The 144,179-nt window shown below is 38.9% G+C and overlaps 1 protein-coding gene across 2 annotated transcripts; it reads left to right on the forward strand.

Annotated features, from left to right (window-relative positions):
* Window positions 1-17,991: 17,991 nt before the first annotated feature.
* Window positions 17,992-106,872, forward strand: Tph2 (tryptophan hydroxylase 2). Of its 2 annotated transcripts, none has more exons than XM_076853119.1 (11): window positions 17,992-18,100; window positions 20,770-20,936; window positions 23,474-23,657; window positions 23,766-23,866; window positions 28,688-28,755; window positions 47,451-47,647; window positions 53,043-53,178; window positions 69,407-69,533; window positions 97,753-97,848; window positions 106,236-106,369; window positions 106,498-106,872. In XM_076853119.1, the coding sequence occupies exons 1-11, from the start codon at window positions 17,992-17,994 to the stop codon at window positions 106,670-106,672; spliced, it is 1,494 nt and encodes a 497-aa protein (XP_076709234.1). In that variant the 3' UTR covers window positions 106,673-106,872. The 2 variants fall into 2 exon arrangements, with proteins under 2 accessions (XP_076709234.1, XP_076709235.1); XM_076853120.1 differs by having other exon boundaries at window positions 17,992-18,096; window positions 20,784-20,936.
* The last annotated feature ends 37,307 nt before the right edge of the window (window positions 106,873-144,179 follow it).

Raw genomic sequence — 144,179 nt, forward strand, 5'->3', positions numbered from 1 at the left:
ATGAGTAAGCCTATTTGGAAAAAAAGTAAACTGATCAAAAACTCAGCATCTCCAGCTTTTCATTTCCTGCTATTCAGGAAATTGCTTAGAACATCTTGATGTCCTTCTTGTTCTTCCTGGACAGTGACTTTTTGGTTATTTTCCTACTATGTAATATGATATCTACTTCAGATAATTTTTTAATCTAAATACATTCAGTTAGTTGAACTTTTATCAACTTTCATTATAAAACTGCTTGTTAAAACATAAGTTTCTCTAAACAGCGTGCTTTTCTACATAGTACATTTTCAATATGGCAATGAAAATATAGTGCTAAAGTCTTAATCAGTCCACAAAATCTAGGTAGCATACACCATGTAAATTTGAACTGTTGAGATTGCTGAAATATATAGTTCAGGTAAATTTCTTCATCTAACTTTTGATAGGTTGTTTATTTCTGTTTTCACAAGATACTCTGTCTCCATCCCTATAATACACAAAATATGTGCTCTATTATTGGTATGTAAAGTTTTTAAAATTCAGATAGGTTTTTTTTAACTGTTAAGTATATTTTCAATTCTGTTCAGTTCTGATATGAACCTATGGGAAACCTGTTTGCATTTAAGAACTTCCCTGTTTTCATTATTTCATATGTCTGGATTCCTCATCTCTTTATATATTAGGAACTTTAATCTTGGTGATAAAAGACTACAACTTTTTTTGAACAGTAAGGAAATATAGCCTTTTGATATATTTGACAGCATAATCATTACAGAGTTTATGTCAAAATTTTTTACACAAAAGTTGGGGCATGACTCTTACGTAAAGCTTTTTTTTTAAACAATTGTGCTGGTATTATTTAAAAATCACTTATTATTATAATACCATCTTTGGTGCAAGATTAGGGTACACAGACTACTTATGAATATATGTTAATGTGGTGGTGATGATTATGCAGTGAAACATGGTAGTGAGTGATTCTTGAAAACACCACCATTTGAATGATGCAACCATATTTGGCCTGTTCTCCCCTTGAGATCTTATGACATGGGAATTTTAAGTGTGGATTTTTTCCCAGTACTGGGGATGAACTCAGGGCCTCGCATGCCAGGCAAATGTTCTATGACTGAGCTATATCCCCAGCCCAGTTGTGGAATTTGGAGTATTGTTCTAATTACAAATATTTTCCTCACTTTTTTAAAAAGTAGACTACTATGTATTCTACCCATCTTGACATAGGGAGAAATAATGTGTTGCCTTTATACAGAGGCAAAGGTTGGGGGAAGGTGAACAGTTTATACTGGATGTATTCCTACTACTCTTTTTGATAACCTCAGCATCACTCTCTGCCCATGGGAAATTATTATGAGCTCAAGTTAAGAAAATTATTATAATCAAAGATCTATAGTAATCAGGAATATTTACCTAATATGGTTCAGTCTCTTTAGATTAAATTAGAATGTTTGAATAATAGACCATAAACTATTAAATAATGCCTCTCTTAGATATACCACTGTTGTTCCTCACATTTTTTTTATGTTCTAAAAACAATGAAAAGAACAAATTCCAGTGAGTTTAGCTGTGATCATCTGGTTCAGCTCTTTTAATTAAAAATATTATTAACCTCAGAGATAGACTTTTGCTGTGACAGTAATAGGTGTTTCCAATACCAGTCTAGATTGGAGGTACAAGACTCAGTGACTTAGTATACTGCTTAAAAACAAACAGGGTTCTTATTAGATTGCCTTAGGTGTTAGATGGTCTGCTTGTATAGAAACTAGGATTTCTTCCATAGGTGTTGCTGACTCACTTTGCAAAAGCAAATTGTTCTCCAGTGGTGGAGTCATCAAAAGTACTTCTGTGTGATCAGCGTTTACACTGTATTTATTATTTTGACTGGTAAAAATAGGGAAAGAATCTTTTTCATCAACATTGCATACCAAGGATGGGTACAGTGGCACACGCCTGTAATCCCAATGGCTTGGGAGGCAGGAGAATCGAGAGTTCAAAGCCAACCTCAGCAATGGCGAAGTGCTAAGCAACTCAGTGAGACCCTGTCTCTAAATAAAATACAAAATAGGACTGGGGATGTGGCTTAGTGGTTGAGTGCCCCCAAGTTCAAAATAAAACATAAAAAACCCATCACATATTAGAGAAGGGCTTCATTAACTATAGCATACAGAATGTAAGAGTTTAGTTTTACAGTGGCACATCTCTTTAGGAAAGGAATTTAAGGAATAAAATATGCAGCCAACTTTTTTTAAAAAATCTTTTTTTACTTGTATTCGGACACAATACTTTTATTTATTTATTTGTTTGTTTATTTTTATGTGGTGCTGAGGATCCAATCCAGCACCTCACACATGCTAAGCCAACGCTCTACTACTGGGCTACAACCCTAGCCCCACCAATTAGTTTTGATGGCAGATCCTTAGAAGTTTTATATACCTTATTTTTCTTCTTGTTTTCTTATTTGTCTATCACCTGAAGTTTTCTGGTCACAATTTAGGAGTTTTATATCTGTGTAAACATGGGTAATGTGCATTTTGTTGGCAGATGGTACTTCTGGACAAATAGTGTAACTTGTTTTAGATGCTTGTTTTCTCAAGTTTAAGATTGCTTCCTGGTAGAGTGTGATGCTTAGGCCACCTCATAAAGTGTTTTATATTCTTTTTTAAAAATTTTATTTATTAGTTGCTTTATATTCTTGCAAAAGACTTAAAATTTCTCCTGAAAGTCAAAAAATTGTAGTTTGTCCTGTGGGTCAGATGACAGAAAATTTAGTCAAATTGGATTGTTCATACTGGAAAATATCCACTGTGTTTATGCATGTGATACAGAAAGGGTCAGACTATTGGGGTAAGAGTGTAGGTTTTGGAGTCAGTCTTGGATTTGAGAGCTGGCCTTTTAGTTTTGTGCACATAATCTCATCTGTAGGTGGTGACAATGCCACCTCAATGGTGAGGAGTAAATGGATACAAATAAAATGTTTTACATGGTGCCTAGCATGATTAACCACTAATAAGTGTTGTCATTATCATTACCTGATGGCAACCACCACAGACCATCTTTTTGTCTTAAAGTTGTGTGGTTTTCCTCCCCAAACACCCCATCCTACTGATACAGCCTTGGGGTACCTGTTGGTTAGTTTCCTTATGACTGGGGTCATTTTGATTTCAAATTTGAAGTTGTGTTCTGTTTCACCTTTGCTACTGCCTCATTGACCCCAACATAAATCAGTGTCCTTTGTGCTTCACTTTTATCTTCAAACTGGGCTTAAATATGTTTGTCTTCTTTATTCTCCCTTTGCAAAGGTTGTTATAAAAACATGATGAGAAAACAAGTATTTCACATTTTGCTTATTAATGAAGTTTTATTCTTGGGCCCACTTTGGTCAGTATAGTATATAATCAAAAAATAAACCTGATAACCTATATGTGTCTACATTAAGCATTTTTAGTAGTATGGGGCATTACAATGTCTATTTGACAATGAGCATCTTACTAGGGAACAAATTGAAACCTAAGGTTATAGGCAGCTTTTTGGGTTATGCTTTAAATAAATATGCACTTCAGTCAGACTAATACCATATTGGCCTTTTTGACTTGATTTCCAGTTATACTGTCCAGATCTGGATGATTGATATAACCTTCATGCAAAGTTCAAGTTCACTTTATATTTATACTTTTTCCCCTCAAAATTGTAGTTGATTCAGTATTCAAGCATGATCAACAGAAATAAATACATTGTTTCCTTTGTGTCAGTAGACACCTTCATTTGTTGTAATGTAAATGGAAATGGTGGAAACACTTGAGTATAGTACAGTTTGGAATTTTTTCATGTGCGTACAAGCACATTTCTTGTTAAACAAGATGGACTAGTAATCTTTTTTTTTTTGGTACCAGGGATTGAACTTGGACACTCGACCACTGAACCACATCCCCAGCCCTATTTTGTATTTTATTTAGAGACAGGGTCTCACTGAGTTGCTTAGCACCTTGCTTTTGCTGAGGCTGACTTTGAACTCTCAATTCTCCTGTCTCAGCTTCCTGAGCCACTAGGATTACAGGCGTGTGCCACCATGCCTAGCCTAATAAACTCTTTTTTGTGTTTTTTTTAATATGATGGACTAATAATCTTATGAAGACTTTTTACTGAAGTTCAGGAGAAAGGGGTTTTCTAATGTCCCTAAAGAACTTAAGACCTTTTTCAATCCCCACAATGCTGCCTTAATTTTTAAACCCACTTGTAGATAAAGTGCCAAAATAGGCAAATATTTCATTAAAGTTGTATGTAAGGTTGGTTTGTGAATATTTTGAAGTGGAAATGATGGTATATGGAAGCCTGCTTGAGTTTCCTAAAAGTGAGTCATTTCCTGTTATTAATAAGTTAATACCAAATCATGGGAAATAGGGCATAAACTTATTATATTATTATATGTGGTTATAATAGAGAAATTAAAAGTGAATGTTAATAATGTTGAACTGCAACTGCCAAGGAACATAAAGTATATATGCCTAAAGTATTTGATTCTATTGATTCCCAAGTTGTAGGAATCAGTATCAATGGAAAAAGACTTCTAGCTAAACTTATCATTAGGTTCGTGTGTGCCATTTCTCTTTCCTTGTTCAACATAGGTTTAAGCATAGAAGGCATACATACCAAACCTGCTTGTGACACGCGTGGTAGACTGAAATGATGACTTTAAACAAGACAAGTTATTCAAGGAAATCAGACTTTTTATTAAATCCAAATCTCAAGATAATCAGTGTAGCTTCCCTTTCAAATATCTCCATATCCTCACATTCCCTCTATTTTTAAAAAATTTCTTAGACGTTGATGGACCTTGATTTTATTCATATATTTATATGTGGTGCTGAGAATCGAACCCAGTGCCTCACACATGCTAGCCAAATGCTCTACCACTGAGCCACAACCTCAGCCCCCTCCCCTCAATTCTTTAATATAATATGTTTCTCACCTGCTTTCTCCATCACATTGGGGATACCAAGCAAATTCTCCCTTTAGATCTGTCTGTCCTTTTCTTTTTCCCCAAACACATTTCTTTGCACCTCTGAAGCTTATCCTTCCCTTGATGACAGTGAATTTCAAGGTTCCTTCTTATTTGGCCAGGGTAGTAAGGCCAGTCCCTGAGGACCCATCTACATAATGGCAACTAATAGGGAGGGAAAGCTAGATTGTTACAACTGTGGGTCACAGATGTTCGGCATTTCCTTTATTCTCTCAGTTTATTTACATCACTTTTTCTCTGTTCCTGTATTCTGCTACTTCTCAGGATGCACTTCAGGTTCCACGTGGTTTAGGGTGGCTTATAGTATTTCTCTTGTTTTCACTAGTATTCTCTATCACAACAAATATCTATGCTGAGAACAATTGGCATCTTTAAGATAAAACTTGCCTAATTTTGTGGTTCTCTGGGATGTCAGCTGTTCACCATCATGACCATTCATAATCACATGTCCCTCTTCCACCTATAGGATTTCCTGGAGATTTCTTTATTTGACAATATCCCCCTCCCTTTCTCACTTCCTGGTGTCTTTAACTGCCTGATCCAAGCCAATTCTGTCAGTTCACATTATGACTATTGACTTCCTGTTTGTCTGGATTATGAGGACAGTCACCTCATTAAATCCCAGGTATCCACATCTCTTCATTTTGTGACAAAGATTTCAAACCAATGCCTAATTTTGTTTTACTCTGGTTTCAGGGTCAATGTGGCACTTTGAACATGCATTAACTGCCAGCTCCCACATGGAGAACTGCACACATTCAATTTAATCAGCCCCATAAGATACAGGTATTCTCACCGTTACATTACATAAATGAAGGCTGAGAAATGGGAATTTGTCCTTTATTTATTTATTTTTTTTAGCTGTAGGTGGACACACAATATCTTTTATTTTTTTTGTGGTGCTGAGGATAGAACCCAGTGCCTCACATGTGTGAGGCAAGCACTTTAACCACTGAGCTACAGCCCCAGCACCTAATTTGTCCTTCTTAAGCACAATGAGGCAGATGACAAAGCAAGATTTAAAATCAAGTTTATTAAAACCAATGTCCTACGTATGCAGTACAATTTATTTTTAGTTTATATATTTATAATCACTGTTACATGTGCATAAGGTTACTACAAGATTTCTTGTTATAAGAAACTGTCCCTTTTTTTTTTCTGTTCACCCTTTAGTGGCAAGATTTTTAACTTTGGGATGATTATTTTGCTATTTACTAATGTATCTCAATGTTGCAGATGTATGTATTGCTACTACTTTGATTTTCAGTTTTAGGCATTACCATTGACTTTCCATCATGGAAGATGGGAGCTTAGCTCTTTGTCGCCTTCCCTTTGTCTGACTATCACATTCTTACTTCCTTATCTTTCCATCTTACCACATTGTTGTTATAGTTGTTATAATATTATTTAGGTCAATATTTAGTACTGATACTATTATGACTTTGTAAATGCAATTCTCAGATGACATAGTTTCCTCTTTTGCCCTTTGATTTTTCTTTGGAAGTTATTATCAAGGGTTTTTATTTGCTGATTTTTTTATGTAATTTTAACTAATCCAACCTCATATTCTACCAAATATTTAAATGGAGGCTTGTCACTGTTAAAGAGTTTAAGAGCCCTGAATGCAATCTTGGGTTCTAAGTATTTTGAGGTCTTTCCTCTTGGCATGGTCAGATTCTTCAAAGAAGGCTTATTCCTTTATCTGACTCTCTGCCTTCTGAGGTTTAGGAATCTCAAAATCCAGTACATATATTTATTTAGTCATTTTCTTTTCAGGATGGTACCCATGCTCTCAACTGTGCTTTTAGAGGTCCTTTGTTTTACCCTTTCCAGAACATAACTCCATTTATCTACCTGGGGTCGGAGCTAGGGGGGTAAAAGGGGAGATGGCTTGGCTATCTGGGAGAGGTAAATAAAAGGTCTTAACTGTTACAGCTTTATTTTGTGGTATTTGCATACCATAAGATTAACTTCTTTAAAATGTACAACTTGGTGGTATTTAGTATATTCACAGGGTTGTGCACCTATCACCAGTATCTAATTTTAGGACATTTCATCACTCTCTAAAGAAGCCCTGTGACCTATCAGCAGCTATTCCCCACTTCCTCCTTGCAGCTCCTGGCAATGACTAACTTAGTTTTTTTTTTTTTTTTAAACATCTTACAGACACTTTACATGAACAAAATCAAAATACATAGTCTTTAAGACTGGCTTCTTAGAATCACATTTTCTTTTTTTAAAAGTTTAAAAAATTTTTTTTATTGGTTGTTCAAAACATTACAAAGCTCTTAACATATCATATTTCATACATTTGATTCAAGTGGGTTATTGTTGAGAGCCACAGCTGAAGGGGCCCCAGCAAACTTTCAGACTGCCAGCTGAGCTGTTTCCCGCCCTTTCAGACTACCAGCTGATGATTGGCTCACAGCGGCCCCAGCAACATCTAACTGATTGGCTCCTCTGCGGTGATGCTCATTGGGCTGTTTCCCTGCCCTTTCAGGCCACGGAGCTGCTCATTGGGGGACTTTTTTGGCTCCGCCCATGTGACCCAGCCAATCGGCCTCAAGAGCAGGAGGATTGTGGGAGGTGGAGAGGCTGGTGGTTGGGGGAGTGGCTTGTGGGAAGCCGGTGGTGGCAGTTGGGCTCTGAGGGTTTTTCCTGAGGAGCTGTTTTGTTTGGTGTGTGTGGTTCTAAAAATAAAGTTAGTTTCTTTTGACAAGTGGCTCCTGAATTGTGCCCAGCCAGACTGCGACAGGTTATGAACTCCCATTTTTACCCCGTATACAGATTGCAGAATCACATCGGTTACACATCCACGTTTTTACATATTGCCATACTAGTGACTGTTGTATTCTGCTATCTTTCCTATCCTCTACTATTCCCACTCCCCTCCCCTCCCATCTTCTCTCTCTACCCCATCTACTGTAATTCATTTCTCTCCCTTGATTTTTTTCCCTTTCCCCTCACATCCTCTTATATGTAATTTTGTATAACAATGAGGGTCTCCTTCCATTTCCATGCAATTTCCCTTCTCTCTCCCTTTCCCTCCCACCTCTCGTCCCTGTTTAATGTTAATCTTTTTCTCATGCTCTTCCTCTCTGCTCTGTTTTTAGTTGCTCTCCTTATATCAAAGAAGACATTTGGCATTTGTTTTTTAGGGATTGGCTAGCTTCACTTAGCATAATCTGCTCTAATGCCATCCATTTCCCTGCAAATTCCATGATTTTGTCATTTTTTAGTGCTGTGTAATACTCCATTGTGTATAAATGCCACATTTTAAAAATCCATTCATCTATTGAAGGGCATCTAAATTGGTTCCACAGTCTAGCTATTGTGAATTGTGCTGCTATGAACATCGATGTAGCAGTATTCCTATAGTACGCTCTTTTAAGGTCTTCAGGGAATAGTCCGAGAAGGGCAATAGCTGGGTCAAATGGTGGTTCCATTCCCAGCTTTCCCAGGAATCTCCATACTGCTTTCCAAATTGGCCGCACCAATTTGCAGTCCCACCAGCAATGTACAAGTGTACCCTTTTCCCCACATCCTCGCCAGCACTTCTTGTTGTTTGACTTCATAATGGCTGCCAATCTTACTGGAGTGAGATGGTATCTTAGGGTGGTTTTGATTTGCATTTCTCTGACTGCTAGAGATGGTGAGCATTTTTTCATGTACTTGTTGATTGATTGTATGTCCTCCTCTGAGAAGTGTCTGTTCAGGTCCTTGGCCCATTTGTTGATTGGGTTATTTGTTTTCTTATTGCTTAATTTTTTGAGTTCTTTGTATACTTTGGATATTAGGGCTCTATCTGAAGTGTGAGGAGTAAAGATTTGTTCCCAGGATGTAGGCTCCCTATTTACCTCTCTTATTGTTTCTCTTGCTGAGAAAAAACTTTTTAGTTTGACCCCACAATATGTAGATCGGAGCCAACTTTTTCTTCTATCAGACGCAGAGTCTCTGATTTGATATCAAGCTCCTTGATCCATTTTGAGTGAACTTTTGTGCATGGTGAGAGAAAGGGATTCAGTTTCATTTTGTTGCATATGGATTTCCAGTTTTCCCAGCACCATTTATTGAAGATGCTATCCTTCCTCCATTGCATGCTTTTAGCCCCTTTATTGAATATAAGATAGTTGTAATTTTGTGGATTGTTTTCCTCTATTCTGTACCATTGGTTCACCCGCCTGTTTTGGTACCAGTACCATGCTGTTTTTGTTACTGTTGCTCTGTAGTACAGTTTGAAATCTGGTATCGCTATACCTCCTGATTCACACTTCCTGCTTAGGATTGCTTTTGCTATTCTGGGTCTTTTATTTTTCCATATGAATTTCATGATTGCTTTATCTATTTCTACAAGAAATGTCTTTGGGATTTTGATTGGCATTCATTGAACTTTTGGTAATATCGCCATTTTGATGATGTTAGTTCTGCCTATCCATGAACAGGGTATATTTTCCCATCTTCTAAGATCTTCTTCTGTCTGTCTTTAGGGTTCTGTAGTTTTCATTGTATAAATCTTTCACCTCTTTTGTTAGGTTGATTCCCAAGTATTTTTTTTTTTTGAGGATATTGTGAATGGGGTGGTTTTCCTCATTTCCAGTTCAGAAGATTTGTTGCTGATATACAGGAATGCCTTTGATTTATGCATGTTGATTTTATATCCTGCTACTTTGCTGAATTCGTTTATTAGCTCTAGTAGTTTCTTTGTAGACCCTTTTGTGTCTTCTAGGTATAGGATCATATCATCTGCAAATAGTGATAATTTAAGTTATTCTTTTCCTATCTTAATGCCTTTAATTTCTTTTGTCTGTCTAATTGCTCTGGCCAGTATTTCGAGAACTATATTGAATAGAAGTGGTGAGAGAGGGCATCCCTGTCTTGTTCCAAATTTTAGAGGGAATGCCTTCAGTTTTTCTCCATTTAGAATGATGCTAGCCTGAGGCTTAGCATATATAGCTTTTACAATGTTGAGGTAAGTTCCTGTTACCCCTAGTTTTTCTAGTGTTTTGAACATAAAGGGATGCTGTACTTTGTCAAATGCTTTTTCTGCGTCTATCGAGATAATCATATGGTTCTTATTTTTAAGTCTGTTGATGTGGTGAATAACGTTTATTGATTTCCGTATATTGAACCAGCCTTGCATCCCAGGGATGAATCCTACTTGATCATGGTGCACGATCTTTTTGATATGTTTTTGTATCCGATTTGCCAGAATTTTATTGAGGATTTTTGCATCTAAATTCATTAGGGATATTGGTCTGTAGTTTTCTTTCTTTGAGATGTCTTTATCTGGTTTGGGAATCAGGGTGATATTGGCCTCATAGAATGAATTTGGAAGTTCTCCCTCTTTTTCTATCTCCTGAAATAAATTGTAGAGTATTGGTATTAGTTCTTCTTTAAAGTTCTTGTAAAACTCTGCTGTATATCCATCCGGTCCTGGGCTTTTCTTGGTTGGTAGTCTTTTGATGGCTTCTTCTATTTCTTCACTTGATATTGGTCTGTTTAGGTTGTTTATATCATCCTGACTCAATCTGGGTAGTTCATATGTCTTAAGGAATTTATTGATGCCTTCACTATCTTCTATTTTATTAGAGTATAGGGTTTCAAAATAATTTTTAATTATCTTCTGTATTTCTGAATTGTCTGTTGTAATGTTGCCTTTTTCATCCCGTAAGCTAGTAATTTGGGTTCTCTCTCTTCTTCTCTTTGTTAGCGTGGCTAGTGGTCTATCAGTCTTATTTATTTTTTCAAAGAACCAACTTTCAGTTTTTGTCAATTTTTTCGATTGTTTTCTTTTGTTTCGATTTCATTGATTTCAGCTCTAATTTTAATTATTTCTTGCCTTCTACTGTATTTGCTGCTGATTTGTTCTTTTTCTAAGGCTTCGGTGTAGTGTAAGGTCATTTATTTGTTGGCTTTTCCTTCTTTTAAGGAATGAACTCCATGAAATGAATTTTCCTCTTAGTACTGCTTTCATAGTGTCCCAGAGATTTTGATATGTTGTGTCTGAGTTTTCATTTACCTCTAAGAATTTTTTAATTTCCTCTTTGATGTCTTTTGTAACCCTTTGTTCATTCAGTAGCATATTGTTTAATCTCCATGTGATGTAGGATTTTTCCTTTCTCATTTTATTATTGATTTCCAATTTCATTCCATTATGATCAGATAAAATGCATGGTAGTATCTCTACTCCTTTGTAATTGCTAAGATTTGCCCTGTGATATAATATATGGTCTATTTTTGAGAAGGATCCATGTGCTGCTGAGAAGAAAGTATCCGCTTGATGTTGGGTGGTATATTCTGTATATATCAATTAAGTCTAAATTATTAATTGTATTATTGAGCTCTATGGTTTCTTTATTCAACTTTTGTTTGGAAGATCTGTCTAGTGGTGAGAGAGGTGTGTTAAAATCTCCCATGATTATTGTGTTGTGGTCTGTTTGACTCTTGAACTTGAGAAGAGTTTGTTTGATGAACGTAGCTGCACCATTGTTTGGGGCATATATATTAATGACCGTCAAGTCTTGTTAGTGTATGGTTCCCTTGAGCAGTATGTAGTGTCCTTGTTTATCCCTTTTGATTAACTTTGGCTGGAAGTCTATTTTATTTGATACAAGTATGGACACCCCTGCTTGCTTCAGGGGTCCGTATGAGTGATATGATTTTTCCCAACCTTTCACCTTCAGTCTGTGTATATCTTTTCCTATCAAATGAGTCTCCTGTAGGCAGCATATTGTTGGATCTTTTTTTTTTTTAATCCATTCTACTAGCCTATGTCTTTTGATTGCTGCATTTAAGCCATTAACATTTAGGGTTACTATTGAGATATGGTTTGTATTTCCAGCCATATTTGATTATGTATGTTACTTAACATGGTTTGTTTTTCCTCTATGATTAGTTTTTCCTTTACTGTACTACCTCCCGCTGTTGGTTTTCATTGTTATTTTTCATTTCCTCTTCCTGTAATGTTTTGCCAAGGATGTTTTGAAGAGCTAGTTTTCTAGCTGCAAATTCTTTTAACTTTTGTTTATCGTGGAAGATTTTTATTTCATCTTCAATCCTGAAGCTTAATTTTGCTGGATACATGATTCTTGGTTGGAACCCTTTTTCTTTCAGCGTTTGAAATATGTTGTTCCAGGATCTTCTATCTTTCAGAGTCTGTGTTGAAAGATCAACAGTTATCCTGATTGGTTTACCCCTACATGTAAACTGCTTCCTCTCTCTTGTGGCTTTTAAGATTCTCTCCTTATTCTGTATGTTGGGCATCTTTATTATGTGTCTTGGTGTGGATCTCTTATGATTTTGTACATTCGGTGTCCTGTAGGCTTCTAGTATTTGGATTTCTTTTTCATTCTTTAAGTCTGGGAAGTTTTCTACTATTATTTCATTGAATAGATTGCTCATTCCCTTGGTTTGGACCTCTATACCCGCTTGTATCCCAATAACTCTTAGGTTTGGTTTCTTTAAGTTATCCCATAATTCTTGGATGTTCTGCTCATAATTTCTTAACATTCTCGCTCAGCTGTCCATGTTCTTTTCACGTTGAAAAACTTTGTCTTCGTTGTCTGAAGTTCTATCTTCTAAGTGTTCTACTCTGCTGGTAATACTCTCATTTGAGTTTTTAATTTGGTTTATTGTTTCCTGCGTTTCCAGGATTTCTGTTTGTTTTTTATATCCTCTATCTCCCTATAGAGTTGATCTTTTGCTTCTTGGATTTGTTTATGTAATTCATTGTCAAAGTGATTTTTCATTGTCTGAATTTGCTGTATAATGTCTTCCTTGAGACTCCAGATCATCTGAAGCATGTATATCCTGAACTCATTGTCTGACATTCCATCAGCTGCAGATATTACCTCATCTAATGTTGAATTGACCTGTATTGTTTGTGGTCCTTTCTTTCCTTGTCTTTTCATACTGCTCATGATTCTTTCTAGCTTTGTGAAACTGTTGTGTTAATGTTTTTCCCCTTATATATTTGTATTGTTCTTGTATAGCTCCAAAATCCCTCTTTTGCGGAGAAAGACAATGTTAACAGTTCCCAATATCACAGTACATTATCTAAGCACAAGTTTTCATTATTAATACATTTATAGTTAGATTCTAAGTCTATAGATATTGGTTATAATTATTACTTAAGAATATATTCATTAGTTTCATAAAAGGCATACCATATCTGGTGGCATATAGAAAACTTAATTTCAGACGAAGGATGTTATACTTAGAGGGAAAGGAGTGAGGGTATGAGGTTAAACTAACTTAGCACCTTTGGAGAACTCTAACCAATAGACTGGTAATTTATGGAAGAATGTATAGACTCAACCTCCTATCTGTATTTAGATAGTTACCCTATGTATAGATAGCAAAAGTTAGAAGATTGAAAGTGGGATAGAGAGAATACAAGTGAAAAAAAAAGAAAGAAAAAAAATAACAAGGAAGAAAAGAGAAATAAGAGAAGGAAAAGGAAAGTAAGATAGAAATAAAGAAAAAAATGGGGAGAAGGTGGGGTATATGCAATTCCTCTATATTATATTACTTTGGTAATTTGGTTGTTCATGCACAGATAATGGTTTCACATATGTTGAAGTTGTGGAAGAGAGAGAAGAAAAGAGAGAAAGAAAGAGAAAAAAAAAAGTCTCAGAACACTGTTTTGCTTGCTTCCAGTAGGTGGCGTTGTCTATTCCTAGCTTGAGCCTCTGTATTCAGGGTGGTGGGTATAGCCAGTGTGAAAGGAAATGAGCTTCCACCTGTATCTTCCTTACTCTAGTCTCTGAGGTAGAAACCAGGTGCCTGTACAGTTGTTGTTTTGCGTTGATAGCTACAACCCCCAAAAGCTTGTGGGAAATATTTTGAGTTATTGCAGCTAAGGGTGGGGGAGTTGGAAACGGGTACCTGGATCAGCCGCAGAACCATGCTGGTAGCCACACCCCCTTTGATGGGTTTTAAGGGTTGATGGGCTTCCTCTGGACTAGCACACAGGACTGGGTTGGGCTTCCTCCTCCCGTCTGGTTTGGCGCAAGCCGGGCGGCTTCCTCCAACCGTCTGGCTTGGCGCAGGCCGGGTGGCTTCCTCCTCCGGTCTCTAAATTTTAAAAAAAAATTTTTATGTGGTGCTGAGGTTTGAACCCAGGGCCTCATACATGCAAGGCAAGTGTTTCTACCACTGAGCTACAACCCCAGTCCACTTAGAATCACACTTTCAAGGTTCATCTACATTGAAACATTAACTGCCAGCTCCCTTTATATTGCCAAATAATATTCCATTTATGTTGTGATATTTTGTCTTTTCATCAGGTGGTAATATTTGAATTGTTTCTACTTTTGCTATTATTAATGCTGAGTGGATATTTATATGCAATTTTTGTATGGATACATATTTTCATTTTTTTTTTCAGAGTATAGCTTGGAATAGTAGTATGACTGTGCCCTATGATAACTCTAGGTTTAACTTTTTTGAGGAACTGCTGACTGTTTTTTTTTTTTTTCCTGAGGAACTACATCATTTTATAAAGACCTGGAGTAAGTTACTGGGTTATATGGTAACTTTGAGTATTGTGTTTTGAGTAACACCAAACCATTGTCCAAAGAGGATACACCATTTTCCAACACCACCAACAATGTATGAGGGTTCTAGATTTTCTGCTTCTTCACCAGTACTTGTCATTGTATTTTTTATTTCAGCCATCCTAATGGGTCTGAAGTGCTGTCTCATTGTGTTTTTTGATTTGCCTTTTTCTAGGGATTAATGACAAAACATTTTTTTTTTCTTGTGCCTATTGGCTATATATTTAGAGAAATGTCTGTATAAATCCTTTACCTATTTAAAAATTGATCTCTTTTTTCATTGTTGGTTCTAGATACTATCTTCTATAAGATTTATGATTTACAAATACAAATTTTCTCCTATAGTGTGGGTAGTCTTCTTGCTTTCTTGATGGTATACCCTGAAGCACAAAATTTTTAAGTTTTAATGAAATTCTATTTGCCTTTTTTTTCCCCTATGAATGCTTAGGTTTTGGGTGTCATATCTATGAAATAATCCAAGGTCACAAAGATTTACTCCTATGTTTTCTTCTAAGAGTTTTGTGCTTTTACCTCGTATGTTTGTGTCTATAATCCATTTTGAGTTAATTTTTGTGTGTGAGGTGAGGTAGAAGTTCAGTTTCATTATTTTTCATGTGAATATCCAAAGTTGTCCCAGAATATCCAAAACTGAAAAAATTGCTTTCCCCCTCATTGAGTTGTTTTGATGACTTTGTTGAAATTGTGTTGATCATAAACAGTAGGGTTTATTTCTAGACTATCAGTTTGATTCCATTTATCTTTATGTCTGTCCTTAGACATTGCCACACTGTATTGGTTACTAGAATTTTGTTGTAAGCTTTGAAAGTTGTCTGACTGCTTCATAGACTTTGAATGACTGTTGTTCATTCTCCTTCATTTATCCCCCTCCCCAATTCCAAGGGTATGTGAGCATTTAGGGAATTCTGTAGTATAAATTGAGTTGCTTTTATAAGAGAGAAAAAAAAGTAGTTAAATCTGGAATATCTTCAATGAATGTCTTCAATAAATGACTTTTAATATCTTTTTCCCCTGGCTCCCACATACAAACAGGATATTGCCCTGTGGAATTTACCCTTTCATATCTCTGGTTCTTTTCATTGCATCTTTTATATTATTGGCTTAAGCCAGGTTGTCATCTTGGCTAGACTATTTTAAATCCTATGTGGTTTCTGCCTTCAATCTTGAAATATTCTTCCAAGGTGCTACTTTTCTAAAATATTAGTATGCTTATGTGACCTTCATGCCCTTCCAGTTGTGACCCTCATATATCAGAAAAGGTGAAGTGCAAAGCCCACATGATGTCATTGAAGGACCATGCTATCCTCTTTAGCCTTGTCTCATTGGGAGTCCTTTTTTTAAATAAAAAAATTTAAAATATGTTTTTGGTTGTAGATGCACATAATATCTTTTTAAAAATTATTTTTATGTGGTGCTGAGGATCAAATCCAGTGCCTCACATGTGCTAGGCAAGTGTTCTACCACTGAGCCAAAACTCCAGCCCATCATTTGTCATCCTTACCTCATACCTATGCACCATCATTATTGAGCAACAATGGTTCTGTATTTTCTTATGTTGTCCCCTTTGCATGGAACCATTGCGTTTCTATTTCCAATTTCCTTGTGACTAATAAACAAACTCACAATTAAAGATTCAACTTAGATTCTCCAAGAACCCTCTTCTGATCCCTCTAAGGTAGAATTGAATACTCTGTCCCATGTGCTGTTAATATTTTATGTAAAAAATTCAATATGTTTTGTTTCACTTGTATATTTGCATAGATTTTTTTTTGAGCTAGACTGTAATCTCCTTGAGGGTAGGGACCTCTCATTCATCTTTGTATTCCCAGAATTTAGTTTCAATGCCTAACACAAATTTTATTAAATGACACATCTTCCCAAACTCTGTTCTAGTTGAAATAATCTATGTATGGTCTGTAGAGCCTACTTTTGTTAACATGTCTTATTTAATACTTGAGAGACTGTACAATGTGGCGGTGGAGAGTATGGCTTTTGGAGTCAGAATGGCTGAATTTGAATTCTGCTTTAGTTAGTAATTGTGTGAATCTTTGCTAAGTGTTCTAAACTCTCCATGCCTCAGTTTATCTACACATAAAATGGAAATAATAATGACCATCTTTTAAGTATTGTTGTGATGATTAATCATGTTTTGACTTACAAAAGTATATAGAAATTCTTAGAATAGAAATTGGGAAATACTAAGCACTTAGCAATTTTAGCTATTATTTTGATCATTACTTCAACTTAAACTTGCTTCTCTTATTAGCTGATCTTTTGAGGAAATAGAAGCCAAATAATCATTTTGAGAATTAGAGAAAATAATAATTAAATACCCCAAGAATCCAGAAACAATTAAAGCCTAGTCAATAGTAATTCATTAACTCCTGTTTTGAAATTTTTAATCTTTTTTTCTATATAGATAAGCTGTGGCAGCCCCAGATTTTGTCTAGTTTTTTAGTCATTGAAGCACAGTTGGTTAAGAATTTTCCATTTTTCAGGAGATTGGCAATGTTTTTCTGTGGCATGGTAAAATTTCTTCTTTCTAGGGTTTGACTAGTAAGAATATTGATTAGACTATGCATTTCAAATTGCTGGATTTGATCTAGTTAAAAGAGGAGTGGAAAAACTCAGTGACCATCAAAAAGCATTAAAGGAATGACTGTTATACAGGTATTTAGTTTCCTTTTATTTCCAGGTAGGAATATTCTAGGGCTAGTGTTTGAACTATATCTACAGGTGGCTAAATCAAAGACTCTTGATTTTCTTTGCAGTAAGGTTGCCTGATCATCACTCTGTACAGAGATGAGAGGATTAGGAAGCAGTACCTTTTATGAAAGCCACTGCACATACTAGCACACATAAAATCATAACATCACAGGTTAGAAAAAATATTAACATAAACAGTAGATCTTAAGTTTATTTCTTCATTTTAGAATGAAAGCACAGAACCTTTGAATTCATAGTTACTTAAAATCTGAGGCTAACCTGCTAGCAGCAGGCTAAGAGATGAGTACTAACATCAAGGGACAGCTGTTTCCTTGTTCAAATAACATCCCTTTATGTATTGTTCTCCACCACCTCCGCCCAAATATCTACTCGACCTATGAAACAAACAAATCACATTATGAGCAGATAACCCCAGGCTTCAAATATGTAATCTGACTGTGGCCATCAGCAACCAGAAATGAGTTTCTTTCTAATCAGCTTTCCATCAGTTCTCAGTCACTCATATAAAGGAGTCTGGGGAGGGGAGGATTCTCATTGCTCTTCAGCACCAGGGTTCTGGACAGCACTCCGAGCATCCTGCAAAAACGCTTGTCCTCTTCCTCCCTGCATCTCCACCAGAGCTTCTATTACCCCTGTAGGCTCCCCCTGCTGCTGAGAAAAAAAATTACATCGGGATTCATGCAGCCGGCAATGATGATGTTTTCCAGTAAATACTGGGCAAGAAGAGGGTTTTCCTTGGATTCAGCGGTACCTGAAGAGCATCAGCTCCTTGGCAGCTTAACAGTGAGTACTGGACACCTGGCATTCAAGAGCGTTTTCCAGGGCTACACTCTAGTCTTATCCTCATCATATGGACACCTGGTATAGAGTAAATATACACACCTTAATTCTCTGCTTCTCTTTTGTCTGCCTCTTCTCTTCATAAAGTAAAGCAGATGTACTTCTGCATGCTAAATAAACTTTCTTTCCTCAAGGTAGAAAGTGCCCTAAACATTAAGAAGGAGAGTTTGTATGAACCAATGTCCCATATCCATAACCAAAAAAAGTATGTAGAATTTTGAAAGCCCATTTATTATGAGAGGAATAGGGAGATGAAATAGATTTCTATGGTTTCCAGAAGCTTATAGTGTTTCCTACACCCACTCCAAGTCTATGAAAACCAGTCATTAAACACAGAACTAATATTTTGTATTCTTGTTTGTAGGGAGGTGCAGATTTTGGAATAAGAAAAAGATCAAACTTGGTTCAAAAGTTTTCTTGAATGCCTCACAATTTTTTTTTCTTTTTTTTAGTACTGGGGATTGAACCCTGGGTGTTTGACCACTGAGCTACATCCCCAGCCCTCTTTATATTGTTTTAGAGACAGGGTTTTACTAAGTTGCCCAAGTTGACCTTGAACTTGCGATTCTTCTGCCTCAGCCTCCTGAATAGCTGGGATTACAGTTGTGGACCACCATGCTTGGCTCATTACTTCTTTTTTTTTTCTTTGGTGGTGCTGGGGATTTAACCCAGGCCTTGTGCATGCTAGGCAAGTACTCTATCGATTGAGCTATATCCCCAGCTCCTCATTACTCCATTTTTAATTGATGCAGTTGTGTAAGCAGTATTCCACTTGTTTGAGAATTTAAAGGAATTTTTATATTTAAAATGTTAACAAAATAAAAAAAACAGTATTTGCAGGTTTTTAGATCCTGATTTGAGGTAACAATCATGGGATTTAATAAAAATAGTAGTTTTTATTTCACAGCAATGAAATAAAAATATATCCAGGTTCCTAATCATTAAAAATACTAAATGACATTTCACTCATGTACTATCAGTGTTCACCAGTCAATTCCAATTCAGTTTGTCATAGAAAAATCTGTTTTAATATTGTAGCTTCAAATATGTGCCAGAGGGATGCATCATACTGGTATCTTATTACGTGTAAAAATGCTGAAAAGTAATCACAGCAACTTGTGTAGAACTATTTAAATCAATTTGTGAAAATGAGGCCAAAAATGTAAATAGATTTTCTAACATTTAAATATCTGAGTATTTGGATGAGATATTACATTGAGGAATTTTGAAGTTATAATGAACTTCTAGAAGGAAAACAAAGAATACTCAGAGTAACGGTTAATGTATGATCCTTTCATATTAAAAGAGGCACTTAAATATCTGAGAACTGTGTGTTATACTGTGAGGAAGAGGCAGATTTTGAGAGTACTAAGACATTTGAGTTTTTAAACATGCTGTCAAATATCAATGTCTATATAAAATTCTTCTCCCTCAGGTTATAAATAATACAATATGCATTTTAATTACATATAAATCTAGTGAGGCAATACTAACGTATGAAAATAAATCCAGTAGAGAAGTCAGAGGAAGACAATGGCAAATCACTGTTCTGTTGGTTCCATATTAAATATACACTTCTCAGTTTCATCAGGACACAATGGATGGGTGTGGTTGTATTATATCATCATTTTCCAGGGAGATAGTTCTCTGTGTACCAAACTCTGCATTCACATATAAAGAACATGAAACAGACCATCACAGTTTCTCAATGTCTGTTAAATGAAAAATTTCCAGCTTTTTTATTCTGCATTTATGACATTGTGATCTGAGTTGTCAGTATTTTTCATTTTTGTCTTTAGCTAATGGAACTTTATTACTCAGATTCTACTGTTTCCTCCTAATGGCTAGCTAGTTTTCTTCCTTCCTTCCTTTTTCTTCTTTTCCTTTTTCTTCGTGGCTGAATTGTAACAATCACTTTTCATATACCATCTTCTGACAAAGATGGCCTCTTTGCTCAACTTCTTCCATGTGTATTTAGATTTACAATGACAATTCACATTGACAATGTGGATCTAATTGCACAAAGCAATCAGTTTCAGTACATGTTCTGACATATTCAGCATTAAATGGATATTTTGTCTTAAAAACTTAATTGAAGCAAAATTTACCATTGTCAAAAATACATACTTGTTCTTACTTTTGCTATGGTTAGCAACCAATACAGTTTCCATAAGAATAATTCCACTAGGCTAAAAGAGTAGATTTTGTGCTGTAAAATAAACCTAGATAAAGAAAGGCAAGGACTATTTATACATGATAGTTTATACTTAATGATGATCAGATTTTTGTTGCCATTAAAGTGAAGTATATCTGATCTCCCTTTTATTTTAACCTCTAGACTTTACATGCTGTCTTGGAGTACTGGAAAATAATATCCCTGAGTAAATTAGACCAATATTTAAAGATGAAAGTTATGAGTGCCCTGGCAACTTCACCTTGAATTTGAATGATTGGTGGGGCTTCTGGCATATGAATGGGATATCTAGCTGGGATTTAATAAAAATAGTAGTGGGGTGGGAAAATGATGATAGAAAACTCTGGAATCCTAACATATTTGTGTGTGTGTGTGTGTGTGTGTGTGTGTGTGTGTGTATGTATGTATGTGTGGGTGTGTTTGTACTTTCTTGAAGCTGAATAAAGCTAACTCTAGCAAGAATGATGACAAGAAAGGCAACAAGGGAAGCAGCAAAAGCAATACTGCTGCCGAGAGTGGCAAGACAGCCGTCATTTTCTCCTTGAAAAACGAAGTGGGTGGATTGGTGAAAGCACTGAGGCTCTTTCAGGTGAATATAAAACATTATCACATAACTTTTACAATGACTGTGTCTCTGGTGACAAATCTGCCATTTGCTACAAAACATTACTGAGTCAATTTCCAGATAATGTGGGGAGAGATTCAAAGGAAACCAAACTTCATGAGGCCCTACAGGAGGAACTGATCTCCCAAACAGTGAAAGAAGCACACTCACATGAACTGTGATTTATTAATTAAATTAATTCAGAATTAGCCTATTAGAAACTTAAAGACTATTGCCAGGTGAGAAAATCCACAAGTTAAAAAAGTGAACCTCACACTTGGAAATGCAAACACCAAAGGAACCAAATGGGGTATCTTTAAAAAACATAAGTGTGAAGTTTGATTTGCACCAAATCTGTGATTTGGGCCCCCAAGAAAGAGCCTGGGTGGAGATAAACCTAGGAAAACCTAGAAGAGCTATTGCTTTCTTGCCAATGTACACTGGATAGATTCTCCAACCATTAGTAAACATGCTCCCTTACAAATGCATTTCCTCTGGGGACACTGGCTGTAGATTAGAGCTGTGAGATAAGAAGCCTAGCTGCCCTTGATGCCTTGGGCTGCTGTGCAGAGAAAAGATAGTTGGAGCTGCAGTCAGGGGATTCAGACCTGTGTTCTCCTGGTTTGGCTAATCATGAACTGCTACCTGAGTTCAATTTCTTTATTGGTAAATGACTGGGTTGTTGGGATGAAATAATATGAGTGAAAGTGCTTTGTAAAGTGTACAGATATGAGGCATTATCATACCTCTACGATGATCATAGACGAGGAATTAGCAGCCTGATTTGGCAACCATTTCCTTGTTCCCTTTTAACCTGAAGAAAGGATCAGGTATCATAAACAGTGGTAATGGAAATCTGGGGTAGCATTTTATACATAATTATGTCATCTCAGGCTGTGTCCATACAGTGCCCAAAGGAAAACCAATTCAATTAGACAGCTAGGTACAGTGGAAAAATCCCTGGAGAAGGAGTTAGCAGCCTGAGTTTTCACTCCGCCATCAGCTAGTCATGGGGTCTTAGCTAAGCCACTTAACCCATCTGGACCTCAGTTCCCTAAGGCTAAAAATATCTGCTTCAACCAAAGGACATTAAAAGTCCAAAGTGATATAATGGATGTGAAATCTCTTGAACCTTGAACTTAATCTTATTTATATTATCAAGCAATTTAGAAAACAGAGCATTATTTTCTAAATATTAAAATAATAAAAAACCATTTGAACAGTTTCCCACAAGACTTGTTTCTTTATACAGGAGAAGACTCTGTCTGATCCAATTCTGGCACTGAAAGCTACTTATCCTGCTCCTATGTGGAAAATTCTGAGCTCATCCAGGAATTGTACTGATAATCAGGGTGTACCATCTGGAGTGATGGGGATGTATTGCTTATTGGTAGTGGGTTGGGATGGAGAGGAGAACCTAGTCTTCAATTAATTAAAGGGAAAAGAAGTGTATATCACTGGGGAAATTCAAACCTGATTTTTAAGCATGAAATTACTATTTTCCCTTTCACCTTATTGTAAGGAAATCCATCTATCTCAGAGTGATAGTTGAATAAAGCTGGCCTGGAGATTGCCAAAAGAAAACAGTTATTAGTAATATCATTTGGGAGTGATGATGATGATGATCCTTTTTTTTTGTGATACCAGGAATTGAACCCAGGAGTTCTTAGCCACTGAGCCACATCCCCAGCTCTTTTAAAAATATTTTATTTAGCGACAGGGTTTCACTAAGTTGCTAAGGGCCTCACTAAGTTGCTGAGGCTGACTTTAAACTTGTGATCATCCTGCCTTGGCCTCCCAAGCATCTGGAATTACAGGCGTGCATCATTGGGCCCAGCTTATTTTACCTTTTGTTTTGCCTCCTGTGGTAAATATTTGTTTTCCTTTTGCTCCGACAGATCCTCTTTTTGCTGCTTTTTGTTCTTTTCCTTCAATTTGGCTATGCTTTGGCTAGTATTTCCCACACCTCAGGCATTTTCATACAATCTTCCCCTTTCTGCCTGCCATTTGTATTACTTTTTTTTTAAAAAAAAGATTTATTTAAAAGGTTATTTTAAAACTTTATTTCAAAAGGAGGCTTTATATCACTATAAAATCAGGAGTTTGGGTTTTAATTGTTTTTCAGAAACATATAAAAATACAAGATAAAAATCTTGGGATTAGATGATAATGTAATAGACAAAAATTTTCCCCAAATAATCATGCACCACCAGTGGGATGTGAACCACTCTGGGAAACAGTGATGCTCATAATTATAAGATATTTTATATGGCCCTTTATATATCTTAAATGCTCTCTTCATTTTTAATGAGATGGACAAACTACACAGAGGCATAACTATACAGGTCTCTTACTAATAGAGATAATAGTTTGAAAAATATTCACATGTTAGTCAAAGAATAAGAAAATTGTATTTTCCTTTGTTGTGAATATTTGATACTTTGTTTCTTCAGAATAAAACAAGGAAAGCATTCCTTTTACTGTGACCTAATTGTGACTTGGAGATATTTCTTATGTAACAGGAAAAACATGTCAACATGGTCCACATTGAATCCAGGAGATCCCGGCGAAGAAGTTCTGAGGTTGAAATCTTCGTGGGCTGCGAGTGTGGCAAAACAGAATTTGATGAGCTCATACAGTTGCTGAAATTTCAAACCACCATTGTAACGCTGAATCCCCCAGAGAACATTTGGACAGAGGAAGAAGGCAAGGGAGGGTTTTGCTTGTTGGGTGATTTTGCAATCTGACAAATGTTGCAAGGGGCAAAAGGCAATCTGTGAGCTAAATTTTGAATCTGTACTGTGTTTTCAACAGAGCTAGAGGATGTACTGTGGTTCCCCCGGAAGATCTCTGAGTTAGACAGATGCTCTCGGAGAGTTCTTATGTATGGTACCGAGCTTGACGCTGACCACCCAGTAAGTGTCTGGTAAAAGAACTTTCACACATGCTTTTCCAGATCTGCCCAGGTGCTGGGGAAGGGGGAGGAGCCTGTGCCATGTTTCATCACATTGTAATTCTTTATTGCAGAGCAATTTATTATTCATTCCCCCAAACTGAGAACAGACCTTCAAAGGATAAAGCTTCCCTATACACATGTGTTAGTTGTAAGCAGGTTAGAAAGATGACATTTTCACATAGCATTTATTTTTTAAAAGGGTTGCATGGAGGAGGAGATTCTATACCCTGGAGAATATTTCTGTGGAATTAGACAGCCTGAAATATACTTGCAGATGGTGACCCTTGGAAAAACGATGAACTGAAATTGATCACACCTTTGGGAAACTAGGGAGGACTAGGTGTGATGGGGCTCAGTGAGAGAATAAAATTCTTCTTGCCATTTTCCTTGACTGGAGGTAGTTAGGAGCAGAGTAATGTGGTTGACTTCAGTCTCAATGGAAAGGCAGAGGGTTTTAAAATAAGGCTGTGATGGAGGATGTATCTCTCCCCACATCTACCCTGAATCTATCTACCACCATTCTTTCCACTACTTCAATAAAAATGACCATTTTTAAAGAAATATGATGCTGGGGTAAGAATTTCCCATTATTCTTCACCCTCCCCTCTTTACATCAGTTTTTATTTAACACGAGAGACCTGGAACTTCTTTATGGTCAGAGTGAAGTACAGTTAATATTCTGAGAGACGTAAGCAATGCGCCTATTCATTTTAAGCACTTTTTCCTTCTCTAGTCTCCCTTGTCTAAAAATGGGCAGATAAAAGGGTGAGATCCAAGCAGATCATTCTTGCTTATAGGAAGCCTTTGTGTTTTGAGAGCAATAGTTTACAGATATTCATGCTATTGAAATGGATAACATCTGGGAATCTGATAGCATGACCACACACTATGCAGTGTCTAAATATGGGTATAGTACCAGCAGAAGAAGCAGCAGCAGCATCTGAGAACTTGTTTTAACCAGTCCACACTTAAGTTTGAGAACTGCTGTTTTAAAGGAAACTGTGAAAACTTCACCCTTAGGGAATTTTTCAGGCTAGCCAGTCATTTAGCATAATACACCAATTCAGACCAATTCAAATATACCACTTGAACAAACCATCAAAGGAACCTAACTCAATTACATTGTTTTTAAAAAGCTAAATTCATGCAAGGACACAGTGTGTTATATTTACCAGCACACCCTAAAATGTCAGACTATTTACAAGAATTCCCATGTAAGTCTCCTGAACATTGGAAAACAATTCACGAGTGCCTTTAATAATCATCCATTTGTTATCTTCCCCTTCTCCCAGCCCCCGAGGAGTCAGAGTTAACTCAGAAGCCTGATTTAAGAGATTATCAGGACCAGGGCTTCACAGACACCAGCTGTTATCTTGCAGAATGACCTTGGCCTAGTCCCTCTACCTCTGTGCCTCAAGTTCTTTATGTAAAAGTGGAAATAAAATTCTTATTGACCTCAAAGGGGTGTTTGAAAATCCTAGTTAATAAAACAACTGGAAGGCATTTTGGCAAGAGTAAATGCTTAATTCCAGTAACAGAAATGCTGTATTAAATCATCCAGATCAATGCCTGGACAGTAAAGGATTTTTCGATAACCTATTTCCAAATGCTCCCTTTAGTCTAGTTTGAAAATTACTCAACCTGGAGAAAGGGGTTTAGACATTTTACTGGAAGAACCACAGGAAGTACTGACCTTGCTGAGAAAAAAAAAATTATTCCAATACTAACAGTAAATTTTCCTGTGCTTAATTTTATTCCATTACTTCTAATTACACTCACTTTATGATACCTTCTCTTATTTTCTGTGCAACCACTTGAAATAATTGCAAGTACTTAGCAATCCCCTACCTCTCCTGTCATTTTTTTAACCACATGCATTTCTTTTATAAGCACACCAAATGTTCATTATGCAAAATTTGATATTGGTAAGTTGGTGTGTTTTTAAGCTATTATTTGATGAAGACAACAAAAAGTTGTCTAGGTACTTTTGTGTCTTGAGAATAATCTTAGTTCTGAGATAGATACAGGGATCCTTGCACAGAGGTAGTTCAGAAAGGGCTTGGAATATATCATGCTGCTGGGTGGAGTTCCCTAGAAATGGTTAAATATCTAGATCAGTGGCTCTTAAGCTTTCATGGAAGAATCATCAGGAGAACTTTAAAAATGCAGATGGTGATTGGGCATTTCTAGTGAGCTCCTAGTCAAGCCCTACTGTGACGGGGAGATGGGGACCATACTGACTAGTCAGGATCTAGACTGGGAAGGTCTTTTAAAGTGTGGTTCAAGGTCCATTTCTAAAATGCTCCTAATATCTTGAGGATTACCTGAAGCCCACCAAATGGGAACTCTCAGGAAAGACCTGGGCATCTGCATGTAAGTGGATCTGAGAAGGTTCTGATGAGCTCTGAGTGTAAGAGCTAACATTTTTAAAAATACTGATGCCAGGGCCTCATCCTAGAAAGCTTAAGTTAGTACCTCTGGGAATATGGCCAGGTTTGGAGTACTAGTTAAAGCTTTCCAGGTGATTCTAATATCTCACCAGGGTTGAGCTATTTGGGATGGCTACTTGAGTGTCAGCTGGTAAATTGAGCTGGTTGCTTTAGGGTTCAGGATGGATCTTGAGCTCCCTTCGATTTAAATTGAAGGTGGGGTGGGGGAAGTTGTGTAGCAGGTATTTGCTGGGTGCTAGGATTGCCAGATTTTGCAAATAAACATATGATGCCCAGTTCAATTGGAAAAATTTGTTGTTTATCTAAAATTGAAATTTACCTGGACATCTTGTATTTTATCTGGTAGCACTGTCCCTGCTGTAATTCAGAATGGATGGGCAAGGAATGCTATGTCTCTGTAATCGCTAGTGCTGATTACTTTGCCAGTCATGGTTCAATCCAGGAAGCTCTGGCTCGCCCACAACATGTGCGTAATCACTGCCACTCCAGGCTAATGAGGCATGATGAGTACATCTCTCTCTTGCGTCCCTGGAAAAGGTGCAGGTGTTTGCTGAGGAGAGACAGTTGAGATTCTTCTGGAAGCCCAGCAGATTATGATGCTGTTACCATGGTGTCCAGTCTGGCAGGAACCAGGGAACAGATGCTTCACTGTTCACAGGACGCTCCTTTTTGTCGTGGCCTACTTTCTTTTGAAGGATAAAGTGCTTGGATTTCTTGTTTTCCTACCCCAGGTAGTCCCGTTTTACTAGTGGGTATTGAAGTGGACTTTCTAGCATGCCTGGTTCTACCTTCTACAACAGGAGGCCCCCTTTTCTTAGGTCACAAACCCATTTGTAAATGTGGTAATAATGGTCACAAAAATTTTGTCTGTATGTAGACATTTTAGGGCTTCATAAGCCTGCCTATGGACCCCACTTAAAAATTCTCAGTTCAGAGCTGGGGACATAGCTCAGTTGGTAGAGTGCTTGTTTAGCATGCATAAGGCCTTGGGTTCCATCCCCAGCACCACAAACAAAAACAAAAACAAACTCCTAGTTCATAGCACAAGAAAGAAAGTTCTAGCTTCTGGGTAGAGGATATCACATTTCTGTAGTTATTGGGGTAATCTCAGGGCATTTATTTTCCTCTCCCCTCTTTAATAATGCTCTTGTTCTTCTTGAAAGAAAGGGCATTTTTCATTACTGCCCAGCATACAGTCCTGTGAAGATTCTTGGCCTTGAGGCCCATTCTCTTTCAATTGACAAGAGAATAGGACCATTTCCTAGTGTGTTTGGAGGTCCTTCTTGAACAGCCCACCTTGTAGGAACATCTGTATTGCCACAGAGGTGGTCTAGGCCTTTGTGAGCCTCATCCTTTTTCTTTACTGTCAACCCCATGGTCCCCAAGGCTTGTCTTCTTGCTTGGCTTCTGTCACCGGAGACCACTGCTTCCTGGTCAAAATCCTAGGGGGCTGCTTGGGTTGTAGAGGTAAGAAGTTAGAATTCCTCCTGGGCTCCCAGCAGTTTGAAGAAACCACCCTGGAAAAAATTGATTTTCTGAAAGTATGGGAAGGAAAGGAAAATGGGACATATGGTGGCAAGAGGAGAAATTGTTGAGTACACCAGGAAATCCTCTCAGAAGGATTCCACTTGACTGAAAAATGACAGACACAGTATTTAATTTCCCGAGTGGATGATGTTAGATAAAAACCTTGAAGTTGGCTAGACATATAAGAATTACAGTAACTCAGAGTGGAGTGGAGCTAACCTGCTTCCCTGTGCATTAATCCCTTATCAATTTTGCATTGTGTGGCTGCAGTCTTAAAAGACAGTAAAACTTCTTTAATTTATACTAATTTGGGGATCTGATGATTATTCTGGAAGACAGTGTTTTTAATAAATGTTACATTTATTAGTTATTTACACAAATCATTAAAATTAGGTTAATTCACTTGAATAACAATGTTAAAGAGACTGGTTTTAATGAATAGGATAAGATTAACTTGTGATTAAGATCAATTACATGTAAATGATACTTGAAAACTAAAAGATATTGTTCAAAATATCAATTTGCTTAAGTAAGCCATTCTGTTTATCTAAGGGAAAGGTAAACTGTAGACTGAATTCCCACATATCCCAAATTGGTAGAGCCTAAGTCGAAATTGCCCAAATCGAAAGAGGTTTTACTGTAAGCACAATTTGCCTTAGCCTGTGTCATCAAGTCGGTCATCTGAGGATAAGATTTACATTTGAATTGAACATTCAATAAACACCACAGTAATTTTCTTTTAGCTCTTCTGCAGCTAATTTTTCAGCACTTTGTTAAATAACTTAATCTCTTTTCTGTTTAAGGGATTTAAGGACAATGTCTATCGACAGAGAAGGAAGTATTTCGTGGATGTGGCCATGAGTTATAAATAGTAAGTACCTGTATAACTCTTTCTTGTCACTGGCTGGTTAGGAAAAAACACATGCTGTGTTAAACAGACCTGTCTTCTCTTCACTTTAACTTTGCAGAAGGCAGACTCGAACCATTTTAAACATCACCAACTCCATAGGCTTTAAATGCCAACACTGATGTTTGACATCTGTGTATAATTGTAAAATAATGAGACCTGCGGGCCACATGCCGAGTTCTACATTTACACCATTGTGTTCGCAGCTCCATTAAGGCAGGCAACCATTTCTGTGCACTCTGCAAGGCTTGGAATCTCTGCTTTAGTTTTAGTTTTGACTTGACTATTCAATAACCCCCTTCAATGTCCATCTTTTCCAAAATAGAGGATTCAGCAAGAACAGAGGAAGGGGTCATTTAAGCAGCCATAATTGAAATATTTTCTGAAAACTCTATTTCTGGAAACTGGTGGTGGTGGCAGAGGTGGGGTGGGCGTTGTGGAAGAGTTTCATAATTCCAGATCAGGGCTGGGATAAAAGTGGAGAACCTCACCTTTTTGGGTGACAATTGTGTATAATGGATGAAGGTAAGTAGCAGTGACAGGATAAGTTCATGAGTATGAAATAAATTTGGGAATAAAATATAAAACCATTCCTGGTAAAGGAAAGATACATTTTTACTCTAGTTAAGACTAGATGAGAAGTTTAACTGTCCTGAAGGGAAAATTTTGTCTTTGGTGAGAATTTAGGATATTATGTATGTTACTGAGGGCATCAGGATTGCTTTTTTTTAAACTTAAAGAACTATGATACACAAATGCTTAAAGACAAGTGAGAGAATTTTGCAGTATCTGTTGGGCCAATCATTTGCTCATCCTTAACTTTCCTTGATGCTTGCATATTCTTCCCTCCTCCTCCCAAGCCCCAGGCATCCTTCATCCTTTCTTATAAAAATTCTGTTAATGAGAACCAGAATTACTTGCACATACTTTTCCACATCTACTCTTTTCCAAGCAGTCTGTTCCCCTCTCTACTGTGATTTTCCACCCCTTGCCATGTCAGTATGTGCATGGCTTGCCCCAAACCCAATTTCTTGTCCCTTTTGCCTTCAGTACTTCTTTTTTGTCCCTGCTTCCAGAGTTTCCCAGCCAAATTGCCAAGGGAGGACACTGAGGGGCTGAGCTCACTTTTCACATCAGGCCCTGATAAGTTGTTGTTGACCTTAAGATTGGCTCCCTTTGGTTCTTGGGCCTTCCTGTGGGGTCAAGTCATGCCCATGTTGAGGGATCCTTAGATGGTTGTGGGCAAGGCAGTTCTTTGGGGCATGATCTGTCCAGGACATGGAAAAAGCTAAGTATTGGGCAGAGTTTGACATAGAATTTTGTTGGCATGATGACTAAAGGTCTAGCTCAAGTGTTACTTTTTTTCTTCTTTGGAGGGCCAGAAAGTGGACAAAGGCAAGCTGATGTAGTAGTGGTATATAAAGGCAGCACAAACCATGGTCAACCAGTTTCAAGAAGTACTGCTCATAGGGAGTCATTTGCTTTTAAAGAAAATGTATTTATATGGAGAGAAGGAAAAGAGCATATGGGTGAAATGATGGAAGGTTAAGTCATCAAAGTGTTAACGAGCATTTGCCACCTTCCCATAGCTTAAGAGTGAAACTGAACTGTGGTGTCTAGGGGGAAGAAAGTGGAAACAGGATGTTGGAACAGGTGGAGGTTTTATACTGAATTAAGGAGGACTGGGTGGAACTGGGGCTCCTGGAATATGGGCCCACCTTAGACGGCTGGGGAGTGCTCAGGCCTAAGGCATGTGGCTTTTGTAACTGAATAGGAGACTGAGGCAGGTAGGAAACTGCCAGCTCATCATTTTACAGTGATAATTTTCCAGAAACAGAAATAACTCTCAAATAACTCACAAAACTCTCCCTGTTATCCTGATAGTCCAAATTATATCTGAAGGCTATTTGGGAGATATAGAATCAAAACAAAGGGTGTTTGCCTAGGAGCGCTTGGAATCTAGGGACATTATAACCTGCTCCTTGGACAGGGCTGAGCCCAGACCAACTGAGCGGAATAGCAAAGTGCTTAGAAACTGGGGCACTGGAGTGGACAGTCTGGATTCAAGTGCTGGCTCCACTGCTTCCCAGCTGGTGGCTCAGCCTAGCAGCAGGATCCATCTCATGGGACTGTAGTAAGGATTTACAAAGAGATGCATGTTCTGTGCTTAGTGCCAGGTCTGGCATGTTATCCATGATGATAATTGTTAATTATCATTATTGTCTCCCTGCCACCTTTTCCACGGGCTGCCTCCTGTTTGTAGTTGACCTACTCTACTTCAGCTGTGTTAATACCATGGTTTGTGCTGCCTTTTAAACAAATATAACTTTTTAACAAATATAGCTCAAATATCTCCAGAGGTATTCCTTGCAGGAAATTCTTTGGTTTTCCATCAGTAGACTGTTGGGTACACTGATGCTTTTCATGCTGACCAGTATCTCTCTTCATGGAAAGATTTCATAAAAAGCGATCACATTCCCATATTTGTTTGTGTGAAAAAAGCTGTCAAAGTACCAATAACAAGTTGCCTTGGGTGCTTCTTGAGAGTGGATGGAATGAGGAAGGTGCCTATCAGGAGTAGGAAAATCAAGAAAACGTGAATCCAGGATTTGTGGGAAGTAGAGAGCAAAGGATCCTTCCTGAATACCCCTTATGCTGTCGTGGCTGAGGTTTCTTGGAGTGTGAGGGTGGATGAGGTTAGTCAGGTGTGTGCATTCTTGCCAGCTCATTTCTGGCCTCCTGCATTTGCTCTGGTGTGGTGGGGGGAGGGGGATGAACTAACACATTCCAAATGAGCCTTGGCTTTTGTCTCCAGTTTGCCATGCGACAAGTAAGCTTTCCTTTTAGTTTACAGAAAAAGAAAGATCCAATTTCTCATTAAAATAGGCATTTTCCTAGTGTTGATCACTTTCGGAGTGTACAAAATAGAAAGATGTCAATATCATAACTACTTAAAATAAGTTCATTTAAGTGTACTGTGGCCAGATTTTCTAAAATTGGTTCAAGGAGCTGATTATTTGAGATTTGGGGTACTGTTGAAAAATTGAGCTTGTGAAGTTGCTGCCTATATAGTTTGATGATAAAATTAGGACTATTCTGGGGCTGGGAGAATGGGGACATGTTGGTCAAGGGATATAAAGTTTCAGTTAAAAGGAATAAATGATGAGTATTTGAGGCAATGGGTATGTTAGCTTGAGTCAGTCATTCTGCATTGGATGCATTTATCATAGCATCGCTTCTTACCCCATTAATACAACAATTATAATTTGTCAATATTCAGTGAAAAATAAACATAATTAGGGACCATTTTGACCCAGGGAAAACAATGCCATTCCCAGTTGACAATTAGTTAAGGCTTTCGGGACACTGAGGAGAAGTCATAAATATTAGGTCAGAAACAGGAAAAGATGGAGTACGGATGTTTCTAGGTTGTATAGGGATTGGCAGGATGTAGTCTGAGGTGTCTAAAGGTAAGGAGAAGGAAGATAAATGAAATACAGGATAATATATATTGAAGTCACATTGGGAAGAACTCTGGGGGATTCATGTTGAATACTGTATTTTCTATGATAGTCTTGAAAGGATAAAACAGGGGGAAAGAACCAACACAAGCAGAGAAAAATGAAAAAAATCCACTTTATGATGAAAAAACAGCAGGCTCTAAGTCTATATTACCATGAACCCGAAAGAGGTGAGGGAGTGGGAAGGCATCCGCATGCTGAGATTGTCAATAGAGGCCACTCAGGCGAGGTTCTGATTGACAACGCCGCTGAGAAACGTGATTGATTAGCCAGGAGCCAGCAGCCGCCTGCAGATCAGCCTGAGCTCATGGCAGGAGTGTCGGGAAGGCCTAATTGCTTCAACAACAGTAGAAGAGGAAACATTTATTAGTGCAAATATTATTTCTCATAGAAGACCCGAGAATGAACATTCTGGATCCCAGGACACTGTTTGTAAAATCAGCCCTGAGAGAATGTCTAACTTGTGGGACGCACCCCTTCCTCCTGAACTCAAATAAAAGAAATCCTAATGTAATAGGGGGAAAAAAAAGCACCCCATGATTAGATAATGTGAAGTGCATATAGACTTGCATTTCGGAGGAAATGGAAGAGCGTAGGGGGCGGATAGCATGTGGTGGAGGAGAAAATTATGATTGTGATGTGGTAGCTGTTGGGTTTATCTCAAACTATCCAGTTTTCTGTCATTTGCACCTTCATATTTTAACCTCAGATGCGTTTTTGTGCCTTTCAAAATTGCTAAATTATTAGGGGGAAAAATCAGTAACAAATTTTTTAATTGACTAGAAATAAATTTTTCTTTGGGGGCTAGTGTAATGATTATTCTTCAACAACATGCATGCATATTTAATTTAATTATATTTTTGTGGGGGTGGTTATTTCAATCTATTTTATTCTCTTGGAAAGAGGCCTCGAGCTCTGACTTTAATTATGCCACTCTTGTTTGCTTAAATTGATTTTGAATATTATTGTGATTATGTTTTGTTATGAATGTATTTCCTCCTGGTTGAAATTAAGGTGGCACATGAACCTCATGTTCCTCTCAGAGGAACTGCTTCCTCTTTCTTTATTTTCCCATCTCAGGAATCTGAAATATAAATGGGTAAATACAAATGTCAACAGGTAATGTAAACAAGAAAATTTCAACATGCCAGAAGTTGTGACCTAAATTAGGGTTGAAAAATTCCCTAATTTGCCAAGAAAATTCATTTGATTTCAAATTCAAAGATCCAAATAATTTCTTAACATTTTTCAGCTTCAGTTTTCTCCTCTGTAAAATGAAGATTAAAATATATCATCTGTTTCTTCCCTGGGAGTATTTTTAGGATTACATGAAATAAATGGGTCATTGCTATACAATGCACTTAGTTATCTTTATCAAAATCAATCAATCAATCAATCAATTACTCAATCAAAGAATCCAGATGAAAGACATGGGGTTTACTCTACCCCTGACCAATTTGGGGCTTTGGTTGCTTTCCCTCATTTCTCTTTAGATCTAAGAAACTGTGTGTGGAATGAGCTGCACTGCCTGGGGTGAATCCCAGGCTTACTGTTTACCAGTTTAATGACTGGGCAAATTATTTAAGAATTTTGTACCTTGGTTGCCCTATCTGTAAAATGGGGATAACTCTATTACTACATTATAAGATTGTCATGAGGATTAAATGAGCTAATTAATATAGTATCAGCAGAAATTAGCCAATATAGACTCAGCACTTAGAATACTATTTAGGAAGTGTTAATTACTAATATTATTTTCTCATACTTCCTTTTTGTCTACCTGCATGCTTCAAACCTGTTATATTACCCTTTGGTTGCCACCTTTCTTCACTCCTCTCAACTGAAACTTTCTTTCTTCCCCCCCCCCCCCACCATTTGGTAGCTTAAAACAACATTTTTTATCTCACATAGTTTCTGAGTGTCAGGAATTTTGGAGCAGTTTAATTGGGTGGTTCTGAATCAGGGTCTCTCATAAGACAAAGTGTTGGCTAGGGAAGCAGTTATCTGAAGACTGGACAGAGGATCTGCTTTCAATGTGGATACTCACAGAGTGGTTGGCAGGGGGGCCTCAGGTTCTCAAAGCAAGACCTCTCCACTGGGTGGCCTAAGCATCTCAATATATTTCAACTGGCTTTTACCAAATAAAGTGATCCAAGAGACAGTGAGCAAGGCCGAATCTACAGAGCCTTTTATAACCTATCTTTGAAAGTGACATACCACATTCTTGCTGTAATACTTATGGTTACCCAGATCAACCTTGATACAATGGGTGGGGAGTGGGGACTGACTACACATGGACATGAACACCAAATGGCAAGATTCTTTGGAGACCATCTTGGAGGTTGGATGCCATGCACATTTAATTTGTGTTGCATTTCATTTCCTCAAGACTCTCTGTAACTGTTTTACCATCGTGGTGCTGATGCTTTATCTGTAGAACCAGTACCCATGAGAGCAGAGGTAGAATAGTATAGCAGAACTTGTAGCCAAAGGTATAGGCTTTGCAGCTAGACAGAACTGGGTTTAGCATTCCCACCCATCATTTACAAGCTCTGTGGACATGAGCAATGACGTAGTCTGTCTAAGTCTCTTCTTAAAATGGTCACAATTTTTATCTTGCATGGTTGGGAGGATTAACAATATTACAGAGCTCAGAATGTTGGCTGGCATAGGAAGTGTTGACTCTAAGATACCCATGATGATGATTTTTATCATGTGTTAAGTAGCTAATGGTTCTCTGATTCCGTATAATCAATTGTTTATCTCATTGAAAATGAGTAAAGGACCTTAAAGAGTAATTGAATTAAGGAGTTTAGGCCCCATGGTGTGATGGGTTATAAGAGCATTTCAAAAAGCATGTGTGTATTCAAGGGGACATTCTTTAGTTTCTCATAAGTCATGCTTGTAGCTTGCTTCTTCATTCTGAAAAACTGACCCTCTTAAAGGTCACTGAGTTTCAGCCAGACTAGGGGTGAAAGTACAACTTGGAACTGGGCTATGCTAGACTCACCCTGAATTGCTAATGATGATAGAAATGTTCATCATAGGCTGACCTCTCAGCTCTCATTTTCAGGAGTTTCAGTTTCCTTTTCCTGCCGTGTTCTGAGTGCTATATTAACCATATCACTTAGGTTCTATCATTTAACCTCCCAAAGAGCTTTTGAGATAGATGCTATTATAATACTCATTTTGAAGATGAGGGAACATCAGGGTCAGAGACATTAGGAAACATGCTGAAGATGACATAGCTGATTGTGTCACCTGCGTAAACACCCATTGCTGATCGTTTAATTCCTCTGAAATGGAGCAGTAAATTGAAGATTAGAGTATTTGCAGTACTAGGGTCTTTTTCCAGAGGCCGAATAGTTTCTGAATAGTGTCACTTGCCTTTGGGAGTTTTAAGAATGCTGCTCTTGTAGAACCTAAATGTCTTTGCCCAAGAGGCCACACCTTTTTTTTTTTCTTTCTTTAATTTTGTTTTGAAGTGTCTGAAACAATTTCCACTTTACATAGGTGGTTTCAAACACAAGTTGAAAATAGCCACGACAGAACCAAGTGACTTGGCATTTTTAAAAGTTTTTCTTCTCCTTGCAGAATTCTCAGCATATCCGAAATGCACCATTCTTGTCAGTGTTTAAAACTTTTAAGGCTTTTTGGAATCAGCACTCCAACCAGCCTTTGGCTATGTGGTCTTTCGCAGGTGGTTTGGGACATCTGCCTGGCTCTGACCCAGCAGAACCACTTCCCAGTTCTGTGTGGTGAATTTCCTCTGTGCTCCTAGGACCTGGACTCTTCTCCTCCCACCCAAAGCCAGACCCTCAAGGGGTAGAGAATGAATGGAAATAAAACACAGCTGGGCCTAGGTTTGAAAAACAATTGCCAAGGATTCAGTCACTCTGTTTTTCACTAGTTGCTAGCCTCTTTAGTTTTTGATTTTCTGATTTATAAAATTGTACCCTTTGTGATTCATTTGCTCAGAGCTCAAGTACTCAGCAGAACAGAGACCCTAAAACAAAACAGCCCCAAATGGAGACTAGCATATTTGAAAGTGCAATCACCGCCCAGCAGGCACATTCAATCTGGGTGAGCTCGTGAATATTCTACACCGGCTCTATCAGACAGAGGGAGAGTTTTCTTTTTCAACGTGGAGTGGTGTTGATTAAAACCTCCTCTCTTCATCAAAGCTGAGAGGAACCTTTTCCCCCCCACTTTCCTTTCCTCATTTACTAGGCCAAATACTATATAATGTCAAAAGGAAACCCTCTGGGACTGAGATTCAGGAATTGATGTTTGAATGGATACGTAAATATAAAATGGATTGCCTTTGAATGAGCATATTGGTTACCAAGCCAGCATCTCACTTCTCAGGTCTTTGCAATTTCTTCTTTCATGAAGTGACTCTTCCAGGGTCAGCCAAGAGCATGCAAAGAAAACATGCTTAGAGACAAAGAAAGGTACTGGACTTTGAAGAGAATTGTTTTGCAGGCCCTCCTTTTCCCTCCCAGTCTCAGTACTGTGCTTATTGGGATTTCTCCTATTCACAGGTGGCTGTGACAGTTTAGCTTTGTGTTTGTGCTGGAGGATTTCTGATTCTGAGTCTTTCCTAAGAGACATTTGCAATTATTGCAACTTGTAGGAAAATAACTGGGGTGGCTCCACCTCCCCACCTTTTCAGAAATTTCAGTTGACCTTAGCGTGTCTCATTTCATGCGAGAAGAAGCATGATTTATGGATCCCGCTTGGGTTCAGAATGTAGCTTAAAGAAATACATTACTAACAGGAGTTAAGAGTGCCACATTACCTCTTTTTAGATAGGCAAATCTTAATTGGAAACATAACAAATAGAAGATGGGGAGGAAGAATAGAAGGGAAGACTGTGCTTTCTCAACGGAGAGAAATTTAGCTGGGGGTTTCAAGTTTCATTCTTTGTGATGTGCTCCTCCTCGGTTTCATTGGCACGTGGTCACCTTGATGAATCCTGAGATGTGGGAGAAAGCTTTAATTTTTTTCCCCTTCTCTGCCTATTTGAGAAGAGGTACCTTAGAAGGACAAAAATGTTTTCTCCCTGACTGAGCTAATTTTGTCCCATCCCATTATCCTCCATTGATTTGCTTTCCCAGGTTTTGAATGAATCTGAGATATATGTTGTTGTTTGGGTCCTTCGTGCCTCCTGCATAAACACTAGTTGTTGATGCTTTAATTTCTCTGAAATGGAGCGGTAAATTGAAAAGTAGAACAAAACCAAATATTTGTAGTTCTAGGGTCATTTCCCAGATGACTAGAATCGTTTCTGAGGAAGGTCACATTAGGGGTTTGAAAAGTGCCTCTCCTGTAGAATCTCAATAGTTTTCTCTGCCCAAGAGGCCACACCTTTTCTTTTCTTTTCTTTTTAAAAAATCTGTGTAGCAGCTTTCATTTGACATCGGTGGTATCACACACAAGTTGAAAAGAAGAGCAATAAACTTAAATGACTTAGTCTTTTAAAAAGTTATTTTACTCTTTACAGAATCCTCAGCATATTTGAAATGCACAGTTCTTGTAAGTATTTAAAAGACTCCAGGCTTTATGGGAGAATCATTTTCATGCCAAATGCTTCTCTCCACCTGAAGTTTAGCTCAATGGCTAAAAGAAAGGGAGCCTGAGAGTTGTAAAGAGACACAAAAGGGAAAATTGATTTGGAAAAGGTTTCTCCTTTTCATATTTTGGGCTTGGTGGGTTGTTAGGTGTGCATGAATGCCTCAGTAGGATGTTTTCTGATTATAGCCTGGCTCCCACAGCTGTGGAATACATTAACACAGTATGACCCCATGTCACTCACTGACAAGGACAACCATGGCACCAAAATCTAACGTGTTTCACAGGGAAAGAGGTGTGGGTATTTTTACTTTACAATGATTTCCATGAACACGAAGGATTCAAATTACTTCTACAAGTCCTGTCTGAGAGGCTAATGGATTTATATGGAGTAGTGCAGTTTTGTCATATCCAGAGCTATTCCCAACCCTGCAGGGAATGATGAAATTTTACTCATTTTTGTACACCTGGAGGCAGGGAATCAACTGCATTGAGTATCTGTTGGGTACCAGGCACAGAGTCAGGTGCTTTGCAGACATCATCTTAATCCATTCTCACAGTGTAGGGTGGTAGTCTTGTCTCATTCAGTGTCAAATGAGGAAACAGAGGCCAAACCCCATTATTGGGAGTACATTGGTAATGCAATACCTTGCATTGAGGTGCATTGGTTAAGAATGAGATCTTTTTTTTTTTTTAATAATGTTATGGTGCCTTAATTTTTATTTATTTTTATGTGTTGCTAAGGATCAAACCCAGTGCCTCACATGTGCTAGGCAAGTGCTCTACCACTGAGCCACACCCCCAGCCTAAGAATGAGATCTTTAAAACTTGGCTGTTTAGATCTGCTATGCCACTCATTGGCTGTTTGACTTGAACAGATTACTGTGTTCATTAGCTTCAGTTTCCTCAAATCATAAAATGGGGATACTCACAGTCATTTATTCAGCCCATAAAAAGAGCATAATCCATGTAATGAGCTATTATTTTATTGTTATTTTTCAGTTAAATGGATAGGTGAATGAATGAGTGTTTTTATTAACTTTCATAAACCATGAACTGTAGGGTTAATTGTGCCCCTGAAAAAGGCTGGGACCAGGAGTTAGCAACTTTCGGTCATTGTTGGTCCTGATGCAAGATGTATCAGACTGAATTTGGAGCTCTTAGTACCCTAGCTTTGGGTCTCTGCTTCTAGTGACCTGAAATGGTTGATTACAAATTGGCCCTGGGTTACTTAATCACTAAGCCACATCCCCAGCTCTTTTCATTTTTTATTTTGAGTTGCTCAGGGCCTCACTAACTTGCAAAGAGTGAGCCTTGAACTTGTGATCCTCCTGCCTCAGCCTCCCCAGTCACTGGGAATACACAATGCCTGGCCTGTGTTGGGTTGAGTTCAGCCTCTTTGTGTACGGTTGAGCATGTACATACTGATGGATGTTAATCGCTGCTGTTGATATTTTAATATCGTGATAGTTTTTGCAGATGAAATCCGCTCCTCTGTAATGTGAAGAGGGCTTTCTATAAGGTGAGGAAATGGTAGGAAGCCCTATCCTGTGGTGTATGGGACAAATAAAAACAAATAATTTCCAGGAGTTAAATCTTCACTCTCCCTGAGGCTCCAGAGGTGCAGTAGTTTATTTTCATTATGTCTCTTGTAAAGGCATCACCAATATTAACAATGTGAACAAAACAAACTAATGTTTTTGTTTGCTACCATCTGAAAGTTCCTTAGGGCCCATAGACTCATTTACGAAAATTCATGTGCACAAAACTCATTTGCAAAAGCAAATAAAGTATGTGATCACAAATGCTCTTTACCTGAGTGGCCTAGGGGAGTAGCTGAAAAGGTGTGTGTGCCTTTACACTTATTCTCTGCTGCGGTTTAGCAGCACGGGCATCCCAGCCTACTCTCAGATGAGCCCCTATAAGCCATGTTATGTCAGGCGACTTGAACCCTTTGGATTCTTGTGTCACTCCTATGATTTTTACGTTGCTGGGCTGCTTTGTGAGTTTCCTTTTGTGAAAAATACCATTAAATCATAGTGTCCTGTGGTCTTGAAAATATCTTTGAAAGTTCATTCATTAGGATCCCAAGCCAGGGTAATAACCTATATTTAGTCAACTTTGGACTTTAATGTCTTTTTGGGTTTGTATATGCTATTTCTTTCTTGGGTGAAATTTTGGCTACAAGTGTGATGGGTGACAATGTTTAGACAGGGATCAAGAAGCCTGAATTGAGACAATTAGAAGAAAGAAATACTTACAGATAAATAGTACATAAGGATAACTGAAAACTACCAGAAAGTTTATAAAAATCACAAATTTAGAGTGTTTTTCCCATAGCTTAAAATACTTGAGTCAAGAAAGAGGTAGGACAAATACTATCTGTCAGACTTTCTGATTCACAACTGTTATTTTTCTCAGTATTTAAATTTATGGCTTGTTTTAGGCTGACTGACTTACTCATTCAACAGATGTTTATTGAACACCAAAATATGGCAGACCCACTCTAGATGGCAGGGATATGAACAAAGCAAATACAAAATCCTGCCTTTGGAAAGTATATATTCTAAGGAGGGGGAAGATTTAGGGGAGTAATATACATATATACATATATTTTAAAAATAATTTTTATTTTTGATTAACATGTATTAATTTTACATATTAATGGGGTTCAGTGTGCAATTTCCACACATGCATTCATCATGTACTGATCAAATCCTGCCATGTTTTTATCCATCCTCCTTCACACATACAACTTCCCAACCTTTGTTAATTACTCTTCTTTATTCAGGTTGACTGTAACCGCCATATAAGTACTGTGGTACTTATCTGTGTATCTGGCTCATTTCACTTCATATAATGTCCTCCAGTTTCATTGAGTTTGCTGCAAATGATAGGATTTCATTCTTTCTGGCTGAATACTATTCCATTGTACATATTTGCCACATGTTTGCCTCATATTCTTCATCCATTCATCTGTTGATGCACATCTAGGCTGATCTCATATCTTAGCTCTTGTGAATAGTGCTGCAATAGACATGGATATGCAGGTATCGTTTTGGCAAAGCAACAAGCTTGTTTTTTTCACCTAGATATTGCTGATCATAGTTTATCAAAAAGCTATTCAATGTCCTCTATGGTCTGAATTCTGAAGTATAACTTTATCAAGTGCGGGAACCTCAGATATTTCTTACCAATTCTTAGAAATCAGTAGGAAAAATGACTTTTATTTTCTGGTTTAACCTTAATGGAATTCATCCACTCCACTCTGAGTATTTCTTTTTTTTTTTTCCTGGCAATACACTTTTTTTTTTTTTTTTCCAGTTTAAGGGGCATCAGCAGTTTTCTTGTTAAATACTCATTGACTCCTCTGGAGACACCTGGATGCAGATGATTTCACGAAGCATAGTACTGAACACGGGTTCCTTATGGTTATGGTCACTGACTATAAGTGAGAGTCATTTGGTACTGATTGAAATTTCTACACACCAGGTGTCATCTTAGTTGTGAAAAGTATAATAAGTATTTAGTAACAAGTTATAGTAAAATTTATAAATGATGAATGTTTTCTAAAAATTGCACTTGATCATCAAATGCAAGATTATTCTAACAATGATATTAGAATAATGTCAATCTTACTCTTCTGTATTCTTGTATGCTTTCTTGGGTAGGAAGGAAGGGGGATAAATTACAGCTAGCTCCCTGGAAATTATGCAGAAATCAGGGTATGGTTGTTGAGTGCAGCAAACACCTGTCATAAGTCAAGAAGGAACAAAGAGATCGATAGACTTGATGTTCCCATAAACTTTCTCCAATGGCCCTGTCCAAATCCTTAGAGGAGCTACTAATTGCTAATGAGTTGCAAAGTTGGATTTTACATTTCATCTCTTCTCATTTGTTTTCTGTAAGCCCCAGGTGGAAGTGTCAATCAAAAGGAACATGCAAAGGTGGGGAAGGAGAGAAAAGATGAGGCAAAGATGAGAGGGAAAGTTTATTCCAGGAAGATAAATAGCTCTTGAATAAGTGAGGCATCTCCTTCCCTAAGGAACACGTAATGAAATAAAATAGAAAATGAGTTCTTTCCTAACTGTTTTTTATCAGATTCACCCGTTCCCTTAACCAATTCTCTGTTTACCTTCTGCTCTGTTTGGTCCTTGCTACTGAGAAAAATCCAGCTGTTTTCAAAGAACACAGTCAGTGTTGTATTTCAGCTAGTCTTGCTGTCTTGATGTAAATACTATCAATTGTAGCCTGTCACATCTTCCTCCACTGAACAAGTGAATTGCTTCTCCACACTGGAGTTCCTCCAAAGATAATACAAGCAGACAGACTGCATCTCATACTGGGAACTGTAGCACTAAGGACACCAGGAGGTAGTCGGATGTACCACCACAAACAAATGTTTTTCAATTCCCCAAATAAAAACAAACAAACAGATACATATATATATATATATATATATGTACACACACACACACACACACACACACACACGAGTAAGAAAAGGTGCTATTAGACCTGTTGGAGGAGAGAATCCAACAAAGAGTTAAATGTAAGTGAAAGAAAGTGGTGTTGTTTATTCATCTGGCTATAGAAAGACCTCCCACAATTTCAGTCTCAGTGGGGCATACAACCCTGGATTTCTGTGTCAAAATGTATTTGTTAAACAACTTTGCTCTAACAAGCTCAGAACTTGCACAGAATAACTCTTTGTGTACTTGCCCCCAATTAGGTGCATCTGTGCACTTTCTACTCTCTCCTCTCTGCAGGGACGAGGCAGGTTTTTTGGAACCATCTCCAGTGTCTAGAAGAGTGGGATTTTAAACATACAGTCAGAAAGATGCCCCCTGAAGCCTTCAATGTTTCTATAGAAAGTTCTTAGTCATGTCTGAGTAACATAATCCCCCAGAGGTTTTCCCTATTGTCAAACCCAAATCCCTGCGGTGACCATTTCAGCCCCTGTCTAGTGCGGTCCTCACTGAACACGGGTTCCTTATCAATGTTTATAAAGCCTTAGTTTGCCTTCTTTGACAAGAGGCAGAATCCACAGTGAAGGAAAATGATGGAAGTCACATCTGCTTTTCTCTAGAGAATTAGGAAGCTGTGAATAATAATTTTGGTGGTTGTTGAGAATTCCAGAATTCAGCCAGTTCTATATAAATGGAAGGGACTCCCTAGATATCCAATTAAATAATTACATGCAATTAGTCTGTTCAGGAGTATCATCTTGTTGGGATTTATACCAACATAAAATGGTTTTATTTTCCCACTCATAGCTTTCAACTGCATTGTGTTGAATACCACTTTCCTGCTGGGATGCAAGTTCCTTAGCAACATCTAATTTCCTGTCGTTTTCAATTATTAGTATAGTCTCATTTGGGTATTTAAGACCTGGTTCTGTTCATTTGAAAAAGATTAATCTCAAATTTGGAGTGAATATGTGTGTGTGTGTGCGCGTGTGTGTATGTGGGGTTTTTACTTTGGGAGGATGGGTGTGTGCTCTGGTTCTGTACCTCTTTTCCTTCCCTCTTTGAGGACCCAGTTCCTCTGGTGTTGCAGGGGCTGGCTGGAGGGTGGAGGCCAAGGTCTCTTTGTATGATTGTTGGAATGTCAGAAGTGGGCAGGTCTCAGGTCACACTTACCCTGGTTCAGTTTCTTTCTGGGATGTTCTTTGGCCTCCTGGGAACTGAGAGGAACTGAATGGGGTGGGACGTCCTTCCAGGCACAATACATTGGGTCTCCCAGAAATCTCTAGATTTTGCTGGGCATTAGGCTGCACATTCATGGGAACCTCAGATTTCAGAGGACACGTGGCATGGGGTCTTCTTTAATCCCCCATTAGTTGGCTGTACTCCTAGTCTTCTAAACACTCTTCCAGGGACTGTCTGTCCTTCTTCTTTCCTGGATGCAACCTGAGGGTGGGTCTGTGGTCCTGCTGCTCAGCAAGGGTCCAGCTGAGAAAGTTGGAAAAACTTCTAGCAGGGATCTACACTCCCTAGAAATGATGTCATGGAGCAGCCTGCCTTCTTGGCTTAGAGAACATGCCCTTCCCATAAAACACTGCCCTCCTCACAATCCTCACCATCTCTTATTCCCTGTTAGACTGGTGTGCCAAGTCTGGGGATGGGATGGGAACGGTGGTACAGGAGGAGTTTGTTGGTGGCAGGGACATTTCTGGTGTCCCCTAGTGGGCCAAGTAAGGAGTTGGCTTCAGTTGCTGGGGGCTTTTTCAGGAATGTAGAGTACGTAAGTGACTTCAGTTTTGGATCAAAGCAAGATTTTAAGATGCTGAGATATGTCTGTTATACATTCATTATAACATGTACACACAGAAATGCCAAAGGATGTTCAGGTATATATCCAAGGCCTGAAAAATTTTGGGACACCCCTCTGGCACCCTGATCAGATGAAATTCATTTTTTAAAAAGCCACATTTACCCATAATGAGTACAAAGAAATACAACACTTCTGATTTCCCATGACTATAATCTTTTTTTTCCAAATATTAAATTTCAAAGGATTAAAAAGTAGATAGGTGACCCTACATTCCTGTTGTCCCAAACACATGTTTATTCTTTTGAGGAACCCAGCGCTATCTCACAGTCTCACTGAGAAGGTTAAAGGAATGAGTACATATAAAGGTGCTTTTTGTGACCCACGAATACAAGCTAGTGTCGTGATGTCATGTGATGGTAGATAAGATGTTCTATATACAAATGAACATTCCTTCAAGCCTCATTTTAGTTTAATGTGAAAACGAGTGAGGTATGAAGTAAAATTGTCATTTTATTGGCATCTTGAGCCAGATTGACTAGATTTTCAGCCTGATTCCATGATTTCAGACAAGTTGTTTAATTTCTCTGAGCCTCAGACTTCTCATCTGGGCAATGGGGATAATGATGGTATCTACCTCATGAGTTGTGGGACTAAAACAGGTCATTTAACATAAAAACATTTCACTTTAAAAAACTGACAGGTACATAGTAAGCTCTGGAATATTACTTCTTATTATATACATGTATGAACTCCATAGAAAAATGGGATTTTCTTATTTTTTCTATATTTTAGATATTTTCAATAGAAATGAAAGGATGAAAGTAGCCCTTATTTTATGATGAAGTTGATTTTTAAAATATTTGTCTTAAAGAGTTGCCTATGGTAGAGGGTTATGAGAAATTTCCCCATGTGACCAGAGGTGACTTAACCTGGGACCAGGTAGCCCTACCCAGTATTGGTTATTGGGCCCTGTAATCAATGGGCAGGTCAGCTACCCAAGAAGGCAGATGAGTAGAAACAGATGAGAATATGTATACAACTATTTGTATTTCCAAGACTGCCTTGCTGAACATTCATTATTAAGTAACAGAGCGTTATGTTCTCTCTTCCTAACCCAATTCCCATGTACTCTTTCTGCACTTTGTTGGTGATGTTCAGCTCCCCACCCTTTGGAATGCTGCGTGTTTGCAGATGGATACTGAAGGGAAAGTTTGACCTAACGATTCTTTTCAAATGGCTTCTCGATATTTCATTTACTGTTTCAGCCTCGTTGCTTTCCTACCTTCTGAGTGGCATTCCCCTGATTAGCTTTATTGGCCTACCTGACTCAAATTGATTTAGCTCAATTTTCTGGATGCACAGGCAGACGATTTATATATTTATTTCCTTGCATCTTTTCTATTTTTATCTTTCCATATCAAACTTTCACTCTAAATTCATCACAGATGCTATTAGTTAGCAATTTTGATCTTCCCGACAAATATTTGCCAGATTGTAATTTTTTATTTGTTATCAACAGCCAAGTTTAAATAAGGCTAATCTGGTTCTAAAATGGTTTATATAAATGCTAGTGTTGGTATGGAGAGAAAGTAAATGTTAATTTTGAGTTTTTTATTCAGTATGTATTTTTCCCTCATTGCTTCCATGTAATGCCATTGCTATCGTTGTTGTTGTTATTTTTTAAAATAAAAACAACATTTGGACCTGAACTTTAAACAGAAAATATTCTGACAAGAACACTAAAATAGGTAGAAGGTTGGGGTTGGGAGGACAAGGAGGAATCTCTTTGATAGTTGCTCATGTTATTGTCTTCTTTCTTATTTACCACCACAGAAGATTATCTGGAATGAGCCCAGCTCCTTAAAGATGTCCTGCAGCTGTAGTGACCCTGGGTGGCAGTCTCCTTCTTGCCTGTGCATGGTTCTGTGGTGACCTCCTATTCTAGGCTGGATTAGTAGATTCTGGGGGTAGAACTTCTGGTTGTATATATGGTGATTTAAAAAGAGGACCATTGAACCAACAATTACCTGTGGGAAGCAGAGCAGGGGATCTGGGTGGGAAGGTGGAAGTATATATATTTCCATGTGTTGTGCATATGTATTTGCTGACTGCAGGGATGGTGTTTGATGAGTGGCCAGGGTGGGGCAGTGGGGGCTGTGTAACATGTTATGAGAGGTTTTCCCAAACCCTAATTCATTTTCAGAAGAGGTATCTTAATTAGAGGCTAAATTCAGGTTCTAATCCCTCAATCAATAGTCTGTAAAAGTACATGTCTATATTCCTCTCTTCCTGCTGGCCCCAGGATACTTTGGGGATCCATGTTCCTTGCTCATGCTGCTGGCTGCTATTAGGATAGCACTTCCTTCTCACCTTTTCATCTGGAAACCTACAGATCCTACCTAGCCAAACAAGTCTCAGCTCCAGCTGTGCCTTCCCCAGGAAGTTCTCCCTGACCACTCCAGTCCAGATGACTCTCAGTAGTCCAACCCAGTCATCAGCATAGAACTGTTTGGGGGCCAAGTAAAAAATGTGCTATTAGAACATAACTATGTCCATTTGTTTACCTATTATCTATGGCTGCTTTGAGATACAGTGGCAGGATTGTGACAGAGAGCACATGACTCACAAGCCTAAAATATTTACTTTTTGATTCTTCACAGGAAAAATTTGCTGACCTCTGTCCTAAACTGGGAGGGCTTAACATGTGTACCTTCAGCATGACCTGCAATAAATGCTCCATATTTTGTGATTTGCTAGACTCTCACTTTTAAATTCAGCATAGTCTTTTAGTATTTGCCAGACATTTTGGGCACTGAACAAATAATCTCAAAATTACAATTGGAAATTGGAGTGAGTCTCGGCAGGGGACAAAGAGAACCCACAAGGCAATTTTATTTTCAAGAGACAATATTTATTATTGTTGTCTTGTGATTGCAGAAAAGACATTGAGAGCACAGCTTTGTACCTAAACCAGTTCCTTCCAACCCAGAACCCTTATCTGTTACCAACCTCAGTTTAAGAACATAACTTTGATCAAATTTCTATAGATGCTTATACAGGATATATAATGATGTAACATAATTTGAAAAGTTAACTGGAAGTCCAAATACACCCCCCACACACACACAATTAGAGGATTAGCATTTGTTTTTAAAAAAAATACCTGATGAAAACCTTTTGGACATTCAGGTGTTCTACTTTATGAGAATGTGACTTTAATTAAGATCAGAATACACTTAACTCAGTGGTTCAAAGCTATAGTCACTTGTTTTCTTCTTTCCTGTCTAGTGGTCAACCCATTCCCAGGGTGGAATATACAGAAGAAGAAACTAAAACTTGGGGTATTGTATTCCGGGAGCTCTCCAAACTCTATCCCACTCATGCTTGCCGGGAGTATTTGAAAAACTTCCCTTTGCTGACTAAATACTGTGGCTACAGGGAGGACAATGTGCCTCAGCTTGAAGATGTCTCTGTGTTTCTGAAAGGTAAGGCTTTCTATAGACTATCTGGTCTTGGCTAATATCCTTATTCGCCTTTCAAACATAGCACACATAGCAGCAATGGTCTTTATACAAAAAAGAAAAGTAATGATTTAAAGAAAAGTATTGAACCAATAATTACCTGTGGGCCACCTGTGGGAAGCAGATCAGAGACTCTGGGCTGGGAGATGGACTCTGCCATTTATATAGTGTGGAGCTTGCTGAAGTCCCACTTTCTTTGATTGGCCATTACATGTGGTAAACCACAAAGAATATTTGCAAGTACAGTTTTTTTTTTTTCTTCTGATCCAGGAACTACTTTGTGTGGCTATTTGGGTATGGAATAACAACAAAGGTGACTTTTTATTTGCTTTGTTAAAAACCATGTACAAGCTGGGTGTGGTGGTGCATCCCTATAATTCTGACTGCTCAGGAGGCTGAGGCAGGAGGATCATGAGTTTAAAGTCAGCCTCAGCAATACTGAGGCACTAAGCAACTCAGTGAGATCCTGTCTCTAAATAAAATACAAAATAAGGCTGGGTGTGACTCAGTGGTTGAGTGCCCCTTAGCTTAATCTCCAGTATCCCACCCCCCCGAAAGAAAGAAAGAAACCATGTAGTGGAGCTGGAATGGTAGCACACACCTGTAATTCCAGCTGCTTGGGAGGCTGAGGCAGGAAGATCATAAATTCAAAGCCTGCCTCAGCAACTTATCAAGTCCTAAGCAGTTTAGTGAGACCCTGTCTCAAAATAAAAGATAAAAAGGAATGGGGATGTGGCTCAGTGGTTAAGTGCCCCTGGGTTCAAGCCTTTGTACAAAAAAAAAAAAAAAAAGTCATCCATACTTTTTGGATGAAGAAATATCATAGATAATGGTAAATTCGCCTGGGGCAAATCAGTCAGTCAGTGCATCAACCAATCAATACTTTAAAGTATAAATTATATGTCAGGGACTGTCCTTGTTGGTGGTGGTACAGTGAGTGGTGAACAAGATGAACCACAGGGAAATGTCACTTTACATTCTGCATGGTCCCTCCTCACTGACCCTGCTGGGACAACAGCTCTAGGGCTCTTGTGAGGGATGGGGAGGAGGCAAGATTTCATGGTGGTTTCACCATGAGACTCCCTCTGCTCTTTGTGGTTAAATCCTTTTGCCCTCTGCTCTTCTTCTTTTTCAAGGCAATTGTTGGAAAAGTAAAAGTTGCTATTCCACTTCCTTTCCTGACACTTGCTTCCTTGCCTGTCTCCCCTGTTTCTGTTAGCAGTATTTTATTCTCTAGACTCACCAAGCTTGCCTGCAAGGACTCCTCTGAATTCCTGCCCATCCCCACCTCCTCCCGTACTTAACCAGTCTTTGTATTAGTATCCTATTGCCACTGTAACAAATTACCACAAAGTTTGTGGCTTAAAGCAGCACAAATCATTATCTTACAGTTCCGGAGATCAGGAGTCTAAAATCAAGGCATTGGCAGGGTTGCATTCCTTCTGGAGGCTTCTGTTCCCTGCCTTTGCCAGCTCCCAAAGTCTGCCTGAGTTACTTGGCTTGTGGTCTTTTTCTCAAATTACTCTGAACTCTGGCTTCCATTGTCACATCTCCTTCTCTGACTATGACCCTACTACTTTCCTCTTAGGAGGACCCTTGTGATTATAATAGCTCATCCAGATAATCCAGGATAATCTCCCCATCCCATGAACCTTAATTTAATCACATCTGCAAAATCCCTTTTGCCAAGGCAGGAAGCATGTTCACAGATTCAGGGACTCAAGACACGGGCATCTTTGAAGGGCTATTTTTCAATCTCCAACTATTGCTGCTTCTAGCTTTGTGACACATTATAAATCTGTCCTTCTCCGCCCCTCATTCTACTGTCACTATCCAAATTGAGGTGCCCATCATTTTACAACCTTCATGCCTATGGAATTTTCTTCCCCTTTCTCTCCTGCCCAGTGCTTCCACATAAATATTGCTTTCTAAAACATTACTTTCTCCCTGACAGCTCTGCTCAGAAACTATCAGTGATTCCCTGTTGTTTTTATTGGCAAACTTTTTTGTAAAGGGCTAGATAGTCATTATTTTAGTTTTTAAGGGCCAAGAGGGAATATCAAGGATATTTTTTGGGTACTTACATAACCATTTTAATGTGTCCTTTTAAAAAATGTACAAAACAGGCAGCAAACGATGTGGCCAGAGTCTGAACTGGCCAAGTTTGTCTCCTCGGTGGTTGCCTTGTACAGGCTGTGGCCTCTCCCTGTGGGCTCTCCATACTTTAGCTTCCTGGAAAAGTCTTTCCTTGACCAAAAAACATCATCTCTTCTCCACCTATTCAAATTCTACCTTCAGGACTCAGAGCAAGTCCTGCCTCCTTTGTGAATCCTGATCCTCACAGCCACCATGGTCTCTCCCCCTGATTCCAGTCAATATCATCTGTGTATCAGGAAAAAGCTTTGCAAGCTTTTATAGCTGGTACACTGATCCTCCAATGTGTGAACATTATCTACTATACAGTATTTGTTTCTGAAGAAAAGAAATTGAGAACCACTGATCAGTATCACTTAATTAGCACCTAATTACATAATGCCTTCTGTTGTTGTTTAACTAGATTATATTGTCCCTAATGGCCCTATGGTCATGTTCCTCTTTGTTTCCCACAGAGTTATGTATATACTCTATTTACCATGGGCTCCAGTGTTCTTTCTCAATACAGTAAAAGTGGTAATTAGAATGCCATCTCATAGTTTTTGCTATTTCTGACTCCCAAATTAATATTTTCATGAGAGGCTCTTTTTAATTGAATCACTTTAAAAAATTGTTTGAAAAGAAAATTTCTAAAACAATGATATCTACAAATTTAACATTCTTGATATCATACTTGCATATTTTCCCCTAATTTATATAAAAATGAAATGTGTCGGGTTGGGGTTTGGCTCAGTGGTAGAGCGCTTGCCTAGCATGTGTGAGGCACTGGGTTCAATCCTCAGCGCATATTAAATAAATAAACAAACAAATAAAAAATGTGTAATTATTGAAATAAAAAAAATTCTTCTGTGTACCACTACTCATGTGCCACATGTGGGATATACTGACTTGATTGATGTAATGTAGAAAAAGAAGAAAATATGCTTATCTTTTTTATATACCATGGGGAACAATCTGAAGTGAAAACTTTTGTAATGAACACAATGCTACTAGAGTTATGGTTTTGAGGAGGCCTGAGAAGTGTGTTATTTTCATGTAGGTACCAGAAATTTCAGGATGAATTTGTTCCACATACTTAGTTCTTACTTTTTAAGACCATTTCTAACCACTCTGAGGTATTCTCCTAATAAGTTGAAGTTTTTGGAATTGGAGCCTTACAGTATTGCAGAGAGTATAAGAATTTTTCTCCTGGACATTATGCCAAGTGAAATAAGCCAGATACATAAAGACCAACACTACATGATCCCACTTCTATCTGGAATCTAGCAAAGTTGACTACATAGAATCAGACAAATGTAGTTATAGGGGAGGGGAGGGAGGTACAGGAGGTGGGGAGATGTTGGTCATAAAGGTCCAAAGTTGTAGTCATCTAGGATAAATGTCCAGAGATCTTGCTTACATTATGGTGACTGACTAGTAGTTATGTATACTCTAATGGAGATTTGCTAAAAGAGTAGATTTAATGTTCTTTTAATATACACACATTCACACACAGGTAAGTATGTGAAGACAGGATATGTTATCTTTGAAGGGATAAAAGAAGTAGACAATAAGTAAAAAGGAGACATAAAAGAGGGACAGGGAAAAAGATTTTAATTCAGAAGTTCTGTGTACTTTTCCAGGGCTGTCACTCCCCACGTGAGTTTTTCTTCTAGACCTGTTACTTCCAAATTACTGGAAAATCTGTCAATCTACCTGTGCATTGTTAATTAATACTCTTTGACCTAATCTATATAATCCAATATATAGATTAGGCAAAGAAAGATACAATATATTGAGAAAGCTATAATTTAGGGGACTTTTTGATGCTATCTATTGATCAGATAATAAAGACTATGTCAGCTTAAGGATGCAGAGATTGAATAAGACTACCAAAATCTGTCTTGAAATCACTGGACTGATATCATTCCTACAAATCTTTCCATACTTCCCCATCCCAAGTTTCCTTTAAAAGAAGAACTGGGGCTCCAGAAGGCATCTCTTACTCTTGAGGTAGCCTGCCTTTCCCCTTGAAAGAGCATTCCTTGCTTTATCCCCAAAGGCGTCTCTTGAGGTGGTTGTCATTCTCCCTGATTATGTGTTTGCTTTCCTAAATAAAGCTCAGTATATGCCCCTAACTGGTATGTGCTGAAATTCTTTCCTGTCACATATGTCAAGAACCCCACTAGTCCTGAGTTGAGTTCTCTGTTCTCTCCAAGAATTCCTCAGGCCCTTCTTAGGAGACACCTCCTCTCCAGTGACAGCTTGATCGTGGCAATCATTTCCCTTTGTGTATATCTGTCAAAACATGTCTTATGCTTTAAATATATATGTGTCTATTAAATATATGTATATGATTAAATATATATGTAATATTTAACCATTTTTGTGAGAAGAGGACAATATAAGGCTGCCATTTCTATATCTATATCTATCTACCTATCTATTTATTTATTTATTTATAAAATGTGTTTTAGAAAAAAATAGAAAGTTGTAAAATTTCTGGACCTTCATTAGAGAGTAGCATTAGGTAGGTCACCCTGAACCTGAGAACACTGATGAAACTGAATGGCATAGGGTAAGTTTACAGATTTTATTGTGCTCTTATTTTATTTCTCTTACCATAAATATAGCATGTAGAGCTCCAGAGTACCTCTTTAAATCCTAGTAATTAATATAGTATCACACAAAACATCAATACAGGATGAAGGAGCGAGAGGTATCCACATAGGAAGTTGCAGTGTGAACTGATCCCTAGAGGCTAGTGAAGGGTGCCTTGCTGTATGCCTTGGAACACAAGCAAAGGGAAGAGGGTATCCCCAGGGGAGGCTTTTAGAAAGATACAAGGAAATGTTTGATAACCATCACTTGAGATTTTAATCTTTTCCTGTGTCTTTGGGATTTCTTCTCCTAATTTGACTTCTGAATTGAAATCCCTTTATATGTATGTGTATATATACACACATTTTTTTTTTAACTTTAGTTTTTTACCTTTCCCTCTTAAGGAATGTCTTATTCCTGTGGGAACCATAATTTGTGAGAGAATTTTAGTCACTAGAAACCTCAAATGTGATAGTTGTTAACAGGATATGTCATTCAGTAGTCAAAAGTTTAGAATCTTGATTACTTTGTTTCTAGAACATCCTTATAAATAATAGGAACCCCTGTATGGGCCCTCAGGCCATGTCAAGTTAATACTTAGTTGGCTCTCCTCTTGTCTCTTTAGAGAGGTCTGGCTTCACGGTGAGGCCGGTGGCTGGCTACCTGAGCCCGCGAGACTTTCTGGCAGGACTGGCTTACAGGGTGTTCCACTGTACTCAGTACGTCCGACATGGCTCAGACCCGCTCTACACCCCTGAACCGTGAGTACCATTTCAAAGCCAGGCTGGATGGAGACCACCACACTGTGGAGTGGTCAATGCTCACTTGACTTGAAAGTAACTTAGGCTCTCTTTTATCTCCAGGGTAGTTTCATCTTTCTAGGCAGGTGACTCATAGCACATACCCAAATAAGAAAGGGCTCATTGAAGGAGCAGACTTCTCAGCTCTGGGTCCCTGATACTCTTGCTCTAGCTCATCTCTCTAACTTGAGCCCATTGCTGAACCTCCTGCTTGGCCAGCTTTGCATCCTTGAGGAGGAAAGGATGGTATGAGGGTAAAGTAAGATCAGACACACAATAGGACACACATAACTCTCTAGGAGGCCCCTCTTTTGTCCAGGAGGCTCAAACACACACTATAGCAACTGGTTACTAAACCCCTCTCCTTTCATCTTTTATCACCCCAAACTCAGAACTCTGTGCTGTTTTCCCTATCATCTTAGTTTCTTGAACATTCTTCCAATCCTGCCCATCACCTCCAGAGACCTATGAGGTTTGTGATTCTTCTTCAGTGTTGTCAGCTTTCCATGAAAGAATTCTGCTTTGGGGATTTTGTATATTCTCTGCTGGACAATGGTGGGCTGAGTGGGTGGAGGAGCTACACGGTGGTGCCATACTGTTCTATCATGGGTGGGCAATGGGGGTCAGCTGCAACAGCCCCTACAGGTTAATCATTTGGCCTCACTCCACATGACACTGTACAGTCTACAAGTGTCAAATGCCTTGTATCTTGTTTCTTTGTATGCATTTAAAAATGTGACAAATACATATTGGAAGACTGCTATGTGCTTGGATTGTTTGAGAATGGAACACCAGGCAACATCCCTGCTCTCCTGGGGGAATAAGGGAGATGAAGTTAGCGTATAGACAGATAGGTGGAAATACAGGCAGGTGTAAGCTCAAAGTATCACTATGTACTGTAAAAACAGAGTAGGGGGAGGAGACAGAGAGTCATGCTTGCTGCTTGTTTGGATTGGATCATCAGGACAGACTTGTGGGAGGTGACATTTCAACAGAATCTGAATGTCCATATTTCAGGGTGGACAATTCCAAGCCAAGAAAGCAGCAAAGCAAAGATTCTTAAGTCTGACAGCCCAGGTGGGTTTTTTGCCCCCTTGGGCTCCATTTACATGAGTGTCCCTCCCTAATCTTGCTGTAATCTGTTGTACCCTATTCTTCAAGCCACTCAGGTTGTCACTTTGCTTATGATGCTATTTTACTTGAATAAGCTTGTGATTAATGGGCTGCCATGGTCTTCACTGGGGAGCAGAGAGCCTTTGAGGTTCTAGCAGTTAAGTAGCCGAAGTGGGCAGGGATTAGAGTTGAGTCTCTGAAGCCCCACTCCCCCTCCTAGGCTGGCATGAGTCACTGGCCTGGTAGGTCCCTGCAGGGTCACTACATTGTTTTTCAGTTCTGTTCAGCTTCCCTGAAAGTGTTTGCAGGGTAAACAAAGGTTACTTATAGGACTCAAGACATTTGAAAAAGAAATGCTTCTTAGAGTGCTCAAAGGAGCGTTGTCAGAGTTAGAAAGGCAATCTCTAAATCTAGCCCAGAGGGTTTACAAATGGCCCTGTTTACAAATAGCAGGCACTTTGTTAGTTCCCTTTGAATAACTGGCCCTCCTGAGACCTGTGATAGCGTGCCAACAGGTATGCAGAGAAGAAGGCAAAGAAATGAGATTTTAGCCACAGAGGTCTATAAGATTTTGGGATAATGTGTTACATTTTTACCAAAGTACTTTTCAGCCAATTCATTCGGCAATATTTATGTGCAATGTTAGCAGGGAGGTGCAGTGGATTTAAAGATGAATAAAATATAGTAGCTTTATTTTATTTATTTATTTTAAAGTTGCTCACATTCTGGCAGGGGAGATAGGAACATAAATAATTAGGAAAGAGTGTGGTTAGAGTTATCATCAGGGTGTATACAATGTGTTAGAGGAGCACAGAGGAGAGAGGGACTCTGAAAGGCTTTTCAGAGATGGTATGATATGAATGGAGGTCTGAGGGGGTGAATAGAAATTTCATTTTTGGGCAAGGTCTGGTAGGGCGGGAAGGGAAACAGCAAGTGCATAGGGGTAGAGGCATGCAGAAGGCATCAGTGAGCAAGGCTTGATAGAGCAGAGTGGTCAGGGTCTGGCTTATGTATTAGGGATGAAACCTATTTACAAGGCACATTTAAACTAGAACACTCAAGTTTCATTGTGCAGGCCACAGGGAACTCTCTGAGGTTCTGAAGTGTGATCTTAAGCGTATTTGAGAAAGATGACTGGGGTGGGGATGGCAGAAGTCTTCTGGCTGCTTCTAGCCAGGGAACTCATATTCTAGGAAAGGAATATAGTTATATGGTATTGAGCTGGGAAAGGCCAGTGAGATAGTACAAGAGGGCACCTATGTGATCCTCTCTTAAAACTGTAGAGATGGAATATTCACTAATTTGGTGAATATAATAGAAATAAGGAAATAGAGGGCTTCCAAGATAATGCTGTGGATTTTATTGGGAAGTCTAGTGGGTAATTCTTTCTAATAATGATTGAGAATATTGGAAGAGAATCAGACCTGGAGGGAAGATGGAAGGAGAAAGGGAGAGAAGAGGATTTGGAGTTTGGGTATATTGTCTTTGAGGTGGCAAGGGTGAGACCTCTAGATGGAGAAACCCCTGGTAGTTGGAAACAAGGGCTGATTCAGAGGTGAATCCAAAGCTCCCACAATAGAGTTGAGGTTTTTTTTTTGTTTTTGTTTTTTGTTTTTCAGTTCTAAGAGTCCTGTGACCATTCAGACAAGAGGAAACAAAAATCAGAGTATAGAAACTGGGGATTCATTAACTTAGTGTTGTCTTTATAAGCTTTTTTTTTTTTTATATATAACATTTGTTTTTCAAAATTGTTATTTTAGAAACAGGTAATACATGTACATGGGTTCCTTTCCTTGCTCTGTTTGTCCTCTCCAGAGGCCACTACTGATGCTAGTTTTTATTGCATCCTTCCAGAAATATGCTATGCAGACTAAATTCTCTGCAGAGATCCCTTTAATCTTTGTCTATCACAAAAGCACATATCTCTCCTCAGCCACATAGTTTGAATCTATAGAATACTTACTGGAAGAACTGTTTCCTGCTCAGGCATTTTCACCAGCATTGTCTTTGTAATGAAATCCCCTTTTCTCATTCGGAAACCAACAAGAGGGCAGATTCTCCAATTTACGAAGTTCAACTTGGCTACTATGTTTGTTGCTTGTATCCTGCTTCCAAATAACTGCTGAACTGTGGTAGCAGAGACAGCAATAATAAGACAAAGATGAGCCACAAGGACCCAGGTAGAAATGAGAATAGAAGCAGCAAAAAAGACATTATCTGAATAAAGGGATTTTATTCCCTTTTCGGTTTGGGTAGAATGTATTTTGCTCTCACAGCTTTCAACACACACTGGGTTTTTAAACATGTCTTTGGCTTATTTGAATATTTTGCATTTTAAAGGCTCTGGGTGTGCTAAACCTGGGCATACAGGGGGACATGAATTTAAAAAGTGGTGCCTGGTTGGATTGGTTCCCTTGGGAAAGTTTCCTAGCCTGGAGGATAGTAGAGAAAGTTATGGGGAATTGCTGGTTTTCCTGGTGGGAGGAGTTGCTTTTCCATGTGTTTGCACTGGGGTTAAAGGTCACTGCTCTGCTTGGAGGGAGATGCTGTTGTTCTTCCTCCCTTAGAGCAGTGCCTGAGGCAGAGATTTGCACTTCAGTGTAGCCTAGAGAGTGCTTTGATCAGCTGTGATCCCAAGCAAGTTGTGACTAATCAAGTATTGATGTTTACAAATGATTTCCTTTACAAAATACCAATTGGGTCAGATTCAAGGTTATTCCAATAAGGCTATCCCTCTAGTTCAGTGGGATGAGAGGGAAAGATGCAGAGTGCCAGCATGGGCATATGAGCGCCATCCAGCATGTATATAGTGGCAGAACAACAATTTTAGAAGTCCTACAGTGTCCCTGATCTGTTTTTTGTCTTTCTGAGAAAAGTTCATTTGTGTACTTTGTCATGTTGTGTCCTCTGATCACCTCACCGTCTTTTAGAACAGTTTCTAACTTTGACACTATTCACACTTTGGGCCAGACAGTTCTTTGTTATGGAGGGTTGTCCTGTGCATTGTAGGATGTTTGGCAGCATCCCTGGTGGGCTATTCACTAAATCTCAGAAGTACCCTTCTACCCTATCCTCCACCTCAACTGCAATAACCAAAGATGTGCCTAGGGGACGATAACGACTCTGATCAGGAACCACTGCTTCAGAATAAGTCCGCTATCTGTATTCCCTTTGGTTTTCTATTTGCCAATAAGCAAATACCTACCCTCCCTCCTCTTAGAAGCAATCTGTAGACTTTGTTTCCTTTTTAAAACTCAAACCTGGAAATAGCATTCCTTTGTTTAACCACTGAGCCACATCTTCAGCCCCTTTTTAAATATTTTGTTTAGAGACAGGGTCTCGCTGAGTTGCTTAGGGCCTCACTTAGTTGCTGAGGCTGGCTTTGAACTCGTGATCCTCCTGCCTCAGCCTCCTGAGCTGCTGGGATTACAGGTGTGTAGTGAACTCATGGCCAGTTGGCAAAGGGAGCAAGCATAGGAAACAAGAAGATCCAGAATGAAACTGGAGTGGATCCCTGACCCTGGCATAAAAGGGAAAACTAAGTCAAGAGTGGGATAAAGCCATGTATGGCACTGCCAGCAGGAGGTACCAGGGTTGAGACATACAGAGTCCCAGCTCTGTGGAGAAGTCCTGGGCACACCCTGCATGGCAGTGGGTCCCTTTGTGAAGGGCTATGCCCTGTGCTGGTGAGTGTCCCCATTCATCCCAACTGCTTTACTCTGATTTCAGGGACTGATGCTGGTCATCCCTCCACGAATCGAACATTTTTTCATGTTCAGTGTCTTCAGGCAAAACTGTGAAACTTTAATGATAGGATATTAAACAACAGTGAAAACTATGAAGCTAGGTCACGTGGACCAGAATAGTGTTCTCTTCAAACCACACCTACCAGTGGACAGTCTAACACATTCATTGTTTTGGATAAAAATTGTCTCAGAAAAAAAAAATGATATTCACTATGAAGCTGTAGAAGAGGATCCAAAGAAAGCATGAAGGTTGTCTCTATTGCCCCCTTATTAAGAAGAGAGAAAGAGAGGGAAGGAGGGTAAGAGAAAGAGATACCAACTTCTTTCATATGGTGCAAAGCTTTCCTTTTGTTTTCCTCTTTGGGTAATAACCTAAGTACTGTCCTACCTGAAAGGTAGAAAAGCTCTTTGCCACACCTTAAAAAATAATTCCGTCCATGACAAGCTCAAAATTACATTTGAACTACTTTATTGCATTAGGAAGAAATTCTGTGAAATTGGCGTTTTCTGCTGAGCACTGGTACAGGTGTGTATGGGGCTGCCACACTGGCAGATATGTTCTGATGGCGCTCCTTCTCCAGGGAGAGAGTGGACCAGAGAGGCAGGAATGTTTCTGCATTTGTCTCTAGACACTGCTTTGAAGAGTAGGGGTGGAACTGGGGCTGATTCAGTTCAGAAAATTCTTGGGCATCCAGGGAATAGAATCAATTGGAGGGGAATCTTTCCTTCATTCCTTTGCTGCAGAGGCTTGGCCTGGTCTGGTCTCTGACTTCAGGCTTCTTGTTCTCAGAGAGTGTTTTGGATTTTCAAGTGTTGTATTTATCCCATTCCCTGTAGCTCTGTCTTAGTTCATTTGGCTTTTCTTCCCTGGGCACTTCCTTCTAGGGAGTCTGAGGTCTCTGTCTGTGGTTCTTACAGACTCTTTTAATGTGTTTTGTGCAAAGTGGATGTTGGGCGCTTGCTAATTGCATTTGTAGGTGCACATTTACTTGTGTATGAGGTTTGCAATTCTCTCTGTGGTCCCTATGTCCAGTGATACCTTAGAAATGCAGAGCTCTCTAACAAGAAATGCAATTGAATAAAACCATATTCTCCTGGGCCCATATTTCGTGCTTTCCTTCAGATACTAGGAGTTGACTGAGGTCTAGGAAATAAAGGACAGGGAAAAAAATCCTGCTTCTAAAATACTGCATATGTTATGTATCTTCCTATTAACTGAAATCTTGTTCTTTTCAATTTAGGCCAAACCCTACCCTGGCCTAAATTTTTAGATGTAGACCAGAGGAGTCCAGGTGTCTCATGGTTCAGAGGCCAGGTGGCCTTTGGAACATAAAACAATGCCCAGAGCAGTACTGAAACACACAATTATAGCACGACCCCTGCACACCTTCAGGGAGAAGTAGCCAGGAATTTAAATACAAACATACATTTTTTGAAGTCAAGTCAGTACAATATCTATCTTTCCAGAAGAGGTATTGCCAAAGTGATAAAGCAGTCTGACACGAGGAATTTCTTCTTAAAAATGTTTTAATGAAAATATTTAAAAATATTAATTATATTTTGTGTTTCGGATATTATGTTTAGCATACTAGTAACAAAGGTATACTTGGTACAACATAGTGTAAGCCCATTAAATCAATGATTCTAGATTTAGGGGTACATTGGGATGATTAGTCCTTCAGCAAATACTGATGGGGCATAGATTCTGCCCTGGTGATGTCACTTTTCAAATTGAAAATTAACTTTCATGATTAGGAAATAATTCACAATGCCATTCACTAATACTGCTGCATTTATTGCCATAATACAACTAAATGCATTTGCATTAAGGAAGATCTTTTTCCCCCTACAGTTGAACAGTTTAGGGGCAATTAATGTTATTTTTAAATATAACTGTTTTAAAGTTTAAAAAAGGCTTTGCATTCAGGTGATTTTTCTTATAATTGCTGCTGTGTTTCAATTTTACAAGAAGAATAAAAGTGAATTATTTCTGACAATATTTTTCATCTGCTTCTAAGTAAAGTGAATGAATTTTATGCTTAGCCCTTGCTTATGTGAACAGAATCCTCTCTAAAAGGGGCAGGCGATGTCATTTATTTCCTTTTCTTGGGGTTCAGGCATTCATCCTCATTTGTTAAGAAATAATATCAGCAGGTAAAGACACAGGCTTTTGCGTTTATAGGAAAGGTTGGCTGTTACTGTCTGATTGAACAGATGCCTCTCACCAGGCCTGCAAGGAGGGGGAAAATACCATCTTGCCTTTCTGAACATTCTCTCCTTACTCTTATCTGAGAGATTCTGGGTCTGCAAACTCATGGGACTTAAGCCCCAGCCATCATGGGTATTGTTGCTATCCAGCCTTCCTGAAGTCAGGTGTGGCATGGTCTTGCTGCAGAGCTGGCAAGATGAACCAGAGCTTTCTGGAGTTTCACTGTTGCCCCTGTGAGCACTTTTTAGCTTAACCAGCTCTTTCCTGTGAGACCTATGAGCTCAGAGCCAAGCCTGCCCAGCCAACTGATCTCCTTCATATCAGACTTGTAGAGCAATGCAAATGCTAGGGCTTTCCAGAAAATGGCGTGTTCTCAGAAAGCTGATCCCATCTGGACTCCCTTTCTTGCTTTTTAACCCAAAGCTTACATGTTCAGTTTAGGGGCTATCTTCTCTTCCAGGAGAAGTTTGGTTTGGGCTACACCCAGGGCCAATGAAAATAGTCATCCCTCCTTCCTCCAAGATAAGTAATTTCAATGACCACCATCACAATGGCAATAGCTATGATGCTTTTCTTAGATAGCAAACATGTATACACTGACCTTCACAGTACATGTTTGCTATTCGTATTGCCAAGCACTATTTTAAGTGTTGTATATGAATGAATTAATTTGATACAACAACTCCTTGCATTTTTACTGTTATTATTCCGAGTTTATGAAAATGAAGCATAGAAACGTTAAGTAATTGCTCAAGGTAACATAACTGTTAAGTTAGGTAGTCAGGATTTGAACTTGGAGAGTAATGTTAAGATCTGTGGACTTAACTCTTACTCTGTGTTAAGCAGTAACACCAAACACAAAAACTCAAAAACTTACACATATGCTGAAGTTGAATAGCCTTTTTTTTTTTTTTTTTTTTTAATTAAGAAGTTTGTATGTGATTCAAAAGTGACACTTTTTTACTTTTATTTGTTGGCTTTGCTCTGCTTGAATACTCGATGTGCCCACTGGAGAGGCTAGTCTTGTGCTGTCCCATTCAGTCCTTGGCCGAACTACCAGGCTTGTTAGAAGCCGGCCCTGTCCTTTGATCCTCACAGGATGGCTTGCCTGCTCCATTTATCATGAGGAGGTATCTCCTGTTTCACTGGGGGGCTACGGGGATAGGGCCTCACCACAGTGTAGTACTGAAGATAGGAGACTGCTGTGCACCATCCTGAGGCAGAAGGACCTGGGACTGCAGGCCAGAAAACCAGGCTCTCAGTATGACATTGGCAAGCCATTTAACCTCCCCGTGTGAGGGATGATGAAATAATGCTTTGATCTTTAGAGAGAAAAAGCTTGATATAAATACCAAATAAGTGCACTCTTCCTTAACACTCTTAAATTCATTGGAGGCTCTTGCCTCATAAAATTCCAGCACATCCTTAGTTACAAGGTCCACATTCTTACACCTGGACTTTCAAGTTTTCAATCATTATATTGTGTCTCATTTTGTGATATGCCTAAAAGCAAAAATAACCCCTATTGCAGTGCCTATTGTCTGAAGAGCTCCAAGCTAACAGTACATACACGTTCTATTAAAACAAAAATCCTATACATTATTTAAGACCTGTGCATTGTGAAGCCAAATTTGTGCCTAAGTGCTTCTGTAGCCCTGTTTTTGCTCTTTGAGACTCTCTGCAGTAACTTGGGATAAAGCTTCAGCCACTTTTTCTTTTTCTTTTTTTAAAAAACTGATTCAAAGTAGGGTTTCCTCTGCCTTCCTACCCACTGTACCCAGGTTTGTCTTCTTGTGTGATGCCCATAATCCAAAATTAGCACTCATAAACACCTGCACTTGAATCAAAATTCATATCTCCTCAGCACCCTGTCATCAGGGAGAAGTTCATTAGGTACTTTCAGGTGTGGAGGATTGACCAGGGAACAGCGTTTTAAGGAATATTTGCGTTTTAAAATTGAAGTTCAGAAGAAGAGATTCAAAACAATTGAATTTTCAATAAAAAATTTAATCGCCATCCAGGCCTTTTCACTACAGTGTGGAGAATGACATCCAGAGACAGGACAGGCACGGAAGCTACCCCAAGAGAGACAAAAGGTTTCTGCTCTCTTCACTCAAATTCTGCTTGTTGGCATCATTTCATTCACCTCTGTGAGGTGTCGCCGTTTTACAGATGGCAATTCCAAGGTTCAAAGAAGTCAGGTAATTTCCCTAAGGCCACACAACTAGAAAATAGCCAAGCCATGATCTGGTCCAAAGCCCTAATGCAACACTAGAAATTAGTAGAATCGTACTTGGGTTTCACTTGGATTCACTTCTATTTGGAGCAATAGAGCCCCATCAACACCTGCTCTATTCAGCTCAATTCAAAAACCAGCTATTGGCATTTCTCCTGTGCCAGGCTTTTCTAAACACTGGGAACCCAAAGAGGAGCATGGCATGACCTCTGGCCTGGAGAAGCTTATTGCTTCTTACCTAAAACAATACCATCGAAAAGAGCAAAACTCATTTGAGTACAATAAACTTAGGTCTAAACATAATTTAATGTAATATGAATAACAGTACTTAACTCATAGGAATTTAATGCTTTCAATTCGTTGTCTTACTACATTGTTTAAGTACTACATTGTTTAAGAACATCAAGTGATAGTGACCTTTATACTTTCCATTTTATAGATGAGCAAAATACTTTGTCCATGCTGGTCAATATGGCAAGATGTGGCTATTGACATTTTTTTAAGCAAAATTAAATAAAACCATATATTCAGTTAGTAGTACTAGCCACATTTGAAGCATTCTGTAGACACCTTTGCCAAGTGGCTGTGCTATTGGTCAGCACAATAGAGAGCAATTTTCATCTCTGCAGAAAGTCCTATTGGACAGTTGCCTGCATCAGTAATTTGCCTACATGAGAATGTGGGAAATGGACTTAAGTCTGACTGAGCACATTCTTTTAACTCTTATGTTATACTTCTGCCTTAATTTTAGAGAAATTGGGGAAAGAAAGGGAAGGTTAAAGAAATAAGAAACATCTCAGAAATGGTGGGGGACTAGTAGCCCTTGAAAGAACCAGGACTATTTCTTTTTTGTTGGATCAGAAATGTTAGTACTTGCTGTTTGTCTTTTAATGAAACCATAAGGTGACTTTTGCTAAGAGTTATTCTAAAATTGTGATTTATTTACTTTTCAGCCTCAGCTTGTAATATAGTACCTGGTACATAATAGGCACACAATAGATGTTTCTGGAACTGAATTTTAATATAACTATAATGTCTACCTGTCTCAAAAGAATCATAGTGAAGAGTAATGTTGGTGGGCTTCTTTAAATTCCTCCTGGGGGAAAGAAAAGATTTCCTCCGAGGCAACATGCAAGGTCTGAGCTTGGGTTTTGTAAAAAGATGGCCATATTTGTATTTATCTACCCTGTGAGAGGGCCATAAGAGCGAGCCATCCTAAGAGCTGCCGAACATCTTATCTGGGCCAGATTTTACAGTATGCTATTTTAAAATCTAAACTAAAGAAAGTTTGTATATGGCTCCAAAGCAAGCACTGAGAAAAAAATTGCTTCAATACTAAATTAATTCCTGTTATCATCTTGGTGCAGTGAAAACAAACCAAGTCATCCGCCTGCTACGTATCCTTGTGTGTTATCCCAGATTACTTGCATTTACCCACCAAATGTTGTGTGAAAGCTGAAGAAATACCCTATTTTGGCTCAGCTCACCCTCTGCTTCTTTTCATCAATGCAGGCTCTGCACCCTTCCCACTCATCCTTCCCTTCTCTCCATGATTTTGCTAAAGTGTTGGCTTCTGTCATGTAGAACAAACAAAACCTATAGAAAAATGTTTTCAAAGACAGATGCACCGATTTGGGATGGGAAGCAAATGCAGAATGCTCACTCACTGCCTCTTAAAGGCTTTAATTTACAGCAAAAATAAAAAAGGAGTTGTTCAATACTGAGCATGAGGAGTCAGCATGGAAAACTGATAAGAGGAAAAAAATGCCAGACTCATTTTGAATTTGAACTTAACAACCAGGACCCTTATTTCCCTGCAGCAAAATGATCGCAACCTTCTTCAAATGATTTAAGAATTCCCTGAAGACATTTTGCCCAGGCCTTTTTGTGGGCCTATCTTGGCAGGCTTTAGAATCCTCCTAACAGGGCTTATCAGAGAAGATTCCAATTTAGAGTAGCAAAAGTCTAGTGTCTGATATCAGCTCTAGCTATTTTTTTTTTTTTAAAGAGACACGATGTTTTACAGTGTTAACAGTTTTGAAAGGTCCTACGTTTCCAGTGAACAGAGAGCTCTTTTGTGAAAAGGACTCTGAAAAGCATTATTCAGGTGAAATGCATGAAAGGAATGGGAGTTAAACAGAGAAAAGTTTGCCATCACACAGATTGGAGGCAGCATGTGCTGACAGGTGCAATTATGACCAAATAATTGAATCTTTTAAAAGAGATTTGGTGAGATAAAGCAATAGCTGTAGACTAACATTGGAAATCTGTTCCTAATTAGATAGTCAGGGGTCCAGCTGTGGTTGATACAACCAATGCAGGGATCTTAAACTACTTTACCTGCAGGATGTGGTTGCATTGTAAAATAGGTTGAAATAGCATATTGTCAGCCCAACAGACCTTAATTAGTGCCATGGTTGGAGGGAAGGTTGTGTGGTCTCCCTCAGACTCCCCCATAGCCTGGAACCTCTTAGCTCCCCCAAAGTGGTGGCCAACTCCGATTCTAAGTGCTAATGTCTCAAAGAAACTAAAGAAAATGTAAGTTTGCAAAGTTAATAAATTGTTTTCTTAAACATTTGTTTCTTTGTTCATTGGTTAAAGTGTTTCCAGGCATTTCAGTATCCTTTGTCTCCGCATGCCTTAGCCAAAGACATTGCAATAGAGAATAATATAGTGTTTATTTCAGATCATGTTCTACCAGACTGAGAAAAGATAAGAACCTTGTTCCTGGTCTTGAAATATAGGAACTTAAAGCCTTGGCCCCATGAGAAGTGAGGTTACCGTACACACTCAATCCATACTTTGTTCAGGATCAGGGGGACAGTTCTTTCCTAGGGTCTCTGCATGGAGAAGAAACAGATGTGTGAAATATAGCACAATCATTTCTGCTTACAACAGAGCAAAGGGCATCCCTAATATTCCATTAATAATTCTGTTAGACATTTTGCTTCAGGCTTTCATTTTTAGTGAAACAATATAACTTATTCTGTTATATTGTATGATTTTTTTATTCCAAATCTATAATTTCTTTTATCCTGTGTATAGTTGGATTACTTTGTCATTGTAATATTATTAAAGGTTCCTAAGTTGACTAGTGAGTCACAGGTTTCTGATAATGACACCTTAATATAAAATTCAGGTGATAACTCCTTTTCTACCATGGAGAATTGACTCCTTAATGTCTTTGGACCTCTAGTAATTTCATTTTACCTGTGTAACTGCCAACTTTTTTTCTTTGCTTTTACCACTAAGGACTCCATCAGTGCATAGGTAGATGGGGGACTGTCTTCTGCATCAGCCTTTTTGAAGTATTTGACAAGCTCAAAAAGTAAGTCTACTATGGTACTAAGGGTCCCCTGCTGCTGTAGCCATGACCTCCCCTATTCTCATCTTACATTATTAAGCACTATAGCAGGGTCTGGCCCATAGTAAGCATCCACTATCATTGTTATTTTAGTTTTTGATCACCTTTTTTTTATTCACACAATGACTTAATACTGCTTTCAGAATTTTCCTGGGATTTGATATCTGATCTAACTTGGAATTATTGTTGCCATATCTTCTTCTGGGATCAGCAGGATGCTTTAGTATTTACATCATTTGTTAAAATGCGGATAGTCAGATTTTTTATGGTGGGCCATTTCATCCAAATTCCAACATTGGTGCAGGCTGTATGGCCTCTCAAAAAAATTGATCACAAGAGTTAATTTATAGGGTCTATTTCCAGCATAGGAGTTAGACATGTAACTAAATCAAATGTGTGTGAAAGAGTAATTAGTTTCCTATTCACCTTTCAGTCACCACCTTCCTTATTCTCCACTATCATGATGTGATTTTAGTGGAACTAAACTTAGGCAGCTCAAAATTACATAATCACATTCAGCTTTACTTTTAAGTACTCGTTGTTTAAAACCTGCTAGGATAGTTCCCAGTGTCAGTTATGAGAAGGGTCCCATCCCTGGCTATATTTTCTTTCTTTCTTTCTTTCTTTTTTTTAGGGTACCAGGGATTGAACTCAGGGGCACTTGACCACTGAGCCACATCCCCAGCCCTATTTTGTATTTTATTTAGAGTCAGGGTCTCACTGAGTTGTTTAGTGCCTCGCTTTTGATGAAGCTGGCTTTGAACTAGAGTTCCTCCCGCCTCAGCCTCCTGAGCCTCAGGAGGCTATCCTGCCCAGCTGGCTATGTCTTCTTATCACTTGGGGAGTAGAGAGAGAGAGAGAGAGAGAGAGAGAGAGAGAGAGAGACAGAGCGAGAGAGACTGACACTCATGTCTAGTCTATCTCAGAGAACCTGATTGAACTGGTCTTAGGTGGGGCTTAGCCATTTGGCTCCTCAAGTGATTTGGAGGGTTGAGAACTACTAAGTGGCAGGGAGAGATTTAGGACATACTGATTACAGTTTTACTGTGCTATCCAACTTGATTGAACTCTCCCTACAGCCTGAGCCATACCCCTTTCTCACTCACGCCATATCTGCAAATTAAAACGAGAGCAGAAAGAGCATAGCTTTGGAGTCAGAAAAATTTTAATTATAAATCTTTTCTGTGTCTCTTACAAAAAGTATGACCTTGGTAAAGATTCTTAAATTTTCCAGGCATGGTGGCATATGCCTGTAATCTTAGTGGCTTGGGAGGCTGAGGCAGGAGGATCTCATGTTCAAAACTAGCCTCAGCAAAAGCAAGGTGCTAAGCAACTCGGCGAGATCCTGTCTCTAAATAAAAATACAAAATAGGGCTGGTGATGTGGCTCAGTGGTTTAGTGCCCCTGAGTTCAATCCCTGGTACTTCCCTCTATCCCAAAATTCTTAAATTTACTCAATTTTATGTTCCCCATTGGCTAAGGGGGTATAATAAAGCTTCCTTGTAAGTGAGGATTAAGTTAATAATGTGTTATAAAAATATTTAGTACTGAATCCAGTAAATAACCACTCAGTATATTCTTCTTTTTTCCTTCTCTTTTTTTCTTATTTCATAAAATAAAATAGAGTCTGGAATAACACTTATATATTCTTTTCTACTCTAAAATCCAGTAAATCTGATTCTCTGCTATAAGGAATGTGCTTGGAGAATAACTTCCGTGTATTCTTTACTATAAAATCAGATTCTGTGCAAATAGGAAGGCTATTGGCATACAGTTGTCAGAAGATGAATCTAGTTTCTTCCAAAGTCCTGTCCACATATTCTCACTTGGCTGCCCTTTAAACTGATGTGTTTACCAACTGTCTGGCCAATGTTGGGGATGTGGTTTGAGTTGTGGGAACATGATTTTCTGAGTAATGTCATCTGTTTTATGTGACCATCAATCTCATGCCATTTGCCACCATTTACTTGCTTCAACCATACAACCATCCAGCTGACTTTATCTATGTCATAATGGTGGTGGCACCTGGCATTAGTCCTGTAGCACCTTTTAAAGTAATACACTTCAGAGGAACACACATAAAATAAAATAAAAAAAAAAACCTCTTTCAATTACTTCCCTGGCTAATTATTTTTTTTTGTCAAGAAAGTGAAATGTTGCACTAATTCCATCCGTGCCAGAGTGACAATAAAATTCATTCCACTTCAGCTTGGGATGAGGGAACAGTTCCTTCTTTGTGGTAATGACTCAGGTAGGCAACAGCCTTATTTTGCTGTGACACATTTTTCTCCTTTGCCCACGTATCCAACACCACATGGAAGCTGATGAAACTGAGAGATGTGTTTATTTATTTATTATTACCTAGTTTAGTTACCAGTTAGAGAACTGGGAGATTCTCCTAAGCTGCTCTCTGAAGGCAGTTGCTTATATTATAGTGAGACAAATTCCCTAAGGAAATGCCACTTTGATAATGACAACATGACCCTCTGTGGTTTCCCAGTGCCTTGCAAAGTATAGCAGGGATGCGTACAAATTTAAGGATTAAGAGCATGAACTTAAAAATCATGACAAGCTGAATTACAGTTTTGGCTTTCTTCCTAATTAAAAGAGAAAGTCACAATAAGTTTAGCTTATTTTTTTTCTCTTTTTGCAGAGCTGGAGAGTGAACCCTGGGTCTTAGTCATTCTAGGCAAGCACCCTACCACTGAGCTGCATCCCCATCACTAGTTTAAAAATCCTAATTGATTTTTATTCATGATTTCAGAATTGGGCGAACTCTAGAACCACAGTAGGTCAAAGAATTCTAGGGCTGCAAGGTAGTCAGACATCTGTGGGAAGGAAGTGGAAATGTTAGAGTTGACTAAAACTCAGCTTTTTGTTAAAAGAGTGACCCTCTCAGCTAGACTTTCTGTTAGTTTATGTACTAAGTTCATTCATTACAGGGGACTCAAACATGGGGGTATTCTCAGACTTAAATTTAATTTATTTTAACACTATCTATAATAGGAATCAGCAAAATTTTTGTAAAGGGTCAGTGAGTAGTTATTTTACGATTGGCAGGCTATGTGATTTCAGTTACAAGTACTTCTGCAGTTGTAGTCAAAAGTAGCCACAGACAATGTATATATATACAAATGGGTGTGTCTATGTTCTAATATATAAATAGACACTGTGCCAGATTTGGACTGTTGCTGTAGTTTGTCTATCCTGATCACTAGGATCTTGCACTAATTAGTTACTTTAATTTTCTAAGGTTGTTTTGAGGATTAAAAGATGCAATGTAGATAACAAAAAATCATGTGCTTAGCATATAGTAAGCACTGGAAAATAATGGTGGCTTTTATTTAAAGTATTGTATATCATATGACTTCAGATGTCATTAAGAGTAATATATTACTGGATTTCAGAGGTATTAAAGTATGATTAGTGGTAATTAATTATAGTAACAAGATTATATTACAGATTTTATTCTTTTACCAGTGGTGGTTTAAACATGTTTTTGTAATGTTTTTTATTCTCAGAGACACATGCCATGAACTCTTGGGACATGTCCCACTACTTGCAGATCCTAAGTTTGCTCAATTTTCACAAGAGATAGGTCTGGCATCTTTGGGAGCATCAGATGAAGATGTTCAGAAACTAGCCACGGTGAGTTAATTTTCAACTTAAAAATCTGTCTCTGTCTACTTGTAAGATGAAAGAAGCTTCAGAGTCATTGATTATGAATTATATGCAGATTTTCCTGAATGGAGCATGGTTTTATCCTTCCTAACTTATGTTCTTTGAAAGAATAGTGAATTCTTAGTTTATTGACCACTAAAATATTTTTGTTCAGCAGTTGGCTATATACAAAGAGCTAGAGAGAAAATATTTTAGGTTTGCAAGTCATTTAGTCTCTCTCACATTACTCAGCTGAGTCACTGTGGTACAAAAGTACCACAGATAATACGTAGATGAATAAGTGTGGCTGTGCTCCAATAAAACTTTATTTACAAAAGCTGGTAGTGGGCCAGATTTGGCCTATGTGCTATACTTTGTTTAATCCCATGGAAATATGAGTAGTAGCAAAAGGTATTCATTTATGATAAGTAGGAATTGTACCTGGTATTATCTTTGACTAGTTGATATGGCTATGATCAGACATGATTTGAATCAGCAATAAGAAACTCAAGCTCAACAATTATTCTAAGTACAAAACTAAAAAATGATTTAATAGATACTATGATATCAGCAAGGTTATTCTCAATACAAGCAATATAGGAAGAAAGGGTTGATGTTGGCTGAAATATTTAAGCTGTTGAAGAGCTAGAGAAGAAAGTTCATATATTGTCCTTAACCCTATTTCAAAGAGCCCGGTAGAGGGGAGAGATTAGCCAACTCCTTTACCTACACAGACCAGATAGCCTAGATGAGCAAAGCTACCAGAGGAAGTTAAAGGGAATCTTAGATTGTATGTATTTGGTGCAGATACACATCAATAGCATAGATATTCTTTATTTCCCCCCAAGAAATAAATTTTCTCCTAGAGTTCTTAAAATACACAATACTTTCAGTATATCTTCTGCTTCCTACTGCTGATGAAGATACAGGAACTATGAATATTTCTGTCTTAAAAGAGAAACAACAGTGAATACATCTAAATGGTAATAACCCTTGGTGTCCACATGGAAATACGTAGGGGTCAGTGGGGACTGAGGTGAACTGGGGGAAGCATGTCCCCCTGTATAGCTGAAAACTGGTTCTCAGCTCTCATTGATGGTTTTCAGAATGCATGTCAGGCTTTGTGTTGCCAAATTTTGAGAGACTGGCACTCTAGATTAAATTTAAGGATTTAAAAATTTTGGCTAAGAAAAAAAATACCATAGTGATCTAAAGAATATATTTGCATACTGAATCAGGATCTTGACTTCCAACTTATGACCTCTGCTTTAGGAATTATATCTTTTAATGACTTAAAATAACATTATATGCATTATCTCATAATTTCTATGATTAGGAATTTGAGAGTAGCTTAGCTGAATGGTTTTGGCTCATGAAGTGGTGGTCAAGATGTTGGCTATCTGTAGTATCTGATGGTTTGGGAATCTGCTTCCAAGACGGCTCCCTGAAGCCGATATTGGGGGAGGCCTCAGCTCCTCACCACATGGGCTTCTCCATATGCTACTTGAGTCCCTGCCTTCTTCCACAGCAAGCAATATGAGGGTGGCAGGAGAGAAAGAAGAAGGAAAAGGAGAAATAATCTGTAATATCTTTCTTGACTTGATCAAATGCTAGTCCTATTGGCCATATTCTGTTCATTAGAGGGGTGACTCATTACAGCCCACACTCAAGGAGTGAGGAATGAGATTCTGTCATGTAGTTAAAAAAGTGTCAAAGTATTTGTGGACAAAATTTAAAATGACCTATGCATCCTGTTATTTACTTCTTAAACCTTGGTTCTGGATTTAAACTTTATGTTTAGAAGCTTTTTGGTACCTTTTAAATTTCCCTTGAAATCTTCTGGTTTCAGCTTTAACCCTCTACATCTTGAAAATAACACCCTTTAGAGTGAATATACCTTAGTCAGAGATGAGCATATTGCTTATTTGTCTGACTCTGAACAAACTGGAATTCAACTCTGCCAGGCTCTGTTGGTGTTCTCTCTCTCTCTCTCTCTCTCTCTCCCCCCCCCCTTTATGTGTGTGTGTATCCAGAGAAGGAGAGGACTGAGGTAGAGTTCGTGGATGGATCCTAGTGAGTGCTTATGTTCCTTTTTAAAAGCAGTGACAAGAAAGCAATTTTATTGTTTCTTTATATTCTCCATCAAATGAGGATTACTTAATTCTGTTATTAAAACTTATTAGAAAAGAAGATAACATGGTCCTCCTCATTTTTGAAACTCATTACCTACATAGATAAAACTAAGTGTTTTCAAAGAGAAAGTTTATGCTGTGTCTCACGAGGGGAGAAGAAGTCAGCTAAGTGGAGAAGAAGGCAAAGGGGAGAAGAGGGTCTGTTTCAGAGAGAAGATGACATCCCTCAGGTTTGGTAGGACTGTGTTCCTTTCTGAAGGTGCTGGGGAGCATCTGTATCCTTGCAGGAAATAGGAATAGACCCGTGACAGATGAGGGAGGATCGGGTGTCAACTGCTTGCTATCTTGCAGTGGCTTTGGCAAACAAACAAAACAAATCTACAGAATAAGGCTCTAGATGGCAGAATAGAGATAAATAACACTAGTTTGCTCAGCCTCTGGATGGAAACCATATGACAAGTGTGTAACTCCTTGTAGAGGTGATTGTTTGTGGGTGAGCACTGGAGATTGACAGCACAGAAAATGGAACTTGGTGAAGTCCAAAGACAAGGGAGAAACAAGCAAAAGAAACAAAATACCCCAGCATCTGGCATCTCTGTCAGGGGACCGGGACTTTCCCTTCTAAGGGACTAAGGTGAAAGAAAAACAGACAGTGCAGTGCACAGGGCTGCACCCTGCAGACAAATGGAGTAAATAGGTGACCCAGTGTCTACACAGCAAGGCAGCTTTAGAGAAGAAATTCATGGTATCTCTCAGCAAACTCTATAGCCTGGAGCCATCTTGAGAAGGGTCTTATTATCAGAGACTAAACTCCGGGGGGCAGAAAACTCAGCATAATCACATCTCAGGGTCCCTGTGGATATGCCTCTGCTTTGGGCCAGCGGCAGCCACAGGAGACAGTGGTGGTGTGGGAGGAACGTCTCTGACACAAACCTGCTGAGAGATTTATAATGTGGGGAACTCAGGCTGCAATGTGGAGGGGAGTGGAGGGCATAGTGGTTCAGTAATCCTGGCCTCTGAGAAGTGGAGTGACACAGTTGTGTGTGGTTTTGCATGGGCCAGGTTGGAGGGTGCTGAGATCAAAGCTAGTTGATTGCCTGGTCCCTGGATTTTCCTCTCCAGCACAATTTGGTGACTCAATGCTTCCTCTACCCTTGGAGGCATTCTGGGGATTTGCAGGGCTTTGACATTCACAACACCCCCAGTTACAATACTAAAACCCTCTGGAGCAGATATAGGACTGGCATAGTCCACATTCCACTAAAACCCTGTGGATAAAAAGGGCTTACTGTAGCTCTGACATTTGGCATACCCCAGGGTGTGCAGATTAAAACCCTATGGAGTGGCTGGGAATGTGGCTCAGTCATAGTGTGCTTGCCTAGCGCGCTTGAGACCTTAGGTTCTATTACTAGTACTGAAGAAACAAAACAAAAACCAAACAAACAGAAAATGACAGCCTCTAGAGTGAATATGCCCTAGGTGTGGTCAATATTCTGCCTTAACCTGTTTGTTGAGAAACATGGGATGCAGCCTACATACCATCCCAACTTCCCAATTTATTTGACAAGAACTGAGAGGAATTACAACAAGCTGCAGTTTTGACCCTTCATCGCCCCCAACCCCTGCCATACTCCTGCTAGGAGGAATTAAACTCACCTCCAGCCACAACCCAGTTTCATCAGAAGCCTGATGGACAATTCTATTTAAAGAAAAGGGAGACCTAAGTTCCAATTTGTCAACCTGTTTCCAGGTGGGGAAAGGTAGGAGAGGCTGAGATCCAGCTCTTGGGCAGACATTCTCACAGTATTGGCAGATTGGAAGAATACAACAGTTGATATTACATCAAGGGAAGCCCTCAACACTGATTACAACCATGCCTTGTCAGATTGCATAGGGCTGATAAGACTGAAGGTGAATCCATAGAGGGGGAGCTGTGATTCTCATGTCTCTCTCTCTCCTTGTGAAGCCCCTGGATCTGTGGCAATCTCCAATTAGAGAACAAGAGCTTCAGGACTTTGAACATAATTGGAGAAACCAGCATCAGAATTGTTTTCAAGGAATAAAGCCACTATCAACAGTGTCTGTGAAAGTCCCCAACTTCTGATGTGGGGTCCTACTCTCATAATAGGAGTAACCACAGAGGGTGCATTCCACATAATCTGTTGCCTACAGCACATCTGCCTGAAATACCAGAGTGTCACTACCCTTATAAGCTTTGTAGAGATAGTTAACATTTCTTACTCCAATACAAAATGCTCTGTGTCCAAGTTTATGAATTGTAATCAAAGAAACTAGAGAGTATACTATGGAATCCAATTAGAAATAAACTAATCTTCAAGTCACACTGTCAAAAGAAGCCACATATTGTGAAGGCCACCACAAAAAAAAGCAGAAGAGATCTCCATCTCCATAGATGCAGAAATTCCAACACAGAAACACAAGAAATATGAAAAAACAAAATAATGTGCCACTCCTAAGGTTTGAAACTCCATAATAAGAAATTCCAAAGACCTCAAGTTGCATGAAATGCTGGACAAATAATTCAAAATGATGATTTTAAGAAAGCTCATTGAAATCCAAGAAAATGCAAATAAACAGTTGAATGAATTGAGAAAGGCAATACAAAAATATGAGTGAACACTTTCGTAAAGATATGGAAATTAAAAAAAAGAACTCAACCTCAACTTCAGTTGAAAGCCTCAACAACAGACAAGATCAAAGAGAGGAAAGTATTGAAGTTTGAAGATGAATCTGCCAAACAGCAATAAGGAAAAAATAAGAAAGGATGAAGAGAACATACAAGATCTCTGGGACATCAATAAAAGAGCAAACATTTATACAATTATCATATTGGAGGGGGAAGGAGTACCTACTGAGAGCAGAGATGACCTAGTTAGTGAAATAACAGCAGACTATTTCCCAGAGTTTTAGGAAGACATGGACATCTAGGGATAGGAGATATTTAGAGCACCAAATAGACATAATAAGAACAGAAATTTTTTATGGCATATTATAATTAAATTGCCAAAAGTACAGGACAAAAAAAAATACTAAAATCTACAAGAGAGAAGCACATTTAAAGGCAACCCCATTAAATTGACAGCAGATTTATCAGCAAAAACTCTTAAGTCTAGAAGGACATGGAATAAGGTATTTCATGTTCTGGAAGGAAATTCCTGCCAACCACAATTACCATACCTAGCAAGGTCGTGTAGAATTGAAGGAGAAATAAAGACCTTCCAAGATAAACATAAACTTTAGAATTCATGACTATTAGATCCATGTTACAGAAGATGCTTAAGGGAGCTCTACAACCAGCAGAGGAAGAGAAACACATGAGCATGTCAAATCATAAATCCCACCAAAAGGGTAGACATGCAAATGAGAAATAGGAAAGAATCCCAGACATTATCAATAGAGTAAACCATCAAACTTCTAAAGCAAATAGAAGATGAAAATATGAACATTGATATTCAAAACAACCAGTATCTTTTAACAGTAACTCTGAATGTATATTGTCTTAGTTCACCAACTAAAAGACACAGACTGGCTGAATGGATTAAAAGCAAGGCCCATTAATATGCTGCATACAAGAGGCTCAGCACATTTGCAAAGACATAGACAGGCTGTAAGTGGAAGGAAGGAAAAGATATTGTAAGCAAAAAGAATCCTAAAGCAAGCAGAAGTAGCTGTATTCATATTCAACAAAATAGGCTTTAAGACAAAATTATTCAGAAGAGACAAAGAAGGTCAGTATACTACCGATCAAGGGAACAATACATCAAGAAGATATAACCATTATAAATGTATATGTACAGAACATTGGAGCACCTGATTTCATAAAACAAATGCCACTAAACATAAAAGGTGACTTCAATATGCCAATACAATAATAATGGGTGACTTCAATACCTTGTTCTCAACAATAGACAGATTATCCAGACAAAAAGTTAACAAAGAAATATTAGAGCAAGGAATGGTGGTGCATACCTATAATCCAAATGGTTTTTGTTTTTTTGGGAGGCTGAGGCAGGAGGATCACAAGTTCAAAGCCAGCCTCAGCAAGTTAGGGAGGCCCTATGCAATTTAGGGAGATCCTGTCCCAAAATAAAAAATAAAATGGGCGAGGGATGTAGCTCATTGGTTAAGTGTTCCTGGGTTCAACCCCTGGTACCAAAACAAACAAACAAAAACCAAAAAACAAAACAAAACACCCCCCTGAAACCATTAGAGTGAACCTAGACTATTGATCAAATAGGCTTAATAGATATCTACAGAATATTCCATTCAATAGCTGCAGAATACACATTCTTTTCATCAGCACATGGAAATTTTTCCAAACTAGATCGTATGTTAGGCTGAAAAGCAAGTCTTAAGAAATTAAAAAAAAGAACTGAAATAATTTCTTGCATCTTATCTGATTGTAATGGAATGAAATTAGAAATCAAGCCAGGTGTGGTGGTGCATGCCTGTAATCCCAGCAGCTTGGGAGGCTGAGGCAGGAGGATCACAAATTCAAAGCCAGCCTCAGCAATTTAGCAAGGCCCTAAGCAAGTCAGAGAGACCCTGTCTCTAATAAAATGCAAAAAGGGGCTGAGGATGTGGCTCAGTGGTTGAGTGTCCCTGGGTTCAATTCCCAGTACCAAAAAAAAAAAAAAAAAAAAGAAATTAGAAATCAACAGTAAGAGAAACTATAGAAATTATATAAACACGTGGAGATTGAACAACACACTTTTGAATGAGATCAGAGGGGAAATTAAAAAAATTTCTTTAACCAAACAAAAATGGAAACTCAACATACCAAAACCTGTGGAAAACAGCAAATGTGCTACTAAGAGGAAAATTTTTAGTAATAATTACCTATAAAAATATCCCAAATAAATAACTCAACGATGCATTTTAAGTCTTAGAAAAATAAGAACAAACCAAACTCAAAATCAGAAGAAAAGAAATATAAATATCAGAGCAGAAATAAATGAAATGGAGACTAAAAGAATAATACAGTGAAGCTAAGAGCTTAGAATTTACAAAGGTAAATAAAACTGACAAACCTTTAGCTAAACTAATCAAAAGAAAGAGAAACCCAAATAAATAAAATTAGATATGAAAAAAGGAGAAATGTTTATATTGGATACCACTGAAATTCAAAAGATATTAGGGAATATTTTGAAGAACTCTATGCCAATAAATTGGAAATTCTAGGAGAAATGGAAAAATTCCTGTGACCTACCAAATTGAACCAAGAGGTTATTAAAAAACCTAAATAGATCAATTATAAGTACTGAGATTGAAGCAAGAATAAAGTCTCTTAACAGAAAAGCCAAAATGAGATGACTTCACTGCTGAATTTTATTAGACCTTTAAGGGAAAACTAACACCAGTGCTCTCAAATTATTCAATAAGATAGAAAGGGGAGGAACACTTTCATTGGTTAATTTCCTTCCAGGGCTGCAAGGATGGTTCAACCCTTGCAAATCAATAAATGCAATACAGCACATAAATACAGTTAAGAATAGAAATCACAGGATCATTTCACTAGATGTAAAAAAAAAGCATTTGATAGAATTCAACATCCTTTTATGATCAAAACCCTGAATAAATTGGGTATTGAAAAATCATACCTCAACATAATAAAGGTTATATATGACAAACCTACAACAAACATCATATTGAATAGGGAAAAATTGAAAATATTTTATCTAAAATTAGAAATAAGACAAGGGTGTCCACTCTGACCTCTCTTAGTTGATACAGTACTTGAAAATATTATCCAGAGCAATCAGGTAAGAGAAAGAAATAAAAGTGAAACAAACTAGAAAAAACAACCCTAAAATTCATATGGAAACACAAAAAACTTTGAGTAGCTGAAGCAATCCTGAGCAAAAAGAGCAATGCTAGAGGCATCACCATATCTGATTTCAAAACCTATAGAGCCACAGTAAAAAATACAGCATGGCAAATTTTGTTTATACAAATTATAAACATTTTGTTATGCAAAATTAAATATAAGAGGCTGTGAGGGGAATGGGAAAAAACAAGGAGAGAAATTAATTACAGTAGATGGGGTAGAGAGAGAAGATGGGAGGGGAGGGGAGGGGGGATAGTAGAGGATAGGAAAGGTAGCAGAATACAACAGTTACTAATATGGCATTATGTAAAAATGTGGATGTGTAACCGATGTGATTCTGCAATCTGTATTTGGGGTAAAAATGGGAGTTCATAACCCACTTGAATCTAATGTATGAAATACGATACGTCAAGAGCTTTGTAATGTTTTGAACAACCAATAAAAAAAAATTTAAAAAAATACAGCATGGTATTGACCTAAAGTTAGACCTGCAGACCAATGGAACAGAACACCCAGAAATAGATCCATATAGCCTCAACTAGCGGATTCTTAGCAAAGGTGCCAAAAACACACTTTGGAGAAAGGACAACCTTTTTAACAAATGGTGCTGGAAAAACTGGATATTCACTTGTAGAAGATTGAACTAGACCCATATCTCTCACACTATTCAGAAATCAACTCAACATATTTTGAAGACCTTAACCTAAGATCTGAAACCTTGAAAGTATGAGAAGAAAACATTGGGGAAATACTTCAAGATATTGACGCAGGCAGTAATTTCCTGGATAGGGACTATAGTAGCCCAGGAAACCAAATCGAGAATTAACAATAAATGGAATGACATCAAACTATGAAGCTTCTGCACAGCAAAGGAAGTAATCAATAGAGTGAAGAGACACCCTACAGAATGGGAGAAAATGTTTGCCTGCTATTCATCTGACAGAGAATATAATCAGAATATAAAATAAAATAACTCAAAAAACCTAACAAAAGAGCAAGTAATCCATTCAAAAGGTAATAATCTGAACAGACACTTCTCAAAAGAAGAAATACAAATGGCCAACAAACATGTTAAAATGTCTTTAGTTAAAATAGCTATTATCAAAACCCCCAAATTTAACAAAGGCTAGCAAGGATGTGAAAAGAAACTCTTATATATTGCTGGTGGGAATGTAAATTAGTATGGGCACTATAAAAAAAGAATATGAATATTTCTCAAAAACCTAAAAATAGAACTACCATATGATCTAAGTATACTGCTTTTGGAAATGAAATGGTATACATCCAAAGGAAATGAAATTCCATACAAAAAGATACCTGCACGCCCATCTTCATTGTGGCACTATTCATAATAGCCAAGACATGAAATCAGTCTAGGTGTCCATCAACAGGTGAATGGTAAAGAAAATATGATATATGTACACATTGGAGTATTATTCAGCTATAAAGAAAGATGAAATTTTGCCATTTGCAGGAAAATGAATGGAACTGGAAAATATCATATTAAATGAAATAAGTCAGACACAGAAAGACATATCCCATGTTGTTTCTCATATGTAAAGATTGAAAAGAAAAGAAGAAAAAGTACAAATTGGGTTAGCTGGAGAAAACAGAAGGGAGGAAGAATATGAAAAGGGAGGGGAGAGTCATGAACAAAGCTTGATATATGCATATATAGAAAATGTCATAGTAAAACATATTAGTTTGGACAATTAATATGTTAACATAATAATAAAATGAAATACTCATCAATAAAAAACAAAACAAAATAAAAAAGCAGACTATGAACTTGTAAAACACTTCAATGCAGAAAATTATGAGTCTCTTCTAAACACAATGGAGGATTTGGGTGTGTTTGTGTTTCTCCCTCGTTTGACCTGATTTTCTCATTTTCTTGGTATTGTCTGAGCCCCTGCCACAACTCCCCTCTGACTTTCATTTCTCACAAACCTTTCAGTTCCAATTCTTTCCAATTTTGTAGAATGGCTGTTTACTTTGAATAGTGTTTGGCAGGCCAAAGGGAAAGTATTTTCTGTGTGAAATAGAGGGTATGGAGGAGGACAGACTCACAGTATGACCAGGCTAGGATGACTTTTTCTGAAATGATACTAAAATTGTTATTGACTTCTAGAATTCCATCCCATCCCTCAGTTTAAAACAAAGTGAGTAGAAAATGGCCAGAAGAATGTCTTGAAAGAAAACATAGATTCCAACCAGGCAATTTCAAAGTAAACCCTGGAATGAATAGCTTGTTGGATAACGTGCATATTAATGATTCCGCAAGCCATATAGAAGGTAGGTTTAATGACTCACTTGCAAAGACTAAGAGATTGAGTTCAGGCCTTTCTGGAGGGGTAGAAAGTACTATGGTGGGAGGAGTGGTGGCTGGAGGAGTGGTGGCTGGTTAGGCCAGATAAGAAATGGAGGTACTTGGTTGATTTCCTGAGTTGTTTGCATTAAGCCCCCTGCAGAAGCACTAGAGGGAAATAGAGATGAGAAGCACCAAAGTAGAAAAGTCTGCAGAGAGGACCAGAAAAAAGCTACAGAAATCACTGTTTCTGCAAAACAATGAGACAGCCTGTATTATTTTTTTACTCAAGGTGAATTTTATATTATTAATGATTCTGTTTATGTAGTACCCATTTTTCCTTGTTTAGTGAGTTTAAGCACTGATGAAAAAGAGAGTCCTGCCTAGTGAAAGCAGACACTTAATACCTTTCTTTGATGTACTGTCAGCAAATCTGTGTAAGGTAGAAAATAACTTCCATTAAGACTAATTGGTACCTCCAACTTGGTTTTGTCCAAACCTGCTTTTCGACCTCTGGGTCTGATTTTCAGAGGGACCAGGCTACCTTGCCTGTAGCCACTGTGTCTCCTTGCTGTATTTCTATGATGTTTATTTTGACATTTTAATAATACTCAGTTTTGAGAATGAAGCTATCTCCACTGTTTTATTTGGGCAATGATTTCTATGCCCTGAGAACCAAATAAATGAAACTCTTTTGTATCTGAAGAAATTGATGATGATGCTTGCAAAGTGTATTTCAAATACATTGTTATATGTGTAAATAATTTGCCCTCTGGTGGATAATGAATAAGGCCACAGGATTTGGCAGCTGTATTCTTTTCAGACTCATCGAAGCTGTCCAAGGTCTGTGCAGGATAGATATGCAAAAATATTCCCAATAAAGGTTGCTTAGAGTATGTTATAATTTTGAGACCAGCCATTTCTATTGTAGTGCTGGCTAAAGTGGATTTAATAGATGAGTGTGTACATTAGTGCCGTAAACTTAAATGGCTTTAGCGTCTAGGTAGGTAGCAAACATGTGTGAAACACCTGATATAAGATAATAATAAGGCATTTAGGACCTTTGGAGAACTAGGAAATATATATTATGCCTTAAGGTCTTCAGATGCAAAAATTAAAACAAAATGAAAGGTTCTTTGGCTACAACTCATGGCTGTGAGAAGAAACATGACTACATAATCTCATTTACCAGCCCTTCTCTCGGAAGTTGAATTTTACATTTGGAATATACCATGCTTGAGGGACAAGCCAATGCTAGATCCTTCTTTGTGTCAATTTGTGCATTCTCAATTACTGTTTGCTAGATGATGGTTCCCCCACACCCCGCAAGAAAAGATAGTTAGTTATTAGGGTGAAAAGTAAAGGTGTAGTTGAAAGGTGACTTGATTTTAGTAACTTTAAACAGGTATGCATATGACTCTCATATATCTTTTTCGTTTGTGTCAAAGATTTATTTAATTAATGAATAAAGGAAAAGTAAGATGGTAAATCTTGCTTAAAGAAGAATTGGAAGTAGTTACTAGAAGGAAGAATCCTGGAATTAGATACAAAATGGTTTATGTTCCTGTAGGCCATAATATGTTAACCTTGAGGCTATCTTTTCTACAAGGCAGAAATCATTTGCATGTCTAGTGGACAAAAATAATTTGCAATTTTTCAATCTTCTCAAGTTAACATATAACTTTATAGCATGTGGTCTGTATAGCAAATAGAAGGTCAGACCAAAATTATATCCTGTAGATCAGTGCTTTTCAAACTGCGATGTGTATAGAATAACCCAGGGGTTTTGTTAAAAATGCAGATTCTAATTGGGTTGGTCTGTGTCAGGGGCTGAAACCCAGGATGCTGATGCTGCTTGTCTGAGGTCCATGCTTTGGTGGCAGGAGAAGCAGGTGCTATCTAATAGGTGGGCCTGTTGGACAATGCTTAAGTATGTCTTTCAAAAGGCACTGAGTAATCTTTCAGCCTCATTTTCATATCTTGAATAGTTTTTCTAAAAACTATGTTAATGAGTATCATAAGATAAATATGTGCAGTATAAAGTGAGTTCATGTATGACTTATTTGTTCAAGGCCTGAAAATGGATCCTTGTATTCATACGGGTCAGATTACTGGTTCTGTTTTGTATCTGTCTCATATTCTTCTTTCATTTGCTAAGAGAAGTTATTCAGTTGTACAGGAATGTACAAATTTACTAATCAAGTGGACTTAGGAACTAGTCCTGGAAATACATTGATTTTCCTTTCCCCAAATGTGAGGATATGTAAAGGAACATCTTTCACCAAATTGTGCATCTCATCCTATAATGCAGATGGCTTCAATTCAGTCTATTCATTCCTCACATTGCAAAGGCATTTGCAACAAAGATGTGCATCATCTGTAGGAGAGAGCAGTCAGTATGAACACACTGCAGATGTTTACCAAGCAGAATAAATCAGGGTCTGGCCCAGTTGGAATTTTCCCCTATGGAGTTGTTGACCCTGAAACGTGTTTACCTTCCCTGTCTGATGGAAGGGGTTCTGTTACTGGTCTTGATAATGCTTATGAGAAGAGAGTCTTGGCCAAGGGTAATGAAGGATTAAGCAGTCTTTCCCAGGACACGTTCTCAGGATGCTAGCTTTGTGAAATGTTATTATGAATTCTGTGAAAGAAGGAATCCATGAGCAAATATATTTGGGAAACACTAGGTGAAACCACAGCTTTATAATGTTTGGGACTTTTTAGAATCTTTAATAAAATAATATGCAGAGTGATTCTCCAAAAATGATAAAAATTATTTTTTTCCAAAGTTACCACATTTCCTTCATTCTGAGATGCCACTGGATGTAAAGCATACTGTTAATAGTGACTTTTTGTGGATGATGTTTGTTTGGGGGTAAAAGATTAAGCTGGTAAAATAGTTTGACAGTGTAAAATGAAGCTTCATTTTGGAAATGTTAAAATGTGACAAAATGAACTTGAGAATTAAGAAAATGTGTTTTGTGGTGGCAGTCTCTTTATGGAACACATACCAGCATCCTAAGCTATTAATATTCCAAGAGGGCACAGTTTAGGAGATAGAAGTATAGAATGTTTTTTTGAAAGGGTAGATTCATTGTTTGTAGAGAACTGATCATGAGCTAAATTTTTTTTTTTTTCAGGAAAGAATTGTCAGGAAATTAATAAAACAGAGTTCTGTTTGTATCAAACAGATAATTTTATCAAACAGTGTTTGTTTCAACTAAATGAGTTTGCATTGGTTGGGGCCATGAATCAAGCATGTTTGAATGTCCAGGTATAATCAGTACTTTTTATGCTGAGAGTGGTTTTGAAACAGATTCAGCTTAAATTAATAATCAACTATAATTCATGTTAGAAGTGCAATTATAAAGGTAATCTTAGTTTATGAATTGCTTATTAATATTTTCCTGGTCTCTATTGTCTTTAGCTACCTGGCTGTGAGTAGGGAGACTTTGGATACTGAAAGGCTTATGCCTGTAGTTCTTTTTCAACAAGGATGACATTAAAAATGACCACTCTAGTATCTCTACGGAAACAAGCCCCAGGCTTCTTTAATCCATGTAGAGTCTTTGAACTGGTTTAGCTGTTTGGATCATTTGATACAAAGCTGACAAAGGATTGGAAGGAATGCACTTTTATACATTCTTAATTGAGCTGTTTGGGTGGATGATCAGTTTATGTGTTATTTCTAAGAGTAACTTAATTAAAAGTTAATAATATCTCTTCCAACTCATTACTTTCACTTTTATATCTGCTGTGCATATAGAAAAGTGGTAGCATCTTGCAAGGAATACTCTAACTCTTTAACCCCTTAGAACTTAACTTCTTTTTCACTGTTTTGCCTTGATCTTTTTCTGCCTGGATGTTCCAAGGTCACACTTCCCTCTGACTAATTCTCTTCCGAGAACATTTAATTTTGTGGCCAAGACTGTTTTGCTCTATCCCTTTGAGTATATTTCACTTATGTTATTTGTTGTTGTCCTTATGAGGTATTTGTCATCTATTTATGCTATGATGAGAACACCATAGTTATTTGGAATTTTAAAAAATGGGCTCTACTTTGCCCACTATGTTTAGAAACAGATCTATTTGCAATCTGGAATAGTTGGATATTTTTGCAACTCAAATCTTTCTTTGTCATTTATAACTGTGTCCTAGGGGCCTCAGAGAGTCATCATCTAACTGCAGATTGAAATCAAAACAAAACAAATCTATTTTATTTATTTGGAAACTCATAAAACTAGTGCTGCTTTGGTCCTTCTCTGAGTGCTGAGCAAGTGCTGAGCACACCTGCTCTGTACCGGGTCTCTTTTGTCCTCACAGTAGAACCACAGTCAACAGCTGGTATCTCCCAGCACTCACCAGAGCTTGCTGAAGACGCTATTCAGGATATCTGATGGGCATTGTAGAGAGGTTCAAACTTTCCCTCTGAAGTTCAGGATCTGAGTCTGCTGAAATAAACTGGCTACAGATGGATGAACAGGAGATAGAACATGCACATTTATTGATGTGCATAAGCACAGGCGTCACATAAGTTGGGAAGTTCAAAATGCAAATGTGAAGTATTGTTTTCTGAGTTCCAGCAGCAGTAGGTGGTGTGGTGCCTAGGGTAGAAAGAATCTGAACTTAAAGTTTAGCACATCTGGGTTTGGTTGCCAGTTTTGTTACTTTCTAACCCTGTGTTCAGGTTAGGCACAAAGATACAAATTATATCACTTCTCTGTGCCTCAAACTTCTTTTTTAAAATGGGACTGTCTGCCACCCCAGTTCTGAAGGAGGAGCAAACGTGATAACATATCTTGCCCATATGTATGTCACACCATGTCTGCCTCATACCCAGGTATGGTAGTACTTGATCTCATCATTGCCTAAGAAATACTAAACTACGCCAAAGGAGCTATGTTGTTTAAAGACTTTTAAAATCATTTCAACCCCCCCCACCCCCAATTCTCCAGACCTTCCCAAGACTTAAAAGTCCTGACACTGAAACCTGCTTATTTTTTCTTCTCAAAGCAAGCTAGGATGCATTCATCAGGCACAGATGATTTCTGCAGTCATTTTAATTTCCATGAAGATGTACAAAAGAAAAGAGTTTTCTGGTTTAACTACAATGGGGTAGGCTCTCAAAATCTTAACTTGTATTAACAGAAATTTCTGTGATGCAATTCCATTTCTAGCAAAAGCAGAAAGAAGATGGTTGGGATTTTTTATGAGCTAGAATAGCAGAGGTAATGTTATATCAAACTATAGGAATTTAATTACCCTATTCCACAAATGTAGTTTTCAAATAAAGGAGTCAAAAGGATTTCCAAAGCTATTCTTCTGAACTGGGATATAAAAACCCAGAATACATTTAGTAGATGTAAAATGTATTACTGTACATTATGAGCCTCCACAATGAATGGTAGCACAATACGAAACGCGACATGAGACTGAACACACAGTGATTAAAAATCTCTTTGCTCTCTTCTTAGAAATATTACAATTTGCTTGGAGTTTTATGTGCTCATTACTGTAGGAATGGGCATTTCTGGAATATTTCTGGTGGGCAGAGTTCATACTGGGCAAAGGTCTTCCAGAAAAATGGAAATTCCATCAATTTTGAGAGATGAAATCCAGACTAGGTGTAAGTAAGAAATGCTGTTAGGGTTGGGGGCAATAAATCACCTGGGAGATGGGGGAGCACATCATTCTTTTCAGGGTCTGAAAGTCTGTCCTTTACATAAAAAAATCATCCCCTGACTTAGGGACTCCTCTGTTGAAAAGTCTTTACAGAAACTGTTGTTTTTCCTTCTTATTATAAAACTGACACATACTCATTATAGAAAATTCTGAAAAATGGATAAGGAAGAAAAAGAAAGTAAAGAACATTTATAATATCACAGCAGCAATAACCATTCTTAATATTTTGGCATATAGCCTTCAAGTTTTTCTGAAAAGTCATTTTGACCCATTGAATAAGGACTTCGTGAAAGGGAATCCTGGCTTTGGAAAAAGGAGTAACGAGGTGTTCATCCATTTATCAAACACTTGTGCTGTCAGGAGAGACTTTATCTTTTATATCCACAGAAGAAAGGATAAATTGGAAATAGTCTAGAAATACAGGGTTTATGAGTCTCACTCAGTTAAGCTGCAGTGTTTCAATGAACGTCAGATGTGGCTAATGAGTTTTGTTTGCTTTTCCTTCTTTTTCTCAGAAAAAAAAAATCAACAGACACCACATTTTTCTTAAGCAATTGGTTTCCATACATGTTCCTCAACCTCTACATCTTGCATTAGTCTTGTCCCCATTAGTGAGTGCTACTTTTGTCCAGTCACCTCATTATTCACCCTCTCCTATTATTCTCTTTTTGAGTAAGATCGTAGACATCTGCCGGTAGCAATAGTATTCTAAAGCTTCCCCATAACATTTGCTCCCAAATACTCCTACTGCTCCGGAGTAAGAGGGAAACTGGAATCCATAGCAAACTTTGAACCCTACTATAGTAGACTATGTAGTTTTCCTGGGCCTGGGCTGTTTGGGACTGGCAAGATAGGCAGTATTGTGTGGTGAGTTATTCAGAGTGATTCAGAGTGCAGATTTTGGGATCAAATTACCTAGGTTCATATCCAGGCTCTGTTACTGACTGGCTAGGTGATAAAAATTAGGTGAGTAAAAATTATTCATGACATTGGCTAAAAAATGGTAAGGCAAACTTGACTCAGGATCATCAGGACAGATAAAGGGACTGCTGCAATGGGGATTTGCAATAGAGGAGACAGATTGGGCTCAGCTGCTAACAAAGAAATGTGGGAATTTGTAACCAAGGAGTGGGATGGGGTGGGGGGTGGTCAGAGCATGGAGAATTACTGAAGGAACCGTGAGAGGTAAGGAAGGATCCTAACTAAGCTGACCTAAGAGGACTCATGCTGAAGGGAGGCCAGGATGTCATACATCACTGGGAGATGGGTGGGGGATCAGGAACCTGATTAGACACTGAAGGTGATCAGATATCAAGCATGGGGGATTCTGGCTAAACTGACTTAGCAGTATTCTTGCTACAGTTGGACAATGCAGAGATGAGCATGAAAGTCCCAAAGTTAAGATCAGTTGAAAAGGAAACCCAGGGGAAACTGACTAGTTTGGGCAAGGAGAGTATCTTTGTCAGTGACTTTAGACAAGTTACGTAAGCTCTTTGTGCCCAAGTCTCATCACTTTTAAAATGAGACAAATAATAGTATCTAATCTTATGAAGCTGTTGTGAGAATCGATGAGATAATGCATCGTGAAGCTGCTTAGCACAGTGCTAAGTGTTAAAAAATGCCAGTTAGCGTATTTCGCATGATGGAACTCTTAGACATCTAGTTGACCATATCAGTACTTGCGTACAGGAAAGGTCCCTGGAGAGTTTCTACTTTCCCTTGTGACCTTGGGTAATTCTCTAACTTTCGACATCTCAGGTTTTCCTATCTGAAATGCAGACTGTGCAGTTTATTTTACAAAGGGGTTTTAGATGGAGATAGTGTGCTACTTTGCAATGTAAAGTGTTTTATCTATAAATAATAGAAGTAAGGCCTCCCTAGAAGATGTCAAGTTGCTCCCTGGAGATGGAGGAGGCCTCCCCTGACTTAATAGCACACCTCCCCTGAGTCTACGTAGAGAGAGGCAAGTCGCAGGGAACAGCTTAGGAAAATAAATGAGAAAATATTGTTTGAGCCAGGGAGAGCCCATGAAATATGAATTCCTGACTAAACTTCTCAAGCAGATTAGGAGTGATGCTGTTCATTGATACATGCAGCCCTCCCTTAATAACGAAACAACGCAATAAATTTGGGGTTTCAAATCTTGGCTGCTGTTCCTCATGAGCTCAAGCTTCTGCTAACTCAAGCCAGGTACTGCAGTTGGGCTGTAAGAGGGTTGAATTAACATAAGAGTATGCAAGGAAGCTCTTGGCAGAGTGCCCAAACAGGTCGGTTGCTCTAGTTTTGATGCATTTTGCATAAGTCTCCATGTTTGTACACAGGGGTCCTATGTTGGTGTCCAACTAACAAGGTTTAAACGTTCTCTGTAATAAAACAAGGGGAAGTGCCTTAAAATGGCTTATGTTAGAGACATTTAAATGTTTAGCTATCATGCGAGCTTTTTCATTTTTTTGGTTGTTTACTTTTTCTTTTCTCAAATCTAATTAAAAAGACTTAATTCTTCCAAGATAAAAAGTTGAATCTATAATAGGTGAGGAAAGGGACCCTGGATTCTGCTCCTTAGAAAAGGTATAGCAGACAGGAAGATGCTGATTTGTAATCCAGGAAAATATAAAGAAATACATCCCTATATCAGCTTGCATCTTGCTTAAATTTTTAAAGGATGTCTACATTTACTCATCAGAGGATATCACACAACTGTTCCTCATTCCTGGCTTTTCTTTTTTTTTTTTTAAAGACAGAAATTGGGAGAATTTTTTTTTTTTTTTTTTTTTTTTTTTTTTTTTAGTGAGAGAGAGAGAGAGAGAGAGAGAGAGAGAGAATTTTTCTTAATATTTATTTTTTAGTTCTTGGCGGACACAACATCTTTGTTTGTATGTGGTGCTGAGGATTGAACCCGGGCTGCACGCATTCCAGGCAAGCGCGCTACCACTTGAGCCACATCCCCAGCCCCTCCTGGCTTTTCTTAATAAGACCAACCTCTTTGGCAGTCAGATTGCCTTTACACAAGGGGACAATTGGCCAGAGCTGAGTTGCTGTTTTCCCATTAGATGGGCTTCATGATCCTCAGGTGGGAAGTGGAATATCATCTCAGTTACCTGCCTTCCCTCTACCCACTGATTAAGGGGCTTTATTGATTAGGGGAGGGGAAGGTGAACAGAGAGATTGCTGTTCTAGGCAGCAGCAAACACACCACTTTCTTGGTAGCCAGAGCCAGAGAGTAAGTTTGGCAAAATAGCTTGTCATGAGACACTGGAAATATTTCAAGTTGTGCCATTCTTTATCATCTTGTGAATTCTCATCAGCCAGAGTTAATTTTGTGCCTATCAAGTAATGCATCTAAATCAAATGTAATATGTATTGTTTAAAGTAAGATTATCTATCTTATATTTAGTTCTGTACTTGTAATATGACTTTTTAATAAGAAACAGTGTGTTGTATTTCTAACCTACCCTCATTTGTTGTTGTCTGAGCTCTCTAGAGCTGTGCTCATTGCAGTACTGCTTCCCACTAGTAACACTCAGAGGACTTTGGCTTCCTTTTATGACTGGCATGTAGTGTGCACTTCTGGTTGATTCCCTGCAGGCCTGTGCTGTGTTACTTAGTTGACCCAGAGATAACCAAAGAAAGGAGGGCACCTCCCCCAGGGCAAGCCATGGAGGATGACTGTAGCAAGCTAAACACACCCTTATCTGCCCTGCCACAGTGAACTCAGCCATCAAGGACTCAATTCTGGGGTCTGGTAGTGTTCAGTCACTCTGGGAACAGGAGGAGGACAGCGAGCTATAGTGCAAACCATGTGCTATAGTGCAGGCCTGCAAACCTGCTTCCAGTCCAGCTCTAATATCCCTAAGCTTGCTGAAGTTACTGGACCTGTCTTCATTTTCCCATCTGTAAAATGGGAGATTGAGCACTGGCACATAGTAAGAGTTCAGTAAAAGGTAGTATTTATTTCATTTTCTCTACTTTGCAAAGAATCTGAGACTCAGAATGGTTAAATAACTTTCCCAGGACCAAGTAAATGGCAGAGCCTGTCCTTGAACTTTGGTCTCTCAGTCCAAAGTGAATGTGCTCAAACTCCCATGCTCCATTACCTTCCCAGTGCCTACTTCTCAGGGTTGTAAGATGTAAAGTGCTTAACACTGTGTCTGGTGGAGTGTAGGCTTCAATAACTGGCAGTGATGATGATTAGAGATAGGGAAGCTTGGCTGAACTTAAATGCCTGCTAGAGTTTCAATTACCTGTAAACCCTCATTGTGACAAGGACCCCACTTCACAGGTATATCTTTTCAGCCCCATTTACACATACAGATAGTTGGTGTCGAGTGGGAGAGATGATGATGGTAGTGGTGACGGTTAGTGACTAGGAAAGAAACACGACTTCATTAATAAAAACTTAAAATAGAAAGCTGCTCAGTGTAATGGAGCAGCAAGAATGGCTCTCACCGCTAAACATACCTTTCTTGTCAGTTCTCAGATATATAATCATCGTCCAGGATTCCTAGTCTTGCCTAGAAAGAAATAGGTGAGAAAGTAGAAGCTCTTTAGCCCTCACGTCTAGGAGGGTGTTGCTTTTAGTAATGCAGGGATAAAAATAAAACGACCCTCTAAAGGCAGTGGTGACGACCCATAGCTCACTTGGAAGTCAGTAAAAATCTCATTTTTCATACGAGTGTTGGAGAGCTGACCTTTAAAATCACCACATCTGGGGAGAATATGTGATTTGATGCAGAACATTTCAGGGCATGCTCAAGGATGAATGATTGAGAATATGCTCATCAGTTTTTTTCTCCTTCAAGGAACCCAGAACTGCTTAAGTTATAAAAGTCAGCTCTTGGACACTTCCAAACCTGTAGCATTTGCTTAAGTAGGTCTTCTGCACAAAATGGATTAAGCACACATAGAAACGGAATGCTGATCCATGCAGCTGGTATGAAAATGAGGGGTGTGTGTGTACGTCTTCATAGTGGAGTTCAGCCATTTCAAGGTAGCTAGTTGTATAATAAGATCAGCGAAGGGACATTTTGAAAAAGATGAAATTGCTTTAAAAGAAGAGCCATACTTTGTGAATCACTTTGTTATGGAGATGCTACATTGAGGCTCATGAACTGAATCTGGGGTTCAAGGAGTAATACTACTGAATATAAAACTAGCTTTTGATTTGTGAAACTTTAAATACCTGATGGTCTAGAAGGCATAAAGAGAAGCCTATTTGTATTCATAATACCTATTTGAAAGAGCTGTGGAATTTTGTGGAAAACAGAATTGGCTGGATAGACATCTTACAGATTCATCTCCAGAAGAAAATATCTGTTTGATCTTGTGTGTCATCATCTGCTAACTGAAGGTCTGGGTGGTGATACCTATATAAATTCCTCATAGCTGTAATTCTGAGCAGTCTGGGCTGTGAGGCACTTCAGTGCTTGAATCTGTCACATCACAAACTCCTCCATACCTTGACCAAGCACAGTTAGCATTTTCCCTGGCTAAGCTTCAGTTGGCTGCAATCTTCAGAAACAGCAAACTGAAAAACTTTCCCCCTGACATTTTTGGATGATGAATCAGATGTCAGAATCAATGAGTTTTCAGAGTTACTGCTTGTAATGAGGAAGCCTGAAGCCATTTAACCACGAGGCTGCTGAGCTTCTGTAGGAGATACCTGCCAGTCAACCTGCGTCCATGATCCTGAAGGCCTGCAAGGTGCCGGGCTTGACTGTGGCAAGGAAGCCCACTCCTTCCTTCCTATCTGACATGGAGGGCTGTTGGCTGTCCTTGAAGGGAGCATAGAGGAAGGCCAAAGAACAGATCTATTTCTGAACCTGTAAGTGAAAACCCATTTGATGGTGAATGTAGAGGAGTTTTCATCTTTTTAACGTCTGTAATATTGGAAAAATTGGCTGAGATTAGTGATTACTGACCCAGGCTGTCCCTGACTCTATTGGCATGACCTACTAGGGAACTCTTCTGGCTTATGCCCCTCCCTCCATCCCTCCATTCCTTCCTTCCATATTCGCTGAGGGTCTGCTACATGTCAGGCAGGGTGGTAGAGACCAGACATTAAACTATGACAATAGCAAACAAACAAGCCAAGTCAGGCCCTGTCCCTGATTTTAGGAAGTTCAGTGTTTGGTGGAGGGGACAGGTTAGAAGGATGGCAATTTCAGCATGAATCCAACAGTGCTCCCCAATCTGGGAGACCCACAGGAATTAGACAAAGGGGCAGGATCATGACAAGAGCATTCCATTCAGGGAGAACCCAGATCGAAGAGAGCAAGGTCAATCTGTGCTGTCGCCACCAGTTCTGTGATGGGAGGTGAGTAGGGAGGAAGAAGATTGAGAGATGAGGATCTAGACCCTGGAGAAGGCAGGGGCTGGATCATGAAGGGAGTTTTCTGCAATATGCAGAAGTTTGGACCTTCACTCTAGGGTAGTGGGACAGTGAAGGTTTGTCATTGGGCTGTCACATGGCTATGGTGATCTGGCAGGGGGATGGGAGTATCCTGGATGGATCTTGCTGGAGTTTTAGGGGGACCAGTTCCTTAGGTGGTACTGATATTTAGTGAATGCATAGCACTCCTCTTAGTTCATGAGTGGGAGGAAGAGGATGGGGGATTTTTCTTTCTTCCTCCTCCTCTTCCTTTTCAATTTGGAAAATACCATTAGAGCCTGGTGTGGGGACTGCTAAGTATTAAGTAAAAACAAGTCAGGTGGCCTTTGAATTAGAAAATGCCCAAAGATGAGCTGAAGAATGGGCAATAAAACTTATATGGCCAGAGGGCACTTAAACCATGCATTTATTTTTCAAAGCAACCACCGCAACAACAAAAAAAATACAGGCAGCAGTAGTCAAGGAGCACACAGAAAAATCCAGACTGACGCAAGGCTGTTGAAAATCCGCCTATGTCGACGTATTCTTCAATAAAAGTTGTTTTCTGCTGACACTCTTTTTTCCCCCCTACAAATGTTCCTCTTATATTTGATGATCAATTTTCCACAAGGTTTGCCATAATGTTTCCTCAGAGTTTAGGACTTTACATTTTAATTCCTTCGATGGCTGTTGTAACCTAAGACAGTGTGCGTTGTTTTCACAAGTCAGGGGCGTCATTTTCTAGCTGACAAGACGTTACTGGGATCCCTTCCCTTCTCTTTTTTTCCACTTGTGTTGCTCTATCCTGGTTTGAGGAGGGTCACTGGCAGAAAAGGCAGTTTCGACTGGAGAATGAGAATAGAAACCTGGATATAACTACAGTGCCACAAGGTATTTGGCCACTAAACTTGGAATTTGTACAAAGATTATTCTTAAATCCGTGAACATTTGAGGAGTGGCTTCATTTTGCTAAGGGCCAGATGGGGCTTCAAAGGCATGGAATAAGTGGCCTGAGATTGTAGAGCTGCTGTGGTCCCAGGACTGTGGAGGAACAGTGTTGACTGGGGACTAGAGCCCTGGATCAGACCTCACGTTTTCCAGCCCTGTTTCTACCACTTTTGCACTCATATTTGATATGGCACTAGTTAGATAATGGCAACATGTATGGTAAAATGTTGAAGCATGCAAAAACCACCTTTCTGCTCTCTTGAGGCTCAGACCCAGAAAAATTTTTCCACTCTGGACCTTTGTTTTGCAAATCAAAGCATTGGGGCAGGCATAGACACCTTAGTGTGATTTGGCTTTAAGTACAACTCTTGGGAATAGTTGGAGTTTAAATGCTTGAAGAAAAAGCAGCAAAGACTGATGTCTGGTGGGAAGTTTTGTTTGAGTGATGGGGCACAGGTGTGGCTGTTTCAGAGTCAGTGAACCCCATGTGGCTCTAGCAATGCAGCCTTCATTTTCCCTTTGGTTCCCAATGTTTATTTCGATTGCCTTAATATTTCTATTCTAAAGATTCCTGCTTAGCCATCAAACATCATTCTTGTTCCAATACTATGATCATTGGCAATTTAATCAAGATTAAGGAATCTTGGCTAAAGTTAGAAAAACATTCATTGTTTATAAACTGAAATTTTGATGTAACTAAACTTCAGATTAGTAGCTGGGGGTGGGTGGTAGATGGGGAACTTGAAAGTCTCCACCTTTTCAACAACCTTGCAAATGGATACTTTGACATGCTATTTGTTCGAGGATGGAAAAATCTTACCAAAAACTCTGTGAAAGGGAGGCTGTGAGACACCGAGTCCCTTTTATGTGTTTTTATCTACAGTGACCAGAGCTTTAGACCCCTGATGTTAGAACAGCTTTGAGTGGCATTCTTCCTTTCTGGGATTTATCCTTTTGTTATGACATGGGCTTCTAATAGAACAAACGCTTGTTACACAGGTGTTGGAGCAGTGTCCTGGAGGTCCCAGTTCTGCAGGCATTGAGCCTTTATTTGCTAGATCATAAATAGTGGTAGAAGTAGTGGTGGTGGTGGACTGGTGTGGGAGGCAGAATCCAGAAGTGGGTCAGGGAAGCGTGGGTTGCCAGGGGCACTTGAGGAGTGGGGTTATAGCTATTTACACCCCTTCTGGAACGATTCAGATTTCAACAACAGGAACTACTTTGCAAGTGTGATTGCATTCTGGACCAGTAACAGCCAATCACTAATGGCAAAGAATGCTAGATTAGCAATTGGAAACCTGAGTTTAATTCCTAACTCTGCTAACCCTTAGTTGTGGGATCTGAGCAAATCATTTAAAATTTGAGCTTCAGTGTTCCCACTATACAAAGGAAATAACAAGAACTGCTCTGTCACAAGTGCGTAGTAAGATAGCATGTAAGGATAAATAGGATCTAAAGAAGGGCCTGAGGAGTTCTCTTATAAGAAAAGCACACAAATATAACATATAACTTTTTTAAACCAGTGACTATCTTTTTGTTTTGTTGATGGACCTTTATTTTATTCCTATGTGGTGTTGAGAATCAAACCCAGTGCCTCAAACATATGAGGCAAGTGCTCTACCACTGAGCCACAACCCCAGCTCCAACATATAACTTTTTGTTATGTTAACACATTTCAGTCGCTCTTTCAACTTCTTGCTTCCTGCCCTTGTGCAAGATATGTGAAAAATGGAATTCTAGGTATGCAATGATGCATATTACCACTTAAAGATATATGTTACCAATATGTAAGATCAAGTTTTTAGGAAAGGTGACAGAAAAAATATATCACTAATTTACTCACTTGGGTATCTATTAAATGACATGTTTAAGCCAAATTTTCTGGAGAAGGTAAAAAAAATCATACTTGAGCTTTCTCCTAGTAGTTTATAGTGCCATTTAAATCCAATTTTTGTACCTAGAATGACTTTTGGGCAGAATTTATGTAATTATTTCAAAGGATGCAGGAAGTATGAGAGGCAGGAGGTAAAATCTCCCATCAAGAGGCAAACTGAAAGAATAAATTCCTATCCCATCAAAAGTTCCTTGACAAATTTGGACATTTAGTTGGAATATGTGACCTTAGCAAGAGCTTCAGGCACCTAGCACCAAACATAAGAAGGGTGTTGCATGGTGTGATTTTGTGAATCACCACAAGGGACCGTTGTGTACTTCATTGGTGTCCTGTCATGCCTGGGGACTTGGTTCCTTCAGACTTTTATCACTGTCCATCTGAAACCTTTTCAAGAATGGTGCACTACCAGAAGTGATCTGAAGATGGCAGCATTGGGCGACCTATCTCCTTTTCCTAAGAGCACTACCCCAGCCATGTTCCACAGCAGTGTTTGGATTTCAGATTGTCACTCAGACTTCCTTCGCTTTAATGACTGTGTGTGTGTAAATGACTCTGCTTTTCTTCTGTGGAAGAGGTCCGATCTATTATTCCTGCTTTGGTTTTCAATTAATGATTGTATATAATTATACTCAAGTAAAATATTTATAAATAATTATATGTTACAATTGACATATAAAATTTGGAATTCATGAACATCAGTGCTGATGAAAGGTACCCTTCAATTTGGGAGGTGCTAGTTTTGGTATTATTTGTTTATGTTTAAAAGACACCAGCAGCCAAGAATTGGCAATTCTCTTTTGCAGGTGTTTTTTTTTTTAAAAAAACAAGGCTAGAATGTTTTCACTCTTTATTTTTATTTATTTTTTTTATAATTGCTAGGATATTTGTTTGGTAAATCTCTAGGGAGTATATTATAGATCCACATCTGGAGAGTTCTCAGAGGAAAATAAACTCTATTTTCTTAAATTTTCAAGAAGCAATTAGTTATCCTCAAATTCTGAAGGGTCCTCAAGAGGTCAGCTAGTTCAACTCTAAGCCAGCTTCACATATAAAACCAGACAGTAGAAATGTGCGGTTGCTCCTTCCTCCTAATTAGTGATCTAATCGAGGTCTTCACCGGTATCGAAAACAGAAAGAAAACTACCCTGAACAAGTTCATAATTCAAATTTTGCCAACACTTGAGTTTCAGGTGCAATTTACTATTTCTCATTATCTGTCAGTCACACATGGAGCTGCAAATGGAAAACTATCTCCAAGCAAAAGTTCTCATTCTCTGAGGACAAAGGGCTGCAGAAGCAGCATCTAGGGGCTTTCTTTGGTCAAGGAGCACAGGCAACCAAAGGGAAAGGTAGATGGAGAGCAAGCAGATGGAGCTGTGTGAGGTCAGAGTTTCTGGAAGGACTCCCAGATGATGTAAGGGTGAGAGCACAGTCTGCACCACGGGAAGGAAGATGCACGGTGGTTCTTCCCTCTAGGTTGCTCTGATGCTAGAATCACATTAACTACACACTGGATGATAGATTGACTTTTGAATCTTTAGCTGAATTGACATAGACCTTTTAATTCCTGCTGTAAAATAGGGTGGGAGGCCAAATCTCTGTGAAAACTGTGAACAACACACCAGATTTTTCTCAGAGGCTGACTCTGCTTGTTTTGATTTGGATAATAGCTGTGACCATGAATTATGTATGCATTGATGTAGCATAAGTAAAATTAAAAATGCACTTAATAGCTGACCTAAATGCTCCTGTAGCTGGCTCCATATGTGTATTTTGGATGCTTTTGAATATGACAGCACATTTTTTTCCCCCCACAAACTCTTTTATATTCAATGTTAAAGCTTTAAGGATGTCATGTCATGGGCTATAAAGGCAGTATAAATTAGGGAAATCAGCCAAAGGTACACTAAGAAGGTGCCATGAGATTCTAGTTTTCCTGTTTTAGACCACTCAACTTCAGAGGTCATCCTCACACTGAAAAATAAATAATGCCTTCCTAAACTGTGGGACATGTTTAACCTCCACATGAAAATAGAACAAACTGCTATGTGCTACAAATACTAACTATTTTCTGCCCCTTCTCAGGAGTGTTGAAATCCTCTTTCTCAACACCTTCAGTGCTCGGTCGTCACTAATGCAGGACAGTGTTAATCTGATGCAGCTTTTATTGCTCATTGTCAGCTTCTCACTTATCTGTCAGAGCAAAAGTAGTGTGTTTGTAGACCCTCTCAATAGCATCTGTTGGCTGTGCAGAAATTTCTTTGTCTAGGTCGATTTTATAAATCCAACAGAAGTGATTGCAAGTTTTAATATCCTGGGGAAGCTGTAGTACTTGATTTTGAAACAACTAAGGTCATTATACACACACACATATATGAATCTACACATGCATATACATATGCATACATAGCTATACATTTAATATCTTAATAAGACACACACCAAAGTTGTGGTTATGATAATCTGGTAGGCATATTCTTGCTTTCGTGGTCTCTCTTTTGTTTTTTCACCACAACTCTTTAGCAAGCATCGGCACCTAATAGGTATTCAATAAGTTTGTTGAATGAATAAACAAATTACAAAAATCAGTTTGAGATGATTGGATTCCAAGCAATTTTTTCCACATTTGCATGAACTTATTTATGTCATTGGAATTCAGGTTGGTAAATATAGTGACATTTTCTTATGGTGTTACCACTGTGATAGTCATTTATTTCTAAATCTGTGCTTTTATTTTCAAATTATTGCATAGGATAGGATAGGATAGGATTTGACCTATAGGGTTTCTGAATCTAGGAAGTATGAAGTATCTTAGTAGTTACTACTTTACCCATATAATTTAAATTTATGGAAGGATTATTCATTAAACAAGAGAGTAGATTTCGATAAATGTTGTTTTAAATGTTTTTAAGTTGATAACATTGAAGAAATTATGTACAGCGCAACCAGTTTACTTTGGGTGCCATTTTATTCTACTGAGGAACTTGTTGACCAATTCACTGGATGTGTGTCTATTTTTTTTTTCCAGTGCTATTTCTTCACAATTGAGTTTGGCCTTTGCAAGCAAGAAGGGCAACTGCGGGCGTATGGAGCAGGACTGCTTTCCTCCATTGGAGAATTACAGGTATGAAGCTGTGAATGAAAATATCCTTCCCAAGCAAACTGGTTCAAGGTCATGGAAAATATTGATTTGTTTGTCTGAGCATTTCTACTCACAGATACCCCATACATATTTAATATAGAGGATTTGGCACCTCAGATGTGGGTGCTGACCTAACTTTTTGCACTTCTGAAAGTGGGTCATGCCTTTCTGGGTTTCTGGTGTGACTCAAATGGATGAACAGCTATGTGTACAAATCAACAGGAAGGATAAATGTATCCTCAAGTGTTTGGTAACAAATGGCTGGCCTAAATTTAGTGCTGAAAAGTGGGCAGTGACCTATCAGTGATCCTACTGATTGAAATTCACTTGTGAGGGTGGCTTGGCTACATTGATTTCTGTCACCTCCATTGTTCCCATAAACTCCCCATCATCTTCTTTCTAAAGGGGGTTTGAGGTTATTTCAGTTTCTTTTATGTACATTAATTCAAAGTTAATGGATATTAAAACACTTGTATACATACAATTTGGAAAAAAAGGGTATTGTCAAAGAGGAGTCTAATATGTGTTAGAGATGCCTAGAGAATGCTATTTTTGCCTTAAAATATAGTAAAATGATCATTCAGAAATTATGGGGCTTGGGGCATTCTGATATTAATAGTTTGGTAATTTAAGAATTGCTATCTATGCATCACTGGGGGATAGCAAGTTTTGATGAATTTAGAATGTAATATTATATACAATCTGGAAATGGTGCTAGAAATTAATTCAATATTACCTTGATTATTTCGACCAAGATCAGGTTATGTACTATCCTAGGGTTTTTATTTTGAGATTGGTTATTCCTACATAATATAGTTGGGAAATATATTATTATTGGAACTTTTTGGTTGGTTGTATTATTATTATCTTTTAGTTGTCGAGGGACCTTTATTTTACTTATTTATATATGGTGCTAAGAATTTAACCCAATGCCTCACATATGCTGGGTAAGTGCTCTCCCACTGAGCTACAACCCCAGCCTCCGTTGGTTGTATTCTTAAAAAATGCAATTTCACTGGAGTTCTACCGAGTTTGTTCATTCCATGACTCCATTCCTTCATTAATTCTTCAAAAGCTTGACTGAGCACTTACAATGTGCCTTGTAGTGTGTCAGACACTTGGGATGAAAAGACAAATAATAATGATGAAGAAGAATAGGGAGAAAATAGCACAACAACCTTAATAAACCCTTAAATAGACCTTAGTGTTTTGGGTACTTTAGCCATATTAATCCACTTGATCCTCATAATAACCCAGTGAGACAGGTGGTGTTATTATCACAGATGAGAAAACTGAGGCATAAACACATTAAGGGATTTGTCTGAGGTCATATAGCTAGTAAGTGTTGAAGCTGGACTCAAATGCAGACCAACGAGGCCCCAAGAACTGAGCTCTTAACCACCAGGCTATGCTGCCTGGGACCCTGGCTATTCGGGGGTCTACTTCTAGTGCCAGAGATAACCCACAAACCGGATAATAAAAAAGGTGTCAAATGTGCCTGGTACATCTTAGGCCATGCCTGAGGGGGCTTCCTGACAAGGACCCTGCTGCCCAAGCTGATTCTTGAGGGATGGGAAGGGTGAGTAAGGAAAGGACAATGTGCACAGATCAAACAGTGGACAATAGAATGCATGCCCTGGACGCTGGTCTAAGCTGGCCCAGTTGGGGAACTAACTGAGGCTCAGATGACTGGAATAGAGGATAATGGTCAACATTAACACACACACATAACAACAACAACAATAACAACAACTACAACAACAACAATAAACACTTGAAGTAATTTTTTTAAAGATCAAATTTTAATGAAAAATCCATTTGGGGTTAATTTCAGCACACTGGCTCAAACGTCAATCAATAGGATGATATTATATCTCCATAAGCTCCTGTCTTTTACAGGGTGTTTTTTGATTTCTCTGCAAACAGTGTTAGTGAGAAAATGATGCAGCTCAAGACCTATTTACATTCTCCTCAGATGGTTTATAAATTATACCAGAAACAAAAGAAACAAATCTCTCTCGTGGCCCCCAACTTTTGACAGGGTCTTCTGGTCTGGTTAATGAGGCATGTGCAGGCAGCACTGAGGTGAATCTGTTGTTTTTGCTCCTATTGATGTGGACAGAATTGTCTGGGAATGGAAATCAGCCAGAAATACATACACCAAAGGGCATTGTCCGCCATGCATCTACTCGTTCTGGTCCATCACCTCTGGTCGTTAGCATTCTTCCATTCTCAAATTTCAACACTGGAACATCCTTATGATTGCTACTTCAGACCACTTTTACAATTCAGAAATTCTTTCTCTAAGAATATCTTCTGCTTGTTCACAGAGAATGCATAACATGAGATGCTTTCCTTAGCACCCTCTCTCTGCCTGGCTTCTGTAAATGCCCAGAGCCCTCTTAGAGCTCTTCTCAATACTTTGATTTTTTTTTATTTGAATGGATAAATGATGGTTCTGGATCCAATATAGGGATAACTTTATGAAAAGTATTATCGTAATTCCTGTATAAACATGCTTACAGTTTTGAATGCCTCTTGCAGTAAATATTTTATGCTGTGCCAACTGTTGCCCAAATGTAGGATCCTGCTAAGTTGTTTGAGGTTGGCATAGTCTTTCACATAAGTACTCACCTTTGGTCCCAGAACAGAACACTTCCAAAATTTGTGCTGTAACACTTCCAAAATTTCCCTGAGGCGTAGATGGTGCTCTTCAGAGCTGACCAAATATTTCCAAGTGTTACCTCTGTAGTTTGGGGGATAACATTCATTTTTCTCTCATTTTTTTGGACAAGTCTTATTTTTTATCTTTAAAGACAGAAATGAAACAAACATGGAAAATCTTTTAAGAGCTAAAAAAAAAAAAAAATCTGATAACCATAACAACTATTCCCCGCCCCTCCATCTCTGTGTTGTACAGATCTATCTGTGGCAGGCACTCCAAAAGTGTGTCAGGGTGGGACTTTTCCATACCTTCCATCACTGCAGAGAGCAGTTAATCATGAATTAAATGGTCTCAAAAGCTGACTTTGAAAAACAGATTGAAAATTGGATAATTGATTGCCATTTACCCACAATCTAGCTTGTATCCTTTATTTCACACTTTTTCTCTATATCCTAGAGTTAGTTGATCTAACTCTATAAATCTAGGCATCATTTTTCATCTCTTATTTGCTTGTTCATTCATTCATTTTATTCAACAAAAACAAGATTGATTGTCCAATATTTTAAGGAACATGGGATCAAGTAGGAAACCTGTAAGAAAAGGATGGATATGGATCTCGGCCCAATTCTTTTGGAGAAGCAGCAGTGAAATTTGTTCACATTAGGTGCTCAGGAAATGAATGCTAATTGATAAATTGTGAGATTTATCTCAAAAATCTAATCTATCTCAAAAACAAGAGCCAATTCTATTTCTTTTTCACTTCTTTATATTTTTCAGGCCACAGATTAGATTTTTATTTTTTATAAGTGGTCTTACCATCCACCCCATAGTAGTTGCTGGAATATTTCATATAAATACATTTGTTTTCCTTTTTCATGTTTTGACAAGGCTGGTGGTTTAAGCAAATGTAATTATTATTGCCTTTTGGCTTTAGTTTTAGGATGCCCTTGTGAAGTGAATTTATTGTGTTGCCTTTATATAGCTATTAATCAGCATTCTCAGAACAGCTTTCTATTTATTACAATCATTTGTATTTACTGCTACTTCCAGCAACTCTGGGAGGTGGTCAGAATTATTGCCAGGCTGTGGAGAAGAGCCTCCAGAGGCTTGAAGTTTCTCTGAGGTCATCTAGTAGGTCAGTGGTATTGCCAGAGTTGGGACTGTGCCGCTGAGCCCCTACTCCTTAATCCTGTTCAGATGTCTCCTGCCTCCCCTTCTCCCTCCTAGTGCTGTAAGGAGAAAATGATGGAGGATGGGAGCTGAAACTGTCTCAGGCCTTCACAAAGGGGTTGCTTGAAGAGGAGGTTGGTTGTACTTTTGTCCATGAAGCTTATTCCAACTGGTATGACCTAAGCATTTCTGATTTAAAAAAAAAAATAAAAAGTTGAATGCATCATTGGCCTTTGCAATAGGGATATTGGTGGCATGTTGTGCCTGGCTGGAAGGATGAGCCTGTGAGGGGGGTTCAAAAAATACCACATGCACACATACACACAATGCACAAATACATATATTTGTTGTTCTGATGTGGGAAAAGATGATTGTGGTGTGAGTGTAGGAGTGTTTGTGAATTCTTATTTGGAATCTAGGGCCCAAACTACCCATAAACCTGACTTCACACCTGAGTTTTTTTCAAACTTTAACCAGTCCTAATATAGAGAGTGAGGATCACAGGGTTTACATCTAGAATAGTTGAGATAATAATTCTGAGTCATTGCAAAGACAGGTGTCTGATGAGCCCAGGGCAGATATTCTTGCAGACCAGGTCCTGGAAGTCTCATGGCTGGGGCATGCTTCTTCCCTGGAGAGAGGGGCTGCACACATGGTGAAAGGTATGGCTGACAGATAGATGTGTGCCAAGCTTCCTCCTTGGATTAAATAGCAATAATACCTAAATATATTGAGTACTTCCCAAGTAGGCATTTTGCGTACATGTCCTCATTTAATTCAGGCCACAACTCTGGGTTATAGACACCACTAGTTTTCCCATTTTTCAGGTGAATACTAGAAAGGGCCTATAGAAGTTAAGAAAATTGTCTTAAGTCATAAAGGCAGGAAGGGATGGAGCCAGATTTGAACCTCAGTTCTTTATCTTAAAGACTTATTCTCTTAATCACTGTATAATATTGTCTACTAACAACTAAATTTTAGGAAATTTTGATGTTGAAAAGAGATTTTTTATAATTAATAGTCTGGAGTGACAAATTAACTTTAATTTGTCCATTATAGCTGATTATATTGGTAATGGCCACCTATGTGGGGAAGGGTGGCAAGGCCATTCCCAGGCCCAGTGGGAGAGGCTGTTGTGATCAATTACACTGGCTGGAAGGTGGTGTAAGTACTGCATATTTACAGACCCTGTTAAAATTATATTGCAAGAAGAGCTGCAGAATCCATGCAGCTCTAACATCTCAGTTTATCAAAGTGGAGAGTGCAGCCCAAACTGAGGTAGTTTCACTCATTTGCTATCATACACCTAGCTTCTGTGGGACAGCATCCTGGTTTACATGTTCCAGACCTGTGCCCTTTTCTTTAGCACTGTAGATAAATCCAAAAACAGTCCTTGCAGAGTGTTCAGAGAGGAGAAGGTGACTCCCAAGCACTCCTGCAGTTTCCAAATGGCTTGAGAGTAAAAGACTGTCAGCTGGATTCTGCCAGCATTCTAAAGCTTCTCTCCTGGGGAAGTTGGGTTGATTATTGCTGACTTCAGGAATTTAGATGCTTAACACTTCAGGAAGGAAGTGTTAGGGGCATCAAGTAGTGTGACTAAGTATTTAGAGAGGACCCACTCTGAAGGTAGATGAGAAGGCATAATAGCTGCTTACAAAAACTGAAGTGGCTCTCAGATACACATGGGTAGGAATCAGGAAGCAAACCCAGTAGGGCCTCTCTATTGGACAAGGGAGTTTGGAATTAAGGGAGACACAGATTCTATCTTGTACTCCTTATGTCATTTGGTAGTATTCAGAGACAGGATACCTCGTGGGTGGTAGGGGTGCTGTCACACAGGAGAGCTCATATTTAGGTAAAAGAGACCATTTGCAGGTGTGGGAACTACCTCAGTTGTTGGTCTAATCATTGGCTGCTCCCTTAACTCTAGGCTTCTGTCATTTTCCAGACCAATCTATGGGTAGCAGGATTAGCCCCATATTTATTGCTAGTTAAGGAACAGATCTGGTGCCATAAACTGCATGGGGAGGTCCCTGGTAAGTGACCAGCATATCACATACAACAGGCTTCTAAGATTAGATAGCATTTTTTGAGTGCTTAAAACAATTATTTTTCAGTTTTTCCATTTTAATATGGTATCACACAAGGGTAATCTATGTTGCCTAATGGACTTTGCCTCAAAGTATTTGCTGTGAAGCTACTGATTCTTCTCGAAGTCTGATGCAGGGCACCCTGGGTCTTTTGTTGGATCTATTCTAATCCCCATTACCTGCTGAAATGACTGAATGTGGTCATAATAGGATATTGTTACCTGGTGATTTTTTTTCTAGAACCATACTGATTTCAGTCTGTTGTGCACACATGCATCATGGAAGCCCCCTCTACACATAGTGACAACTGAGGGTGCTAATGTCCTATGGAGGTATTGGAGACCCAATGAATAGATGAGTTTCACTTCTTTCTGTGCTTGTCTTTGACCCAGTAAGAAGTCTTTGGCTCAGTGGGGATGTCCCAAGGAGCCATGACTTAAATGTTCTTATAACCTGTTCTGCTACCACTCTGTCTGCCCCTGAATGCAAAGATAAAAAGTCTGAGGACGCGGAGTCAGCCAGGGTCCCTCCTTCCATCTGTGCGTGGATGGGTGAATGAATAATTACAGCAACGCACTACAGTTAAATGTAACCACTGTGTACAGCTGCAAAGAAAGTAGTTTCTGATTCTGAAAACCATGACAAGATGATGGGAAGCCAATTCTTTTGCAGAGGAGCAACAGCTCTCATCAAAGGACATTTTGTTTTTTGAAACCGTGAAGTTGTTTTTAAAATGTGGTCAGAATTATTGGTCATGTGGAACCCAAATCCCCTGATGTTCACTGTGCGGCATTGAATCCAGCACAAATGCATTTGCAGGTGTAGTGACCTTCTCCTTTATAATGAAGCTGTTCTGTGGGCCAAAAAAATGAGTTCACTTCGAGAGGCCCTCTGCATTCCATGATTCATATATGCATTGATCTGGACAACAGGACTTTGCAGGAAAGTGAACCACATGCAGGGTAGAGCAGTGTGCCCCTTCTCTTACGTGTCAGTCCTTTGGTTCTCAATTGCATTTTCAAATGTAGGGAACCACAGCCTTCTTCACAGAGGGCTGTAAATCATTCCATGCATTTTGAAATGGCTGGGGGAATGCACCAAGAATATTGATCAGGAAAGGATTTTCAGAATTTCTCCAGGAAATCTTAGCTGTTAGAGATTAAGAAGGCAGAAAAGTGCTTTGGGTGAAATCCAGAGGCTGGATTAGAGAGTATCTTTAGAATCATCCACCCAAACCTCTCATTTACGCTAGAGGGAATGGAGGCCCTGGGAGGTTAAATGATTTGCCAAGGTTACCCAGTTAGAGGCAGCACCTGCACCACAGCATCGCATCGGATTTCTCACTTAGTTCAAGGCAATTTCTGTTAACCCCCTCCTGTCTCTCTTAACTAACTGACCCTTAAATTAAAAAGAGGACAGAATCTAGGGAAGTATTTCTCAAACTATGTTTCACAGCCATTTATGTCAGAGTCACCTTGGATGCCTTTCCAATGCATATTTCTAGAATTCATCAGACCTACCAAGTGAAATTGAGGCCTGGGCATCTGCATTTTCACAAGCTCCTCAAAGGTTATTTAGGTACAATGCACTTTAAAACCATCCATTTATTAATAGGCAGGTGATGGGAAATGGCCACTAATTTTCAACATCACTGAAATTATCTGGAGGATACAGTCATTCTTATTTTCTTGCTGATCTTCCTGCCAGTCATATAGGGAGGTGAACAGAGCTAATGATGGTTCAAAGAGTAATTACAACGGCTTTCTTGTTTTCCTAATGCCTGCTTTGGACATAAGTATAACTATTAATATTAGCTCTTTTTCCCCCAACTGGCAATATTTATCTGCTGTATATTGCTCTGCTGTCTGTGATAGAAGGTAAATGAATGCTTTGTAAGCATCCTCAAATATACAGGCCCACTCCAGTCTCTGTTGATACACAGGGTCTGGCCTCAAAACGTCTAGCAACGAGTCCACAAATAGTTCAGTGAGAGTCCCAATTACCTCTGCACGTAGGTAATTATTACTTCTGCCATTTAAGTGAAATTTCAGTACATTGCTTATAGCAATAAATTTAGGAGCATGTTTATGCTATTCCTGCTTCTATTCATAGCATAGATTTAAAATTCCATTTCTGTTGGGATATAGCTCTGAACTGTCCTTCAGTAAGAATTTGGCTGATGATAAATAAAATAATACCATGATCTCATTTTTTTCCCCTTAGCACCTAACAGACTTGAAAAATCAAAGCAAACCAATCAATCTACCAAGCACCCCCTTCTCCCAGCGCCCCCCACAATGCCAATTTTCCCTGCAAATAGGAAAGTTGTGTTTCATGGCAGTTCTGTAGGATTGCTGCGCCATCAAATGTGCTGTAGAGGTGTGATGTCATGGCACTTTGGAGGACTCTTTATGGAGTTTAACGGGCTTTGTTGTGTTTTACAGCATGCTCTTTCTGACAAGGCCTGTGTGAAAGCCTTTGACCCAAAGACAACGTGCTTACAGGAATGTCTTATCACCACCTTCCAGGAGGCCTACTTTGTTTCAGAAAGTTTTGAAGAAGCCAAAGAAAAGATGAGGTAAACTTGCTTTTCTTCCATCTATAGAGAGTAACTTTTTGTTTTTCTGGCTCTGTTTCTTCCTTCTATCTATCTCTTGTACCAATAGGGGTTGATCACATATCCTTCTATTTCTGTTTATTCTGCAGGGACTTTGCAAAGTCAATTACCCGTCCCTTCTCAGTATACTTCAATCCCTACACACAGAGTATTGAAATTCTGAAAGACACCAGAAGTATTGAAAATGTGGTGCAGGACCTCCGCAGTGATTTGAACACAGTGTGTGATGCCTTAAACAAAATGAACCAATATCTGGGGATTTGATGCCTGGAACCAATGCTTTCACCAGCATGATCTTTTGGGGTTGCAGAAGCAATTCAGTCAATGTCATAAAACACCAATAACTTTCTGTGTCTTGGCTTGGCTAGTAAGCATGCAATTCTGTATATCTATACCTACTTGTAACTTACTGTGTTAATGTGTGAAACACTGTAAGGAACCCAATAGCAGATAACCCTCATTGTTTGAAAGATTGTAATATGTTTAAATGTCTTAAGTAGCTTTGACATTCCTGCTTAGCATCCCTAACCAAACTGCGTCTTTAAAATTTGTAACAAGGAGCCCTCTTATGATTCTAGCTTATGACCTTTTCTTCCTTGAATCTGAGCTATTCTCTGTTCATTAGATAAAATGAAAATAGCAGTGAAGCAGTTTCTATTTTCAGTCGTATCAGTGTTTTTGCAGCATTATTCGAGATAAACCCAGAGTTGTAGGTAACTTCCTATTACAGTAACAAAAGATTCATTATTCTATTTCAAAAATTGTTGAGGTAACACAGTAGTTGAAATGATTTGAGAATGAGTATTTATACAATGTAAGAAAAAAAAAACATTTTACAAACAGGATATATAGGTTGCATTGACCTTGTAGAAACAGTTGTGGCAAGCTTCCTGAAGTATTTTGAAGAGGATACTTCCAGAAAGAATATAAGGATAGAGTAAACACTGGGGAATAAATCTTGATACTATGTATTTCATGCTGGAATAAAGTGAATTATCATCTCAAATGTTTAATCCATTTCTCTGGTCAGAAGTAATAAAATCATAGGGCTACAAAGATCACCCATGATTCCAAAGAGGTGGAATTGAGTCACAGAGAAGTTAAGTGATTTGTCCAAAGTAGCACAATTAGTTGTGCACCAAAGTTCATAGATGGTTGCATTTTCATTTTGGATTGTTGAGTTCATCTTGGCATGAATGTGTGCTTATGTGTAGTCAGAGAAGGGAAACAAATGCTTGTTAGAACTGTTTGTCGCTCCTTGGGAACTGATTTATAACCATTGTCTCCTCTCTCAGCCATGCACCAGACCAGATCTATGGTTAGTTGTCCATGTTCTCAGAGTTTGGACAACTCTGGGCAAAAATGGATAATACACCACAAATTTTTGATGATCCTTGCTATGAAAGATAAAGTCAGGCCACTAAGTGAACAAATAAAAAACTGCATTTTGAAATGGCTGGGGGAATGCACCAAGAATATTGAATAAGTGAATGAACTTCATCTTCTGATTCCCTCACCAAACACAAACAAAAACTGATTCTGAATTTGGCAGGTAGTAAGGGTTCTGAATGCCTAAGTGGTTGGGACAAAAAGAGGTAGAGAAAGAAAAGATGACAAAGTGGCTTTTAAACTTGTAATTCCAAAATACTTATTTGAGCAATTTCCAACATTGCTGACAGGGATCCCAGGGCATCCTGGATCCATGTTCTTGGAATCCTGAGCAAAGAATTGAGCCAGACATGAAAGGTTGGCGAGTAAGGCAGTGGTTTATTTTAAAGGCAAAGTAATGTTTTGGGAGAAGTGAGAGAAGTAGAATGGGCCCAGCTACCAACCATCTAAAGGTCCTGTCTACACTGCAGAGGTGTCTTTTATTGGGCTGCACTAGTACTCCCCTCTTTCTCCTGGGTGGATATGGGGTTAACTGACTCCTTGATTGACAACTGAATTTTACATAATTTCTTTTCTATTGCCCATGTGTAAGTTTATTTTTCCCTTAAAAAATGCACAGACAGGGAGCAAACCCCAATACTAAAGATATATTAAATAGCAACAAGTTAACTTAAGTCCTTGGGCCTTTGGGCTATTGCTCATGCCCAAGACTGGGGACCTTGCCTTCTTGATCTTGAATTTCCCTTGTGGTCCTTTAGCTTTCTCATGCACAGCAAGATGGCCTAGCTTGCCCTCACAGGAAGGGACTCCAGTTGGAGTGTCCTCAGGGCCCTGGGTGGAGTAAGAGCCCCAAGGTGTGGTCCCTTGCCAGGGCCTGGTCTCCCACCTAACAAAGATGTTCTTTTAATAGGAAATTACATCAAATTTCAAGCTAATTCATCGTCTTATATGGGACTCATTATGGCTCAGAAATCTTTGGTCTAAATATATACAGGGGAAACATGAGAAAGAGTTCAAAAACACCTTAGGGGAGGTAAATTTAAAATAAAAAGTCTGAGGGTTTTGAATGTTGGTTCTCTTAAAGAGGAGATTTCATTTCTGAAGCATTCTCAAACAACCCCTGCCCCAGAACAAAACAAAACAAAACAAAACAAAAAAACCTGAGTTCCTGAAGGCATTTGGTGGCTAGAAGGTGACAATCTTGAAACATAAATGCTGTTCTAGGGTAAGGGGACAGTACCTTGGAAAATTATCATCAGAGAAATGATGAATGCACTGAAAAAAAAAAAACTCTAAAAGGATCAAGCAGTTGTATATCTTTATAGTTTTTAGAACCATAAACACATAGTTTCTTATATCCTTCTTAGGTCTAAATGACTGTGAATATCTAAGTACTTATAAATATAATCTAGCACAAAAAATCCCCCAAGTTTCAGAGCAAGTTGCTGAAAATTCTTCGAGGAGAAAATTAGTTAAGATACTCTAAATATCTGCTTTTCCTGTTTCCATAATTTGATGTTGTTTGAGACACAAGTCCTAGAGAGTCCTGTCATTTTTTTGGTCATTAAAACAAACATAAATGCCATCAGAATTTTCTGATTTAGCTCCACTAAGGATAACCTCTTAGTCAAATGTACTTAAGGGAGAATTATATTTAATTGCAAACAAAAGCTCTAAAGAAAACTAACATTTGAAGGGCTGGGATTGTAGCTCAGTGGTAGAATGCTAGCCTTGCGCGCAAGAGGCCCTGGGTTCGATCCTCAGCACCACAAAAAAATAAACAAATAAAAAATAAAGTTATATATATGTAAAAGAATATTATAAAAAATAACATTTGAGGTGTCTTCTGCTTATTGTGGAATCTTCACTTTTCTTACAAAATCTATTCTATTTTTGTTTCAAAAAAGAAGAGCTGCTTTCCCACAGAGCCTATATAGGTATCATACAAGCAGGAGGAATTACTTGATTCTTTTTAGATTTGTTCTCCATTTGGAATAGCAGTAACCATGGCTTTCACCCTGTGAAACAATGGAATCGTGGTTTTCATTTGTTGTGAGCATTTAACATGCAAATGCCATTACAGCTAATGGTGGGAAAAATCCTATAAAATTTAATAGCCATCATAGGAAAAGTGTTGGCAGAAAAAGTCTTCAAATGGAAATAGTGCAACAAAATAATCACAGCCAGCTTCTTGTCATATCTGATACCTGCTCAGTGTAACCATTTGTCTCAATTAAGCCTCCTGACTTAAAGCTAAATTAAATAGATCCAAGGGCAATTATAAATTTAAAGACACTTGCTTGCTGTCATCTCACTGTGAGTTGTTACTTTATTTTGGCTTTGCTGCTGACTTCTATAATCAGCTAATCAGAAATCAACAGAGTTCCCAGCAAAATCAAGTTTCTTATGCATTGCACTTTGCAAAGATAGATAAAATCTGATTAGTTCAGGTTTATTCTTGAAGCATTTTATCTGTTATGAGTTGGGGTTAATACCCAGTGTATTCTTGAATGATTAGTTTATCTGACATAATAAGGACATAATAGTTTGTAAATTGTACCTATTAAGAGTGGGGAATTTTGACCCAAGTTTTATTTATTTGTTTTTAGCACTTTTGTGGTAAGGTTTGTGAGAACTTGGGTTTCTGGTTTATTCTCATTTATTTACTGTGTAATTTAGAAATCATGCTTTATAGGGACAATATATCTGTGCTTGTCTTACTTGCACATTGTAAATGGGCCTGAGCCTAATGAATGTAAAGTATTGCAACATTTACCAACATGAAGAGTCTAAAATGAAAAACAGTGTGCTTTAACGTGGAGGCGAATAGAAATACAACGTTTCATTTTCAAATGGAGTCATGGCTCACATCATCTCATTTTCTTCATTCGAGGAGGAAAACATTAACACGAGATGTAGTTGTCCTCCAATTCATTTGATCTAATTTTCAACTTCTAAAGAATCAAGCACTGATGCTTACTCTCATGAACCTTGTCTTACTTATAATGAAAAAGAAAGCAGCCTAGAGTTTTCTAGTGTGTCTGAAAATTTTTTTTTCCCTCCTTCAGTTTCCCAGGATGTTCTCTTACTTTGGGAAATGATTCTTATGTTGATTACCACATTCTGGGAACAGTCCAGGGAATTAGCAGTGGGACACGGCTTCTTCTAATATTAGATTTGCATATTTCACAATAAGCCAGTTTTGGAACGTGAAGTGGTGATTCTTCGTAATGTGATTTGGGGGTCTCAAAACACTCATCCAGCGGCTTAGTACATAATCAGACACTGTGCTAGACCCTGAGGGTATAGTAGTGAATAAGAGAGAGGAGCTTTATGTCCACCTGGAATTTACATTCCAGTGGAGGAGACACAGGTAAAAACAAAACAAAACAAAAAACACACATGGTGTGACAAGGTGACAAATTTTATGAAGAAAATAGGGTGATTTGACAAAAACAGTGGGGGAGATGAGGCAAGAGGGCCTGGATAGCCTTTCTAAGCAGATGGTATTTAACCAAGAACCATAGGGTGAAAAGAAGCCAGGCAAGGAGAGGGACCCATAAAGAATATTCCTGGAAGAGGGAACAGCAAGATCAAAACAAATGATGCAGCTGAGGAGAAGATGGATTGTGGTGGGCTGAAGTTGAGCTATTTGAAGGCAGCCCGGGAAGCCAAGGTGAGATGATACAGGATTCCATAAGGACTCACATGTACTCGAAATGCAGTAGAGGCACTGGAGGGCTGCAAGGAAGACGGTGACAAGATCTGATCTACACTTATAAGAGCTTACTGAGGCTGCTGTGTGGAAATGGATCGTAAGGGGTGGGTGTGGGACAGGAATCCAAGTAGCAAAACCCATCAGGGAGCCATTGCGGTATTGGGGATCTGCAAAGCTAATATCTTGCTGGATCATGGTGGACATTATTAAAACTTGTGGTAATTAAATAAGCTATAAACCAAGTGGGTGAGAACCACCAGATGAAAGACTGGGGGAAACTGGAGTCACCAGGACCTGGGTTGATTCTCATTTGCCTGGAAAATCAGTCATCCAATGAGATCTTGTGTCTTTCCCAAATACTTAAAGATTTTTGGACAAAACAACATCATGTTAATCTTCCCTTGGTTAGTTCACCTCTTAAGGAAGAAAATCTAGGCTGGGCTGGAAAGCAAGTGCATTTTTTTTTCTCTCTCTTGGGACTCATAAGTATTGATGAGAGGAACAAAAATGAACTAGGAAATGGGACTGTATTGGTGAATGTCGGTGGTGAGGACATATAGAGTAATTCAGGACAAAAACTCCCTCACCTCTAGGCAAACTAGTTTTATTCACTGTCCATCAAGGCCATTTCTGTAGGAATAGGCCACTTAAGTGAGTTAGTTAAGTTTATTTCCACTTTTCTCATTGCCTCCCATCTCCCCCAATGCATATTTCAGATATCCCAGAAAAGGCTCCCTTGCTGTGATTTCCTCATCTCTCCAAGAAGGATGGGTCTGGTGCAGCAGCTGGAAGTACATTTCCTTCTTTGGGAAGATTGCAGTGAGCCTGATGTTCAACCCAAGGGCATCTGTGGTTATGGTGCCTGCAAACAGCATTCTCATAATCTAGTCTGGATACAGTTTTTATAATTGAACAACAAAAACATCTGACAGATGTGGGCAGGGTAATTCGAAAGCTAGATGGCACAAAGAAATCAAGTTCATTTTCTGTCAGAAAAATCAAATCTTTAAAAGCTTGCCCTCGTTTTATGTTCAGTTGGGGAAAGATAATATAAATTACAGAAATGTGATAGGAATTTCCTGGTCTCCCTCACCCTTTCTGGATTCCTTGCAATCTCCTTGCTTTTTAGCTTGTTCATTTCCATGGAATTAGCAAGATGCTGATTCAGTAGGTCTATTATTCCCAAAGGTTTGCAAACCACTGAACACATCTAATGTACAGCTTGCCCAATTTTAGTGAACAGCTAACTTCACAGACGTTAATGAGGCCAATTATTGGCAAGTGAATTTGAAGTGAAGAACACATTAGGTTTGCCACTATAGCAGTTATTTGTTTATTGGGATTGATTGAGGCAAACTTCCTTTTGATCATTACATCTGATTGATCACTACGCATGACATTATGAAAGAATGAGGTTCCGGAATCAGATAGTTACTTGGAAGAAAAATCTCTACCTTGCAAGGGGAGAACATGTTCCCCTATCCATTTCAGTGTGAAAGCCTAGCCATTAAAAAGGAATGGATCCTAATTAGTCTCCTCACAAATCTCTAAAACTTTTTGGTCTTTCCTGTTGAGCAGAACTTAAAAGAAGCCTAAATTTCTCCCTTGCCCGTGTATAGTCAATATCAAAGGAAATAACTTGCACAGTAATACTTACTGCTGAAAATGAGCGCAGACATAGCAATCCTGATTTGAAGAGGCATTGGAAAGTATAATTTGATTCACCCAGCCAAATGATTACTGCAAGTACAGATCATCAGCATGGCCCACTCCAGGACATTTGAATTGGTGATCAGCTGACAGCTAATTGCCACACTGAGTCTGCCTCTTGAGCCTCTGCCTGGAAACAGGGAAAAATCCCTACTACTCTTATAGACTCTGCGCCTAGATGGAGGCTATTTTTCTATGTTGGAATTATGTCTTTTAGGGTGGTTGTTGCTTTGCTTTTACCAACCAGCTGTTGTTTATTCAGCATTCACACTTTATCCAATAACTATACCCCCTTTTCCTTTTGTGAATACCACCCCTGCTCTAAGTCCATACTTTGGATGGGGCTGATTCTACCTCTCAGTTTTAGAGGTGGTATCATGACCAGGGATTGGTCAATGAGCTATTATATCTTCCTACCTACAATTGGTTCAGGGGTTGAGTTGGACCCTGAGTTGGGCCAGTTAAAGTTAAACCCTGGACTTTTCTGGAACCCCCGGAAAAGAAGTGTGCTGAATTCTCTGTGAATGTAAAGGGGCAGAATGTGAGTCTGGATCTAACACAGATTGTCACATACAGAATGTAGGACCAGGAGTAAAAGAGATGATGTTTTAATGACACTGTCAAGTTCACAGATTTAGCTGTGCCTGCAGTTAGCAGTCTCTTTGGACTTTCCAGGTCCAAACTAATAAATAGCCCCTTCTCCTCCACTCTCATTTTCTTGCTGACATAAAAAATGTGCTAACACCCAGGAAAAAAGCAAAAGAGGAGAGGCAGGAGATTTGGGGTTTTACATTCTTCACACTTGACCTCTTGGTTCTGGGAATCACAAGTTCTGAAGAAACACTGTCGATGTCCCTTTTGGCTTGGCCTCACCATAGAAATGTGGACTATCTGCTCTGTTTCTTCTCTAATTTTGGAAACAGACTTTTTCCAGTGAGAGGTGGCCAATAAGATTTACAACAGAAGGGTTTGTGTTTCAGGTGGCAACTTGTGATTTAACCTGTAGGTTGCTGATTTCTTCCATGAAGAGTGAATATCTAAGCAAATTCAACGTAAATTGAGAGGTAGCTTAAATAACGGGATGAGACTTTTTCTGTTCCAATTTTTCACTGCAGCACTTGGGAAGCTCTGGTTTTCATTAGGATTTGACTCCTTTAAGCAAAAATTATCTCCCAAGAAGAGTAGAGAGAACCTAGACTTTGAAATCAGGTAACTTTCTGCTTATTAACTAATTGGGTGAATGTTATAGATTTACTGACACCTCAGGAGGCTTCAGTTTAGTTTTCCATAAAATGAACTGTTTGATGCATTATCATGAGAACTAAATATATTTAGTCACAAGCTGCTTAATGATGGGGTCAGCTTTGTTAGGCAATTTTGTCACTGTACGAACGTCATGGGGTATGCTCACACACACCTAGATGGATTAGGTCTATCACTTGACATGGCCTCTTAATACAATTAGGGAAACCAGTCAGCAGAAGATGTAAGAGGGGCTCCTCCCATCACAACGCAGCATACTGTTTCACAGTAAACTTAAAAAAAAATTTATCTAAAATAATAATAAAGTATAGTTTACTAAAGACATAAATCAGAATCACAGCCATTTATTTTCATCAAGTGTTATGTCTTATCCACAGTGATATGTGCAATACTTTTATATGATGGTCAGCAGCAAAAGCCTGCAAGTAGGTATTGTGCTATGACATTATGATGGCTCCAATATCACTGGGAATTTTTCAGGTCCATTATAATCTGATGGGACCACTGCTATATATGCAGTCTGTCATTTATGGAAACATCATTATGCAGTGCATGCCTTATATTAAATCTGAGTCTATAAATTTCATCAAATTGTGGCAAGTTGACTCTGAGCCATTCTACAAACGTCTAAAATGGGAGGGCAGAGGGCAGAGAGGTTGTTGTCATCATGTTCCGGTCACCAGACCATCTACTAAAAGTGAAGCCCAACCAGTCCCATTGATGTCAGAAGTGCTGTGTTCCCAAGGCTCCATTTCAGAAAACAATTGCTTGGGGTTATCTCTGACAAAAATAAAGTCCTAGTCAAAGGGAACAAATTAAGTCCGGAATATAAATGTATTTTATTTGCTGAGCAGGAAAGGGAAGTGCTAAGTGAAAATAGGAAATTGGAATATTATGTGTTGGAAGAGCAATTCCTTTCATCCCTGCAGCTAATGGACTGAGCAAAAAGTGAACAATTTGTTTCATATGATGATTCACTAACACTAACTGACAAGGTTTCCATTTCTGAGTCCCACTCCACGTTCAGCTGCTTGTTTTGCAGTGCAATAATACAATTATCTGTCTATCTTTTGCAGTGCATAAATAGGAAGGCTGAAATGTATGTGAGGAATAACCATAACCGCTTCAATCCTTCCTGGTGAAGGATAGAGTGAGGGAAAGGCAATATGGAGTGTCTCCTGCTTGTCTTAAAATAACCATCTGTTTCCTTTGTGATGTCCTCTTCTCTGGAATTCACTTCTAGAAAAATACTCTGATGTGAGGCAGAGAACAGTCTCACTTGGACCTTTATTCTTGCCTCCTTCTCATCTCTGCATTGAAGGAGCCTTCATTCTAACCACCAGCTTAGGCACACGGCAACTACCCTTGTGGTTTGCGTTGACCTAAGGAGCTGGGTTGGGCACAGGGGAGACCTGACACGTGCCAGCTCACTTCGTCTCACTAGGGTTTATATTAAAGACTGGTCCAGTCTCAGCTTTATTTTCCATTTCTCAAATTTATTTTATGGACTTTTATTTCTCTATTATTTGTATAATTTGGATTCACTTGACAGATAAAAGTGAGTTTTATTATAAATGAAACCCAAGAGAAGGGGTGTAATGAACTTTCAAAGAGGACTAGAGCTGGACACTGGAAATATTTCAGAATTGTCCCTTAGCCTTCACCTCTTCCTTCTCTGCACATCGGTTTCACTTCTTGTCTATGACTCTCTTTTATTCTTTTTCTTTCTCTGTAGAGGGTACACACACACACACACACACACACACACACACACCATCTACTAAAAGTGAAGCCCAATATATTTTTTAACTTACCCATCTAAGTGGTAGAATGTGGTGACATTATAACTCCTGAGTTTACATGTTGTACTTTTAGACGGATTCATTAAATATGAATTTAAATTCCAAATTCTCAGGAAAGAGTGATTTAGTGTGGATCAGTTGTCCATTCCTAATCCTGTGGATTATGGCCCATGTGGAAGGGTAAAGTGATTTAAATGGGGCTGTAGAGACCCTTGTCTGGGTAGAAAGGCAGGTGTGAGAGAAGATGGCCTGGGCAGAAACCCAAAGAGGCTTTTATAGTCCAGGCTACAATTATCGTCCCATTTTGAAAATTACCATGCCTAATGGAGCTTGTCCTTGGATTGTAAATGAGCAGACTTGAGGTTGGTCTGTATCCCTATGTCTCATTTTTATCATCCTCTTTTGGATTTTCTTTTTCTTTTTCTTTTTTTGTACTGAGGATTAAACCCAGGGGCACTTATCCCCAGCACCCCCCACCCCCTTTACATTTTTTAAAAAATTTGTTTTACTTAGTTACACATGACAGTATAATATTCTTGACATATCATACATTTGAATCAGATACATTTCTCATTTTTCTGAGTACATAGGTTGTCTTTTTATTTTATATTTTGAGACAGGGTCTTGTCATAGTTGCCTAGGGTCTTGCTAAGTTGCTAAGGCTGGCCTCAAACTTGTGATCCTCCTGCCTCGGCCTCCTAAACTGCTAGGATTACAGGTGGGCACCACCATGCCCAGCGATTTTCTGACTTTTCATTCAAATGTTCCAGTTTTTAGTGTGAGCGAGGTGAGCTCATACTGGAGTGAACTATCATTGGTCATCTGTCCTGCCTTTCTCCTTCTTCCTGACCTCACTGAGATCATATCAGATATAGATAGCGAAGGCTCCTGGGGGCTCTTGCTGTGAAGTTTTGAGCAGAAAGGAAAGACGGTGGAGACAGAGGAGGAAGATCTTTAAGTTTAAGGAGGTGACGGACTTTGCTGAGCTGAGCCTAAAGTCCCCCCTGCCTAGAAGTGTCAGTGGAGCATGGAGCACTGAGCACTGGGTGCATTGATGAGCAAAGCCAGACAAGTTCCACCTATGTGGACTATGTGTTCCTACTGGGTTTCCTGCCTCATTCTGGCCATTTTTCTTTCTTTAAAGAGCTATGTAAGAAGCAGGCTGACACTGTAGAGCTAAGCCGTTCAGCTAGCTAGATGTCATAGGAGAGAGGTTTGTGGTACCTACTACAGGGAAATTTGATCTGGATTTCTTTTTCTGTCTCAAACTTTTACAAAACTTTTTTCCTTGGTCCACTGTGACCTTGGAGGTGTGATGGGCTGGGCTTGAGCTCCAGAGGTCTTTAGGTGTCAAGTGCTTCCTTTAATCTTAGGGAGAAGTCGACTCATTAACTTCATGAGTGCTTCTGAGGAGCAGATCACCTGTTCTAAAAATGTCTGTGACCACACAAAGGTTTTGAATATATTTATAGCTTCCCCTTCTCTTTTTTTTGAGGCATGTAGCTTTTAAAAAATGAGTTTAAGGTATTTCACTAGCTAATCATGGTCTATCATTTAGAATTACCTATTTCAATCCAGGGAAAATTAGATAACTGCACACTATTATTAATTATCTTGTTTTATCAGGATTAGTTTAATATCCATTATTTTTTGTATAATTGCTATACATAAAATGAAATCAAAGAGAACATAATGGTGGATTTGTCGGAACACATCCCATGGACCTACTATTTTAGAACTGCACATATGAAAAATAAAAGTGTTTCTCTTTTATTTTAGGTCCCCTTTTTCCTTCTTCCTCCTGAATTGGGGTTTGAAGCTTATATTGTCAATATTCTGTAGTGTGGGTGAGGAATTATGTTTGCTTAGGCTTAGCAGATGTGTGGGTTTTCTTTCGTTTGTGATGTAGAGCTAGCAATATAATACAGGGGTCAGATAATGGAAATGAGTAACCAGTTCTGCTACGAACTAGGGTAATTGGCTAAAGCACTCTATTTTACCTGGGAAATGGAAACTAATTTTAGTACTGATTTTATAGAGTGCTTGTGAACATTAAATGAGATGGTATGTTCAGAGAACTAAGAATAGCACCTATCAACGATCTCACAGAGCCCTTAAGAATAAAAAAACACATGACGAGCATTTGGCTCAATGCTTGACACATGATATTTGTAGGCACTCAATAAATGTGAGCTATTATTAATGCATCCATTTAACAACCTCATGGTTATAACTGGAACTTTTTATCATACAAGTCATACATCAACATTTTTTTTTTTAAAGTCAAAGATACAAAAGAGTAGAGGACAAAGTTTTAACATTCTTCTTTGTCCCCCAGTGCACCAATTCAACAGCTGTCAGCCTTTGGTGTAGGGAGATTTTGGTACCCTTATTATTTCCATCAGTTCTTCCACATCGTTCTTCAATATTGATATACTTTGTTTTTTTGATTAATACAAAGTTCATATCAAACAGGTTGGAGTTTTCATCTTGGAATTCTTTCCATGTCCAAGTGTGTTAAGTCTACCTCCTACATTTTAAAAACAATTTCATCATATCTATAGTACAAACATGCCACAATTCATTAACTACTTTTGTCTAATATATGTTTCTGTTTGTAATTTTCCATTATTACACATGGTATTGCCAAAAATATCCTTCATATAGTTCATATTCTTATTTCTGAACATTTGGCTATTTCATGGGATAAATTTATTTCTTAAAGTGGAATTTTAGCATCAGTGAATGTGCACATTTATAATTTTGATAGCAATAGCCAAACTGCTGTTTAGAAAAAGCTTCATGAATAATATATCATCAATTCAAACTGCCACTAATGGTCAGAATCCCCATTTCTTATAGATTCACCAACATGGAATATTATCAATCTTAAAGATATTTACCAACTGGAAAAGCACAGAATGAAATATCATCTTTTTGTTCAATTTGCATTCTTAATTACCAGTGAAGTTAAAATACTTTTGTCAATCCGGAAATTTTTAGCAATTATTTCTTTGAGTACTTTTTAAAACTTTGCCCTCTTTCTCCTCTTTTTTCCAAGACTCTTATGACAGGAATATTATATATTCCTGGGGTTCTTCTTACTTCTTTTCAGTCTGTTTTCTCTGTTGTTCATATTGCTTAACTTCTCAGTTTCATTGATTCTTTATCTGTCTCATCTGTTTTTCTGTTGAGACTATCCATTTTAAAAAAAATTGGCATTTATATATTTCAGGTCTAAATTTTTATTTGGTTCTTTTTATATTTTTTATACCTCTGCTGAGAATTTCTATTTTTCACTTGTCTCAAGTATATTTTTAATTGCTTTGGAGGCATTTTTAGTGATAGCTGCTTTAAAACATTTGTCAGATTATTCTAACGTCTCCGTCATCTGGATTTTGGCATTTATTAATTGCTTTTTTCCATTCAAGATGAAAAATTTTCTGGTCCTTTATATGATGAGTGACTTTTGATGGAAATTTGGTCATTGCAGATATTATATTATGAGACTGTTTGTCTTATTTGCATCTTTTGATTTTATTAGCTTCCTCTGACACCACTCTGGGAGGAAGTGAGGGGCCCATCTTGTAAGATGGTGCCAGGTGGGGGCACAAGTCCAGGTTCCCCAAATAGCTTCTGTTTTTTTTTTTTAAATTTACATATGAGAGCAGAAGGCACAATTGTTCATATCTCTTGTTGTATACAAAGTATATTCACACCAATTCATGTCTTTATACATGTACTTTGGATAATGATGTCCATCTCATTCCACCAGTGTTTTTAACCCTGTGCCCCCTCCCTTTCCTTCCCACCCCTCTCCTCTATCTAGACTTAGTCTATTCCTACCCCACTATGATCAGCCTCTTTATATAAGAGAGAACATTAGGCATTTGTTTTTTAAAATCTTTTTAAAATTGATTTTTCTATATATGACAGCAGAATGTATTACAATTCATATTACACATATAGAGCACAGTTTTTCATATCTCTGGATGCATACAAAATAAATTCACACCAGTCATGTCTTCATACATGTACTGAGGGTAATGATGTCCATCTCATTCCACCATCTTTTTTACCCCCATACTTCATCTCTTCTCCTCCAACCCCTTGGCCCTATCTAGAGTTCGTCTAATCCTCCCATGCTCCCCCTCCCAACCCTACTATGAATTAGCCTCCTTATATCAGATAAAACATTTGGCATTAGGTTTTTTGGGATTGGCTAACTTCACTTAGCATTATATTCTCCAACTCCAACCATTTATCTGCAAATGCCATAAATTTATTCTCTTTTAATGCTAAGTAATAGTCCATTGTGTATATATACCACATTTTCTTTATCCATTGATATACTGAAGGTCATCTAAGTTGGTTCCACCGTTTATCTATTGTGAATTGTGCTGCTATAAACATTGATGTGGCTGTGTCCCTGTAGTATGCTGATTTTAAGTTCTTTGGGTATAGACAGAGGAGAGGGATAGCTGAGTCAAATGGTGTTTCCATCCCTAGTTTTCCAAGGAGTCTCCATACTGCTTTCCATAGTGGTTGCACCAATTTGCAGTCCCATCAGCAAAGTATGAGTGTGCCTTTTCCCTCACATCCTCCCCAACACTTATTGTTGTTTATGTTCTTAACAGCTGCCATTCTGACTGGAGTGGGATGAAATCTTGGAGTAGTTTTGATTTGCATTTCTCTAATTGCTAGAGATGTTGAACATTTTTTTTTTCATATATTTGTTGATTGATTGTGTATCCTCTTTTGAGAAGTGTCAGTTCAGGTCCTTGGCCCATTTGTTAATTGGATTCAAATAGCTTCTGTTAATGACTACAATGGGGAAGGGCTCCTCTTATTTCTGAGGGGGGTAGAGGTTCCTTGTCACTCCTGTCTGCATATGGTCCCCACTGACACCATGAGAAGAGGACCTAATTACTGTCTAGTGGTGATGAAAATCCCAGCCCCTACCCATCCTTCTGTAACCCCAGAAGAGGCATTGGGGAACTTCACTGCAGAATGCCCAGAATGTCATATGATCCAGCAATTTCTTTAGTGAATACACACACACACACACACACACACACACACGCACACACACACATAAAGGGAAATTAGTGTGTTGAAGGAATATATGCGTGCTTATGTTTATTGCAGCATTATTTACACTAGGCAAGACATGAAATCGATCCAGGTATCAGTTTACAGAAAAGATGGACAAGAGAAAATATGCATATTTATGATGGAATATTATTCAGTCACAAAAAAGAATGAAATCCTATTTGAAGTGGTGTGGATTAACCTGAAAGACGTTATGTTAAGTGAAATAAGTCAGGCACAGAAAGACAAATACCACATATTCTTACTTATAAGTGGAAGATAAAAAGTTGATTTAATTGGAATAGAGAGTAAAATAGTACCACAAGTTGGAAAGGGTGGGAATGGAGAGAGAATGGTTAACAGGTACAGGGATGTAGTTGGATAGAAGGATAACTTTTTTTAATTTTTAAAATTTTTATATGAGAGTGGATTGCATTATAATTCATATCATACATATAGAGCACAATTTTTCACATCTTTGGTTGTATACAAAATATATTCACACCAATTCATGTCTTCCTACATGTTTTTTGGAAAAAAACTGTCCATCACATTCCACCATCACTTTTAACCCCATGCCCCCTTCCTTCCCCTCCCACCCCTCTGTCCTATCTAGAATTTGTCTATTCCTCCCACCTCCCCTTCCCTACCCCACTATAAATCAGCCTCCTTATATCAGAGAAAATATTCAGCATTGTTTTTTTGGGATTGGCTAACTTCACTTAGCATTATCTTCTCTAACTCCATCCATTTACCTGCAAATGCCATGATTTTATTCTCTTTTATTGCTGAATAATATTTCATGGTGTATATATGCTACATTTTTTTTTATCCATTCATCTATTGAAGGGCACATAGGTTGGTTCCACAGTTTAGCTATTGTGAATTGTGCTTCTAAATTTACATTGATGTGGCTGTGTTCCTGTAATGTATTATTTTTAAGTCCTTTGGCTATAGACCAAGGAGAGGGATAGCTGGGTCAAATGGTGGTTCCATTCCCAATTTTCCAAGAAATCTTCTGACATTTTAAGGCATAGTAGGACAACTATGATTGATAACAATAAAATATTTTGAAATATTTTGTATATTTCAAAATAGCAGAGAAGATTTTGAATGTTTCCAAACTAAGGAAATGACAAATACTTGGGGTGATGGATATACCAATTTCCCTGATCTGATCATTACACATTGTAAACATGTATTGAAATATCACCCTGTGCATAAATATGTACAATTATTATGTATCAGTTAATTAAATATATGAATATGTTATGTTCATTTAAATGTCATAAAATCAGAAAAAAAGACATGCCTAAATGAAATAATCACAAAATTGATGAGAAATGTTAGTGTATCGGTTACGATGATGTCTACTAAAAAGAGGTATTGGTTTTGTCTGGGAAACAAAGGGAGTGAAGTATGAGCTGAAACCCCAAGGAGGATGATGAGAGAAGACAATGAACGGACATAGAGTTAGCCAGCTTTTTCACACTGTGAATAAAAGACCTGGCAATTTTAGAGGAGGAAAGGTTTATTTGGGGGCTCATGGTTTCAGACGTCTCAATCCATAGACAACTGGCTCCATTCCTTGGGGTCAGAGGTGAGGCAGAACATCATGTCGGAAGAGTGTGTTAGAGCGAAGCAGCTCAGGACATGGCACCCAGAAGCAGAGACAGCTCTCCTTAGTATGGAGAAAAAATAAACCCAAAGGCATGCCCCAAAGGACCCATCTCCTCCAGCCACGCCCTTCCCACCAAGAGTAACCACTTAGTTAATCCCTATGAGGGATCAATGCACTGATTAAATTAAACCTCTTATAACCCAACATCTTACCTCTACACTTTCTTGTATTAGCTGCCAAGACTGAAAAAGTTGCTTTTCGTCCAAAGACATGGTGCCTCTTAAGCTTAGAGCTTCTCTTTCCTGGCCAATAGCCAATAGTGACAGTCTATTTTAGCTGAAGTTTAGAGTAATTCATTTTTTTTCATGATCCAGAGACAACTATTTTGCACCTACAGTTTACCATTAGAGTTTATTAGAAAATAGACTAAGGATGGAGTTGTAGCCAGATCCTACAGGTGGGTCTTTATCGCCTTAAGTTGGCCTTTCTGATTTGGAGAATTGTGTTCTCATGTTGGCTGTGATATTAACTACTCTGGGAAAGCCATTTCATCCCACTCAGCCTCAGTTTCTTTCTATGTATAAAAAGAAAATTGGAGCTGGGCGTGGTGGTGCAGGCCTGTAATCCCAGCAGCTTGGGAGGCTGTGACAGAAGGAAATGGAGTTCAAAGCCAGCCTCAGCAACTTAGGGAGGCCCTAAGCAACTCAGTGAGACTCTGTGTCTAAATAAAATACAAAAGAGGGCTGGGGATGTGACTCAGTGGTTAAGTGCCCCTGGGTTCAATCCCTGGGTACAAAAGAAAAGAAAATGGAATTATATAATTTCCAAGACTATTTTCATTTTCAAAATTCCTTTAATATAATTTCCTGTTTATTTTGTTTTTGTGTCAACGTATATAGGCTAGATTTTTCCCACTCTATAAAAATTTATCCACTTCTCTGTTGTATATGGCTATTAAAGGGTTTTTTTTTCAGTGTTTTCAGAGATTAATTTTCCAGAAGGTGTATTAACACCGTTGAGCATCTCTCAGTGTCCTCCTGATGTATCATGTAGGTCTCTTTCCTTCTATTCCTCAATCACTAATTGTAACTCCCTGTCACCACTGTTAGGAAACCTCCCCAGAGGCCAGCGAGCCACACAGGCAGATATTCTTTCACTTCAGCCACCTTTTAATTTTCGCTTTCTCATTGACCTGTGTTCATAAGCAGCTCTCTCACATTAATAGTGTATTATTTTTCTATTGTTGCTATGACAAGTTGTGACAAGCCCAGTGGCTTAAAACAACACGAATCTATCACCTTAGGTTCCATAGGTTAGAAGTCGACACCATGGTCGCATCGGCCTCAAACGAAGACACCAACAGGGCTGCTCTCCTTTCTGAAGGTTCAGGGAGAATCTGGTTCCTTGCCTTTTCCAGCCACTAGAGATGGTGGCATTGGCTCATGATTCCTGCTGAGTCCTTCCACTGCCATGCTCTGACCATGCTCTGTCATCACCTCTCCCTTACTCTTCTGCTTCCCTTTCCACTCGTAAGGGCTCTTGGGATTACATTGGTTCTGCCTGAAGAATTCGTGATACTCTGCCTATTTCAAGGTTAGCTGAGTAGCAATCTTAATCCCATCAGCAGCTTTAATTCCATTGGCAACCTCAGTTCTGTTTTGCTATGTAACCTGAAGTATTCAGGTTCTGGGGGTTAGGTTATAAATATATCTGGGGGGATGTTATTCTACCTACCACAGATAGAGCCATCTTGTAAAATTATAGCTATACTATTTAGGCTTACTACAAAGATTCATGTACATCTTACCCTTCCTCACAAGATAAAATAGTGGAGAGTTTTAAGGAATCAACAGTGGTATTGGCTAAGAGTTGCTGAAAATTCCAGGTGGGTTTTATTAGATTTGCAAGCCTTCTTCATAGTACCTGTTACTTACGTGATTGACAGATTTCTAGTAAAAAGGGAATCTCTTGTTTTCTGCTCAGACTCCTTCTTAGAATACAAAGCTTATTAGAACAGAGTTTCTCTTTTTTAATGGTCTTGGAGATTGCAAAGTCCTCATTAATTAATTAAAAAAACATTTATTTTAGTATCTTTGGGCTTATTCAGGTTGACATTCAATTTCCTCTTTACCTCTCTGAGTAGAGAAACACTAAATCTACATGGCCCCAAATTATTAACTGCAGAGCTAAACATTGATAATGAAAAAATATCACCACATTAGTTCCTAGAATCATTCATTCTTCCTGAATGGCTGCCTTCTATTGGCCTGACGTTACAGATAAGCTAGACAACTTCCCAATTTTCAGATTCTCTACTCTAATGGGGAATTACAGGCCAGTAAACATCTTCAGTCCTTGTCTTAGTTCATTTTCTATTGCTATAACAATATACCAAATACTGGGTAATTTATAAAGAACAGAAGTTTATTTGGCTTATAGTTCTGGAGGCTGAGAAGCCCCAAAGCATGGCACCAGCATCAATAGATGTCATTTGGTGAGGGTCCTCTTGATTCTCATAATGTAGTGGAAGGCATCACATGGCAAGATAGAGTAAGAGTACTAGCTTGACTTTCTCTTCCTCTTCTTATAGAGCCATTAATGCCATCATGGAGCCCCACCTTTATGACCTCATCTAATCTGAATTACTTCTCAAAGGCCCCACCTTCAAGTATCATTAACATATGAATTTTAGGAATAAATTATGGAGATTAAGTTCAAGTTAACACATGAACTTTTTGGTAATACATTCAAACACAGCAATCATCTTGTTAGTGACAAGTCTCTCAGTAGGATCAAAGTAACTACTTACTAAGAAAAGTTGAATCAGCCCCTCTTTTGTAATTTTCTTTCCTTCTTTAAAACATTGGCTATCTGAAAGGAGTTAAAATCAGCATACTACAATGATGCAGCCATTTCAATGTTTACAGCAGCTCACTTATGATTGCTAAGCTATGGGACCAACCTAGGTGCCCTTCAATAGATGAATGTGTAAGATAAGGCACCGTTGACCAAAAGGAGGCAGACTAAAAGCTGCCAAACAATGTTCTCTCTGATATGTGGATGCTAAACCACAATAAGGGGGTGGGTGAAGAATAGAAGTTCAGTGGATTAGACAAAGGGGAATGAAGGAAAGGGAGCGGGGATAGAAAAAGGAAAGAAAGTGAAATGAATCTGATATAACTTTCCTGTGTACACATATGAATATACCACAGTGATTCTCAGCATTGTGTACATCCACAAGACCTGGATCCTAATTAAAATAAAATATACTCCATTGTTTTATTTAAAATTTTTGCTGTTGTGACTAAAGTACACAACCAGAACAATTGTAGAGGGGGAAAAGTTTATTTGAAGGTTCCTGGTTTTGGAGGTCTTAGTCCATAGATGGCTGGCTCCACTCCTTGGGGTCTGAGGTGAGGCATAACATCATGGCAGAAGAGTGTGGCAGAGGGAAGCAGCTCACATGGTGATCAGCTAGCAGAGAGGGAGACTCCACTCTTCAGATACAAAATATATACCCCAAAGCCACGCCCCCAGCGAACCACTTTTTCCAGGCACATCCTACCTGTCTCCAGTTACCACCCAGTTAATCCCATCAGTGATAATTTTACTGATTAGGTTGAAGATATATCACCATCATTTCTCTTCCAAACCTCCTTGCACTGTATCATGTGAGATTTTTGGGGACACCATATTGAAACCATAACATTCATGTTTGTATAAATATGTCAAAATCAACTCTACTGTCATGTGAACTAAAAAGAAAAAAAATTGGCTGGCTGTTGACTAGTGAGAAGAGATGGGCTGTGAATCTAACTCTGAATCCTAATTTTACTAAATCTGAATCCTTACTCTGTAAGTCACTGTGACCTTAGAAAAACTACTTCATCTGTTAGAGCCTCAATTTCCTTATCCTTAACATGGAGATAATATTTTCTTCATATGTTTGGTTCAAGGATTAATTGAAAAAAGACCTTAAAAATTCCTTGTACAGTCTTTCACATCATAGATGTTGATGATTACTTTCATTTTCATGTTTGATGATTTCTTCATGTGTAACATCTGACATACCCAAACAAAAAGTATGGCTAGGAGAATTTTATTAGAGGGGTTATTTTTCTGATTTTCACTCTCTTGTACAGAAAGCCGTTCATTATAACCTTTGCCCTATTTGAAAAGCATTGTTTTTTTTTTCATTGCAAGATGTTTGAGAAATTAAGAAAAATATCACAAAGCAAAGTGCCAGGCATACCTGCTACAAAGACACATTTTTGACATTTTCATTTATTTCTTTCTCTCACTCTTGATCTTGCATAATATTAGAGGTTTTCATAACTATAAGTAACAGAAACTCAGACTAGCTTAAGCAAAAAATGGACATTTATTGAAAGGGTACCATGAAATTCAAGAACATCAAGAAAGAATGATGCTAGTAACTGATAAGTCAGCAGTAACAACTTACTTTCTTCATTTTTTTAAGGCAGAATGCTTTCCTATCTTTGCTATTTTTCTTCTCTTGAAGATTGGATTTTAACTCTGGGCATGCTTGTGGCTTAATATGTCCTTTGTGTAAGTTTCAGTAAAAATGAGCTCCCCAAATGTGATGTTTTTAAAAAGTTCATTTCTATTTTTCTCCAGGTTAATGAGACGAATTTACTTCATACAGTTATTCTGAGATCTTGGTTTTTCCCATCTTTTTTTTTTCTCTGCCATTCCCTAGATACTTGTCCAGTTTTCCTGGTTCATGAGCATGTCCATGTTCCAATTCATGAAACAGAATGGGAAGAGCTAGTCCAGGAGAAAGGGTTTATCTTTAGGTGATAATCCAGAAGTTGCATGCCTTATATTCACAGTCCTTTGACTTGAATTAAACCATATAACCATGGCCAGCTGCAAGAAGCTGGGATGTGATAAACCTGTCTGGGCTACTAAATGTCTAGCCACAACCCTATGGTTATGAACAGAAGGGACTATTAGACAACTAGAAGAATCTGCTATGAATCTCTAGTTCAAGAACCCCAATACAGCTCCTCTACCTCAATTCAAACTCTCTTGTATGGGGCTTTGATTTGTCTAGCTTTGAGAAAGGTCTACCCCAGTTCAGTCAGTCCTTGTCTTAGGAGACAGGAACATAGGGACTATGGCAACATCACAGGGGTTCTGGGTAAAGACCAAGAAAGGGCAATGCATGCAAACTGCCCATCTGTGTGTGATTGCATATACTCACTCTGAAATCTCTATTATAAATATATAGACAAATATTTGGGTATTTTTTCTCTTCTTCAAATTGTGTATTTTTATTCCATCTATTATCCACATTAACCAGTTCTTTGAGATTTAAATAAACTTAGCTTAAAGTCATTGAGTCAGAGAAAATAGTTCTCTTTTCCTTCTGGTTATACACCTAGACCACATTTCTTAGCCTTCCTTGTAGTTAGACATGGTTGTATTATTGAGTTATGGCTAAAAGAATGTAGAACATAGAAATATCTTGCATGATTCTCTCTCTTGCACAGAATTAGCGGGATGCTGAGGTTGACTTTCTAATCCATGTGCTGCATTCTCTACTTGTCTGGGAACTTATGTAACTATGTAGAGCAGAGCTCCTAACCTCTTCCTCACCACCAACTGAAGTGTGATGTGAAACAGAAATAAATTTCTATTGCTTTAAACTTCTGATCTTGAGACAGCAGCTAGAGATACCTGAATACATCCACTAATTTCTGTTTTATAGGGTGTCTAATGTCCTGGCTATGATTTCTGTCACTTCTTGGACGCTCATATTTTTATGATAACTCTCTCTTTTTTCCTATTTTATTAAAACTTTGAGAAGGATTCGTGTGCTACTGAGAAGACTGTGTATTCAGTCATTGATGGATGATATATCTATATATGTCTGTTAAATCTAAATTATTAATTGTATTTTTTAGTTCTATATCTTCTTTATTTAGTTTTTGTTTGGAGGCTGTAACCAGCGATGAAAGAGGCATGTTAAAGTCACCCAGCATTATTCTGTTGTTGTTTATTTGATTCTTGAAATTGAGAAGAGTTTATTTGATGTACATAGATGCTCCATTGTTTGGAGCATAAATATTTATGATTGTTAGGTCTTTTTGATGTACAATTCTCTTAAGCAGTAAGAAATGTCCTTCTTTGTCCCTTCTGATTACCTTTGGCTTGAAGTCCACATTATCTGATGTGAGGATAGAGATTCCTGCTTGTTTATAAGATCCATGTGAGTGCTATGGTTTTTTTTTTTTTCCCTCATCCTTTTACCTTCAGTCTGTGGATGTCTTTGCCTATGAGTGAGTCTTTGGAGACATATATTGTTGGGTCTTGTTTTTTAATCCAATCTGTCAGACTATGTCTTTTGATAGATGGGCTTAGGCCATTTACATTCAATGTTATTATTGATAAATATTTTTTATTTCCTTCCATTTTGATGTATTTCTCGTTTTCACTTTGGTTTCTCCTTTGGTTGATTATTCTTCTAGTGTAGTTCCTCCATTTCCTAGTTCTTACTTTTATTTTCCACTTCTTCTTCATGAAATATTTTACAGAGAATGTTTAGTAGTACAGGCTTTCTCAATGTGAATTATTTTAATTTCTTGTTTATCATGGAAGGTTTTTATTTTATCATCATTTCCTTAATTTTGCCGGATATAGTATCTTTTGTCTGGCATCCATTTTCTTTCAGAGTTTGGTATATATTATTCCAAGACCTAGGTTTGAGTGTCCGGGGTAGAAAAATCATTTGAGATCTGGATTGGTTTCCCACTAAATGTGAGTTGTCATTTTTCTTTGGTAGCCTTTAAAATTCTATCCTTATTCCTTATGTTAGGCATTTTTAAAATAATGTGACTTGATTGGGTCTATTGCAATTTTGTATATTTGGGGTCCTGTAAGCCTCCTATATTTGATTTTCCTTTTCATTCTTTAGGTTTGGGAAGTTTTCTGATATTATTTTATTGAAAAGATTGTGTATTCTTTTGGTTTGTATCTCTGAGTCTTTATCTATCCTGATAAGTCTTATATTTGGTCTTTTCATGTTATCTCATATTTCTTGGAAATTCTTTTCATGGCCTTTTCACATATTTTCTCCATGGCCAATGTTTTATTCAGCTTTTTCACTGCTGTAACTAAATGACCCAGCCATCACAGATATAGAGAGGAGGAAAAATTTACTTGAGGGTTTATGGTTTCAGAGGTCTTAGTCTATAGAAGGCTAGCTCCATTCCATGGGGCTTAAGGTGAGGCTGAACATCATAATGGAAGAGTGAGGCAGAGGGAAGCAGCTCTCATGGTGAACATGAAGGAGAAAGAGAGAGAGAGAGAGAGAGAGAGAGAGAGAGAGAGAGAGAGAGAGAGAGAGAAAGAGAGAGAGAGAGAGACTGTATTCTCCAGATACAAATATATACCCAAAGTCATGCCCCAATTCCCACTTCCTCCAGTCATACCTTACCACTTCAATTACCACTCAGTTAATCCCTATCAGGGGATTAAACCACTGATTGGGTTTAGACTCTCACAATCTAATCATTTCTCCTTTGAACCTTCTTGCATTGTCTCACACATGAGCTTTTGGGGGACACTTCACATCAAACCACAACAATCAAGTTTATTTTCAAGATTATACATTTTGTCTTTTTTTCATGAAACTCTGTCTTCTAAGTAATCTAGTCTCCTGGTAATGCTTTCCATTGAATTTTTAACTTGGTTTATTGATTCCTTCCTTTTGAGGATTTCTGCTTTATTTTTTTCTCAGAATCTCTAGCTCTTAATTGAAGTGATATTTTACTTCCTGTATTTTCTCTCTGATTTCACTCCTTATATCATCCTTTACTTTGCAGACCAGTTTAACTATGAATATTATAAACTCTGTCTCTGACATTTCTTCCACTTTGGTGTCAATGGATTCTGTTATTGAATTATATTGGTTGGTTTGGGGCCATTTGTTCCCTTGCTTTTTCATGTTGTCCATGTGTCTACCCATCTAACAGTATGGATCTGAGACAGTAGAGTTTTGTCCCTGTGGACTTACAGTGTCCCTGAAGGTTTCCAGTACCTCACTGTTTATGTTGAGACAAATAATAACAACAACCAATGCAAACAACATAAAGCATTAAATAAATATTTCCTGTTATGATATCTATAATGTTAATTATCACAATAAACAGAAACAATATGATCAATTATTGCCCACAGTAAAAACAGCAAGTTTGCAAAAGTATTTACAATTCCAAATGGTGGGCAGAGAGAGAACAGAAATGATGCAGGATGTGATGATTATGAGGGAGTAGAAGAGAAAATAGAATTAAAATGTTAAAGGAAGAGTGAAAGAGAGAACAATAGAGACTGTTAGTGGAAGAAAAGAAAGAGAATAAAGGGAAACAGATAAGTTAAATAAAATATATGAAATTAAAAAATATAAAAATTAAAATAAAAGAAAACAAAATTATACTAATCGAACATCCTACTACTCAAAATATTGATCCATGAAAAAATAACTGCTTTCAAAAATGCTGCAAATGAGAAACAAGAAACAAATATGAATATGTATAAATCTCTATGAACACATTCAGGTCACAATTGAACAGAGAAAAGAAAAGAAAATCTTGATGAAGAGTTTAAGAATTTTTTCCTTTGGAGTTCAAAGCTTCCCTTCTCAGCAGTATTAGGTGGGCTTATCTGGGGTGTGATGCTTGCTCCACCCTCAGGGTAGGGTTGTTGGAGTGTGAGAGGAAATCCCATAGGAGGAGCTCCTAGAAGTTGGGTTGAGGTTTAGGTCAATTCTGGGTTCTTTGTTGAATGGCAGTTGGCCTGATAATTTTAAATCAATGCACCTCCAAGGCCCAGCAGTTGCTGGTCCATGCTGGGAGGCTGCACACCACCAGGGTTCTACCCGTGTGTTGAAGAAGCCAATTCTTAGTTCCTTCCATCACCCATAGATCCTGTATTTACTTTATCTCTCAGATTCATCCCCAAACTCAATCACTCCTGTCCCCACCCTTTTGAATTCCCAGGTCCTTGGGTCTCTCCCAGCCTGTCCTGCAAGTGCACAGACTGGAGGGGGAGAGGGAAGCCAAGTGGGTTTCCATGACCTGTATTTCCTTGTGTAAACCCCTCTACACATTCGATTTTCTCTTGATCACTTAGGCATACTCTATGTCATGTGGTATGGGCTTGCCAGGCCTGTATATCGGACCAAGCTCAGGTTTGCCAGGAATCAGCTCCACCAGTTGCTGGTCCACTTGCCACAGCTCCAGAATGGTTCCTTCCTCTGTCCTCTGTGAGCAGACAGGAGAGATGTGCCTTCTTTCCCACACAGGGGTATTGTGCAGCACGCCTTTCAGGTTAGTCGGGCAGTGTCTTTGATCTCTGATCTCTCTGTACCCAGATATGCCTCAGGCTTCCTAAAGATGTAGGTTCCTTTAATTCCCTTATCCCTTCACTTTGTTCCTCAGGAGATAGATGTGGCTGGTGCTGCCAGTGGCAGTAGTGGCAATGCTGGGAATTTCTTCCTTATTTATTTATTTTAAAATATATTTTAGTTGTTGATAGACCTTTATTTAATTTATTTATTTATATATGGTGCTGAGAATTGAACCCAGTGCCTCACACACACTAGGCAAGCGCTCTATCACTGAGTTACAGCACCCGGCTGGGTGCTGAGGTGCTCAGTCACAGAAAAGGGTGTGTCTTGCTACAGCCCCATGGGTGAAGCCATGCTCACCTGTTCCTTTGTAATAGAACCCCTTGCCCTGTTTAGGATAGAATCTTCCATGGAAGTGCCTTGTGTGTGTCCCCTCCTCTTACTGTGCCCTTGGGTGTGGCCTACCCAGGTGTCAGTCAACCTGCTGACAGTGGACATCATGAAGATAGACTCAGCCCCCTGAAACCTGACCCCTTGCCTCATTTGAATAGCTTCTCCTCAATAAAAGGGGTCAGCACGTGCTCTCGCTCTCTCTCTTTCTGCAGACCCTTAAGGTCAGAGGAGCCGTCACAGCAACCCCAAAGAAAAAGGTATTTGTGTCTCTTGTGTGGTTATTTCATGCAGCCCAGTTAGCCCAGTTCAACTGGAGTGACCCCTGAGCCTTTTAGTCTCGAGAACAGAAACCCGGCACTGTTCCATGTTGTCCTGCAGCTGTGGATCATGTCACTCACTGTAACACTTGCCTGACTTCTTTGGATCTATGGCTTTGCTATTTCCCTCCCATCTGGACACAGTCCTATCCTAATAAGAAGAAAGTGGCTCCTCTCAAGACAGCAAAGACTCTTTTCCTTGTGTGTGTGTGTGTGTGTGTGTGTGTGTGTGTGTATATATATTGCCTCTTTCATTGTTTATCTGATTCTATCAAGACCCAGTGGTAATGTAAATGTATCATAATTTAACCATTTCTCTAAAATTGTTAATTTGGATTGTTTCCAAATCTTTGTGTATAAAAGTTCCTTAACTTTCCATTTTCATAGTCTAAATTTCTAGATATAGTACCATTTGGCAAATAGGTATGAAGAATTCACAGTACCTGATACATAGCAATAAATTATTCTGCAAAAGATAATATCAGAGATGAGTTGTGACCCTACAGGGGTTGACGCAGTCTTGAATCACAGTTCCTATAATACCTGGAAGGGTTCTTTGAATTTGAACCTTAAGTTTGACTGAATTCATAGGAAAAAATGAAAGCTACATATAGTTTAGTATGTATTTTTTTTTAATTAATTTTTATTGTAGGTTGTTCAAAACATTACATAGTTCTTGATATATCATATTTCACACTTTGATTCAAGTGGGATATGAACTCCCATTTTTACCCCATATACAGATTGCAGAATCACTTCAGTTGCACAACCATTGATTTACATATTGCCTTTCTGGAGTCTGTTGTATTCTGCTGCCTTTCCTATCCTCTACTATCCCCCCTCCCCCCTCCCCTCCCCTCTTCTCTCTCTACCCCCTCTACTGTAATTCATTTCTCCCCCTTATATTTTCCCTCCTTTCCCCTCACTTCCTCTTGTATGTAATTTTGTATACCCCTGAGGGTCTCTTTCCATTTACATGCAATTTCCCTTCTCTCTCCCTTTCCCTCCCACCTCTCATCCCTGTTTAATGTTAATCTTCTTCTCATGCTCTTCTTCCCTACTCTGTTCTTAGTTACTCTCCTTATATCAAAGAAGACATTTGGCATTTGTTTTTAAGGGATTGGCTAGCTTCACTTAGCATAATCTGCTCTAATGCCATCCATTTCCCTCCAAATTCTATGATTTTGTCATTTCTTAATGCAGAGTAATACTCCATTGTGTATAAATGCCACATTTTTTTTATCCATTCGTCTATTGAAGGGCATCTAGGTTGGTTCCACAGTTTTGCTATTGTGAATTGTGCTGCTATGAACATGGATGTAGCAGTGTCCCTATAGTGTGCTCTTTTTAGGTCTTTAGGGAATAGACCGAGTAGTGGAATAGCTGGATCAAATGGTGGTTCCATTCCGAGCTTTCCAAGAAATCTCCATACTGCTTTCCAAATTGGCCGCACCAATTTGCAGTCCCACCAGCAATGTACAAGAGTACCCTTTTCCCCACATCCTCGCCAGCACTTGTTGCTGTTTGACTTCCTAATGGCTGCCAATCTTACTGGAGTGAGATGGTATCTTAGGGTGGTTTTGATTTGCATTTCTCTGACTGCTAGAGATGGTGAGCATTTTTTCATATACTTGTTGATTGATTGTATGTCCTCCTCTGAGAAATTTCTGTTCAGGTCCTTGGCCCATTTGTTGATTGGGTTATTCGTTATCTCATTGTCTAATTTTTTTAGTTCTTTGTATATTCTGGATATTAGGGCTCTGTCTGAAGTGTGAGGAGTAAAGATTTGTTCCCAGGACGTAGGCTCCCTATTTACCTCTCTTATTGTTTCTTTTGCTGAGAAAAAACTTTTTAGTTTGAGTAAGTCCCATTTGTTGATTCTAGTTATTAACTGTTGTGCTATGGGTGTCCTATTGAGGAATTTGGAGCCCGACCCCACAGTATGTAGATCATAGCCAACTTTTTCTTCTATCAGACGCCATGTCTCTGATTTGATATCAAGTTCCTTGATCCACTTTGAGTTAACTTTTGTGCATGGCGAGAGAAAGGGATTCAGTTTCATTTTGTTGCATATGGATTTCCAGTTTTCCCAACACCATTTGTTGAAGATGCTATCCTTCTTCCATTTCATGCTTTTAGCCCCTTTATCAAATATAAGATAGTTGTAGTTTTGTGGATTGGTTTCTGTGTCCTCTATTCTGTACCATTGGTCCACCTGCCTGTTTTGGTACCAGTACCATGCTGTTTTTGTTACTATTGCTCTGTAGTATAGTTTGAAGTCTGGTATAGCTATACCGCCTGATTCACATTTCCTGCTTAGAATTGTTTTTGCTATTCTGGGTCTTTTATTTTTCCATATGAATTTCATGATTGCTTTCTCTATTTCTACAAGAAATGCCGTTGGGATTTTGATTGGCATTGCATTAAACCTATAGAGAACTTTTGGTAATATCGCCATTTTGATGATGTTACTTCTACCTATCCATGAACAGGGTATATTTTTCCATCTTCTAAGATCTTCTTCTATTTCTCTCTTTAGGGTTCTGTAGTTTTCATTGTATAAGTCTTTCACCTCTTTTGTTAGGTTGATTCCCAAGTATTTTATTTTCTTTGAGGATATTGTGAATGGGGTGGTTGTCCTGATTTCCATTTCAGAGGATTTGTTGCTGATATACAGGAATGCCTTTGATTTATGCGTGTTGATTTTATAGCCTGCCGCTTTGCTGAATTCATTTATTAGCTCTAATAGTTTCTTTGTAGACCCTTTTGGGTTTGCTAGGTATAGAATCATGTCATCTGCAAATAGTGATAATTTGAGTTCTTCTTTTCCTATTTTTATGCCTTTAATTTCTTTCGTCTGTCTAATTGCTCTGGCCAGTGATTCCAGAACTATGTTGAACAGAAGTGGTGAGAGAGGGCATCCCTGTCTTGTTCCATATTTTAGAGGGAATGCCTTCAGTTTTTCTCCATTCAGAATGATGCTAGCCTGAGGCTTAGCATAGATTGCTTTTACAATGTTGAGGTATGTTCCTGTTATCCCTAGTTTTTCTAGAGTTTTGAACATAAAGGGATGCTGTACTTTGTCGAATGCTTTTTCCGCATCTATCGAGATGACCATATGGTTCTTATTTTTAAGCCTGTTGATGTGGTGAATAACATTTATTGATTTCCGTATATTGAACCAACCTTGCATCCCAGGGATAAATCCTACCTGATCATGGTGCACAATTTTTTTGATATGTTTTTGTATCCGGTTCGCCAGAAGTTTATTGAGGATTTTTGCATCTAGGTTCATTAGAGATATTGGTCTGTAGTTTTCTTTCTTTGAAGTGTCTTTGTCTGGTTTAGGAATCAGGGTGATGTTGGCCTCATAGAATGAATTTGGAAGTTCTCCCTCTTTTTCTATTTCCTGAAATAGCTTGAAAAGTATTGGTGTTAATTCCTCTTTAAAGGTTTTGAAAAACTCTGCTGTATACCCATCCTGTCCTGGGCTTTTCTTAGTTGGTAGTCTTTTGATGGTATCTTCTATTTCCTCAATTGATATTGGTCTGTTTAGGTTGTCAATATCCTCCTGACTCAATCTGGGCAAATCATATGACTTAAGAAATTTATCGATGCCTTCACTATCTTCTATTTTATTGGAGTATAAGGATTCAAAATAGTTTCTGATAATCTTCTGTATTTCTGAAGTGTCTGTTGTGATATTGCCTTTTTCATCCCGTATGCTGGTAATTTGAGTTCTCTCTCTTCTTCTCTTCGTTAGCGTGGCTAAGGGTCTGTCGATTTTATTTATTTTTTCAAAGAACCAACTTTTAGTTTTGTCAATTTTTTCAATTGTTTCTTTCGTTTCGATTTCATTAATTTCAGCTCTGATTTTAATTATTTCTTGTCTTCTACTTCTTTTGCTGTTGTTTTGCTCTTCTTTTTCTAGGATTTTGAGTTGAAGTATTAGATCATTTATTTGTTGGTTTTTTCTTTTTTTAAGGAATGAACTCCAAGCAATAAATTTTCCTCTTAGAACTGCTTTCAATGTGTCCCATAGATTCCGATATGTTGTGTCTGTGTTTTCATTTATCTCTAAGAATTTTTTAATTTCCTCCTTGATGTCTTCTATAACCCATTGATCATTCAGTAACCTATTGTTCATTCTCCAAGTGATGCATGATTTTTCCTTACTTCTTTTATCGTTGATTTTCAATTTCATTCCATTATGATCAGATAATATGCATGGTATTATCTCTACTCCTTTATATTGTCTAAGAGTTGCCCTGTGACATAATATATGATCTATTTTTGAGAATGATCCATGTGCTGCTGAGAAAAAAGTGTAACTGCTTGATGTTGGGTGGTATATTCTATATATGTCAATTAAGTCTAGGTTATTAATTGTGTTATTGAGCTCTATAGTTTCCTTATTCAACTTTTGTTTGGAAGATCTGTCCAGTGGTGAGAGAGGTGTGTTGAAGTCTCCCATGATTATTGTATGGTGGTCTATTAGACTCTTGAACTTGAGAAGAGTTTGTTTGATGAACATAGCTGCACCATTGTTTGGGGCATATATATTTATGATTGTTATGTCTTGTTGGTGTATGGTTCCCTTGAGAAGTATGTAGTGTCCCTCTTCATCCCTTTTGATTAACTTTGGCTTGAAATCTATTTTATTTGAAATGAGTATGGACACTCCTGCTTGTTTCCGAAGTCCATATGAGTGATATGATTTTTCCCAACCTTTCACCTTCAGTCTATGTATGTCTTTTCCTATCAAATGTGTCTCCTGAAGGCAGCATATTGTTGGGTCTTGTTTAGTGATCCATTCTGCTAGCCTGTGTCTCTTAATTGGTGAGTTTAAGCCATTAACATTTAGAGTTATTATTGAGATATGGGTTGTTCTTCCAGCCATATTTGTTTATTTATGTTACTAAACATGGTTTGTTTTCCTCTTTGATTATTCCCCCCCACCTTTACTGTACTATCTCCCGCTGTTGGTTTTCATTGATATTTTCCATTTCCTCTTCCTGTAATATTTTGCCGAGGATGTTTTGAAGAGATGGTTTTCTAGCTGCAAATTCTTTTAACTTTTGTTTATCATGGAAGGTTTTAATTTCATCTTCCATCCTGAAGCTTAATTTCGCGGGATACACAATTCTTGGTTGGAACCCCTTTTCTTTCAGTGTTTGAAATATGTTATTCCAGGATCTTCTAGCTTTCAGGGTCTGTGTTGAAAGATCAGCTGTTATCCTGATTGGTTTACCCCTAAATGTAATCTGCTTCCTTTCTCTTGTAGCTTTTAAAATTCTCTCCTTATTCTGTATGTTGGGCATCTTCATTATAATGTGTCTAGGTGTGGATCTCTTATGATTTTGCACATTCGGCGTCCTGCAGGCTTCTAGGATTTGGGATTCTGTCTCATTCTTCAAATCTGGGAAGTTTTCTCGTATTATTTCGTTGAATAGATTGCTCATTCCTTTGGTTTGGACCTCAATACCTTCCTGTATCCCCATGACCCTTAAGTTGGGTCTCTTTATGTTATCCCATATTTCTTGAATGTTCTGCTCATGGTTTCTTAACAGCTTTGCTGAGCTGTCTATGTTCTTCTCCAGTTGAAATACTTTGTCTTCATTGTCTGATGTTCTATCTTCTAAGTGTTCTACTCTGCTGGTAGTATTCTCAATTGAGTTTTTAAGTTGGTTTATTGTTTCCTGCATTTCCAGGATTTCTGTTTGTTTGTTTTTTATAACCTCTATCTCCCTGTATAATTGATCTTTTGCTTCTTGGATTTGTTTATGTAATTTATTGTCGAAGTGGTCGAAGTGGTCTTTCATTGTCTGATTTTGCTGTCTAATGTCTTCCTTGAGACTCCAGATCATCTGAAGCATGTATATCCTGAATTCTTTATCTGACATTCCATCTGCTGCAGATATTACCTCTTCTAAAGTTGAGTTGACCTGCATTGCTTGTGGTCCTTTCTTTCCTTGTCTTTTCATACTGATCGCGTTTCTTTCTGCTTGGTGAAACTGTTGTGTTATTGATTTTTCCCCCTATATATTTATATTGCTCTTGTATAGCTGCAAAGTCTCCCTCGCAGGCTTTGGCGGTGGCTCTGCCCCTCCTCCAATTGAGGCAATGTGCCTTCCACGCCAGGAGGCCGCTGTACCTGTACTTTCGATGGGCCTGTTCTTTCGGTGGTCACAGGTCCGCCTACCTTGCAGGCGTGAGCAGCAGCTTTGCCCCTCCGCTGGCCACTAGGCCTGTTCTGTCTGTCGGTTGCAGATCTGTCTACCTAAAAGGCGCTGGTGGCGGCTCTGCCCCTCCCCCGACCGGGGCGATGTATCTGGCGGGCCACTGGGCCTGTTTTGTCGGTGGTCACGGTTCCACCTACCTTGCACACGCGTGGAGCAGCTGTTTCATTAGTGCCTGGGCACACTCTCCTTGTTTGCCTCCCTCAGGCCCTAAGTTTGTAGAGCTTGGGGCTGAGAACCCCCAGCAAATTTGCTTACCTTCTGGTAGCCACGCCCCCGTATCTGGTGCAAGAGACCTCAGTTGTCAGCACTGGTGGGAGCTGTAGCTGGGAGACCCGTGCCGCGCGGCTCCCGCCGGCTCCTGCGTCAGCGCCGCCTCAGCTCCCGCCGGTTCCCGTGCCGCTGCCGCGGTTCCCGCCAGCTCCGGCCGGCTCCCTCGCCGCTCCTGCTAATTTAGAATCCGCTGGGAAGGAATCTCTTTGGCCGATCTTTGGTGACTTCCCCTCTCTGCTATGGCGGGCCCCTGGCTCCTTGCAGGAGTGACCGAAGGGAGAGGTGGAACTGGCTTGTCTCTGGTCTGACACAATCTCTGGTTTTAGATCCCAGTTCGCTAATTCATAGAGGCTTGGTTAGATTTCCTTCCCATCCTCTCAAGGCGGGGAGCCCTTTCCCGGGTGGGCAGGGCCGTTAGCAGAGCCGGAAGGGCACGTGCCTTCTGTCGGGCCAGGCGGGGACCCTTCTGGCTGCGCTGGGCCGCCGGGGGCGCCCACAGAGCCAGGCAGATGGCGCCCGTGTGGCTAAGAGCCGGGCGGGGTGACCCTTCGCAGAGCGGGCGGGCTGCCAGGAGTGCCAGGATGGTGGGAGCTGTCTGCCGGCCGGGCAGGGACCCTTCTCGACGAGCAGGGCCGCTGGGGCCGCTTGTAAAGCCGGGCGGCTGCAGCCTCGTGGCTAAGAACCAGGCGGGCGGGGTGGCTGTTTGCAGAGCAAGAGCGGAATGGCGGGAGCTGTCTGCTGGCAGGGCGGGGACCCTTCTCGCCCGAGCAGGGCCGCCGGGGGCGCTTGTAAAGCCGGGTGGCTGCAGCCACGTGGCTAAGACCCAGGCGGGCGGGGTGGCTGTTTGCAGGGCAAGAGCGGGGCCGCCAAGGTAGCCGGGATGGTGGAAACTGTCTGTCGGCCAGGCAGGGACCCTTCTCGACGAGCAGGGCCGCCAGGGGCGCTTGTAAAGCTGGGCGGCTGCAGCCTCGTGGCTAAGAACCAGGCAGGCGGGGTGGCTGTTTGCAGAGCAAGAGCGGGATGGCTGGAGATGTCTGCCGGCCTGGCGGGGACCCTTCTCGCCGAGCAGGGCCGCCGGGGGCTCTTGTAAAGCCGGGTGGCTGCAGCCGCGTGGCTAAGACCCAGGCGGGCGGGGTGGCTGTTTGCAGGGCAAGAGCGGGACCGCCAGGGTAGCCGGGATGGCGGAAGCTGTCTGTCGGCCGGGCAGGGACCCTTCTCTCCGAGCAGGGCCGCCAGGGGCCGCTTGTAAAGCCGGGTGACTGCAGCCTCGTGGCTAAGAACCAGGCAGGCGGGGTGGCTGTTTGCAGAACAAGAGCGGAATGGCGGGAGCTGTCTGCCGGCAGGGCGGGGACCCTTCTCGCCGAGCAGGGCCGCCGGGGGTGCTTGTAAAGCCGGGTGGCTGCAGCCGCGTGGCTAAGAACCAGGCGGGCGGGGTGGCTGTTTGCAGAACAAGAGTGGAATGGCGGGAGCTGTCTGCCGGTCGGGCGGGGACCCTTCTCTCCGAGCAGGGCCGCCAGGGGCCGCTTGTAAAGCCGGGTGACTGCAGCCGCGTGGCTAAGAACCAGCCGGGTGGGGTGGCTGTTCGCCGAGCGAGAGCAGGGCCGCCAGGGTAGCCGGGATGGCGGGAGCTGTCTGCTGGCCGGGCGGGGACCCTTCTGCCGCGCTGCTCTGGGCCGCCTGCCGCTTGCAGAAGCGGCGGGTGGCCGCGGGATTGGACTCTGAGCCCGCGCTGCCGGTCAAGTTTCACTTGTCTGGGGCAAACTGTCACGTCTAATAAACTTACTAATTCTCGGCAGGTCTCCTTTCAACGGAATTTTGCTAGAAGATCCTCAGTAGGTAGAATGTAGCTGTTTTAATTGGTGTTTCTGATCCCGTTAATGTGGAGATATTGAAAGTGCAGCTTCCTCGCCGGCCGCCATGTTGGATCCTAGTTTAGTATGTATTAATCAAAGTACAATTATATATGACAAACCATAAGTGAAGATAATGAGAATAACATTTTGATTCATTCTGACTAAAGAATGAGTACAAACCTCTCCTAAATGTGGCTTAGAGAAAAGTTTTGGTTGCAGTTTTCCCTCCTGAGCTATGCAAGTTTTGTTGATCTTTTCTGTGTGTTTCATGGTGTTCCTGTTCCACATTAGAAGGCTACTTCCTTCGAACAGGACATTTCTTACTATTTGCAGCAAATTTTTAGTTTCCTTCTGCTTCCCAAACTGTGGTCCATCACAGTGTTCAAAAGAGACTGCTTTCTTCTTCTGCCTTGCTAAATCCTCTCATCTGTGCCTCCCCACCCCAGCAGTGCACTCCCTGTGCTTGGGAGGGTCTCTGTTTTGCAGGTTCTCTGTTTTGTGACTTGCTTGATTGAGGTAGTTTTGTCTAGCGTTTTGGATTTGAGCATAAATATTGAGGTACCTCATGTCGTAGCATAATCACAGTCATATTTCCTTTTTATGTCACACTGCTAAAAATTCTTCTGGACCAGAACAGATCAGTTTAATTATTTAAATACTCTAATCCATAGTCATGCAGCCTATACTAGTGAATGATGAATGGTTTTTTTTTTATTGATTGTTCAAAACATTACAGAGCTCATGATATATCATCTTTCATACATTTGACTCAATTGGGTTATGAACTCCCATTTTTACCCCAAATACAAATTGCAGAATCACATCGGTTACACACTCACATTTTTACATAATGGCATATTAGTGACTGTTGTATGTGAATGATGAATGTTAAGTTACGACATAATTGATTACAGCAAAACTCCTATTCTCATATAAAAGGAATCAGACGGACACTTCAATGCAGAGATTCACATCTAATAAGGAATTCAGGAGCAGCTTGCCTTAAAGGCAAGTGTGTGCTTGATGTTCTTGTCACATTGCTCCCATTCCAATCATTATAAGACTTGACACAAATAACAGTGAAAATTAAAGTCACTGTCCGGTTCAACCAAGGAGTGTTTTCTCCATGTTTATAAAGGACTTACTTTGGTAATGAATCATTTGATATCTCTGTCTTGCTTGTTTAAATTCTAGACTAGTTTAAAGTCACCCCAGAAGTTCTTTAATGTAACTCTGTCGGTTAGTTACAGTGGTTAACTGAAGAAGTTGGTTAAAGCACTGACTTATTTTGAAATGATATCTTTAAGATTTTGCCTAGCTTGAAAACATAAATTTGTATGTATTCACCAATATTTTGATGTAGACCCACTCTTCATTTCTAGCATAGGTCCCCTGACTGAGCTCTGTGTCATCTATCTTGCACCAACCACACCCATAATTCATTGTCTCTGAGTTCTGGTTTGGCTGCTGTAAGTGGAGCAATAACCTAAAGACATGGGTAAAGCAACCCAAGTGCTGACACCTTCTACATTTTTATGATTCTTTAAAAATATTTTACGGCTGTCTCACTCACACCTAATCTGACAGCATATTTCTTAGTGACTCACCTTTATAAAATCTTTCTAGCATCCAATATAATTTTCAAAGAAGCCACACTTTTTTTTTCTTTTACATTTATGCATCCTGGACTTACCTACTATATCATGAAATTATGTAGGTATGTAATTACAAAAACAAGTTTGAGAGGCATAAACAATGTTGGGAACAAATGTAACTGACTCTAGGCAAGCACCCAACTCATATGGTAGGAGCAGAACCAAAGTCTGCTCTGTGCTAGTGGCTTTCTCATGGTTCTGGCCTCTGTAGAAAAGCTTTGCAGGGAATGGGGAGCATCATGTCATCTGGTGAGCTGGCTAAGGGAGATAGCTTGAGAGTTCTGCTTTACTTCTAAGGTCCCTACACATGTTTTAGAGAGAAATTTGATTGATACTATAATTTCAGTTAAGGCATGAAATAGATATTTTATAGACCCCCATAGTCTTTTGAATTTCTGGACTATTTTACCATTTAGTTCCTGGCACTTTCTCTAATACTTCTCTTGACCTAATTCTTGGCAGTTGAGCCTTAGATGCATCTTCCAATACACTGACTTCTCACTTTCTTCACCTCTCTCCTCCATTTACCTAGCACTCCATGCTCTGGGCAGTTATTCAACCTCAAAGTCATACCTCAATGTTGTTGTCAATTGCAACCTCCCCAAAAGCTTTGTTTCAAACAACTTCTTCCCGTCATCACTAACCCAATGGTGAAGCTCCCTTCAGTAAGCACAGCGCAAAATCCCTCAACCCAATATTTTCCCCTTCTCTCACTGTGTTAGTCAGTTTTCCACCAGTATGGCTAAAAGTACCTGACAAGAACAATTTAGAGGAGGAAGAGTTTATTTTGGGCTCACAGTTTGAGAGTTTCAGTCCAAGGTCAGACAACTCCATTGTTCTAGGCCCAAGGTATGGCAGAACATCATGGCCGAAGGGCATGGGTGGAGAAAAGCTGTTCACCTCATGGCATCCTGGAAACAGAGGTTGGGAGGAGGGAGAGGAGGGGCTGCAGGGAAGAAGCACCTTTCCAGGGCAGGCCCCCAGTGACTCCTCACCTCATCCAGCCATGACCCACCTGCCTACAGTTACCAAGTAGTCCATTCAAGCTAGGATGGACTGATTAGGTTATAGCTT

This window comes from Callospermophilus lateralis, chromosome 4 (assembly GCF_048772815.1).
Source record: "Callospermophilus lateralis isolate mCalLat2 chromosome 4, mCalLat2.hap1, whole genome shotgun sequence".
NCBI classification, from domain to species: domain Eukaryota; kingdom Metazoa; phylum Chordata; class Mammalia; order Rodentia; family Sciuridae; genus Callospermophilus; species Callospermophilus lateralis.

Bases quoted from the DNA above. Each gene is read 5' to 3' on its own strand.
- Tph2 (XM_076853119.1), top strand. From the start codon at position 17,992: ATGCAGCCGGCAATGATGATGTTTTCCAGTAAATACTGGGCAAGAAGA. The intron at 23,658-23,765 runs GCAAGGGAGGGT...TGTTTTCAACAG, and splicing joins CATTTGGACAGAGGAAGAAG to AGCTAGAGGATGTACTGTGG. The intron at 69,534-97,752 runs GTGAGTTAATTT...TTTTTTTTCCAG, and splicing joins ATGTTCAGAAACTAGCCACG to TGCTATTTCTTCACAATTGA.